Source organism: Cibotium barometz, chromosome 61 (genome assembly GCF_041138505.1).
Source record: "Cibotium barometz isolate CiBa-2024 chromosome 61, ASM4113850v1, whole genome shotgun sequence".
NCBI lineage: Eukaryota > Viridiplantae > Streptophyta > Polypodiopsida > Cyatheales > Cibotiaceae > Cibotium > Cibotium barometz.
In genome coordinates, this window is record NC_141106.1 from 4,347,178 (window position 1) to 4,475,000 (window position 127,823).

General features: G+C 42.8%; 4 protein-coding genes across 10 annotated transcripts; 1 reads left to right on the forward strand and 3 right to left on the reverse strand.

Moving 5' to 3' along the window:
* Window positions 1–5,884: 5,884 nt before the first annotated feature.
* Window positions 5,885–6,588, reverse strand: LOC147604483 (abscisic stress-ripening protein 3-like). The gene is made up of 2 exons (XM_086794747.1): window positions 6,298–6,588; window positions 5,885–6,160 (listed from the first exon to the last, which is right to left on the reverse strand). The coding sequence occupies exons 1-2, from the start codon at window positions 6,511–6,513 to the stop codon at window positions 6,005–6,007; spliced, it is 372 nt and encodes a 123-aa protein (XP_086650873.1). The 5' UTR covers window positions 6,514–6,588; the 3' UTR covers window positions 5,885–6,004.
* Window positions 6,589–29,779: 23,191 nt separating this feature from the next.
* On the reverse strand, window positions 29,780–30,436 carry LOC147604484 (abscisic stress-ripening protein 3-like). The gene is made up of 2 exons (XM_086794708.1): window positions 30,133–30,436; window positions 29,780–29,995 (listed from the first exon to the last, which is right to left on the reverse strand). The coding sequence occupies exons 1-2, from the start codon at window positions 30,346–30,348 to the stop codon at window positions 29,840–29,842; spliced, it is 372 nt and encodes a 123-aa protein (XP_086650834.1). The 5' UTR covers window positions 30,349–30,436; the 3' UTR covers window positions 29,780–29,839.
* A 29,641-nt stretch (window positions 30,437–60,077) lies between these two features.
* LOC147604485 (3'-5' exonuclease domain-containing protein) lies at window positions 60,078–120,397 on the reverse strand. Of its 7 annotated transcripts, none has more exons than XR_015265283.1 (8): window positions 119,406–120,397; window positions 119,201–119,323; window positions 118,811–118,973; window positions 118,246–118,694; window positions 61,362–61,438; window positions 61,164–61,276; window positions 60,857–61,060; window positions 60,078–60,713 (listed from the first exon to the last, which is right to left on the reverse strand). XR_015265283.1 is itself a non-coding variant. In XM_086794505.1 (8 exons), the coding sequence occupies exons 1-8, from the start codon at window positions 120,351–120,353 to the stop codon at window positions 60,645–60,647; spliced, it is 2,097 nt and encodes a 698-aa protein (XP_086650631.1). In that variant the 5' UTR covers window positions 120,354–120,397; the 3' UTR covers window positions 60,078–60,644. The 7 variants fall into 7 exon arrangements, 5 of the variants coding, with proteins under 5 accessions (XP_086650631.1, XP_086650630.1, XP_086650629.1 ...); XR_015265284.1 differs by having other exon boundaries at window positions 60,857–61,065; window positions 61,141–61,276; window positions 118,246–118,664; window positions 119,406–120,396; XM_086794505.1 differs by having other exon boundaries at window positions 61,141–61,276; window positions 118,246–118,664; window positions 118,853–118,973.
* LOC147604486 (uncharacterized) lies at window positions 64,082–65,356 on the forward strand. The gene has a single exon (XM_086794722.1). The coding sequence runs from the start codon at window positions 64,082–64,084 to the stop codon at window positions 65,354–65,356; it is 1,275 nt and encodes a 424-aa protein (XP_086650848.1).
* Window positions 120,398–127,823: the final 7,426 nt, after the last annotated feature.

Sequence of the window (127,823 nt, forward strand, 5' to 3'; positions counted from 1 at the left end):
GAAATTCACTTACATACATAGCCATAAGTATTCACACTCACTTAAACTATGGCCAGTCGGGCACTATAGGCTCATAATAGACCTAATGCTATTACAATGACTTCTCTCATGATATATCCATGAAGTACATCACTTAGGACTTTATCCTATCTTGCTACCACGCACTCTTGAAGCGGGAATTGCCATAAATACTCTGTCACACCATTACGGGCGCCCATCGCCAAGTTGTAGCTTTGGACACAATTGCTTGATATCTTGAATGTATGACCCTTTGGTGTATCTATCTTCGTGACTCCTTGATGTAAGATAATGGTGGTAGCTCTTGTTAATCCTAGAATTGGATTAACACTAGGCATGTAACACTTTTAAGCTGTTTTTAGATCTCACTCTTAACCCAAAAGAACTGCTTTTTAGTCGGGTTTTTTGGAGTTCATATTCCTCCAATTTTTGGTTAGTTTGTCTAAGCTCTATTACCTCTTCCTGAGATGAATGAAGTAGTCTTTCTAACACATTTACACATTGAGTTTATGAGATCACGATATAGTCCATTAACAGATTGCTTGTACACACCAATCATAGGTTCAGCCATATTTGTGTGTTGATAACGGAAAATAGTAGCTTGACTATTCAATCTTGAGTAATATCCAAATAAGTCTTCTCTACCATCTCCAATGAATCGAACAAGATCATGCAAGGTGCTAAATGATGGAGGCTTACACAGTTGATGGGTTAAAAGAGTATAGACATTCTTGAACCCACAAATCTACATGCTTCTTTTCGTTTACACGTAGCCTTTGAGCTTTAGCCTCATCATATAGAGCTTTGTGATGAATACTTCTCCACGTGCAATATTCTTTGTCAAGTACCAAGTTGATATGGTGTCTTTTATTTAAGTGTGGATCAACCCTTGGAGTCGCCATAGCAATAAAAATTATCCAAAGAGAAAGTACGAGATGACGGGGAGAGAAAAAAGAGTGTAGACATTCTTGAACCCACAAATCTACATGCTTCTTTTCGTTTACACGTAGCCTTTGAGCTTTAGCCTCATCATATAGAGCTTTGTGATGAATACTTCTCCACGTGCAATATTCTTTGTCAAGTACCAAGTTGATATGGTGTCTTTTATTTAAGTGTGGATCAACCCTTGGAGTCGCCATAGCAATAAAAATTATCCAAAGAGAAAGTACGAGATGACGGGGAGAGAAAAAAGATAGTAGAAAGAAAAGAGAGGAGAAAACTCGCATCATGCCTTAATGTGTACTAAAGTAGGTAAGAGGGCCACCAAAAGGATCGGTGAATTAAAGACTATAGATGTGTGATGGATGGCATATTAAAGACACTCTCCTCTAAATATAGGTAAAAGAGACGTATTTAATATAGCTATTTGTCTCTACTATTTTAGTTAAATCACTTTGATTAAGAAAGTTAACCCAATGCTTACACGGTCCTTTTTTTCACTTTTGGCCCTAATGGATAGATAATGAATGTGTGCTGTACAAAAATCATAAGTATACACGAAGATGGGTATATACTAGCACGAGAAAAAAACCTCCTAAAGAGGGAAAAAGGGCCCCAGCTGGTCATAGTGTGTTCACACACATCACTACCAAATATGGCTTCAATGGCTATGATGAGAGCATGAGTGTGAGGGAACATATTTCTATTTTTAAATGGTCTTGGTCTACGAGCATGATTGAGTAAGCAAATGTGAGTTTTACAAAATTACATTCTTTCATGAATTGCCTAGAAAGAGGAGTAGAACACATGGATACAATAGAAATAGAAGCACAAAAACCATATGGATGCCTTGACCTAATGAGGAGTAGTGTAGAGGTGCATAGTAGACACAAAACGTACGATGTATGGCTATTTCAAGGCTCTGATGAGGTAAATTGTGTGTCAATGCTTGTCAAAATTTAAATTAATTATTAATTCATTAAATTGATTTTCACAAACTATGTATGGAGTGTGTGGAATAGCATATGATTAAATGAAGTTATACAAAATAATAATATTGACAATATCTTCACAAAAAAACAAGTTTAAGATTGTAAATCTACATCGGCATAGATTTATTTAAAGTTTTTCAATAACAACACTAGCATGCAGAGTAGCATGTATAGTAAACACACCCTTCCAATACTCTTCAATAGAAAAATTGAGATAATGTCTATAATGATTGAAGCTCTACCACCAAGAGTATAGGTATAGCAAATCTCTATATAGAAAATCTCTACAAATAACCAAACAAAGATGATGTCCAGATAATGTCCATAATGTTTAAAGCCCTAAGTGTAAGAGTCGTTTCTAAATATAAATAAACAAACACAAGAACCAAATCATATAACGATGTTCCAAACAAGAAGGCATCATTGACATTTGAGGTTGCTGACTTTGTTCTAAATCTATTAAAAAGTCATATAAACAAAATGCTATATATTAAAGAGAAAATTATATTTGGATGCACATTAGTGGTAATTACTTAAGCTTGAAAATACTTATAACCTTAGCAAAGTAGGGTTCAAGTAAATGCTTATAAATGTGCTCATTCATCCTTCTCTAGCAATATCATATTATGATCCATATGTACGCTACTAAAACATTAAGTGTCCCAATCCCAAAGAACAAAGCCACAACAGTATCTCCAAGATTGTTGAATGGCTTGCTAAATAATGAAACAATATACTTGCATAACTTCGAGCCTCTCTAGCAACCACCTTTTCAAAAGCCCTTTTTAAAACAAATTACTTATTCAAAAACTATCATTCTAAATCGAACCACACAACGAATATAAAGCTGATACTAACTTGATGAATATAAAGATTATTTAATACATACATATCATGAATGAGTTCATGCTCCACATCAACTTTCTCTCCAAGGTTCAACTCTTTACCTTGATCACTATGAATTCAGAATACATTTTTCGGTGAAGAAAAGCATACAAATGCACTTAAGATAAGACACGCCTCTTGTGTTTTACACATTTGTTAAGATAATGAAAATAAATTATTATTACCATTATATATAATACTATTTTTTGTAAAAAGGTTACCTTTGTTGACAACAGTTTCGTTCCCATCGGTGGTGTACACTCCACAACTTGGTGATGCACCACTACATAACCCTAAATTGAGGCACAATGCATAACTTTTCTAGCCTCCTCCATCCTATATAGGCATGTAAAGAAGCGAGTGTGATTTTTTTGTGAATTTCTACTTGCGAGCTTTTTTTAAATATTTGTGAGCTTTTTTCTAACTCTCAAGACCATCACAATAATTTTATAGCACCAATATCAACACCATAGCAACAATATATTAACCTATCACTCAAAATGTTTACATATAACCTATATTATTTGAGAGGCTACACTATTTAAGAGAAAAAGGGGACTCTAAGGGGCTTAAATACATACATTAGATTCAAAACTTCTTTTAGATTGTAGAATTTGGCAAAAATGGTAGTATCAACTATAAACATGCTTATGTTCTGACTATCTTTCTCCAGCTGATGTTCAAGAAAGAGGGGTGTTGTCAACCTCTAGACCGTCAGCACCAAAGATGGTTAGAACATAAGCATGTTTACAGTTGATTCTACCATTTTTAGGCCTTTTGAGTTCGTTTACGATGTCAAAAGTGCCGAATTCTACATACAAAAAAGTTTTAAATATAATGATAGAATTTTGAGACTCCTTGAGCCCTCCTTAATAAAAGTATTATCTTCTTTCTTTTAAAAATTTATCCCAATAATCTAGAGTTTAAAAAAAGCTCAGAAGTGTTTCAAAAGCTCGAACACAGAAGTTTGCAAAAAATACTCTTCTAAAGAAGCCAGTATTGGAGAGAAAACAATCAACAAATTTATAGGTCGAGGCATATATATTATCATCAACTTTATTCCAATATGAAATCTTATTATAGATAAGATCAAATTTAAGGGGGATAAGAAGACTATTCGAGCTTTGTGTGATAGTGGATCGGGTATACTTTTTAAAGGAAAAGGATGTGACAATAAGCTCAAAGGAGCATGACACATAGATAAATAACTAGTAGAAATGTGAAAAGACATTCATAACACTAAGTGGAGTATTAGGAGAATTCCAAAGACAAGCAGGGTAAAGTGCTATCATTGGGCAAAAGGGTCATATCATTGGGCAAAAGGGTCATAAATGTGATATGCAGCTTTGAGGCCCGGGATGTAGCTTCAATTAGCACGATGGACAAAAAGTAAGATGTGTTGTTTCTTCAGCATTAATGTTAGACATATATGGAAGATTCAAACAATGGTTTTACATTCATCCCCTACTATTCCTAATGTATGACCCATTGCAAGGGAAAAATCCTTGAAAATTGGAGAAGCGAAAAAGCTTATTCGTGCAAGCTTTAATAGTAGTATTTCTCTAGAGGATCTCTACATCAACAACTTCACACATGGTGACAATGTCCTTGTTAAGACAAAGAGCCATAAATTTCCTTATAGAAGAGGTATATCAAAAGCAACATTTCAATAAATTTAGCATGCATTGGATAATTAGTGGTGGAATTGTATACAAACTTAGCGACGTTTTAAAAAAAATCTAAAAACAAAAGGATACTGATGATTTACCACTATTTGAAGTGGTAATACATACATATCCCTCATGTTCATGTTGTGCATTTATGAAAAGGATAAACAACACGAAGACATATCTTGCTTGTAAACATATAGATTTTATGTTTTTCATGGTGCTTGGTCAAAATGTGAATAACTATATGCATAAATAGCTCAACATGTTTTGAAGGACATACTCACAAAAGCTGTAAAGAGCTACCCTACTGCTTCATGTTTTTGATAGTGCTTAGGCAAGATGTGAATGACCATATGCACATCCATCAAGAAAAAATAGCTCAACATGTCTCGAAGAACATGCTCACAACCTGCTCAGAAAAGTTACTTCATAATAGGCCAGAGTTCCATTTTTCTTTTGTTGTTCTCCTTCTACAGTTAACCAAGAATATGTAGAATATTACTATTTCTTGATGGTATAAATACAAGTTTAAGCATCTCCATGTGGTAGAAATTTTGATTTTTTGATTTTATCATGAAATGTAATATGTTTCAGGTTCTCCTAACTAGCACTATAATGTTACTTGTTCTTACCTCAATATTATCTTTGGTATATTTTGAATTTTTCATGATCTATAACATATCTTGTTAGAAAAGATAGGCAATTTAGTATATATGTGAATGTCATTCACACCATCTTACTTGCTCACATAGCAGAAAGTTATCAATAATCCAATCTGCTCACTCGCTTGCTTACTCAATTGTGCTCACTCCACAAACACACTCTCAAGATGTGAAGGCATTATATTGGCCATTGAGATTGTGGTCTCCATGAAACAAGTACTCACATTCATGATTCTACTTTTTTACAATAGCCATCAGAATGCACATAGTTGATACACATACATTAAAAGCTGCTTGGTTTACCAATTGAATATTAATCTCTTTAGAGCACCCCTAAGCATATACTCAACCCCATCAACCTACTGCCCTTAACACCATGAGTTATGAAAAACATTTCCTAAACTCACTTAATGCTAACGACAACACTACTTATTCTTTAGTCAAAGACCATCGTTTCTCCAAGCCATAACCCTTAGTTGTGAAACAAATGTCTAGACTCTACTCATTTGCTTAATGCTATCGATAACACTTCTTTGAGATAAAGTCAGGATTAACGCCAAATATTGTTATCCTTCCACACATTTGTTGTGATATATTAATGATAAAAATAAAAAAAAGGGCAGTTTCACCTTTCACAATGCGCACTCGATTTTATAATTGTGCATGAGATTTCACAATTGTGCATGGGATTTGCGAGTTCAAACTAAATATCAGAGTATAAGACAAAGAACATCACATTGACGAGACAGTGGTAACACCGCCAATTTGCCAAAGCATAAAACGGAAGGATAGGCGATCATGAAATAAAGCAACCGAAAGTTGAAAGTGTTAAAGAGATCTAGTGGTGCTTGCCCTCCTTCTCAGCGTCCTTCTTGTCATGGCGCTCATGCACAGCAAACGCCCCGGACCCGATGGCCACTGCCCCAGCTACGGCTTCTCCAATGTGGTGCTTGTGGGCATTCTCAGGATCCTTCTTAGCTTGATGTTTCTCGTACTTCACGACGCAAACAAAACACAATACCCACAAAGATAATTAGACCTAATCACGTCACTATAATGGGTAGAATGGTTGATCTAAGATGATTAATTAGGTGAAGACGATGGCAAAGGTTGTTTATATTAGGTGCATACCATGGCCACGGCTCCTCCTAGCAAGGCGCCAGCCTCTGCGAGGTGCTCCTTGTGGGCGTGCTTTTTGATCTCTACCTTGGCATCGAATGGCTTTCCATCGACGACAGTTGCAGATGAGCAGACCTGAGTGCTCTCCACCACCACGTCGCCTTGCTCGTTCTTGTTGTTGTGGTGGTGAAAGAGTCCCCTATCGCGGTGCTCGCCTGAGTCAGCCATGGCTATGGAAGATTTAGAGGACAAGAGATGATTGGCTGAAGAGACACAAGGAGGATTGAGGATATATTCTTGGATTACGATGAATTGAAGGGTGGCTAAGCCCTCGTTTATAACGGGAGGACCATCGTGCCAACGACTCGGAGGTCCGTGTGGGCCAGGGCAGACACACCGAGTCCCGAACGCGGACCCTGTACACGCTTTCGGCCGCGCATGGATCGATCATGGAACACTCACGAGTCACATGGCACCTCCTCGTTGGCGAGTAATAAATTTGATTCACAAGCATAGCCCCCCTAAGTTGGAATATGGCTCACCTCAATCCAAGTCATTACCAACTTTTTACCGAAATTTGAGACCTATGGATAATAATAATGAGTAGCAAAAAGCTGAATCTCTTTGCCTACTACAATCTGAGAGCCACGTCCATCCTTTCACAAGTGGAACCACAAGAACCTGCATTCAAAAAAGAGCAAAACCACAAGAACTCGTCTTCTCTGATGGGTAATGTTCCAACTTCACTTACAACCTCAACACCAAGCCCCCTATCCACAACCAACCCAAAGCTAACAGTTCCTTTGATAATGTTAAACTCTGTAGCTACAACCTCCAAAATCCTCCAATGGTTATTGAGATAAGATGGATTCCCCCCAAGCTTCCAAGGCAAACTTAGCCCGTATCACAGATTTGCAACTTGCATTACCTATAATGACCACCACCATATCAATGTAGCCGAGTCAGTCGCGTCATTAGCTCTACTGTGTTAAACCATCTTGAAATTGTAGTTTGATATATTTCCAAAGGACATTAATCCTGAGGACAACCTTTTTCTATATACTGCCAAAGGACATTAATCTAGTTGTGGTTGTGAGCCCTCTACTAGCATGTGAAGACATTAATCCAATTGTGATTGTGAGCCCTCTATTAGCATGTGGGGATGGCTATTGAAAATAGGGTTGCAGGAATGCACGCGTGCGCACACACAGTGGAGAAGCTCAAGACTCGAGCACACAATGAGATGATAGATAGATAATAAATCTATGCTGTATAAAAATGATAAGTATACCCTAACATGGGTGTATACTAGCACGAGGGAAAAAACCTCCTAAAGAAGGAAAAATTACCTCGGCTAGTCTTAATGTATTCACACACATCACTACCGAATATGGCTACAAATCCCCCCTAGGAGTGATGATGTGAACAAGGGGTGAGCTTGCACTAGAAGTACAGAGATGTGCCAGGCTCTTTGGACTATGATAGAGAGCCCATACTAGTCCCTAAAGGGAAGTAAGTTTAAAGCTTTGCGAAAAGCTTCAAACTCCTATCGTGGGAGAGCCTTCGTGAACAAATCTGCCATAAGCCAAGCTGATTTCCCTTGCATAGCATCTCTCCCTGACATAATGATAGTGCACCTCAATGTGCTTTGTGTGAGCATGAAAAACTAGATTCCTCACAACTGCCATAGCACTCTGACTATCAGTGAAGATGGTAGTGTATGAGGACTCTCCAATACCCAAATCAACAATAAGACGCCTCAACCAAACACACTCAACTATAGCTGTAAATGTTACCTTGTACTCCACTTCACAGCTAGAAGTGGCCACAGTGGTTTGCTTCTTTGCTGAGCCATGATATACATGAATCACCAAGGCAAAAGCAAAAACCACTTGTGGACACTCATGTGTCATAATATCCAACCCAATCTGAGTCTGTAAATGCATGCAAGTGTGATTTACCCCCCTTGAGATAAAATAACCCAAAGTGCTTAGTGCCCTTTAGGTAGTGAAACACTCATTTGATAGACTGCCAATACTTTGTGCCTAGGCTATGCATAAATATGCTCAATATTGAGACCACATATTGAATGTCAAGACTGGTGTTACACAAAAAGATAAGGTATCCAACAGCTTCTTAATACAAGCCAGCATTAAAAGAGTCACCTACATCTTCAAGACTTAGTCGTAAACCTAGCTCCATAGGTGTAGCCATAGGTTTACAGTCTTTAAGATTGGACCTCTTCAACAATGTATGTATGTATTTTTTCTACAGAGCATAACAATGCCATGATTACGTTGTCAAAACTCAATGCCCAAATAATAGTGCAATGGTCCAAGATCTGATATCTCAAAATACTTCTCTAAATTAGCTACTATAAAAGTTGAAATATGATCATCATATCAGGGCTTATAAGCAGCATGTCATCAATGTATAATACGATGACCAATAAAACATCCTTATTCTCCTTAATATAGAGGGTACCATCAGTTGGGCTCTTGTAGAAACCTTGTGCAACCAAGTATGTATGCATATTTTTATATCACGCTCTCAGAACCTGCTTAAGACCATATAAAGCTTTCTTCAATCTACATACTTTTGATTCCTGACTTTTCTGAACGAAACTATGAGGCTAAGAAACATAGACCTCCTCATGCAAATCTCCATTCAAGAAAGCAATTTTGATATCCAACTGACGTACATTCTAACCTTTATGTGCTGCAAATGCAATGATAGTCTGCATGGTAGTCATAAGACATATAGGTGCAAAGATTTCACCATAGTCAATGCCTTCTTTCTCTTGTACATAACCCTTTGCAATAAGCCTAGCTTTGTATCGCTCAACAGTGCCATCCACCCTACGTTTGAGCTTATATACCTATTTCATACCAATGGCCTTCTTGCCAATAGGAAGTCTACCAAATCTCATATATCATTTTTTAGTATTGAATCATACTCAAATTACATAGCACTCATCCAATTTTTAGATTCCTTTGCTTCATCAAAGGAGACAGGTTTCTCTTCATCACATAAACTGGCAATAAGAGCATAACCTAGATACATGATGAGAGCCTGTATGTGTTCTGCTAGGAAAGGAGTGGCCAATTTGCTATCACCTAGTTTTTGCAGCAACCATTTTGGCGTACTTTTTGACTCCATGATTTTCCTTCTTTCCTCATCATCAACTGCATCATCCACATTTGCCTCATCAAATAAGCTGTTGTCACGTAGTGTTTGCACTAGTGATTTTGGCATACTTTTTCACTGCACGATTTTCCTTCTTTTCTTATCATCTGCATCATCCATGTTTGCCTCATCAAATAGGTTGATATGTGGGATGAAAAACATGTTGATTTATAACCTGTGTGCACTTATTTTCAGCATCCCTTGGATTATCAAAATGCTCTATATCAATGTGTCATGCCTTGAACAATGGAAGGAGAGTGTAAACTATGTCCTCCGAACATACATTTTGCTGTTTTTACATGAAAGCAAGGGCTGAATTGCATCTTCCACAAATACATCTCTACTCACAAGAATCCACTTGGTATCAGGATGATAGAGATGATAACCCTTAATTTTTGAGCTATATCCCACAAAAGTACATTTAATAGCCTTATCATCAAGCTTGCGCTGTGAAGTTGCTCAGGCACAAGTGCATAAGCAAGACAACCAAAAATGCATAAGTGAGCCACAAAGGGCTTTTCTGCCATTCTTCAAAAGGCTTATTGTAAACAAAGCCTTTGTAGGACACCTGTTCAAAATATATGTTACACACATGACTGCTTCTAGCCAAAAACCATGAGCTAACTCCTGACTTTTGAACATACAACATGCCATCTCCAATGAGAGACCTATTTTTACATTCAGCTACACCATTTTGCCGAGGTATATAGGGTACAATACATTGGTATTTTATCCCATGATCACCCATGTATGCATAAAACTCCTTAGAGATATACTCCCCCCTGGTCAGGGTACCAATCTTACATGTAGAAGCATTTTGAACCATAGCAGAAAAGTTTCTAAAGCACATAAAAACTGAGTAAAAAGCTCTTATTTTTGTTTCAATGGATATACCCAGGTATGTCTAGAATAACCATCAAATGAATGTGACAAAATAGAGGTAGCCCCCAATAGATAGTGTCCTCATAGGACCACATACATCACTGTGTATGAGCCGCAATTTTTGGTCAGCTCTAACTAAACCATCTTTGGGAACTATGTATAAGCTGCAATTTTTGGACAGCTCTAACTGAACTCTCTTGGAAAATGATGCTCTTGATGCTTTTTTCTAAGAATACAACCCTCACAAACATGTTTGATAGGGGCTTTAAGATGTGGTAGCTCAAACACCATGTCATGTTTATGCAAACACAACAAACTGCCAAAGTTCAAGTGACCAAAGTGTGCATGCCAGAGCTTACCATTACCCATTACCTTTGTTGGCGAAAACTGTACATATAACATACCTTTGTCTTTCATATGTATCTAGACTGTAAAGACCATGAGATAAAGTACCAGAAAGCAATTGTCTTGCTGTCACTATGATCACGAACAATACATCTGTCATCCTCAAACTAAACTACGAAGCGAGCCTTAGTAATGGTAGAGATAGACAACAAGTTCTTCTAGATCCCTGGTACATATAATACATCTGAAAGCATGATTGTTCCACCATTTACAACACTGAGAATAATTTTACCAACTCCTTTTATTTATAAGATAGGAGTTTTTTGCACATGTTAGAGTGTTTCTGTGTGGAATTCAAGTGATAAGAACAAACTACGAGATAAGTAATGTCCTTACTAGCACTACTGTCAAAATACTAGACATGTACATCTACATACATCCTTATGCGAAGAGTCATAATTGCATTGCACAATAAAAGCCCAATCACCATGTGCATAGTTTGCTGATTCTTTGTTGTCTACATTGGATGTTGATGCATCAGTATAGCCATACCTAAGTGTTTCTTTTTCTCCTTCTCTGGCCATTTCTTACACTCATTAATGTAGTGGCTAGGTTTCCTACAATAGTTGCATTTTTCCTTTTTCTTTGGCTTGTTGCCTTCCTTGTCTGTAGGCTTACTTGATGACTCTAATTCCAGCTTGTAACTACCCTCATAAAAGGATTTACTTTATCTTTTTGTTGACTAGAAGCAAAAGCTTGATCTCCTGTACGCATAACATATCTATTTTGCATGGATTGCTCTTCTTGCAAGAGCATAGAAACCAACTCCTCAAACTTCAAGGCATTTTGATTTCCTTTCATCATGAGTCTGATGGTAGAAGTAAAACCTTGATACGAGTTCAGCAACGCATTCAAGACAGTAAGGCACCGATGACCTGTCAAGATATATTTCATCAACACTGACTAATTGCTCCGTAAAATCCTTGATTTTTATAAGGAAACTGTCCGTGGAGTCTCCCTCATCCATATGCTTTGACTCTAATTACTTGTGTATATAAGCAACACATGCTTCATTACGTACTTGGTACAATGATGTAAGTGCATCCCAAGCATATTTAGCAGTCTTACATGACCGAATGTGAGGAATGATGCTCCTCTTTACTGACAAAGCAAGAAATGCATGTGCTTGCACATCTCTTCCATCCCACTTTGTTTGTTCCTGTGTAGGAGGTATGTTATTTTATGGTAATGCACAATGTGAAACTGAGTCCGTGTCTACAGATGCACCCTCTTCATCATGTTCATCAGAGAAACAAGGACGTTTCTCAATACCAACCACAACATTCCATAGCCCTTTGGCTACAAGCGACATCATATGGGACCATAAAACGTAGTTGGTCTTGTCAAGCTTATCCTTAACAATTTCGGATAACATCTGAAATACATAGCTGTCTGCCATTTATGATAATACCCAAGCAAGTAATCACACAACCTCCAAAGTATTGAGTGCTCTTTGATATAACCAAGGTGGCTCTAATAAGGTCCCTTACAATGGAGACCTGCAAGGTGTATAAAAGAAATGCAGAGTATAGTGAGTAAAAAATTTACTCATAAGATGCAGAGGTTGATGATATTGAAGTGAGGCCCGTAGATGCTTTCTCATGTATCTGCACACCTGTTTGTAGTAGATTTGACAAAACTACTCCAGAATCCAATGAAGAATACTGCAAATCCACCGATCCCTAAAGACATGTGTAGGAAACCAAAAACCACGCAAATGGTCCCCAAAACACGTTCGAGCCAAAATCTGACCACAAAATTGTAGTACAAAGTATTACACACTTCACGGTCCTCTTTCTTCTCCCAAAAGGGCTCCTTGATCCAATTTAAGAAGACTGGTGACTCAGGGTAAAGGGTAGGCAGTAGCACAGGGGCGAGGAGTGTATGCTCTGATACCAAATGTTAGAAATAGGGTTGCAGGAATGCACACACACACAAAGTGGAGAAGCTCAAGAGAGCACACAATGAGATAATACATTAGGGCCAAAAATGTTAAAAAATGGGCCACATTTTAATCACTTATATTGGATTTGGATTAAGCTTTGGACCAATAGAAATGCGTCATTCAACCATAAATATGACATTAGGTGTCATATCCACTTTTTACTAACTTCACTAGTTTTTGCTATTTTAGTGGGTTATCACAACTTTAATGTGATACGACACGGCTATTTTAACAATTGGGTGACTATGCAGCCATCATGCAAAGCTCCTCATAGGATAAAAAGGTAAAGAAGAGGCTTAGTACAATAACATTGTAAGGGATGTATCTTGGAATTCAAGATAGAAAAAGATGGGTAGAAGGTAAAGATGCAACATGTGCACACGAGAAGAGACATGCATATGCATCCTTCCACTCCAACATTTTTTTAATTTTTTTAATATTCTTTATGATTCTATGGTTTATTCACATGTGTTGTATATGTGATAGATGTTTATCCACATCAATAAGCATTGAGTGGCAACTTGTGGAGTCATTCACCAAAGGCTTTTGAAGCCATGCATGCTGATGTTGGGAAAGTATTATTTTCTGATCAACCATCTACATTTTTCATTAATAAACAAATATTTTTATACAAAGCTAAGTATATTTTCCCTACAAGACCAAAAGCTTATGGAAGACTGGAGAGTTTAGCTATACCAATCCTAAATTCATTAGATTGGGACTTTCCAGACAAAGGTACTCTATTAGCATTTAAATCCAAGATTGTCTTGGATATTCAAAAGTCTATGAAAGCATGAAGAATTTCTAAAAGGATTAGGCTATCATGGTTTATACCTCTCCATGTATTTGTAGCATGTTTTCGAGAATCAAACATGAAGAGAACAAAAGCAATGTGGATGTCTACACATATATCTGAGCCTGACTTGGATAATACAGTTGGAGCAAAATGGAAAGTGAGTGATCTTATAAAATGGAAAGTGAGTGAAGTCATCCATAGAAGTGATCTTATAAAATGTAATGTTTGCATTGATTTTGTGGTGATGCCGTACAATATCTCTCAACAAACCTTGTCATCCATAGAAGTGATCTTATAAAATGTAATGTTTGCATTGATTTTGTGGTGATGCCGTACAATATCTCTCAACAAACCTTGTACATTAGCTTAGAGTACAAACGATGGAAAAAGAGTAGAGAGACTTGGATGCCATTGGATTCAAAGGAAAAATTTGTACAGTATGACCTAACGATCAACTTGAGTGATGATGACAATAGAGTCGTCCCTCCGTATAAATACAAAATGGACATTGAGGGATGTGCATACATCCTTGGAATTTATATTAGATGGTCTCTTGCATAGTTTGTTTGCCTCCCTTATGACCACCATGAAAAACCTCATGCATAGGTTGTTTTCTCCCATGCATACCACCAATAGCATCTTTATGGTGTTGCTCCTATTAATCTTCAACAGCCCCAATCTTGGTAGATGAATTCAAACCTTGTATTCAAGGTATGTTTGATGACATCTAACCTCTCTATAAGTGGCTTGAAATCAAGTCTTTCCACAAGTAGTTGCAAGAGAGCATCTTTTGAAATGGCTTATGTACCTTGAGATGTATGCTTATGAGTACCTCCCATATTTGCCTCCTCTTTAATTTGCTTTCAAGCTTGCCCCATTGATGGAGAAGTGCTTTTATGAGTGTTTGTCACAATCACTTGCTCTTCCAACTCCTCCATTACATCAATGTTGCCATGCTCCACTAACTCCTCCCCTTCCATGTCTTCCATTGACCAATGATAGCTTCTGGGGGGATGACCTTTTGGCTTGTTGGCCATAATGGAATATTTTAAAAAAATTACCAAAAAGTAGAGCTGGGGTTATCCGATTTTAACAAACTAAGGCTCTATGTAAAGGTAATGAGATGAGGAATAAGCCTATGTGATTAGTTTAGGTTCAATTCGGGCCCTAATACTCTCTGTTTTGGGTTTTAATTCAACAAGATTTTACCAAAAATGGGTCATAACTCCCTACTCAAGAGTCCAATTTGGGAAATCTTTAGCTTGTTAAGATCCCTTTGAGTAGTACTACTACACACCCAAGTTCAGTGCATAAGATCACTATTGGTTTACAAACTGTCAAAAGAGGGCAGCCCTATGAAAAACAGGTATAACCACTCACCAATAGCTCCAAATGGTATGCCGTTTAGCTTGTTTAGAAGGTGTTAGGATGGGAAATGAAGTGTAGGTGTCCAATTTGGGTCGACCCTAAACCTCTTGGACTAAATTTCACTTCTGTAAAATCTCCATATTATGCCCAAATGGCAACCGCAAGCATCCCCTTTGCATATCCTTGCACCAATGCAATCCGGCATACCCATAGCATCATGTGGCATCCAATTAGCACCCTCTCAATGTATATTGACTCAATTTTGGAAAAAAATTTCCATAACCATGTTGCATTTGGAAGCGGATCTCAATCATAACAAAAACTAATCCAATGCAATCAAGATATCAACTATGCATCCTTGAATATCCATATTGTGACCCATTGATTGCCAGGTGCATTAACAAGAGTCCTTGAAATCTTTGCCACTTGATTGGATTGAGGGAAATCAATGTAGAGGTTTTTGACGAGAGGCAGTGTAGAGCTTTTGCTTGTTGTGCTGATCTCCCGGCCAAGCCTTTTCACTCTCTTGCCAAAGTTTAAAATCCAATGGCAAGATTTGAGGCCATACCTTCACTCTATGTACCTAATCTCCCTCTTTGCCACTTTTTCAAAAGCACTCACAACAAGGAGAGTTAAAACCATACTCCCCCTTGGCCTCTCTACCAATGCCAAGGGTACCCTCTCAACATGCTAGATTCTAGTGCTTGTTTATATACTCATGCTCGTGTACATTACAACTAGCATGTAATCATGCTTGCATTATGCTCCTTAAACACTTTCTTTATCAAAACCTTTTTGCTTCAAGGCTTGCAATGGTCATCCAACCAAAGAGAAACAAAAAATGCTCTCATCAAGGCATAGAAAATGCAAGAAACATCATGGATTACCAATAAGCTTCCAATTTTGTGTGTCGATGAAGAAATGACTCTTTCCTTATATATAGTTGTGAAGCCCCTTTCTCTATTTTTTCTCCCTTTCAAAGAAGCTCCAAGACTCCAAGATCATCAAGAAAGCTCCATGAATACCTTCTTTAAGCTCCCAATTGCATCGCTTAATCATGTAAGTCTGCATCTCTTACTCCAAGCATTGGATGGAAGCCAAAATAAATCCCTCACATAGGCAGAATTTGCCTCCAGCCACTAGGATACTTTGGAAGATAAAATCTCTCACAATGTGGTGATTAAATCTAAGTAAAAGTTGATTTATAGCTCTCACAAGGATTAACCAAAGTAGAGGTTGCTTAATAGCATGTATTAATAGCTCTCTTAAGATCTCTCACAATGTGGTGGAGTAAAGCCAAGTAGAATTTGCTTAATAGATTCTCACAAAGATTAAACAAAGTGGAGGTTGATTAACACCATGGATTAGTAGCTCTCACCAAGGAAAGAAGCCTTCAAGGAAACAACATAGGCGTGAATCGACGTGGACTATGTAGATGGTAAAATCACCGCCATTTCCTCCCATTATACCACCAAGATCCTTTTGCAAATGCCTTCTACAACCTCAAGGGAGACTCAATGGTGCCTAATGGCCATGATTTGGCACTCTAATCTCCAAAACATTACAGCAAACTGCGGCAACCCCACACTGCAAAAATGGCAACCTTCTCTCACATCCAAGGGTTCTATATGATGCTTAAGACTTGCCTTATGATAGCCCCAAGGAATGGCAGAAAAGAAAAGCTTAAAATGCATGCAATGGCTATGGAAAACTTGCACACAAGAAGAGAATTACTGAGAAACATTTTGATTAATATCACTAATCAAGATTAGTGCATTTTCCCTAATTTTTGTCCTCCTTTTTCAAAATTTTGTGTGCCTACCCCAAAATTGATCCCAATCAAACCCATGGCCCCAAAAAGGTTAGAAACAACAAAAATTAAAAGATTCAACCACCCATATTACCTCATTTCTCCATTTTCTTAATCAAGAAAATCAAGAAAATCAAGAAAACTCAAAAAATTTTAAAAAATTCCAAGAAAGAGGATCAAAATCAAAGCTCTGATACCAATTGAAATGTATCTAGACCAAACATCAAATAAATCAACATCTAGCATCCATTTGTAGCATTGTGCATATTGCCTAAGTGAGTTAACCTCTCACCAAGAGGATGGATATCAAGCTTGCCATGACCCCTAGACCAGGAAAGGCCATCTCTATGAAAGGAGCCATGAGTACATGTAAGTGTCCAAGATAAGAATGATCAAAAGATCTATACAATGAACCCAAGGCCCTATTTATAGTAACCTTGCCCATGGCCCATTATTTACATATTTTGGACCTTAGTTTTGCTTCATTACAATACCACAACCACCACTAGCAACAACAATGGTTTATTATGCAATGTAATGGAAAGACGGTGCAACTAGGATGACCCCATAACACACAATGTCTTATATCATGTTGTATTTCTACGCCTTTTATTTCATCTCATGATACTCCCATCACCTCAAAGACCAATGGAAATGGGATAGATGCTTTTGTAGCTTGTTGAAAACCCAAAACCTAACTTGTTCTAGAATGTTTGTTGTAGATGTGATTCCGAAACAAACTACTAACTTATTGATAAGTTGTCTCATCGTAGTCTTATCCATCATATTATTATAGAAAGGTGATTCAGCTTTATCTGCCATTGTAGAAACCTCAACTTTTTCTTCCTTTACCATCATGTAATAATTATTAACCAATAGATTGGGACTTGAGTCATTCATGAAATGTATAAAAAAGATTTCTCATTCTTCGTTACTCCAGTCACCATCTAAAAACCTTTGTCTTGTTGAATGTTGCACGTGGTGAGAAAGGCCCATGCTATGTTACAAAAATGTGTGCGTAGCTAGAAGAGCTTACGAGTGACATATTATACAATGATATTGCACATAGCAAACAAAGTAAGGATACCGATCGACCCACGAAACAAAGTAAGGAAAGCAAAAAAAAGCATACCTTTTGCCCTGATGGAGGAACACACATAGGTGGAGTTTTGATGTCTCAAGTATATTGAAATTGCGTCGTAATTCTAGTGACATGTGGTGTAGGTGAAGAGCAATCAAAGAGGGTCTTGGTGGTAGTTTGAAGACCAATGAGGAGCTAGTGTAGAGGAAGAACATGTATGGGTAAAACAGAAAAGAAAAAGTACAAAGAGCGATCGGTGTGCCTCGTCTTTCCACATACGGGTTAAAACTTTTTTTAAAGTAATCCCCGTTTATAAAACATGTCGATTAAGCCACATGGCAGTATGGATTATGGGAATGGTACAATGACATGTGTGGCCACGTGCATTCACACATTCGAGAGTAAATGCACACGTGCAACAGCCACACACATGCCACTCACACGTGCGACCGCACACGTCGACACATCGATTTCCACGTGTGGGATGTTTCACATGTGTGAGTATGTGGCATGGCCACATGGCATCTGTATCATTCACATGTGACCTCACGGCCCTATATATATCTGGTTAATTTAAAAAATAATATTTTTTTGCCTCCTAACCCTCGAGCTGCCCCGAGCTTCCCTCAACCCCCTTGAGCTACCCTTTGCCCCTTAACCCAGCTGCCCCACCATAGAAAAACAAATCAGATCCCTTGCTTCAGTTGCCCCACCATAGAAAAACAAAGCAATATCATCGATCTATTTGAATTGGATTTCACATTTCACACCATGTTTCCAACCTTCCCTATCTGCCTCCTAAGCCACACAATTTCTACTTGGTTTTCCCACCTGTCCCCTCAGCTACACTCAAGAGTATTTTTGTGTCCCGTAGGTTTCCCCATCATCGGTAGAAAAATGGCATGAATAGGAGGGGACTTGGTTGATTGGATTACAGTAATCACGTCATCTTTCCAATATTCCCCTAATTTGCTAAAGGCTTAGCTTCTATTGTGTGCCCCCCCTAAGTTGCACCCTTCAAGGGTTATTTAGAGGTGCTATTGGCTAGATCTAAAGTTTACTGCTACATAGAGATGGCATCAAGTGATGAAGGTGTTCTTGTGGTGGACAAAGAAAACACCAGCAGATAGACTTTTGACTTCCTGCAGCTTGCAAGTGTACAAGATCTGTTTGAGTGCTATAGGGAATGCTTCAATGTAAAATTTGACATGAGTTCAATGATTGATCACTTCAAGGCATATTATAAAGAATAAATGCAAGCTTTCTTTGCATTGACAAATGATAGTGCCATTCATATTGAAGGTATAAGGTTTAATCATCTTAGAATGTTGTCACAGACATCTTCGAAAAAGGCCAGATTGCAGAAAAAGTATGACATACTTCCTGACCATGTGAAAGTCACTATCAAGCATTGCAAATTACATAGTAGGAAATATAGGCTTCTTCAGCATCATGTGGCTTTCCTTTTTTATCTACATGCAAAATCAAGAATTGAGGATGCTAAAAAGAGCAGTCTTGACAGTTTCAGTGTCCAACCTGTACCATTTCTAGGAAACATTGAAAATCAAGAAGAAATGCATGATGTAGAAATGCTTATGGATATAGAGCAAGAAGAAATAATGAGTAGGGATTTTGATGCTGCATATTTTAAAGCAAGTTTAATTCTTCTAGAGGAAAAGGATGTTTCTATAGAGGTTTCAGAGAAGGAGATCCTTCTTCCATGCCTACCATCCTTCCACTAAAGAACAATAAGAGTTTTGCACTCCTAACAGATATCCAAAAGCTCTTGAATAATAAGGGAGAACTATTGTCTTGGTTTAATAGCAGATGGATGTCAAGTTGCATCAGATTTTTTAGATCCAAATGCCACTGATGAATTTTCAGTGCTTGATACAGAAGGAGCTGGTGGCAATTTCATCAGTACAACTAAGGCTATAGAAATGTGCATTAGAACCTTTAAAGAGTATAGGAAAACGCTCTTCCCATAGAAGAAGATTTTTTTGCTATTCAAGAAAGCATGGAAATCTCTAATATGGGAAGGGAGCAACCAAAGATTCCATGCTTAGAAGGAGAGAATCCTCCATAAGGTTCAATTAACTTGTGGGAGGATATGCAACTTGTTGTGACGACGATGAGAATAAAAAGGTATTTATAAGAAAAAATCCATATTTTAAGATTTTTATTGTTCTAAAATAAATTTTTTCTTTGTTTATAGTTTGAGATAGCAGATGAAGATCGATTTCTCGGTTGAGGTGGAAGTAAACAAACTTTTGTTGAGAGAGACTTGGCCCTCAGCCACTAGGCATGCTGATCATTTACCATTCAGAATATTCAGATGATTCACACATTTCATTGATGGCCTTAAAGATTATATCAGTATACTTAGGATATGGAAGGATACAAAACAACATAGAAATGATAATGCTGATAGAGAAGCAGGAAGCTATATATATTTTTGAATATGCACCAGGACTGTGGGCATTGAGGGCAGGGTATTTTTGTGTTATGCGGCATATGCAAAGGCAGTTCTTGATTTGAATGCTCATGGTCTTGGAGGCTATCAACGCCAAAAGCTATTAAGGTATAGAGACCGAAGATGAGGCTAAACAGTTATCCAAAGATAAGGGCAAACAATTGCCCATAGAAAACCACAAAAAGGAGGGGAGTCTCTTTGAGGAAGACAAAAAATTGAAGCAAAAAGAAAGAAAAAAATAAGTATTTTTCTACTTAAATTTGAGAATATTTTTTGTTACAATTTGCATCACCTTGACTTTTTCTCCTTCTCAATCTCCATGGATCCTGCATAAAGATACGCTTTATTCAGCATGATGAGTGTTTATAATATATTGATGTTAATAATAGTGACAGTTTTGTGTTGTATAAACTAACTTGTTTTTTAAGAATTTCATTGTATCATTGCATTTGCCTTCGGTGAAAAACTCTCGTATTGCATTTGTTTTTGTTTTTCTGCCACTATGTCGAGTTGTACGAAAATAGTTGATATGTACGGCACAATGTGATTTTTTCATGCCTTAAGTACTCCATGTAGCAAGAGGCCCTTGGTTCCTCACAAAGTATGGGCCATTTGCAAACAAAATAAGTTTCACATATTAAAAAACATATTAATAATAGTTTTATATCATATTAATAATAGTTTTATATCATATTAATTAGTCATTTTCACAATGTGCATGGGATTTTGCCAGTTCAAACTAAATATCAGAGTATGAGACAAAGAATATCACGTGAGTATGAGACACTGGTAACACCGCCAATTTGCCACCAAAGCATAAAACGGAAGCAACCGAAAGTTGAAAGTGTTGAAGAGATCTAGTGGTGATGGCTAAAGTGGTGCTTGCCCTCCTTCTCAGCGTCTTTCTTGTCATGGCGCTCATGCACGGCAAAGGCCCCGGACCCAATGGCCACTGCCCCAGCTACGGCTTCTCCAATGTGGTGCTTGTGGGCATTCTCAGGATCCTTCTTAGCTTGATGTTTCTCGTACTGCACACGAACAAAACAGAATACCCACAAAGATAATTAGACCTAATCACGTCATTGGTTAATCCACAGGCCCTAACTGCCAGACCAATCTGTAAAGTAAGTCAAAGGTAGAATGGTTAATCTACATGTGAGAAAGATGATTAATTTAGGTGAACACGATGGCAAAGCTTGTGCACACCATCCTAGCAAGGCGCCAACCTCTGCAAGGTGCTCCTTGTGGGTGGCTATGGAAGATTGAGAGGACGAGATATGATTGGCTGAAGAGACACAAGAGGATCGAGGATATATTTTGGGATTCGGATGAGATGAAGCGTGGCGCAGCTCTCATTTATAACGGGAGGACCATCGCGCCACCTACTCTGACTCTGAGGTCCGTGTGGGGCCAGGGCAGACACACCGAGTCCCGAGCGGCGACTCCCGAGGGGCCGAGTCCCTAACGCGGAGGTCGCGCATGGATCATGGAACCAGGCTTTAAATTTGGCACCTAACTCTAGGTGCCATAGAGAATCTAGTGGCACTTTTGCCATCGACCATGGGTGTCAAAATGTCACTCACCTTTGGCTAAAATTTTGAGTGCTCCTTTTAATAACAAACCACTTTACTTTGAGTAATGAAAACATATTAGTTTTGTAAGTGCATTAAGCTTTCACAATTCAAAAGACGTCTTCTCAGCACACAAAATACATTATAGCAAAAGAATTTTAAAGGCATCATAAATTATTGAAGACTTTCAAGTTATTCCAATCAAAAGCATCATAATTCAATCATTCTTCTTGCTTTCACAAGCTCCCAAGCTTCATAAACTGTTGCCCAATCAATGCTATCAATTCCATGACCAAGAAGTGAGAGCCTTATTAAAGCCTCAAGCATCTTGACATTGAGTAGCTGACGTCGATCGTTTTTTATTATGTTTTGTTTGGAAAATCCTCTTTCGCACGGACACTAATGACGTAGGGATTACAAGAACAGCTTGCCATAGTTTCATCATGTTTGGAAATGTGTTATGCCAATCCAGATTTGATGAAAATACTCGCCAAGCATCCTTCATCTGCATGTCTTCACATCCCCAATAGAGAGTGTCTAAAAAAGCAAGAAGCTCATCCCTACAACCTTGCTTGTTGATGATGGGATGGTCATTGAAATTGTCCAACAATCTATTTAACCATCTTGTAATCCTGGGCTCTCTCTCCTTTTCATCATTTGGAAAATGTTGAGGACTAAAGAGTTTGCAAGCATTGAAGAAATAAACATCAGGGAACCGATCATTTACACAATCTATGACCTTTTGAACAAATGCTTTTGCAAGCATCACACAACTTTCAACATCACCTCCTTCATTATCTAAGGGTATGCCAGCTTTATCCTTGCTTGGAATACTTGTGAACAGCAGCTCATGCACAAATTCTTCTCCTTCTTCATTGACATGCCGCAACCTACCATTTTCAACTTGAAGCATAAATTTCTTCAAGAACAAAGTACCTTTACCAAATTCCTCTTGAAGAAACTTTCTCTTCAGTGATCCGAGTGTTACTTCGATGTCGGTACTGATGGATGTTATGTCTACCAACTCCTCTTGGAACTTTTTGTTAAGAATGTTTAAGTCATGTAGAACATCTGCAAGTAGGTAGATGCAAAATAGAACCTTATATACACACAACTTAGCATACCATCCTGGAGCACCCTCCTCCCAAAAGCTCATGATAGCTGGCATTAACTTGGTAAGTCTCTGTATCACACTCCCTCTTGCAAGCCAACGAACATCATGAATTTGCAAGACCTCCAAGACTTGCAAATTCATATCCTGTAGTAGCAGATTCTGAAATTTGGAATGGTGCAAACTAGAAGCATTGATCCAAGAATAGATTTTGTTTGCAATCTTGTCAATATAAGAGAGACAAGGAAAACATTTTGATGCATCCAAAACAGCAAGAGCTTCCATGTGGGCAATGCAGTGAACACTAATGAGGCATGGTACTTCTCTTTTGAGTTTGGCAACGAGTCCATCATGTCGTCCAAGCATAGAGCTATCACCATCTGTAGAGCTATTCCAATTAGTCGTTGCTTGTTAAGGCCAATTTGGGTCATCACTTCCATAATGGCATCAAATTTTGTTTGTGCAGTCCCATCAGAAACAACAATGAGCTTTCCAAACTCAATGTTGCGTACACCCATTCCTTTTGATGAAAGAAAAGAAATATAGATGATCAAGTGTTTCTCTAAAGCTCTATCAGTAGATTCATCTACCATTAAAGCATAAAAAGGACTCTCCAATAGTTCTTCAAGTTGTGCTTTGTGAAGATATTGTGATATAGAGAATAAAAATTCCTTTCCAACCATCATATTTGTGTAAGATATCGTATTGAAGAGGCATACCTTCCACCTTTAAAGTATAAGCTAGTTGACACACCTTTTCAAACTTTCTGATTGCAAGATCTTCGTCACCTGTGAAATACATCAACTTCATGCAAGTGATCACCCTTTCTTTGTTTCTATCTTTAATTACCACAGCATGCTGTGGAAGTGTTGTCCCCTTTGTTTCTTGATAGTTTCGCATTGCATCCCATTTGTGCTCCCATGATCGCATGTGCTTTCTTATTGCATCCCTCTTCATAGTCTTGCACCCTTGGCCAACACCCCATGGCCCCTTAACTCTAAACTTTTCACACCATTCACACTTCATGAATTCTCGTTCACCTTTAACAAGTCGAGTGAGAAATGGATACTTTGATTTCCACTCTGTACGAAACTTTCTCCGCCTCACTTGTTTCTTCTTCTTACTTGTTGAGGGATCTTCATTATTGGTTGGCAAATCATCTTGGGGCATACCCGAAAGATCCATGTCTTCAACGACTTTGTCTTCACTTGATTCACTCTCTGAGTCCTCATCAGACTCACTTTCGGAGCCAAATATATTGTGCAAAGTTTCTTCTCGTTCTCTCTCTTTATCTTGCTTACTTTGCAGCACTTCAAGGAGACTACGTTGGCGGGCCATCTAATTAAAAACAATTTTCTATTATAGTACATTGTTTTGTATTTCATCTTAGCTTGAATTAATGTTAATCTCTTTCATTTTATAGACATTGATGTCATGCTACAACCATATAAATTATAGATTCAAAAGAAAGATAGGGACATGCATGAGAATCATGGATTTCTTTTAGCTATTCAGATGAGTTTAAATGAGCACCAAAGATGCATGAGAATCATGCATTTCTTTTAGCTATTCAGATGAGTGTAAATAAGCACCAAAAATGCATGAAAATAAGAATACAATGATTGTAAATAAAAATTTTGGTACCTGGAATGTGAAGCTTGGAGTCGCTAACTTGAAATCCAAGATGGCACACAAGCAAGACGATGTAGGAAATTAGGTCTCTTGCATTCTAAAACCATAGAAAGATTACGAAGTTAGACATGAACATGCATGAATTGATCTCAACAACTAGATACTCATAAACCTAAATATACACTTAACATGAAAAAAAACTTATGTGATTATTACTATTAGATATTACCTAGTAAAAGACCTTCAGATCATGTGAAAGCGTTGTGTTCAAAGTGGTAGAGATCTCTCATTATATAGCATGCTCATCAACCTTTGAAATACCCTTGGAAGTTCAAAGGTAGAGGTCTTTTGGTGTTCTAATTTCAGAGACTCAATGGGGCTTTTGCCAGTCACGATGGGGCCTTTGCTATTCTTCAGCTCCTTCACCTTCAACTCGGCGAAAGCGTCGGCACTCGGCAAGCCCCAGGGATCGAACTGGCTAGGGACTCTAGTGGGTCGCTCACATCGCTAATCGCTCAGAACTTGTATCGATTAGATGAGGCTCTTGGAAATGAATCAGAGGAAGTGGAGGAGGAATCAGAGGTAGAAGAGCAGCATGCGTGTGTAGCAATCACATAGACTAGGAAAGACCGGCATTGGCACGAGCGATATGGTCACCTCACGAGCGATATGGTCACCTCGAGGCTGGGAGTCGAAAACCTGCGAAGGCTGGCTAGCAGAGGCATGGTCACCGGGCTCGACTACCACGAAAGTGGTGATTCGTACATCTATGGTGGTTGTGCACAGGGCAAGCAGCACCGATCGCCAAGCTCATTTTGAACAAGACCCTTGTTTCGGTCTTGCCACCATGAAGGAGGGACGTAAGCCCCGCAGACGAGGAAGGCAGACGACTTGTTCACCAGGACTGGGTTTAGGGTTACGTTTGAACACAGACTCGAAAGGGCGCCCTAGGCCTTGGAACTTAGAACCGTTTTCAAAGCTGGGGTCGAGGGCCAGGGGCCCCCGGCTACGCGGTATCCCTCCACCGTACACGGCGCCCATCAGCACCACCTGGCACACCCAGATGGCCAAGATGCTCTCTGCGTGCACCAGGCTCGGGTAACGGGTTGCCCCCGCTGCTGTCGGCAAAGATCTGGGAGCCGGCCTTAACCTCGCCGAACTTGACGACGTTACCCTAAGGCTAGGTGCCATTGGGCACTTCCCTTGTTTTTTCAAAGTGCCACGTTGGCACTTTTACCAGAAAACGGAGGTGTCATTTGGCACTTGAAATTGTGAAAGGCTCCCGTATGGGTGCCAAATTTAAAGCCTGCATGATGGAACACTCACATGGCATCTCCTCGTTGGCGAGTAATAAATTTGATTCACAAGCTACCCACACAAAGCTCATTACCAACTTTTTACCCAAATTTGAGACCCATGGATAATAATAATGAGAAGGAAAAAGCTAAATCCATTTGCCTATTACAATCTCAGAGCCATCTACATCCTTTCACAAGTGGCACCAGAAGAACCTACATTCAAAAACTAGAATGCTTGAGTAGCTTTATTCGTTTGTACATGAAGTGATAGAACGAACATGAATCTTTAAATATAGTTGGAAAGGGTACTAAAGCCACGTCTTCTCTATCAATGAACCACACGCCTACACTTTGGATCAATGGAGATCTTGAAGCACCTTGCAAAAAGGATAATTACAAATTGGTTCGCACATCTGAATCTGAGTTAAACATTGTTGTTCAAGTCATATGAATTTTGTGCTTGTTTGTGTGAGTGGAAAAAAAAACAAACATAAAGAAGTATGGCAAGAAGTTGGGAGAGTCCTCCCCAAAATTTTTTAAACATAAGAGAACGTGCCCTTCTCCCGTTTCTCAAATAACACTCTAGGTATTGAAAGTGGACCAAAGATACAACTTTAGTGTTGAAAGTGACCATTATTTTATTCGAATCTAAAAGAGACAAAAATAGGAATACCTTTGTAGTCTATGATACTGAAGTGGATGATGTGAGTGATATTGTTTCATGATCGATGATTAATGTAGAGGTATAATAGATGTCAGTGCAACCTTGTTGGTAGCACAAGGTACCGGACTGATTGAGATTTCCACCCGGTTTGGTTGAAATTCGCAATTGAGGAGCTACCGCACTCGAGTCCACTATTGATGGCGTTGATGGTGGCACTGAAGCCTTGGTCGTTCACCATGGCAATGTGGGAAACTGTTGGGTCATCCAGAACCACATCACTGTCTCGAAGGAGGTCGTGTTGATTCCGTCAAAATGGATGGCCTTCTCAGGGGCACAAGGAGTGCGCACCTGTTTTTACTTGCATTGTATTTAGTGTACGCTCTCTCAATATCTGTGTCTATTTTTTAGCCTCCACATGAAGATGGTGATGTAGGCGAGGTCGAGCTTGGAAGGGAAGCATGTAGGGGGTCAAGTGGGGGGGAGTTGTGGAGCACAAGGCGTGCGCCTCTGTTTTTACCTGCGCTGTATTTAGCGTGTGTTCTCTCGATACCTACAAGGTTTTTTTTTTTGCTTCCAAGTGGTCTTCTTTGGATGCTTGGTTTTGTGCAACCATCTTAGGCTACCCAAGGTAAAGAGAAAAACCACAAGAGCTCATCTTTTGTGAGGGTAATGTTTCAACTTCACTTAAAACCTCAACACCAAGCCCCCCATCCACAACCAACCGAGAGCTAACAGCTCCTTTGATAATGTTACAACCTCCAAAATCCTCCAATTGTTATCAAGATAAGATAGCTTCCCCCCAAGCTTCCAACTTTTGGAGGTTGTAACATTATCAAAGTAAGAAAAACCACAAGAACTCATCTTTTGTGAGGGTAATGTTTCAAATTCGCTTAAAACCTCAACACCAAGCCCCCCATCCACAACCAACCCAGAGCGAACAGTTCCTTTAACAATGTTACAACCTCCAAAATCCTCCAATTGTTATCGAGATAAGATGGATTCCCCCCAAGCTTCCAACTTTTGGAGGTTGTAACATTATCAAAGTGAGAAAAACCACAAGAACTCATCTTTTGTGAGGGTAATGTTTCAACTTCACTTTAAACCTCAACACCATGCCCCCCATCCACAACCAACCCAGAGCTAACAGTTCCTTTGATAATGTTACAACCTCCAAAATCCTCCAATTGTTATCGAGATAAGATGGATTCCCCCCAAGCTTCCAAGGCAAACTTAGCCCATATCACAAATTTCCAACTTGCATTACTTATAATTACCACCACCATATCGATGTGGCTAAGTCAGTGGTCATTAGCTACTGTGCTAAACCATCTTGAAATTGTAGTTTTATACATTTCCAAAGGACATTAATCCATAGGACATCCTTTTTCTATAGACTACCAAAGGACATTAATCTAGTTGTGGTTGTGGACCCTCTATTAGCATGTGAAGGCATTAATCCAAGCGTGATTGTGAGCCCTCTATTAGCATGTGGGGATGGCTATTGGAAATAGGGTTGCAGGAACACACACACAGAGTGGAGAAGCTCAAGAGAGCACACAATGAGATAATGGATAGATAATGAATGTGTGCTGTACAAGAATGATCAGTATACCCCAAGATGGGTGTATACTAGCATGGGAAAAAAACTTCCTATAGAGGGAAAAAGTGCCTCAGTTGGTCTTAATGTGTTCACACACATCTGTTATGGGCTACCACACCTCCAAGAGGGAACTCAATGCATTCACCTAAGGGAAGAGTAATAGGCACTCACCAATTCTTTGAACTTGAGTCCCTTGAGAAGGGGGATAAGATCAAATTTAAGGGGGATAAGAAGACTATTCGAGCTTTGTGTGACAGTAGATCGGGTATACTTTTTAAAGGCAAAGGATGTGACAATAAGCTCAAAGGAGCATGACACATAGATAAATAACTAGTAGAAATGTGAAAAGACATTCATAACACTAAGTGGAGTATTAGGAGAATTCCAAAGACAAGCAGGGTAAAGTGCTATCATTGGGCAAAAGGGTCGTAAATGTGATATGCAGCTTTGAGGTGGGGATGTAGCTTCAATTAGCACGATGGACAAAAAGTAAGATGTGTTGTTTCTGCAGCATTAATGTTAGACATACATGAAAGATTCAAACAATGGTTTTACATCCATCCCCTACTATTCCTATTATTAATGTATGACCCATTGCAAAGGAAAAATCCCTGAAAATTGGAGAAGCGAAAAAGCTTATTCGTGCAAGCTTTAATAGTAGTATTTCTCTGGAGGATCTCTACGTCAACAACTTCACACATGGTGACAATGTCCTTGTTAAGACAAAAAGCCATAAATTTCCTTATAGAAAAGGTATATCAAAAGCAACATTTCAACAAATTTAGCATGGATTGGATAATTAGTGGTGGAGTTGTACACAAACTTAGTGACGTTTAAAAAAATTTATGTCTAAAAACAAAAGGATACTGACGAGGAGTTACCACTATTTGAAGTGGTAATATATACACATCCCTCATGTTCATGTTGTGCATTTATGAAAAGGATAAACACTGGCGAAGACATATTTTGCTTGTAAACATATATATTTTATGTTTTTTATGGTACTTGGTCAAAATGTGAATAACCATATGCATAAATAGCTCAACATGTTTTGAAAGACATACTCACAAAAGCTGTAAAGAGCTACCCTACTGCTTCATGTTATTGATAGTGCTTAGGCAAGATGTGAATGACCATATGCACATCCATCAAGAAAAAATAGCTCAACATGTCTCGAAGGACATGCTCACAACCTGCTCACAAAAGCTACTTCATAATAGGCCAGAGTTCCATTTTTCTTTTGTTGTACTCCTTCTACAGTTGACCAAGAATATGTAGAATATTACTATTTCTTGATGGTATAAATACAAGTATAAGCATCTCCATGTGGTAGAAATTTTGACTTTTTGATTTTATCATGAAATGTAATATGTTTCGTGTCCTCCTAACTAGCACTATAATGTTACTTGTTCTTACCTCAATATTACCTTTGGTATATTTTGAATTTTTGTCCTTCCACACATTTGTTGTGATATATAAATGATAAAAATAAAAAAAAAGGGCAGTTTCACCTTTCACAATGCGCACTCGATTTTATAATTGTGCATGAGATTTCACAATTGTGCATGGGATTTGCGATTTCAAACTAAATATCAGAGTATAAGACAAAGAACATCACATTAAACATCACATTAACGAGACAGTGGTAACACCGCCAGTTTGCCAAAGCATAAAACGGAAGGATAGGCGATCATGAAATAAAGCAACCGAAAGTTGAAAGTGTTAAAGAGATCTAGTGGTGCTTGCCCTCCTTCTCAGCGTCCTTCTTGTCATGGCGCTCATGCACAGCAAACGCCCCGGACCCAATGGCCACTGCCCCAGCTACGGCTTCTCCAATGTGGTGCTTGTGGGCATTCTCAGGATCCTTCTTAGCTTGATGTTTCTCGTACTTCACGACGCAAACAAAACACAATACCCACAAAGATAATTAGGCCTAATCACGTCACTATAATGGGTAGAATGGTTGATCTAAGATGATTAATTAAGTGAAGACAAGGGCAAAGGTTGTTTATATTAGGTGCATACCATGGCCACGGCTCCTCCTAGCAAGGCGCCAGCCTCTGCGAGGTGCTCCTTGTGGGCGTGCTTTTTGATCTCTACCTTGGCATCGAATGGCTTTCCATCGACGACAGTTGCAGATGAGCAGACCTGAGTGCTCTCCACCACCACGTCGCCTTGCTCGTTCTTGTTGTTGTGGTGGTGAAAGAGTCCCCTATCGCGGTGCTCGCCTGAGTCAGCCATGGCTATGGAAGATTTAGAGGACAAAGAGATGATTGGCTGAAGAGACACAAGGAGGATTGAGGATATATTCTTGGATTAGGATGAGATGATGGGTGGCTAAGCCCTCGTTTATAACGGGAGGACCATCGTGCCAACGACTCTGAGGCCCGTGTGGGAGTGGGGGCCAGGGCCGACTACACGCTTTCGGCCGCGCATGGATCATGGAAGTCACATGGCACCTCCTAAATTTGAGACCTATGGATAATAATAAGGAAAAAGCTAAATCTAGTATACACCCCAACATGGGTGTATACTAGCACGAGGGAAAAAACCTCCTAAAGAAGGAAAAATTACCTCGGCTAGTCTTAATGTATTCCACACATCACTACCGAATATGGCTACAAATCCCCCCTGCGAGACGAGTGATGATGTGAACAAGGGGTGAACTTGCACTAGAAGTACAAAGATGTGCCAGACTCGTTGGACTATGATAGAGAGCCCATACTAGTCCCTAAAGGGAAGTAAGTTTAAAGCTTTGCGAAAAGCTTCAAACTCCTATCGTGGGAGAGCCTTCGTGAACAAATCTGCCATAAGCCAAGCTGATTTCCCTTGCATAGCATCTCTCCCTGACATAATGATAGTGCACCTCAATGTGCTTTGTGCGAGCATGAAAAACTAGATTCCTCACAACTGCCATAGCACTCTGACTATTAGTGAAGATGGTAGTGTATGAGGACTCTCCAATACCCAAATCAACAATAAGACGCCTCAACCAAACACACTCAACTATAGCTGTAAATGTTACCCTGTACTCCACTTCACAGCTAGAAGTGGCCATAGTGGTTTGCTTCTTTGTTGAGCCATGATATACATGAATCACCAAGGCAAAAGCAAAAACCACTTGTGGACACTCGTGTATCATAAAATTTAGCCCAGTCTGAGTTTATAAATGCATGCAAGTGTGACTTACCCCTCTTGAGATAAAATAACCCAAAGTGCTTTAGTACCCTTTAGGTAGCAAAACACTTGTTTGATAGGCTACCAATACTTTGTGTCTAGGCTATGCGTAAATATGCTCAATATTGAGCCCACATATTTAATGTCAAGACTGGTGTTACACAATAAGATAAGGTATCCAACAGCTTCTTAATACAAGCCAGCATAAGCCAGCATCAAAAGAGTCACCTACATCTTTAAGGCTTAGTCGTAAACCTAGCTCCATAGGTGTAGCCATAGGTTTACAGTCTTTAAGATTGAACCTCTTCAACAATGCATGTATGTATTTTTTCTGCAGAGCATAACAATGCCATTATTATGCTGCCAAAACTCAATGCCCAAATAATAGTGCAATGGTCCAAGATCTGATATCTCAAAATACTTCTCTAATCATCATATCAGGGCTTGTAAGCAGCATGTCATCAATGTATAATACGATGACCAATAAAACGTCCTTATTCTCCTTAATATAGAGGGTACCATCAGTTGGGCTCTTGTAGAAACCTTGTGCAACCGAGTATGCATGCATATTTTTATACCACGCTCTCAGAACCTGCTTAAGACCATATAAAGCTTTCTTCAATCTACATACTTTTGATTCCTGACTTTTCTGAACGAAACTATGAGGCTAAGATACATAGACCTCCTCATGCAAATCTCCATTCAAGAAAGCAATTTTGATATCCAACTGACGTACATTCCAACCTTTGTGTGTTGCAAATGCAATGATAGTCTGCATGGTAGTCATAAGACATATAGGTGCAAAGATTTCACCATAGTCAATGCCTTCTTTCTCTTGTACATAACCCTTTGCAACAACAAGCCTAGCTTTGTATCGCTCAACAGTGCCATCCACCCTACGTTTGAGCTTATAAACCTATTTCATACCAATGGCCTTCTTGCCAATAGGAAGTCTACCAAATCCCATATATCATTTTTTAGTATTGAATCATACTCAAATTACATAGCACTCATCCAATTTTCAGATTCCTTTGCTTCATCAAAGGAGACAGGTTTCTCTTCATCACATAAACTGGCAATAAGAGCATAACCTAGATACATGATGAGAGCCTGCATATGTGTTCTGCTAGGAAAGGAGTGGCCAATTTGCTATCACCTAGTTTTTGCACCAACCATTTTGGCATACTTTTTGACTTCATGATTTCCCTTCTTTCCTCACATCAACTGCATCATCCACATTTGCCTCATCAAATAAGCTGCTGTCACGTAGTGTTTGCACTAGCAATTTCGGCATACTTTTTCACTCCACGATTTCCCTTCTTTTCTCATCATCTGCATCATCCATGTTTGCCTCATCAAATAGGTTGATATGTGGGATGAAAAACATGTTGATTTATAACCTGTGTGCACTTATTTTCAGCATCCCTTGGATTATCAAAATGCTCTATATCAATGTGTCATGCCTTGAACAATGGAAGGAGAGTGTAAACTATGTCCTCCGAACATACATTTTGCTGTTTTTACATGAAAGCAAGGGCTGAATTGCATCTTCCACAAATACAACATCTCTACTCACAAGAATCCACTTGGTATCAGGATGATAGAGATGATAACCCTTAATTTATGAGCTATATTCCACAAAAGTACATTTAACAGCCTTATTATCAAGCTTGTGCTGCTGCTGCTGTGAAGTTGCTCAGGCACAAGTGCATAAGCAAGACAACCAAAAATGCATAAGTGAGCTTTCTGCCATTCCAAGCTTCAAAAGGCTTATTGTAAACAAAGCCTTTTTAGGACACCTGTTCAAAATATATGTTGCACACATGACTGCTTCTAGCCAAAAACCATGAGCTAACTCCTGACTTTTGAACATACAACATGCCATCTCCATGAGAGACCTATTTTTACATTCAGCTACACCATTTTGTTAAGGTATATAGGGTATAATACATTGGTATTTTATCCCATGATCACCCATGTATACATAAAACTCCTTAGAGATATACTCCCCCCTATCAAGGTACCAATCTTACATGTAGAAGCATTTTGAACCATAGCAGAAAAGTTTCTAAAGCACATAAAAATTGAGTAAAAACCTCTTATTTTTGTTTCAATGGATATACCCAGGTATGTCTAGAATAACCACCATCAAATGAATGTGACAAAATAGAGGTAGCTCCCAATAGATAGATAGTGTCCTCATAGGACCACATACATCAGTGTGTATAAGCTGCAATTTTTGGCCAGCTCTAACTGAACCATCTTTGGGAACTATGTATAAGCTACAACTTTTGGACAGCTCTAACTGAACTCTCTTGGGAAATGATGCTCTTGATGCTTTTTTCTAAGAATACAACCCTCACAAACATGTTTGATAGGGGCTTTAAGATGTGGTAGCTCAGACACCATGTCATGTTTATGCAAACACAACAAACTGCCAAAGTTCAAGTGACCAAAGCGTGCATGCCACAGCTTAGCATTACCCATTACCTTTGTTGGCGGAAACTGTACATATAACATACCTTTGTCTTTCATATGTATCTAGACTGTAAAGACCATGAGACAAAGTACCAGAAAACAAATATTGTCTTGCTGTCACTGCGATCACGAACAATACATCTATCATCCTCAAACTAAACTACGAAGCCAGCCTTAGTAATGGTAGGGATAGACAACAAGTTCTTCTAGATCCCTGGTACATATAATACATCTGAAAGCATGATTGTTCCACCATTTACAAAACACTGACTAACTACTCCGTAAAATCCTTGATTTTTATAAGAAAAGTGTCCATGGAGTCTCCCTCATCCATATGCTTTGACTCTAATTACTTGTGTATATAAGCAACACGTGCTTCATTACGTACTTGGTACAATGATGTAAGTGCATCCCAAGCATATTTAGCAGTCTTACATGACCGAATGTGAGGAATGATACTCCTCTTTACTGACAAAGCAAGAAATGCATGTGCTTGCACATCTCTTCCATCCCACTTTGTTTGTTCCTGTGTAGGAGGTATGTTATGCTATGGTAATGCACAATGTGAAACTGAGTCCGTGTCTACAAATGCACCTTCTTCATCATGTTCATCAGAGAAACAAGGATGTTTCTCAAGACAACCACAACATTCCATAGCCCTTTGGCTACAAGCGGCATCATATGGGACCATAAAACGGGAAGTTGGTCTCATCAAGCTTATCCTTAACAATTTCGGATAACATCTGAAATACATAGCTGTCTGCCATTTATGATAATACCCAAGCAAGTAATCACACAACCTGCAAAGTATTGAGTGCTCTTTGATATAACCAAGGTGGCTCTAATAAGGTCCCTTACAATGGAGACCTGCAAGGTGTATAAAAGAAATGCAGAATATAGTGAGTAAAAATTTTACTCATAAGATGCAGAGGTTGATGACATTGAAGTGAGGCCCGTAGATGCTTTCTCGAGTATCTGCACACCTGTCTGTAGTAGATTTGACAAAACTACTCCAGAATCCAATGAACAATGCAAATCTGCCGATCCCTAAAGATGTGTGTAGGAAACCAAAAACCACGCAAATGGTCCCCAAAACACGTTCGAGCGAAAATCTGACCACAAAATTGTAGTACAAAGTATTACACACTTCACGGTGCTCCTCGCCCCTGTGCCTACCCTTTACCTTGAGTCACCTATCTTCTTGAATTGGATCAAGGAGCCCTTTTGGGAGGAGAAGAAAGAGACCTCCCATATTTGCCTCCTCTTTAATTTGCTTTGAAGCTTTCCCCATTGATGGAGAAGTGCTTTTATAGTGTTTGTAACAATCACTTGCTCTTCCAACTCCTCCATTACATCAATGTTGCCATGCTCCATGAACTCCTCCCCTTCCATGTCTTCCATTGACCAATGATAGCTTCTGGGGGGATGACCTTTTGGCTTGTTGGCCATAATGGAATATTTTAAAAAAATTACCAAAAAGTAGAGTTGGGGTTATCCGATTTGAACAAACTAAGGCTCTATGTAAAGGTAATGAGATGAGGAATAAGCCTGTGATTAGTTTAGGTTCAATTCGGGCCCTAATACTCTCTGTTTTGGGTTTTAATTCAACAAGCTTTTACCAAAAATGGGTCATAACTCCCTACTCAAGAGTCCAATTTGGGAAATCTTTAGCTTGTTAAGATCCCTTTGAGTAGTACTACTACACACCCATCAAGTTCAGTACATAAGATCACTATTGGTTTACAAACTGTCAAAAGAGGGCAGCCCTATGAAAAACAGGTATAACCACTCACCAATAGCTCCAAATGGTATGCCGTTTAGCTTGTTTAGAAGGTGTTAGGATGGGAAATGAAGTGTAGGTGTCCAATTTGGGTCGACCCTAAACCTCTTGGACTGACTTTCACTTCTGGAAAATCTCCATATTATGCCCAAATGGCAGCTGCAAGCATCCCCTTTGCATATCCTTGCACCAATGCAATCCGGCATACCCATAGCATCATGTGACATCCAATTAGCACCCTCTCAATGCATCTTGACTCAAGTTTGGAAAAAAATTTCCATAACCATGTTGCATTTGGAAGCAGATCTCAATCATAACAAAAACTAATCCAATGCAATCAAGATATCAACTATGCATCCTTGAATATCCATATTGTGACCCATTGATTGCCAGGTGCATTAACAAGAGTCCTTGAAATCTTTGCCACTTGATTGGATTGAGGGAAATCAATGTAGAGGTTTTTGATGAGAGGCAGTGTAGAGCTTTTGCTTGTAAGATAAATTTAGGAATTTTGGGAATTATTTGAGTCCCATTTCTTATAGGATTGGTTGGAAACTCGGTATTTTTGTGTAGTTTGAGCTAACATCTATTTGTTGGTGCACTCTTTGTGCCAATAGATTATATCTTGACACAACGATTTGGCGTATTTGTTTGTAGTTGTATAAATACATACGTCAATGCAACAATATTGAAAGGACAAGGAAAACATGACACTAAACTTAATTGAGATTATACAACACCTTTCATATGAAGAAGATAATGTGAAATACTATCTCCACTTTGAGACATTGAAGTAAAAACATGGGTTTTATTTAATTTGCCAAAAGAATTCTAAATATCATTATAAAAAGGAACCTTAGAAATGAGAGATCTCTAAAGGGTGTGGTGTTAGAAACAACAAAACAAAAAGTAAATCTCAATGACAGTAACAATATGCTAAGTTTACGATTGATCCACAGACCCATCTTAGACACTATCTCAAGATTATAAATCATGATATATATGCTCAAATTTGAGGGACATTGAAGTAAAAACATGGGATGATAATGCCAAAGAACACTTGTTACATTCAATGAGATTGTTACATTCAAGTTTACAATTCATCCGAAGACAAAAACCCTTCGTCAAGATAATAATTGAGTACAAATTGTATCTCAAACATAGCGTTTTCTCATGTATTGCTCCAATACATACAAAGTTTCTCTATCATAAGCTGCTTCATTTACTAAAGTGTTGCAAGTATACTCCCGTTTGTTCTTTGCATAAATCCAACCAAGTAACCATGCGCTGATTGTTGTCTCCAAAAAACTTTGAAGCTCCTCTATATTTTGATTCCACATCTTTGGAAAAATCAAGTAGGTTCCGGGCATATTCCACATTACATTATAGAGGGTATCATCAAAAATTAGCGTGTTATTTCCATCCAGGTCATGAAAAATTCTCCATGCTACATCCAAGTTTTTGTGGTATACAAATCGATATCCAATAAGAAGATCCGTCTTTTGGCATGCTGCATGCCCTGCTCTACGACCTTAAACTTTTGATGGTGCCGAGGAAAGCACAACTCAAGAATGCGTCGAGTCCTTTGTAGTCTATTAGTACTCCAGATCCATACCTCAAACCATTGCATACAAAAATCAAGGAAAGTGAATGCATCTTTGCGAATCAAATGCCAAACACTTGTATTCTCTTCCACAAGATGCATATGTTTGGCACAGTCTCTGGATATACATCACCATGTTGCATCTCAATGGTCTTAAGTAAAACACCATTGAGTTCAAGTATCAATACTCTTCTTTGTTTCCTTATTGTATCTGGGGGTGGTGGAACTCTTTTGCCTCTAGGTACATAAGTCACCAATGATTGGTGCCACCTCAATAGTAAGTTTTCTGTACACTTGAAATCAAAGCTATATGCTTCAACATATCCTGTTGAAAACAAAATGTTTGGTTAATGGACATTCAAAATTTTGAATAAATATATTATGTGCCAACAACATAAATTCATCCATGATATGGATGGTCTTAAACCTTCATAGACAAATGCTCCAATACCTCATTAGTTCAACCAAAAAAATAAAAGAGCGAGTATATTGTCAATGCTAAATTTCATCAAATTTATTGAATATGATGTATAAAAGATTTTCACTATTGAGATAATTGAGTCTATCCAAATTAAATTATTATGATATTCATAGCCTTACACCTTGACAAGGCAATATCTTCAATAAAAAATAAACATATCTTTATTGCAATCGAATTGCAAATATTGACAAAAGAGATAATCAAATGACAGTAAGTTTGGAGGCATTTGATTTCTTGATACAATAGTGTAAAGATTTGGCTCGTACAATCCAAAAATTAAACCCATCTAAGCACATTGTTTTGGCCAAAGCCTAAGTCTATCTTATGGGCTTTTAGGTACAAAATGGCTCCAAACATTCTGCACCCAACAAGTCTTGATATTTGTGCAGATCCCATACTTCAAACTGCACGTTTAGACCTCAGAAATGGTTTCCTTCGACCTGCAGCAACAACTAGTATGGGTTAGGTTGGAATCTGATTATACTGTCACTCAATGTTTAATGAAACCAGACATTATCCTACCCATAAGCTCAAGTAAGCCTTTTGTAGCCTTGATATGTATGCTTTTACTACAACTCCAGTTATGAGATGACCACGATCATATCCCAAGCGAGTAGCATACGCAATAGTGTGTTGATCACTCAAAATCCTTCTTTTGTAACACACTTTTAACAAGCTTAGCTGGTCTTTGGATAGTAATGGTACTCCAGCTTTGGATGCCAACATTGCTAGATCCTTGCTTATAGAGTCTACTTCTCTTTTTTTCCCTCTTGATTGGACATACTTTAGCTTATCACCATACAATGGTAAGTGTGAAGATGTAGAAGATGAGTTTTCCACTTCTTCTCGCAAAAATAGGGAGGTGAATTGGAGCCATTCTTCTAGTACATCTTGAAAATCGATAAATAAATTATGGCCATGTGTGATAGGAGATTGACCTAGCCGATTAAGCAAAATAATAGACCTAATGTCATTTGTATTATTTAGATTTAAAAGGTAGGGTAGAAGGTCATTGCACAGTACGTAGTCGTGCCCTCCTTGAAAACTTTCAGGGAAGAGACAGTTGTCTTTTGGATTAACACATCCCTTGAAAGGGCTATCATCAATAAGCAATGTATTCTTCTTATTGCAAATATCTTGGAACTGATTCCAAACCTTGAGTAAAGGTTTAAACATAGCCTCAACAGTAGGCTTATCTGGCCTATACACTTTTCAAAGATTATGGATATAACATTCTTCTTGTCCCCCCACACCATAAAGAAATGATATTTCTTATGTGCATACTATTCAAGAGTGTTTACATAGGCACAAACATTCTTGTGTAGCATGGTGGACCAAATACCAACATGAAAGTACTGGCAAATCTCATCCAAAAATTCAAAACACCCGAGACGAATAACAACTGTGGTGCGACCAATATCAATTCGAATACAATTTGTTTATGGATGCCTCTTCTCTTCCTTGTTGAGTAAAACTCCATTAAGATCAAGTATAAGTGCATGTTTCTTTATGGTGATTGCACGTGGTGATTGCACGAGGAATATTTTCTGCATACAATACAGAAGAATGATAACACTTTAATGTGTTTACATACTTAACAATATTAAAACAAGTGATCCTATATTATCAATGAGAGCTAATTACAACAAAACATCCACAAGTTTACTTTCGTTTCATGCTCCCATACTCATCTATGATGATGGCTCCTAGACTTGATTGCATTTTCGTATTGATTGTTGGTGAAGATTGAAATACTAATCTATCTCCATCTCTCTCAAAAGAATATAAAATTCCTAGAGGCCTACTCTTTTGTGTATCGGAACGTAGCTCCTCAACACGTTGCTCTATTTCTTGCGTACTTAACTTGTGATTGTTAGAAGCAGCTATACCTGCAAAAATAACTCTCGCTAAGAAACATACTTTTTAACACACAAAATTGTTGAATAAATCATCTTAAATAACATCCTATTGAAAAAGATATACCTTTAGTTTTCTTGGCACCCTCTGCCACCACAGAGTCCTTGATTTCAACTATTCTCTCTTTATTTGTAGCATATGTAGCCTCATCAATTTCTTCAACACCCTATGCCACAGAGTCCTTGATTTCAACTATTTTCCCTTTATTTGTAGCATATGTAGCCTCATCAATTTGTTCAACAATATCTTCTTGTCTCTCCTTGGTTGCAAAAGTCTCTTGAAGCTCTTCATTAACTTTATCTTTATTCTCACTAACCTCAACATTAACTTGCAAATTAGGAATGTCCTTAGTCTCTTTAGTCCTATCACTTGAAGGCCTTGAAGATGTTTGCAAAGCTGAATCATCGATGTGATCTACCTCCACCATGTTGTCTTCATTATTTCTAGCATTTAAATCATGAGAGTTGATCTCTCTAGTAGGGCTTTCATGATGATGTTCTAGTTGAGCAATGTTATCTTCGTCTTTTCCTTCTTTGTATATATCTGTAAGATTAAAATAAAATGCTATTACTTTTAGGATTTAAATAATACACCACGGCTAATACAATACTAGTCATTTTTATATCTACACATATACTTTGTATCCAAACTTAGATTACTAAACTTCGACTGATGTACCATAATGAATTAGGAACCATAACATAAGAGTCAAACTTGAGTTTGAGCCTCACTTACAAGGACAACGTAAAGATCGCTCAACTTGAGATTGTGCCTTGTGTTAGAAGACATCCCCAAGATTGGACATAAGTGGAGGTACGGTTGAAACTTAAGTTTGAGCCTCACCGCTACACTAGGATATGGAGTAAGTGTAATTTCTTAATAGTAAGTGTGCGTCATCATTTGTATTAGGCTCAAACTTAATTTTGAGGCTCACTACTACACTAGGATATGGAGTAATTTCTTAATAGTAAGTGTGCATCATCATTTGTACTAGACGTTGGCATTAAATAAAGGATAAATAGAATAGAAATATTCACTTTAATAGAAAAATGTTAAAAGTGAATCCAAAAAAGCCAATGTATTAATCAAAAGACTAATAATTATTTCAACAAATCCACACTTTGAACAAAACCTATGCTAATATTAGTTGTTGATTGATAAGCTCCTTTCAATGATCACCATTCATTGTACATTCATAATAAGCACTATCAATGCACTTTTCTACCTTTCTTTGGTTGAGAGCTTGATGGGCTATGAGCCTGGAAAGCCTTGTTGACATCTATATCCCCAATCTTCTCAACGGCCATAGCAACCCCAACATTTGTAGCTTCCATGGCTTTTGTAGAATCCAATATATCATCACCATTCCCACCTTCATCATCATTTTCATGCCTTCCAATATCTTCAAAATTGTCTTCGGCATCCTCATTGAATAGAGCATCATTCCCTTGGTCCTCTTCATTCCTTTGCCCTGCATCTTCAAAGTCTATAGCATCCCCAACTTCTTTATCATCATCTCTGTCATTTTTGTTGTCAATATCATCACCTTCGTCTTCGTCCTCTGTACTTGGTGGTCATCAATGTGAAGATTTTGAAGGTTCTCTTTTTCTGCATCATCTCTAGTGTTTGCTTTTTTGGTCCTCTTCATTCCTTTGCCCTGCATCTTCAAAGTCTATAGCATCCCCAACTTCTTTATCATCATCTGTGTCATTTTTGTTGTCAATATCATCACCTTCGTCTTCGTCCTCTGTACTTGGTGGGTCATCACCTTCGTCTTCGTCCTCTGTACTTGGTGGGTCATCAATGTGAAGATTTTGAAGGTTCTCTTTTTCTGCATCATCTCTAGTGTTTGCTTTTTTGTGCCGCCACTTGCACCACACCACTCTTGCAAGGACGGGTGACCATCTAAAAGAGCAGAGCACTTTGATTCTAATGCCATCGCTTCCAAATCATCTTTGCATAAAGCAATACATCATCTCTTCTTTAGCAAGCTCTCCTCTAGCACAACTCCACCACAATATATCTCTACAACACAGCTCTGTTCAAGACAAAACCCTGTGATGAGACCATCAATAAAGCCTTTGTCGATGAATTCTCTATTTTGGCCACTAGAGCCTGAGATGAATACATTTTTTGTGAGAACCTTATCAATGGCCTCAAACTTGTCAACCTTGCTGAGATGAAAAGAATAACAGTTGCAATCTCAACTGTTCCAGATGTCTAGGCATCATCTTTTTGTGTGTGGATCATACCAAATCTTCACTCTTTTGAAGGCCTAAAATGCACCTAAACAACGTTGGGCCTAGTGTGATTGTTCCTGGTGCCTGCTGAATTTGCCCACTCTTCAAAGTTGGAAGTTTGGGATTTTGATCAAGACCTTTAGTTTGAGTTTCGCCCTTTGTATTTAGTAGCAAGCCTTTTGCATAAAGCCTCATGATCTTAACCCAGTTCTGCCATACATCATCATCACATAGAAGCAAGTGTAAATCATTTTTGACAAAATTCTTATGTAGTGTGTGCTCCATGGTCTCCACAAAGGCCTGCAAAGTTGCAAAGTAAGAAGTTAGTCCCCTCACTATAGATATCACAAAATATTAGGAGGAATTATACATCTATGGGTTTTCAATCATTTGGAGCTTATGCTCAAACTTGAGTTTGAGCCTCACTTGCAGTGCTAAACTAGTATATAATGGTGATGCTCGATCTTAGGTGTTTGAGCATCACCTCCGTATGCAAATCTAGCACTTGCAAGTGAGGCTCCAACTTAAGTTCGAGCCACAATTAGATATGCAAGTGCTACACCATCACAGAGAGGTGAGGCTTGAAGTTCAATTTCAAACCAAACTATTAAGTTTATGTAGTTTGAGAAGAAGCCTTACATGCATCTTTCTTATGCTACTGCTATACTTAAAACTATAGATCTATGAAGAAGTAAAGAAGAAGTAATGTAGGTCTATGATTTACCAAGATATAGCAAAGAATCAAAAGAGTACCTTCCAAGACTCATCCATCTTGGGTTGATTGACACCAATCAGGCAAAGGTTTACTAGGACGACCGTTTGCATGCCATTGTGCTCGAGTTTGTAGAAGTTGATCGAGGAATAGCTCCTTTTGCATTGACTTTGCAACAGATAAATTCGCATCCTTGGAAATGTCACGAGAAATCTTGGGCGGACAATTTACAATTATCTTTGATCTCCTGAACCTAAATTGCTGACGCAGTGGAGGGGTCACTTTAGCCATATTTAGAGCTTGCAAGCTTTTTGTAGCACTAATGGAGTGTTGACCAGAGATAATCCAATATTCAACTTTATGAATATCTTCTTTTGCGAGTTTATCACTCAAGGGATTGTTTTGTAGCACGATTACAGGGCATCAAAATTGCAAGTATCTCCTCTTGCTTTGCGAACCCAATCCTTATTTAACCTTCTATACACATAGTTTGAAGGAGCAGGATTACATTTCATCACATCAATGCTGAAGACCTCATTTAGACCAAAGGGATAATATCCCTTCTTTATTTCTAATGAGATAATTGCTTTGCTGCCCTTATTTAGAGTCTCAACCTCCATTAGCTCGTCATCAGATGCATCTATCTCCTTTGAACCACTTGCTGGTTTTGTCCTTTGCCTCTTTAAAGAGATTTCTTGAACCTTTGTAGAGTGCTTTGCCTTTCTCTTCTTTGCAAGTGCTTGCTCCTCTTCTTGCACTTGAGAGCTTGCCATGTCTTCAGCTGCTATTGTGCTTACGTCAAGGACTTTTATTTTGTCACCCTCCTTTTTATGTTTTGAAGAAGTTGCACCAGCATTTGTAGATGCTTCAAGTGCACCCTTCACCTATGGCCCTGTCTTTTTTCTCCACAATTTTCCTAACTTGAGTGGTTGTTGTCTCCTTTTCAGGTATGGACTTTTTTCGTGAATCCAAAGCCTTCTTTGCATGCCTCACTGCTTTCACCAGGTCCTCCACATTATCCACCACTGAGTCTTCTTGATTGGAAAAGTCAATGATCTTCAATCCTAGCTTTACAATAGAATTGTCCTTTCCTAGTTTACTGCCAGGCATGTCTGCTGGGTGAAAAGTTTCCAATGATAAGCAAAGCTTATTTGCTTTTGTAGTTTCTCCTTCTGGCAATACAGTGCATATGAAGCATGGGTTTGCTCTTGCATCCACATCATCCTTAGCACCTACCACAATCCCCATATCTCCATATGATGTATCACCTTGAGACAGAAACAAATGGAGGACTCCTTTAAAGTTTGCACTAGCATCGTAGCTATCCACAAACCATTTTACTCCTTCTTTGTTACTCAATTCGAAGGTTTTATCCACCTTAATTCTAGGAGTGACACTTTTAGCTTGAGTTGTTGTTTCGAGAGCATCCAGAGTAAAGATTGGTGCACCATGTGGTTGCGAGGTAGCGGGCACTCTGCTAGCTTCCATTCCTGTGAAGCACAAAAAAAGTTTCAAAACCTTAGAAAAAAATGGATTTAAATACTATATATCAAATCAAAACCTATCAAACTTAAGAAACTTAATGCATGCTACAAAAAGTTTTCTTGAATAGCAGGGGCCTCACTTGCATTTACTTAATCTATACAGAAGCTCGACTTAAGCTGGAGCCTAGATATCCAAGTTGTGCACTCATATGCTAGGGGTACGCTAGCATAGAGAGACAAGGCTCAAACTCAAGTTTGAGCCTTAAGGCGTGTTGAGATATCGAGCTCTAGTGAGGCGGTGGACACTGATGACCCGCCTGGGGGATAGGCCCCACACTTACACCACTGGCATGGTTGGTGAGATCTTGGGTGATATGCGGCCAGTGGGATGACAGGCTGTGTGACAGCCATTCTAGAGACTGGCATAGTTATAGCGCCAGCTCATTTAGTCGGGTTCACACTATAGAGAACCCGTGTATGTATTGGTTGAGTACCTTCCATATTATTGTGTACTCTTATTCTTGTATATGGTGTGTTGAGTGTTGAGTAGAGAAGAAGAAGATTTTCAGCCTCTCACCTTGTGTGTTCTCTATTAGGGTTTTGTGAGTGTGTGTGTGTGCTTGCAAGAGCTCAAGCTCTCTTCCCCCCTGCATCTTTTCATGGTATCAGAGCCTGGTTCGTGCTAAGGGCTGAGCTGCAAGCAAGAGAACCACAGGAAGCGGTACGAGGGTAAGAGCTGCAACTACTCTTTCCTATTGTGTTGGTGACTACACCCTTGTCGGGAGCTCTACGGGAGGCACCGGCAAACGATCTCCGATTGAGGAGCTTTCTTCGCGGGAGTGAAGCTATAGGGCGACTATATAGTCTTACGGACTTTATTTTCGGGCCGAAAACGCGTTTCGGGCGCGTCTGGACCTCCGTTTTTCAGAAAGCAGGCGATTTCGAGCACTGCGGGTAAGTCATCGATTCTCTGCAGAACTCTGTTTTAAGAACTGCAGGAAGACAGATTGACTGTGCAGACACTGTGGGTGCTGCAAAGAGGTCTACAGTTGCCATTGGGTGTATGTATGCACATTGAAGTCACTGGTTGTGACATTTGAGAGTACAACAGTACCGCTGTGTAGAAAATACTGCAGGTTGTGCAGAAAAAACCAGAGTGCAGTTTCTGGTGAAATTGTGTATTTGGCAAGATGTCTAATGATGGCATAACACAGATTGTGGCTGAGAAGCTGGACAAGAATAACTTCCATGCTTGGAGGTTCAGGTTGACGAATTTCCTGATGGGAAAAGGCTATTGGGACTACATAGAAGGTGAGCATGAAGAGGCACCGGAGATACCGGATATAAATCCGACTGCTGCAGATGTGAAAGAGTTTAAAGACTGGAACCAAGGAGCCAGGAAAGTAATGTATTGGCTTTCCATTAGTATACAGGACACCATGATTGGGCACATTCAGGAGGCCAAGTCCCCCAAGGAGGCATGGGACACCTTGGTAAAGCTCTATGAAACAAATACCAAGGCACGTAAGATACAGTTGAAGAATGAACTTCATACTGTGGAGAAAAAGAGCATGTCTATGAATGACTATGCGCTGAAGATAAAGGGTATTGTGGAATCCCTTGCATCTAGTGGTGTGTCAGTAGATGATGATGACAAGGTGGAAGTCTGTCTACGTGGTCTCGGGCCACAATACAAGGCGTTTAAGACGTCTATTCAGACTCGGGAAAACATTCCCAACTTTACAGATTTGGTGTCTATGCTGATTATCGAAGAGAAGAACTTGGGTGAAGACCAACAGTCTTCACAAAGTAAAAACAGTTCAGAGCAACAGGCCTTCTACACGAGTTCAGGTAGAGGACGAGGTAGAGGAGGCCGTGGACGCGGTCAAGGAGGTGGCCGAACAGGTAATCAGAATTATGGTCAGCAGCAGCAGCAACAACAATAGTCCCAGAATCAACAACAACAACAACACGCAGGTGGAAGAGGAAGATTCAGAGGCAGGGGGAGTCAAAGAGGCCGTGGAAATTGGCAAAGGCAGTACAATGATGCACGTGAATGCTATTATTGTGGTAAGCCTGGACATGTGCAGGCAGAATGTTATAAAAAGCAGGCTGACATGCAAAATGGGAAAGTGCAGCAAAACAACTATGCATCCTCAAGCAGAAATAATGAGGATAATGAAAGGTTGTTTGTTATGCAGCATGTCGTGAATGCCATGTCTGAAAATGTTGATGCAGCACAAAAGGATAATGTATGGTATGTGGATTCAGGCGCTTCGAACCACATGACGAGTCATGGGGAGTGGTTCAAGGAGATGAAAAACCCGGAAAGACCAGGTTTTGTGGAAACAGGGGATGACACTGCTCATCCAATTGCCCACATTGGAGATGTGCCATTATCTATGCAGGATGGCAAAGTGAAGTACCTTGCAGATGTACTTCATGTACCGAACATAACAAAGAATCTGGTTTCAGTTGGCCAGATGATTGAGCAGGATTTGCAGGTTCGGTTTAACCCTGATGGGTGTTATGTTGAAGATTTCAAAGACAAGTGCAGGTTGGTTGCAAAAGGCAACAGAGTGGGCAGAATGTTTACGTTGAATGTAGACATGCCTGAAATGAGTGCTGCGATGTTTGCAAATGGTTCAGGAGTTGTTGCAGACACAGACATATGGCATAAAAGAATTGGACATGTAAATGTGCAGAGATTGAAGTCTATGCAGACAAAAGGAATTGTGACAGGGCTGCCAAAATTTAAAGTGGAAGGTATGCAGAAAATATGTGAAGCATGCCAATTTGGGAAGCAAACAAAGCATGTGTTTCCACGTAATAGATATGTGAGCAGAAATGCACTAGATGTTGTGCATTCAGATGTATGGGGTCCTACGAAGACCGTTTCTATGGGAGGCTGCAGGTACTATGTCACTTTCATTGATGACCACACAAGGAAAGTGTGGGTATATTTCATGAAGGAGAAGAGTGAGGTTTTCACTCACTTTCAGAATTTCAGAGTTTTGGTTGAAAAGCAAACAGGGAAATATGTAAAGTGCCTAAGGTCAGATGGAGGGGGAGAGTACTTCTCCAATGAGTTCTCTAAATTTTTGAAGAAGAATGGAATTCGGAGACAGTATACATGCAGATACACTCCGCAGCAAAATGGAGTTGCTGAGCGGAAAAACAGGCACATTGCTGAGATTGCGCGGGCATTGATGGAAGAGAAAAATATGCCGCATTGCTATTGGGCTGAGGCTGTTTCTACAGCAGTATACATCATGAACAGGACTCCAACTGCAGCCATACATGATGTAACTCCAGAGGAGAGGTTTACTGGCAGAAAACCAGATTTGTCTCATCTGAAAGTTTTTGGATGCATTGCATATGTGCATGTGCCAGATGAGCTGAGAACTAAGCTGGATCCGAAAGCTAAAAAATGTGTGTTTATTGGATATTCCCTTGAGCAAAAGGGATACAGGTGTTATAACCCTGCTACACGTGAGTTGAGGGTAAGCAGGGATGTTGTTTTTGATGAGATGAGCAGCTGGTATGCTGCTGAAAAAGAAGCTGTTGGGGCTGATGTGAGTGGAAGTGTGGTTGCACAGAATGCAGGTCAGCAATCACAGTCTTTGAGTGGACCAGGAGAGTCCTCATCTAGTGGGTCTGTTGATAGACCATGGAGTGGCAGGCTGCATCATAATACCAGCCCTGCAAATGTGATTAGTACATCACGTAAAGGAAAAGAGAAAGTGGTTGAGCCCCTTGGTATGCCTGACATTTCTGCAGGGCATTCTCATGTTGATGGAGAGTCTAGTGGCTCAGATATGAGCCTTGATGAGGAGCTTGGGATCCCAGCTATGAGAACACCTGGTGTAAAGAAGGCTATGGAAGCCATGAATGAAAAGCTGCGAAGATCAGGGAGAGTGAAGAACCCTGTGCAGAGATTTACATATGATGGTTATGTGGCACATCACTATGCATATATGGCAAAGGTTGTGCAGGTTGTAGAGCCCACATGCATTGATGAGCCTGTTGGAAATGTGTATTGGGAGAAAGCTATGGATGAGGAGATGGATGCACTATATGGAAATGAAACTTGGGATTTAGTGCAATTGCCAGAAGGCAAGAAAGCCATTGGATGCAAGTGGGTGTACAAAGTTAAACATAACAGTGATGGGAGCGTAAACAGGTACAAGGCTAGATTGGTAGCCAAAGGATATGCGCAGACATATGGGATTGATTATGAGGAAACTTTCAGCCCAGTTGCCAAGATGGCAACGGTGAGAGTTGTGATAGCAGTGGCTGCGTCAAAGCAATGGTCTTTACATCAGATGGATGTAAAGAATGCATTCTTGCATGGGGATTTGCAAGAAGAGGTGTATATGTTGCAGCCACCTGGTTATGAGGATGTGGGTCACCCCGAGCATGTTTGCAGGTTGAAGAAAGCCTTGTATGGCTTAAAGCAAGCACCAAGAGCATGGTCTGACAAGATTTCTGAATATCTTGTCACTATTGGCTTTCATGTAGCCAATGCAGATTTCTCATTGTATGTGAGACATGGTGATAGAGGAGTTGTGCTTGTTGTCATCTATGTAGATGACTTGATCATTACGGGGGACCATGATGCAGAGATCTTTGATGTAAAGATCTTGCTTAGACAGAAGTTTGAGATGAAGGATCTGGGGGAGCTCAGATATTTCTTGGGCATTGAGGTGATTAGGTCACCACATGGTATTGGATTACTGCAGAGACAGTATGGCTTGGACATGTTGTCCAAGTATGGTATGACAGGCTGTAAGCCTATTTCTGTGCCATTGGATCAGAATGGCAAGTTGAGTGCAGATTCAGGAGAGATCTTGGAGGATCCTACTATGTACAGGAGCATAGTAGGAAATTTGATCTACATGACGATCACCAGACCAGATTTGAGCTATGCTGTTGGGTTGGTGAGTCAGTTTATGCAGGTTCCACGAAAACCGCATTTGGATGCTGTGAGACGCATACTGAGGTATGTGAGGTCTACTTTGCATTGTGGACTATTCTATGAGACTGGGACAGAGATATGTGTACATGGGTACACAGATGCTGATTGGGCTGGTAGTATCTCAGACAGAAGATCTACCAGTGGATTCATGTTTTCTTTGGGGAGTGCTGCTGTGACTTGGAGCAGCAAGAAGCAGCCTACGATTTGCTCTATCGAGTACAGAGGCCGAGTACAGAGGAGCTGCTATGGCAGCATGTGAGGTAGCTTGGTTGAGAAAGCTACTTGGAGATTTGGGTCTATCAGTGGATAGACAAGTTGTCATTTTCTGTGACAACATTAGCAGTATACAGTTGGCCAGGAACCCAGTCTTTCATGCTCGTACGAAGCACATAGAGGTCCACTACCACTTCGTCAGAGAGAAGGTCTTGGCAGGAGACCTTGACCTTGTTTATGTCAGCACAGAGGATCAGGTAGCTGACATCTTCACCAAAGCATTGGGTACAGAGAAGCTCCGCAGATTCAGGGCTTCGCTTGGTGTACATGAGATGGAGTTGAGCTCGAGGGGGAGTGTTGAGATATCGAGCTCTAGTGAGGCGGTGGACACTGATGACCCGCCTGGGGGATAGGCCCCACACTTACACCACTGGCATGGTTGGTGAGATCTTGGGTGATATGCGGCCAGTGGGATGACAGGCTGTGTGACAGCCATTCTAGAGACTGGCATAGTTATAGCGCCAGCTCATTTAGTCGGGTTCACACTATAGAGAACCCGTGTATGTATTGGTTGAGTACCTTCCATATTATTGTGTACTCTTATTCTTGTATATGGTGTGTTGAGTGTTGAGTAGAGAAGAAGAAGATTTTCAGCCTCTCACCTTGTGTGTTCTCTATTAGGGTTTTGTGAGTGTGTGTGTGTGCTTGCAAGAGCTCAAGCTCTCTTCCCCCCTGCATCTTTTCAAGGCGAAGTTCCATGTATGGGAGGCTTGAACTTAAGTTGAAGTCTTAAGGGGCCGGGGTGCACTAGCATGGAGAGCAAAGGCTCAATCTGAAGTTTGAGCCTTAAGGGACCGGGATGCACTAGCATGGAGAGCAAAGGCTCAAACTCAAGTTCAAGCCTTGAGGCCAGAGTACACTAGCATGGAGAACAAAGGCTCAATCTAAAGTTCGAGCCTTAAGACCAGTGTACACTAGCATCGAGAGCCAAGGCTCCAACTCAATTTCGAGCCTTAAGGCCACCGGTGTACACTAGCATGGAGAACAAACGCTCCAACTCAAGTTCGAGCCTTAAGGCCGAGGTGCACTAGCATGGAGAGCAAAGGCTCAAACTTAAGTTTAAGCCTTAAGGGGATGGGGTGCACTAGCATGGAGAGCAAAGGCTCAATCTGAAGTTCGAGCCTTAAGGGACCGGGATGCACTAGCATGGAGAGCAAAGGCTCAAACTGGAGTTCGAGCCTTAAGGGACCGGGGTGCACTAGCATGGGTTTGAGCCTTAAGGGACCGGGATGCACTAGCATGGAGAGCAAAGGCTCAAACTGGAGTCGAGCCTTAAGGGGCCGGGGTGCACTAGCATGGAGAGCAAAGGCTCAAACTCAAGTTCGAGGCCAGAGTACACTAGCATAGAGAACAAAGGCTCAATCTGAAGCTCGAGCCTTAAGGCCAGTGTACACTAGCATCGAGAGCCAAGGCTCCAACTCAAGTTCGAGCCTTAAGGTCGGTGTACACTAGCATGGAGAACAAAGGCTCCAACTCAAGTTCGAGCCTTAAGGCCGGTGTACACTAGCATCGAGAGCCAAGGCTCCAACTCAAGTTCGAGCCTTAAGACCGGTGTACACTAGCATGGAGAACAAAGGCTCCAACTCAAGTTCGAGCCTTAAGGGGCTGGGGTGCACTAGCATGGAGAGCAAAGGCTCAATCTGAAGTTCGAGCCTTAAGGGGCTGGGGTGCACTAGTATGGAGAGCAAAGGCTCAATCTGAAGTTCGAGCCTTAAGGGACCGGGATGCACTAGCATGGAGAGCAAAGGCTCAAACTCAAGTTCAAGCCTTGAGGCCAGAGTACACTAGCATGGAGAGCAAAGGCTCAATCTGAAGTTCGAGCCTTAAGGCCGGTGTACACTAGCATCGAGAGCCAAGGCTCAATCTGAAGTTCGAGCCTTAAGGCCGGTCTACACTAGCATGGAGAACAAAGGCTCCAACTCAAGTTCGAGCCTTAAGGCCGATGTACACTAGCATCGAGAGCCAAGGCTCAATCTGAAGTTCGAGCCTTAAGGCCGAGGTGCACTAGCATGGAGAGCAAAGGCTCAAACTTAAGTTCGAGCCTTAAGGGGCCGGGGTGCACTAGCATGGAGAGCAAAGGCTCAATCTGAAGTTCGAGCCTTAAGGGACCGGGATGCACTAGCATGGACAGCAAAGGCTCAAACTGGAGTTCGAGCCTTAAGGGGCCGGGGTGCACTAGCATGGAGAGCAAAGGCTCAAACTCAAGTTCGAGGCCAGAGTACACTAGCATGGAGAACAAAGGCTCAATCTAAAGTTCGAGTCTTAAGGCCAGTGTACACTAGCATCGAGAGCCAAGGCTCCAACTCAAGTTCGAGCCTTAAGGCCGGTTTACACTAGCATGGAGAACAAAGGCTCCAACTCAAGTTTGAGCCTTAAGGCCGCCGGTGTACACTAGCATTGAGAGCCAAGGCTCCAACTCAAGTTCGAGCCTTAAGACCGGTGTACGCTAGCATGCAGAACAAAGGCTCCAACTCAAGTTTGAGCCTTAAGGCCGGTGTACACTAGCATCGAGAGCCAAGGCTCCAACTCAAGTTCGAGCCTTAAGGCTGGCGGGGTACACTAGCATGGAGAGCAAAGGCTCAAACTCAAGTTCGAGCCTTAAGGCCGGTGCACTAACATGGAGAACAAAAACACAATCTAGGTCGAGCATTGACACATAAGTTCTATGTAGGGAAGGCTCGAACTTAAGGTGGAGTCTATATCCAAGTTGTGCACTTAGATATGTGACACATATACCATGTTTATATAGGGAACCCTTATCATTTAGATTATATAATGTGCACAAAGATCAGTTTTACAGGTTCTCGACATATGTGAAGATACAAAAGAGAGCAGCAAGAGGTGCAAACAATCTACGACGAGCAACGATTGACAAATGGCACACATAGCGTGCAATCAAGCACAATTTTTCTAATACAATAATCTAACTTGTGCACATATACACATTACAAAATAAATCAACTAGTGCTCGTACGCACACTGTACAATAAATTGACGCGTGCACACACACACATCACACTGATGTCAAAATAATATCAATCGCCATAATACAGCCACAAAATATTGTGAATATAATAATGAGATTTGTCCACACACCATGATTCAATCCACCATCTGTGTGACACCTAAATCGGTACCCTCGCACTGTGCAACACCTAAATCGGTACCCTTGCACACCTCATCACCTAAACTCATAAACATAAACCACGTCAGTAGTAACAATCAATTGACATCACATCAATTAATCCTAACGTGTTCATGAGAAATAGGCATCATAAAAAATATATAAATCAAATATTAAATGACCATGATTATCATTCAAATAACATGGGTCATAACAAGTTCCAAGACATCAACGTGAACATGGAAGATGACATCCCATCTTGGCTTTCAATGTATTATTGTATTTATTACTTGAGTCTTTAGGATTTGTAAGGCTTCTTCTTCTTCTAATCCCTAGATTAACTTTGTTATCTTGCTTAGTTAGCTCTTATATAGAGCAGTAGCAATCTTGAAATTTTTATTTATGAATCTTAAATAAAAACTTACATACCTGATAAAAGATGTCACTTGTGTTTAGCTTGTGGTGCTTGCATCTATTTTGAGATTACTTCTTTGGAAATGATATGTATTTGTGACTCCCCTTTCTAGATACCAAAACACACATTTGAAAGGGTTTAGGGCAATTCTTATCTCCTAACACCTTTGAAAAATATTCATAAGCTACTTTATTAGTATAGAGTAAGCAACAAAATTATCCAAGAAGATTGTAATGAATATATGAAAAAAGTCTAAAAATGTCTCGACCATCATAAACCTTTCAAATGTTTCTAGAGAATCTGCATAATCCAAAAGGCATGACATTTTACATGCATGATTCCCACTCAATGATAAATGTCATTTTCTCTATGTTCTTGTTTGCTATGGAGAGTTGATAATACCCACTATATCAGTGTATAAGACAATATAACTCATGATCCTCCACTTCAATTAACATCGTATCTATGAATAGTAAGGGAAAAAGATCCTTGGTAGTTTGAGCATTAAGCTTCGAGTCAATATTAGATCATTTGGAAAAAATCTCATATTTGGGAATCAATTACTCCATATAGTTTTGTATAGATTTTAAACATACCAACTCCAAATTTGTCGGAGATCATAGATTTAGATTCTACTCCTCAAGATCTTTCTAATGATATGTCACATGAGGGGGTTTTGACAAACTTTTGAACAAGTTCACCATGATCCCATTTTTCAAATGGGAATGAGAAATTTTCCAAACTATCTAATATGGTATTCTTCCTAAAATTTACATAAACACTTAGTTTTCCATTTTTCTTGGGTACAACCACTATTGTAAAGATCCACTTATTACTTGTGATACTATTGAGATGATCCCACTTCAAGAGCGTGTGGCAAGCTAGAATGGATTCCTTGTGAAGTACTTATGTATTGTGAGATTAAGCATGTAATGTGATATTAAGCATTTATAAGTAATAATCACTTATGAGACTTGTGTTGAGAAATGTGGTGCCATTGAGTAGAAGGAAAAGGTAGGGAGAGTTGAGAGTAAGCCAAAGAAGATATTTTCCCAGCAAAGAAGCCACATGAGAAAAGCTAAATTATCCCACATTGATGTACAAACCCAAGGGTGTACCTCCTCATATAAAAGGGGGACCATTTTAAAGTAATGAATATATCACTTGCACTTATCTCATGTCTCTTTATGTATCCAAGCTAATTCATCTTGGTGTCTAATTATATTTGAGTGCATCTTAATTAGCACACACTCATGATGAGTTTTTTTTATTTCTATCCACCCTAGATTAGTGCATTTATGAGTGTAAGATTAGTGTTTCTAATTAGGTAGATGTCTTGTCATTTAGAGCTTGATCCATGATTCTCAACATGGTATCAGAGCTTAGGTCTAGCTCTCCTAGTTTAGGTTTGGCTCATTAGCAAAAGATTAGGTTTAGAAAAATTAACATCTCTATCAATTTTTCATGCATCATTAGGAAGTGATTAGGAGGTCATTAGGAGACTCCATGCAACATTAGGGGTTCTTCTCATTCAATTAGGGTCTCACATATTTAGATTAGAAATTCTCCTTAAGGCACAACTTAGGATTTGCTCATTTTATTTATCTCTAATGGAGCATTAGTGAGAGAGTTGGGCAAACTATAAGCAGCACACAGCTTGTAAATAAAGGCACAAGTACTTTAGTTGAAGCAGAGAGAAGGTGAGTAGGATAAAGATGTGTCCACAAAGAAAAAGGAAGAGCAGAAGGCTGTGGATGCACAACTCATACCAATCATAGAGGCTATCATATAAAGACCCACTTGAGTGCAAGGTTTAGCTTGAAGACTGGAAGAAAGAAAGAGGAAGTTTCGTTCCGGACTACAACCAGCATATAGTTCGGGCATTGAATTGCACCCGAAACATACTTTGCAACAAGTGAAGCCACCCGAGTTGGTGTTTTAAGGCTTGAGGCCTGTTTTTAGATTATAAAAACCTTGCAATATCAACGAATACAGTATTGATCAATTGAGGCAGACTCTCTCTCACAGGCAAGCATCAACAATTGCAGTACCAGCATCTCCTTCGCATAAAGCCAACACAGTAGCGCAAGAGAGAGCAGCAAACAATCGGTGATATCAGTACCTGCAGGTAGGCTGTCAAAGCGGCGTGCACAGCAAAGAGTTTGCACAACTCACACGACCAATACATCAAAGAGAAGAGAAGATCTTTAACTGGCTCAAGCACGCAATGCAGCTCCAATTACAATAGCAGCAAGTAGTAGAGCAGTACATAAGAGTAGAAATGAGCAGTTGTCAGCATCGTCCGTAGTAGCAGAGAAAAAATCCACCATCATCATCAGAGGGGGAGAGAGCAGGTCTCGCCATCGCCTGCCATGCTGCCAAAGAATTATCTTGGTTCTTTTTTGTGGTTGAAAATCATAGATAAAGGTTTTAAAATTTTAGCCATCTCTTAAGGATATGTCCACACCAAAGGTTTTTTTCAATCATAATTGGTCTATTCACATGGGTTTATCAAAAATCACCACCATGCCCTTACGTATCCGGATCTTCACCAACTTCGAGATCAACAATACATCATAAAATTATGAGGTTTTACATCAACAAAGTTGGAAAAAAAAACTAAGCGACCAAATGAGCACACACTAATGTATGTGTGTGAAAAATAAAGTATAATTTTTTTTTAATGATATAACCAAATGAGTATGCAAGCGTAGGTGTGCACAAGCAAAGCATAAGTGGCAACAAATATGAAGTCTACACCAAAGGCACAACGAAAAACACAACACCAAATCAAGGATAAGAAATAAAGTGCGAGAGTCAAAGTGAAGAGCAAAGACCATGAGCCAAAGCGAAGAGCAAAAGACCATGAGCCAAAGCAACAGTACTAAGAAACAAAGGAGCTACCAACAACTACCCCTTACCTAATCAATTTACTTACCTAATCAATTTATATGTTGTAAGCCATCAAATGAGCAGACAAACTATGTGTTTTTAAGTACCCTTTACCACCTAAGAGTAGCCAGAGATCATCTAGGAAAAGTAATGCAAATGTAAACATTCTTGACCACCTAAGAGTAGCTAATCAAGCACCCAGGGGGGAGATGTTCCATGTCCACATCCAAATGACAATCCACCTACCACCTACATTAAGGAGGGATGAAGTATTTATAAACCTCACATCCAACCACCTAGAAGTAGCCTTAAAAATTTTGCACTAAGGGGGAATGTTGGAAAATGTGCTACCATTGAGCACAAGGAAGAGGTAGGGAGTGAGTTGAGTAAGCCAAAGAAGATATTGTCAAGTAAGAAGCCACATGAGCAATGTTTTTAAGTACCCTTTACCACCTAAGAGTAGCCAGAGATCATCTAGGAAAAGTAATGCAAATGTAAACATTCTTGACCACCTAAGAGTAGCTAATCAAGCACCCAGGGGGGAGATGTTCCATGTCCACGTCCAAATGACAATCCACCTACCACCTACATTAAGGAGGGATGAAGTATTTATAAACCTCACATCCAACCACCTAGAAGTAGCCTTAAAAATTTTGCACTAAGGGGGAATGTTGGAAAATGTGCTACCATTGAGCACAAGGAAGAGGTAGGGAGTGAGTTGAGTAAGCCAAAGAAGATATTGTCAAGTAAGAAGCCACATGAGCAAAGCTGAATTTTCTCACATTGATGTACAATCCCAAGGGTGTACCTCCTCATATAAAAGGGGACCATTTTCAAGCAATGAACATATCATTTACACTTATCTCAAGTCTCTTTATGTATCCAAGCTAATTCATCTTGGTTTCTAATTGTACGTGAGGGCATCTTAATTAGCACACTTATGATGAGTTTTCTTCATTTCTATCTATCTTAGATTAGTATAGTCATTAGTGTAAGATTAGTGTTTCTGATTAGGTAGATGTCTTGTCATTAGGATAGCTTAATCCATGATTCTCAAGAACTTGAGCACCCGATCGGCCACAATTTGTGTGTGAATACTTATGGCCTTGTATATGTCACTTTCTCTCATAATGCAACATACTCTCACATTGTGCAATAATAGAGTCTTGCTCTTGCTAATTACCTTCTCTAATGCATGCTAGTGTGAGTATGTACGAGTGATTTAAGGTGAGTCGAGGGACAAGAATTCATTGTCCAATGTGACGGTGTGACAACGCTTTGACAGGAGACCGCGAACGGAAACTTCTACCCATAAAGGTGAGCTCCTAAAGTGGTGTGCTCGAGCTCGGCCATTGAAAAGTTCCCCGCGATTGTTGTAGCTTGTCAGATAAGATTTTGTGAAAGTGCTTCTAGAAGTGATCGAAAACGGGGGCCGTAACATTTTTGGCACTACTATTGGGGAGCAATCCCTTGGCCGCTCTAAATCGTTGTTTTTTCTCTAAATTTGCGTATAATCCATTGTCCACACTCTCTAGTTCAAGACGTCCACAAAAAAGAGTTGGTTTGATGGAGATTTGCGGTGATTTTACTCCCCTCATGCGCCCCTCTCCTCCATAGATTCGAGATAGAGTGCATTATGATCATTCTTACATACCTTATAGCATGCTCCCCAGTTTGTTCTGTGCATTTACCTAGCACTAAGCTTCAGTTACTAGGTTTTCAATTTTTGTTTCACTTTTCCATGACAATGACATTCTATGGATACTTGTAATCATCTTTTTTCTCATAGGCCCATCAATCCTTTTGTAAGGCTTTTAATGGTTCATTTAGCATCCACATAGGTTAATCTATGCTTAGAATACAGGAAAAGCATCAAGTTAACATTAGGAGGAATTTAATTTTAACATCCACTCTCTACCTAATGTAAGTTCCATTCTTGAAACTTTTTCATAGCCTAAAAACCCTATCACCAAGATTGAATTGATAATGATTTCTTCTTGATTGTAGCTTGTGCATGTTCTCCTTAAATAAGGATAGTGTGTCAAGAAAGATGTGGCTATCATGTCTTCAAACGTAAGTGACCATGCTAATAAGGACTCCTATTCATGTTAAAGCATAATATTTTCTTGTCGTAGTTCTCTATGGCCTCTTTTTTCTAGTCCAGAAGTGTGATGATCACCTTCACGAATCTGCATGATGCGCCGCCAACAATCACACTAGATAATCGGATATTCTGCGCCAAGCTCGTATCCACTAGAGAAAATCTTGCCTTTGACTCTGGATGTTGTCAAAGTGTGCTGGATCAAACAATGAGAAATTACTGTGAACCTCCTTTTGATCGACATAAATAAAGAATCCACCCTTTGTGTTGGTAATACCCATATGTAGATTTGCACATATTCATATATGGTAAGAAATTCCTTTCTCCACTCGAACTGGATACACCAAATTCTTCAATCTTGGGATTTGCATCCTTTGTCTCTATCTTCAAGTAAGATCCCCATGTGTACACTAGATTTTTTTCTTCTTCCATCTTATGTAGTTGTAAGCTATTATGTATGTGACTATCCTGATTTTCAACAAATCTTGTAAGCTATTATGTATGTGACCATCTTCTATAGTTGTAAGCTATCGTGTATGTGACCATCCTGATTTCCAACAAATCTTGTAATTGTGGATTTGTAAGCGTATTACTTACTACCACATTCTCTCATAATGTCCCTTCCCCTACCATGGGCACAAGTTCCTCCCATTTTACCATTGGTGCCCTGATTAGATATGGTATATATGAAAATTTGTGGAGGATTGTATTGTTTGATTGTATTGTTTGCTTCAGGAAACAATCTTGTCGTGGGGTTTAATGGTACAACCTACATCAATACTTTGAAAAGGAGATTTGGCCACAATATTGGATAATCAATTATGATTAATTCTTCATAGTTTGTGACATATAGTAGTTTCTCCCAAAAAAAAAGTGTTAACATATTCTTTTGGTAAAGGAACAGGCAATGGTGTTACCTCTATGAAGCCGCTCGCACAGTAGGCCTTGGTGCTTTGTAACTCCTTGAGGGCGAGTGTCAATAGTAAAATCAAAATGAAGAGAAGAAGATGCTACATAAGTGGGCTTGTTATTAGTATTTTTAGGGACAAGATCATGAGAAGGAAGTAGTTTAGGAGTGAGGTTTATTAAGTGGATATGTATAATGATACACATTCTCTCCCTCCCTATCCTCTGTTGATGTGGGGGGTGGTGGAGGCTTGGTGCTATTATTGAACATGTCTATACCAGCTTTATCATGTGATTATTATAATGGGATACTCGTTATGTTCAATAGAGAAGTCATATATAATATGGATACTAATATTTTCTCTAAATGTTTTATCTATTTTTTGGTGGAGCTTAAGTATACCACAAGGATAATAAACAGTACTTTCATGTAAACATCAATATTTATGTGTCATATGCTTCTAGCCACCCCTAGGTCTAGAACCATGCAAACCTATTAGAGTTCCAAAATTTGCAGGGGTGGAGGGAAGGTTAGGTGGCATAAACAACTCTAGCATCTCTTCTCGTTCATCCAAAATGTTGGAGTGCATGAGAGCTCTATACCATGAACTAAAATTGAGCAATATGGGATGCAAGGCATAAGCATGTACATGGCAGTGTAGTCAATAAGATAGATGTCATTATAGATATTGCCATGATTATGATTGGGTCTACATCCCTATCGGAGTTTTGTTGGATGAGTGCTATATTCCCCCTTTTTAGGTCCTCACTGACATCTATGTCATATACCATGAAGATGAGAGGGTTAGTGATGACAAAAATAAGTTGAGTATGGGGAGGGAGCCTCAAAGTCATGTCGGGACGAGCCCTAGGAGTCGCCTCCAAGAATATGTGTCGTGCTCTTGCGAAGGCCCTCGGGGTTAGTGATCAAAAAAATAGGTTAAGATTATGGAGAGAGGGGCCCTCGAAGTCACTAACCACGAGGGCCCCCACTAGCATCTATATCATACTATGAAGATGAGAGAGAGTGATGAAAAAAAGAGGTTATGAGTACGGGGAGGGGGCCTGGGAGGGGCCTTCAAAGTAAGAATATGCGACATGCTTTTGGAGGGGCCCTCAAACGATTAGTGATCAAAAAAAATACGGTAAGAATATGGGGGCTCTAAAGTCCCCAACAACGAGGCCAACTGTTGTGACGTGTAATGGGCTCTTTTATTTGCTGCTTTTGCTGCTTTTGTATGGGGACCAGCAACCATCAACACACTTTAAAATTACAATGTTACGATTTAAAAAAACATTTTTTAATATTGCACACGGGCTGAATTGCCTAGCCATGTCAACACATAGGATAGAAAAACATCAAGGCCCTTCTACAATTGCCTGAGAGTAACCAGATGTAAGCAAGCGTGTGCCAAAAGTGGGAGAAGATTTTAGGCACATAAATTGAGATATACATGCTGCACTTCTTCTACGAGTCATAAGTTTTAAGTTTCTTCCATCATCTCAAAATCTAGTCCTCTTGTGAACTTCATTTGTTTACCATATGTAGCATGCACCACCGAAATTGTACACAATCTAATAAATGTCCTTATGATGGTCGTTGCAACGTGCTAACTAGAACAATAAAACTAAGTGTAAGAGGGTTGTTAGTTCTTATGTAAGCTCTAGCTTAAACCAAAAGGTTTAATCAAAGGGTAATGAAAGTTTACCAAAATGACATCTCTGAACGTCCCCTCGGTACATGTTCATCAAAAACAAGGAAAAAGGCATCATACATCCACCACTGCAGTGTACAGTCCTCCAATAGAAGTGCCTATAATAATTTACATGTTTCCGTTCGCAGGACTAATGCAACCACAACACCTGAACAGACTCCAGTGTACAGTCCTCTCCTTCTCCAAAATTAATTTGGGAAGAACATGAAAAGACTATGGATTGGCACCTTCCAGGGAAAAGGCTTCAAACCTTTCACTACACTATTGGGATGTCTGCACCTTACGGGCAAAGGCTTGAAAAGTTTCCAGTGCACGATGGAATTGATTTCCCTGCACATGTAACTCTACAGCATAAGCACATCCTCCAAACAGGTGTAATTCCTTATCAAACCCACCCTCAAAAACAAGTAATTATCTGCAGTAAAGGATAAAATCTGGGGAGACCAAACCTGCACAAGAGCACAACGTTTTACCTGCCAATACATGTGCATGCATTCAGAACATTGCCAAAACAAAAGGCGTTCTGTTATAGCATATTCTGGAACAGTCTGGCCTTCTGGCACTGCAGCCACAGCCTCCTCAGGAGTGAGTGGTTCAGGGATAAAGTTGCCATTGCATTTGGTGCACCTTGATAGTAGATTATCTTCTAATATTTCCAGGTTGAATGTTTTCACTACCTGCTCTACAGCAGATGGGCTTGAAAGTTAGTAAATTTTCATAAACAATTCCTCAAATCACTACCACTATAGAAACCAACCTCAGCAAGCTGCTCTTGTTTACCAAGGCTCTTTACACGATATGCAAGATTCCGTGGAATAAGACGGCGACATAAAAGTTTGACGTCCTGAGTCAAGAGTACCCTGCCTTCCCTCTCTGCTAGTTCCACCATTTTCCTACCAAAACAAGTAATAAATAAAATAGTGCATGATAATTAAGCATAGTCATTTAAAGCAACAACATGCCTTACAAAGTGCACACCTTGGATCAGATTTCTGCACACGAGGACACACAGTGTCGATACCCACATTACGCAGCTGTTTTGCCAACCCTTCCACCTGATAAAAACATATTTCCCAACTCTCTCTCTCTCTCTCTCTCTCTCTCGTATGCCCTCTATATGCACCATTTTGAAAACCCCACTGGCTACTAGCAAAGACAAGTAAGCAAACAAATAATGGTTCTTATTCTCTGCTGCACAATTATCCAATTGGAGTAAAAGATTCTCTGGCAATTTGCGAAAGATATGGGTTGGGGATTTGAAGAAAGATCATTTGACATTGAAGCTATAGGTTGAGGACTTGCAGTAATATCATTATGACCATTTGTGATGGGTTGAGGACTTGGAGAAACCACATTAGGGCCTGAAGCAATGGTTTAAGGACCCAGATTCTCCTCCATAGCTCTTGTGGAAAAAATATATATATATACCTTCAGGTCTTTTGTAGACATTAATATATCTTTCTCTCTCTCTTTGCCCCATACGTGCTGCAAGCACTGGCAAGTTCTCCAAGGTGCACTGCATCCAAGCGCAGCTGGCCGGCCCTCTGAGTCACGTTGAAGTGCCGTTGCTCTGCTCACACAGTGTGCCACCCTCACTCGCTGTAGCATGCAGCTGGTATGATCGTGTAACACAGCAAGGCCTTCTTTATACCTTTATGTTTAAGTGAGTTTAAGCAATCCACATTAATTCTTAAACAAGGAGATAAAACTGTAGACATAGAAGAAGGAAACTCGACACCAAGGGGGGGCCCAACTACCGACTTAAGGGCCCCCTCCCGCATGCAGGAGTATTTGCTTTATTACTTCTGAAAACTTCTTTACGATGCAGACTTTATGTAAAGCCCCCATAGGACCACCTGATACACAAGGTTAGTACATATATAAGGGTGCAGGGAAACTCACCTCCCAACGATAGATTCCATCTAGAATCTTCCCCAAGCCAGAGGCTAGGGTTCCACTCCCCACCACAGGCCAAGCTAGTCACCCCTGGTGTCCCATACCACCACAGCCTGTCTTGCGGGACCCTTGGCAAGGCCTGTGAACCGCCATGTCCATGGCAAGAGTTTGGTCCCAGCAAAGACTATCAGTCAACTCTATGATTGAATGAATCACAATAACCCATAGGTCACTTATATAATGACCACTACCACTATAAATAACAATCAAGGTATAAATGGCCAGTAACAATGGATTATCAATAATAATGAACCTTAGCCACCCGTAACCTGCTTGTGGCCTTCCTCTAATCTCAAGGCACCCCAACCCTAACCAGATTAGGCCCTAATGCTAAGGATTAGTGTTAGGTACATAACTAAGACCTTTCCTCTCTAGGAATCAAGATCAGAGAATCTCCGCTCTAACCTAGCAACTATCTCCCAAGTTGAGTCCTCCACCGCCTTGTCTTTCCACTTGATCTTCAAGGATCAACTGATTCCTAAGCTTCCTCTCCTTGAAATCCAGTATAAGCTCTATGAAACCGGCCTCTGGTAGAAACCAAAGTGCGGTAGACAAGCAGTCACCTATCCAATTGTAGTCCAGACAATTAACAAATAAACAAGAGCTAGAATGCTCCCAAAACAAAAAGGAGAACGACACCTGTTGGCCCCAAAGCTTGGCGCCCCTTTCGGTATTTCTTTATTCAATTTCAATGGAAAAGCTTAACTCAGTACAACAAAGCCAGTCAAGGAAAAATAAACCTGCATGTCCAATCTGGCAACCCTCAAGACCTCTTAGCATAGAGGATACACATACAGATCTTTGTCCCACAAAAGCAACACACTGTTGTCTCCTCTAATCAACCACGACAATGCAACAGGGAAGCCTTGAGCACGCATCTGGATGTTCCATGTGTTGGGGTATAGGCGTATGTGCCTTGCCCGGCCGCCCGAGTCACGGGCGCCCGCCCACTGAGTACCCTATATATATAGTCAGTATACTATATAGGGGGAGCTCACTCACAGATTCAGAGTCTCCCCACCCACACAGTGTCTCGTCCCTCTCTCTCTTTCTCTCCTTGCACACACAACACCGCACGCACGCATGCACACGATCCCCTTCACTTGGTAACAACGAGCATAAACCAATGCTCTCAAAGAAATGCACAGAATCGAGACCGAAAGAGAAGCTCCCTGCGGGGAGAAAAACACTCTCAAAAGAGCTCACCAGCACTCACACTGCTCAAGCGCATCAACGCCAAAAATCTCCCGCAGTAGTGTAACCACACTGTGCTCTGCAATCGTCACACTGATGCAAATCTCAACTGCCAAGAAAGTACATAAACCCTGTAGATCAAGTGGAAGAACAGACATCAACCACTGTCAAAGCTCATAGCTATGAAGTTGCATAAATTGGCCAAATTGGAGGTCTCTAACACCTTAAGGTTTTGGGGTCTGGATGGCTAGACCAATCTGTGGAACGTCGCAGTTAAGCGCGTATGTGCGGAAACAGCACTGGGATGGGTGACCTCCCAGGACGTGCTAGTTTGGTGGTGCCCCCTTGGATCCAACATCTGGTATCAGAGCCAGGTTGAAAAATCCAACCTCTGAGTCCGTGGGGGCCATGTTGAGGCGTTCAACCTCTGAGCCCAGGAGGCGAAACATGTTGGTGGGGACGGGAAAGTCCCAAGTTTGGCTTAAGGGGGCGGTTGTTGGGGTAAGCCCAACTTGTGAAGGCAAAGTGGTGCCTAGCTATTGTCACTTATGGCAGACATTATGTGTGACACGTCAGAGACGACTTCTGAGAGACGGCAGTCTCGTGGTTGTCGACACATGAGATGTTGGCATTGTGATCACACAGGGCACATCAGGCGTCGCTGTTTTAGACGTATGAGACAGCAACGGAGATGTATGTGTGATGCAGAGACGGCTTTGACACAGGTCAGAGAAACAGTTGCAGTGGTTGACTATGCCAATGACGGTGATGTCACGTTTGCCTCGAGTGTCCCTCTTGCGTACTTTACCAGATGCTCAGTTACTCCACAGTGGTTGCTAGATGCAGATGCTATATTTCACGTCACGTCGCATCGTGAGTGGTTTAGCACGTTTTCTAGTGGGAGTCTTGGTTCTGTGCATCTACATGGTGCAATCTACGAGATTGCAGGTGCAGGAGATGTATGTTTGTCATTGTCTAGTGGTGCATTGTATACGCTACATCATGTGCGTTTTCTTCCTGAGATGACGCAGAGTTTGATCTCGGTGAGACAGCTACAGGACAGTGGTTGTCGAGTATTGCTTAGAGAGCAGTCATTCCAGATGCGTTGCGGATCACTTGTGATTGTGAGAGGAGATAAGCCTACGTCTGGCTTGATCTCTCCATTGTACGTATCTGAGGTTCGAGACGGTTCGATCTCGATTGTGGTACTGCCATGTGGTGTGCGAGAGACGAGACGTGTCTTATTTGCAGACGGACTCCAGGATGCTCCAGAGACAGAGCATTTAGCTGTGCAGGACGTGGCAGTGGACTGTGTAGAGACAGAGATGGAGCACGCTTGCTCCAGTGAGACACAGCAAGTGTCATCGGACTTGGTGCACACAGAGGTAGAGCGGGTCTGCTCCCTAGACGCACATTCAGAGATGACAGGTATGGAGTTTGATGATATGCTCATGCTAGATCATGCTGATGAGGAGGAGCCAGGACACAGGGAGTGTAGTCCTGATGATGCAGTGCATGCATACAGCGCAGAGGTGGCGAGGACAGCCAGGATTGCGCAGATTTCTTCAGCGTTCGGGTGTCTCTTCTACGACCTACTAGTGTCAAGACCCGACTTAGCAGCTGCAGTGGGAGCATTTGTAGCAGGGATTGTCAGTCGTACGATGGCTGACACTAGCATGATGCATTATGGAGGCATGCAGGCCATTATGGAGGACCTGCGGGATTTGCATGCAGACTTTAGCATGGATATGCACGCTCGCCTATCACTAGAGCCGATACGGCTGTATGCAGATCATACAGAGCAGCCAGTGGGCATTGGATGAGTGTGGATCTCACTCATCGTGTGTGTGTGTGTGTACATAGTCATTAGACTAGGTTCCTTGCTTAAAGGCACATTCGCCTTTAAGTGGGAGGTTGTTGGGGTATAGGCGTATGTGCCTTGCCCGGCCGCCCGAGTCACGGGCGCCCGCCCACTGAGTACCCTATACATATAGTCAATATACTGTATAGGCGGAGCTCACTCACAGATTCAGAGTCTCCCCACCCACACAGTGTCTCGTCCCTCTCTCTCTTTCTCTCCTTGCACACACAACACCGCACGCACGCATGCACACGATCCCCTTCACCATGATCGTAGCTTCAAGCTCAGCCAAAGAACAAATCCACCATCTAACTCTGTTTCCACCCTTCAAACTGCCACACCCCTCCTCTCACAAAGGGCCAGAAGAAACAACTCTAAAGCAGTCGTAAGCCAGTGGAAAGAGAGAGAGAGATATTCAGCAGATTCACTGCTGTCCCTGAGTCCAATCCTCCTCAAAAACACCAGCCCTGAGAGTATAGAGTATGCTGTCCTAAAAGTGCAGCCACCCACCTTTGCCCTCCAAAGCTCACACGAGGGAAAGAGAAGAAGAGAGAGAGAGAGAGAGAGAGAGAGAGAAAGAAGGATTCAACTTGCACCAGCTACCCTGCACAGTTCTGCACCAGCCGACCTGCGCCAACTGACCAGCAGCCGCCTGTACGTGCTGGCCTACACCGCCTGTACCCCCCTGCGCCAGTTGACCTGCAGCCACCTGCGTCAGAAAACCTGCAGCAACCGTACCAGCCTGTACCTATCCGCACCAATCGCCCTACAGCCGCCTGCGTTAGAAAACTGCAGCACCCGCCTCTATGAAGCGCCGCCTGTACCAGCCTGTACCTGCAGCACCTGTACCAGCCTGTACTTGTCCGTACCAACCTGTACCTGCAGCTGCTGTACAGTACGGCTCCCCTTCAGGCGACCTGTACGTCCCTCCACGCAGCCAGCCGACCAACCTTTTCCAAAAAGCAAGAGAGAGAGATGGAGAGGGAGGCGTGTACTCTAAACTGGATAATTATCCTAGTGGCCCTTAAAGTTTTAAAACTTTCTAAGGGCCACCCAAGGTTATAAACCTTATAAAGTTTAATCCCTTGGTCCCCCTTCACACTTGGGGTTGTCCACACCTGTTACCTTTTTGTCCGGACACGCAAGTATGAATCTTTAAAAATTTATTTTGCTCACCGACCACCATGCCCACACTCGTGCTGTTCCAATTTCACAGGGTCATGACATAGCCCCCTCTTGAAAAATGGCAAGCGTCCTCGGTTGCAATCTGGTGATACAGCAAGACATCCAAAGTGAAAAGTACAATATGGCAAGATCAGCATCCCAATCTCTCTAAGCCGTGCATATGTAGCAACATTCACTGCAAACCAATGGTGTAGTAATAGTCCAAGTTGTATACCACTGTGAACCATACACAACCACAACATCCAATGTGACTAGTACACATATATCATAGAAGTCCCATAAACATATGTATTGTCACCCATCAGTACCTTCGTGTGAGACAAAAGCTGCACCAAGCGACCTCTAGATGTCATCTGAACCTGTCTGTATCAAGGGAGCGGAGGTGCTACCCCCCTCTTGAGCATCAGGCAATGCTCCAGACCCATGCTCTGCTGAACCTGAATGAGCCGTAACAAGAGTCAGCTCCAACTCAAAGGCATCGAGATAAAGCTGCAAAACCTGAGGTGAATCTGCTAAGTCACCCCCCTCCATCCACTTCGCATCCATCGGTGAATAGTTCTTGAACGTCACAAGATAGCGACGGGAAACTTTACCTCGTACCTTTCTTTCCTTATGTGCCAGTATCTGCTCTGGAATAAGAACCTCATCAAGTTCCTCAAGCCTCATCTGATACATCCTCAGGCACATCCCCACGGAAAGGTCTAAGTAGACTCACATGAAATGCATTGTGAATCCTTCAGTGATCTGGTAGCTTCAAACGATAGACCACCTCACCAATCTTTTCCAATACCTGAAAAGGTCCATAATAGCGCATGCTCAACTTAGGGAATAAGCGCTCTTTACCCTTCATCTTTTTGAGCCTAGCTTTCTCAAATCGCAAAAGAACCCAATCACCCAATGCAAACTCTAATGCACGTCTGTGACGGTCTGCTGCTTTCTTTTGCTTTTGCTTTTGCTGAGTTTTCTGGAGTGCCAACTTAACTCTCCGATAAGCTTCATTCATGTTCTCCACATACTGGTCAGCCTCAAAGATCTTATCCTTTGTGTGCAAAATAGGTGGTACCTTCTTCCCTCCTTCCACAATCTCAAAAGGCGCCTTGCCCGTCGAGGTATGGACGGTATTGTTATACGTAAACTCCACCAAAGGAAGATACTTTTCCCATTGTTGCTTGTGCTCTGACACATAACACTTAAGAAGATCTAACACTGTAGAATTAGCCTCTTTCGATTGACCATCTGTTTGTGGATGAAACGATGATGAAAACTTGAGAGTTGTACTCATGTTGTCAAACAACCCTCTCCAAAATAAACTCGTCATCCGTGGATTACGGTCACTAATGATAGATGAAGACAGGCCATCATACTTGAAGATGTTCGCCATGAACAACTTCACCATATGATCAACTTTGATCATCTTACGCACGGGAATGAAATGAGCTTGCTTACTGAACCTGCATATGATAGTCCAAATGCCATCATTCTCCGTTTGTGTCCTCGGAAGATCAAATATAAAATCCATGGCAATGCTCTCCCATGGTCTATCTGGAATAGGTAAAGGCTGAAGTAACCCTGGTGTCTTTTGACGGTCAAACTTCACCTTTTGACATACGATGCATTGCGTAACAAAAGCATCAACATCTCTTCTCAAGGTCGGCCAATAAAAGAAAGTCTCAACTGCCTTTACCATGGCGTCAATACCTCTATGACTTACATACGGTGGAGCATGACTTTCAATCATAACCTTGAGTCGTAACTGCCTGGTAACACACAGTCTACCATGCATCGACAAAAAGCCATCCCTAAGAGTATAATGATCATAGACCCTCAGTTCTTTGTACTGATACTTGTACTTTTCAGCACCTAGGGAGAGTCTCCTTGGCTGCCTTGCTTTGTTCTCTGCTCTGTTTTCTTGAGAGCAGGAGAGGATCTTTTGTAGCCCTATGGGCGTTTTTATATAACTAATGAAAGGATCTTTTCTCAGAAAAAAAAAAAAGAGTATAATGATCATGCCGCTGACCCTCAGACATCTGATCATAGAGCCTTCCAAAATTCTCATCCGCTCTTTCATCTCATCAAGCTCATGATGATAAGCAAGTGAAACTGCTGAGACCTATGGCTTGCGTGACAAAGCATCTGCCACAACATTCTTTTTGCCTTCCACATGTACAATCTGAAAGTTGAACATAGACAAAAAGTTGGCCCATCTCATATGCTTCTCAGAAAGTTTAGTTTGCGTGAGGAAATAACGCATAGTCTAATGATCTATCTGCACAGTGAAATCAGCCCCAAGCAAATAGTGTTTCCATGTAGAAAGAGCATGAATTAAAGCCAACATCTCTTTCTCATAAACCTGTAAATGTTTCTCAGCATTCTGTAATATACAACTCTCATAGGCTATCACATGTCCTTCCTGCATGAGAACTGCTCCAATGCTGTTCCCACATGCATCACACTAGACAACAAAAGCCTTTCTGAGATCCGATAATACCAATATGGGATCCGAAGTAAGCTTTTCTTTAAGCTTTTTAAAGGCTGCAATTTCTCGATCAGCCCATCGAAACGGAGTTCCCTTCTTAGTTAAAGCATGAAGGGACGAAGCAATCTCAGCAAAATACCGTATGTACCGCCTGTAATAGGAACACAATCCCAAAAAGCTGCGTACATCATGCACGGTCCTCAAATCTGGCCAATTGAGAATTGCTTCCATGTTTAGACACGATATGCCCCAAGAAGTGTATCTCTTCCAAGAAGAACTCACTCTTCTTGCCATTAATGACCAACCTATGCTTCCGGAGTTCTTCAAACACAATGGCCAAATGCTTCCTATGCTCCTCCTCTGTGCGTGAATGTACAATCATATCATCAAAGAATATGCCCACAAACGCTCTATGAGGCCGGAAAATCCTGTCCATCATCCTGTTAAATGTGGTAGGAGTATTTGTCAAACCAAAGGGCATAACCAAGAACTCATATAGCCCAAAAGTGGTCCGAAATGCTGTCATATGCACATCTTCGGGTCTAACGCGTATCTGATGATACCCGAAATTCAAGTCTATCCGACTAAAGACTGTGAAGCCCTATAAGCGGTCCAATATGTCATCGATCCTCAGAATAGGGAATCGATTCTTGATGGTGTTCTTGTTTAGCGCCCTGTAATCTATACACATGCGCCAAGAACCATCTTTCTTTTGCACTAAGAGCACAGGAGAGCAAAAGGGTGATGAGCTAGGCTAGATCAACCCCTTTTTAAACAACTCCTGTACCTGGCTCATGATTCTCTCTTGTTGGGCTACACTAACACAGTACGGCGGTCTATCTGGTGGGGTACTCCCCGGAATTAGATGAATAGCATGATCTTCAAGCCTTTCCGGAGGAAGTTCTCCTGGCACTGACTCGGAAAAACAATCCTGAAACTCACGTAAGAAATCAATCCTGTCTTTATCTAACATAGACAAATTAGATTTAGACTCATCATCTTTTGCATCACCAAGTACGCGAAAAGATGCTTTTTCATTACTGATGAAATGGCCGAAGCTGATACAATAGGAACAAATTCCCCTTTAAGCTTTACATCCAAAATATGTTCTTTCCCTCTATGAGTCAAAGTAATCTTCCTGTTATAAGTATCCACCTCCGCATGTACTCTATGGCACCATGGCATACCCAACAAAACATCACACCCATCAAGTGGCATGATAAAGAACTCCACACTATCCACATAACCCTGCACATGAAGCCTGAGCTTCCCAATTATAGGGGTAACAGGTTCTGCATACCCAGGACAAGCCATATTAGCCTCATACAAAGGCCCCATCTCCTTTCCGCGGATCCCCAATCGGCCAGCCAAATCCGGTGAGATAAAATTGGCTCTAGCACCTGTGTCAAAAAAAATCAAGGCATTCTGATCTCTCACTTTGCCCCATGCCCTGCACAACTCAGTCTCTTCACCACCTGGTTGTTCCCCAACAAGATCACGAACTAATCCTACAGAAGGCTTTGGTTTCTTAGACTTGGACTCCCCTTTAGTGTTAGAGTCCTTTTGGGACTTACGCTTGGGACAATTAAAAGACATATGTCCCTCCGCTGTACAGAAAAAGCACTTCCTAGCATCCATCAAAGCCTGTCTCTCCTCAGGAGTTCTTTTGGGCATTGGTAACTTCTTATACCGCTTCTCTGTAGACCCTTTTGCATCACGCGAAGCATGCCTTGACTTTTCAGATTTCTTGCTTGAGCTTTTACTTCCTTATTATCCAGATGCCATAGTCACGCACTTCCTTGGGCAGCCCACAACAATACTTCTCGACCTGCTCAGACAAGGCACTGCACGATAAGAAGTAACTAGGAGAAAAGCTTCCCAAAACTTCTTATTATAATCCTCAAGATTTTCACACTTCGATGCATCCAACTTGTGCCACGCTGACATTACATCCACCTAAAAAGTAGATGTGAGCCACACGGAAGAGAACACCTCTTTAAACTGTATCCAAGTAGATGGTGCTATGCCCTGCAAAAGAAGAGTGGACCACCACTACAATGCATTGCCCTTGAGAAAAGTCGCAGCTTTTCTCACCTTAGAGGATTCTGTGTAATTTCCACCAGAAAAAGCAGCATCAAACTGCTGTAAAAAGGTAAGTGCCTTTAGCTTGTCTTTGGCACTGCTGAACGTGTCAAATTTCACTGCAGCTCCCCCTTCCTTATAATCCTTCGCCTTACCCATAGGCGTTAGATTATCGTAAGGAAGTGGCTTCACAAGATTGCTACCCCCAGCATTCATGCCCATCATAGGGTCAACATTGCCAGTTCCCACACCTGGCATACCATACATTCCTCCCATGTTTCCAAACATGCCACTATGCATACCGGGCTGCATGCCCTCATACATGTTTCCTTGCATTCCGGGCTGCATGTCCCCATATATGTTTCCTTGCATTCCGGGCTGAAAATTAGCTCCAAAATTCCCTTGCATACCCATGCCTCCCTGAGGGTAACCCCCAGTCATAGATTGGAACACAGAGCCACCACCAAAATAGCCTGGATGCATAGACTGTTGCGGAATAGGTAGCTGTCCGAAAAAGGAACTCTGTGAGTTTGCACCATAAGTGTTTTGCATGTTTGGAAACTGTCCAAAAGACGGATCCTGTGGGAAGGCACCACTATTGCCCTGAGGTGGGTTCCTAGAACGCACTTTCTTCTTCTTCTTCTCAGGCTCAGAACGGGATCTCATAAATTCAGCAAACTTCTCACTTTGAGTGAGCTGCATAAACACATCCATTACCCCTACCAAACGAGCTTTAAACAGAGCATCATCTTCCTCTTTACTAGGCATGTCTTTTGGCTATGTTACATCCTTATATTGTGCATCTTCTGCAGCCTATTCTCCTGCAAGAATATCCTCAGATTCATTTCTCTCAGGAGAGGTCTCTTGCTCTTCCTCTTCATCATAAAAATTTTCATCTTCTGTGTCTGACATGTTGCTGAAATTTTTAGCAATGGCTTTCCTCGAGACAACCACGAGCTCACCCCTTAAGAAAGTTGATGATGGGTCCCGGCAACGGAACCTTGAAACCGGCCTCTAGTAGAAACCAAAGTGCGGTACACTAGCAGTCACCTATCCAATTGTAGTCCAGACAATTAACAAATAAACAAGAGCTAGAATGCTCCCAAAACAAAAAGGAAAACGGCACCTGTTGGCCCCAAAGCTTGGCACCCCTTTCGGTATTTCTTTATTCAATTTCAATGGAAAAGCTTAACTCAGTACAACAAAGCCAATCAAGGAAAAATAAACCTGCATGTCCAATCTGGCAACCCTCAAGACCTCTTAGCATAGAGGATACACATCCAGATCTTTGTCCCACAAAAGCAACACACTGATGTCTCCTCTAATCAACCAAGACAATGCAACAGGGAAGCCTTGAGCACGCATCTGGTTGTTCCATGATCATAGCTTCAAACTCAACCAAAGAACAAATCCACCATCTAACTCTGTTTCCACCCTTCAAACTGCCACACCCCTCCTCTCACAAAGGGCCAGAAGAAACAACTCTGAAGTAGTCGTAAGCCAATGGAAAGAGAGAGAAAAATATTCAGCAAATTCACTGTTGTCCCTCAGTCTAATCCTCCTCAAAAACACCAGCCCTGAGAGTATAGAGTATGTTGTCCTGAAAGTAAAGCCACCCACTTTTGCCCTCCAGAGCTCACACGAGGAAAAGAGAAGAAGAGAGAGAGAGAGAGAGAGAAAAAGAAGGATTCAACTTGCACCAGCTACCTTGCACAGTTCTACACCAGCCGACCTGCGCCAACTGACCAGCAGCCGCCTGTACCTGCTGGCCTACACCGCCTGTGCCAGTTGACCTGCAGCCGCCTGCATCAGAAAACCTGCAGCAACCGTACCAGCCTGTACCTATCCGTACCAATCGCCCTACAGCTGCCTGCGTCAGAAAACTGACGCACCCGCCTGTATGAAGCACCACCTGTAGCACCTGTAGCACCTGTAGCACCTGTATCAGCCTGTACCTGTCCGTACCAGTCTATACCTGCAGCTGCTGTACTGTACGGCTCCCCTTCATGCAACCTGTACGTCCTCTCCACGCAGCCAGCCGACCAACCTTTTCCAAAAAGCAAGAGAGAGAGATGGAGAGGGAGGCGTGTACTCTTAAAGTGGAGTAGCCCCCCCTCCATAATTATCCTAGTGGCCCTTAAAGTTTTTAAAACTTTCTAAGGGCCACCCAAGGTTATAAACCTTATAAAGTTTAATCCCTTGGTCCCCCTTCACACTTGGGGTTGTCCACACCTGTTACCTTTTTGTCCGGACACCCAAGTATGAATCTTTAAAAATTTATCTTGCTCACCGACCACCATGCCCACACTTGTGCTGTTCCAATTTCACAGGGTCATGACACTCTAGCTCATGTGGAACAAAGGACAAGTCCTCAACCTCTACCAATTCCTGAGGTATAACCACGTTATCCTTGGCTCCCAACTTCTCCTTAAGTCTACTCACATGAAAAACTGAATAAACTTTTACATTAGGAAGCAATTCTAATTTATAAGCCACATCCTTTTCAGGATTGATAGGATCCACAGTACCTAGGAGACAACTTCCCAACCTTCCCCGTCTGTAACGTTGTAGCATGCAGAAGCTTACAGACATGATTATACTTTGATAATGAATATTCAACACCTTTGTTCATGATGATTGCACAATGTAGTGCATATAAGAGTGCGAGAGAGAGAGAGAGAGAGAGAGAGAGAGAGAGAGAGAGAGAGAAAGAAAGAAAGATTTTATTAACGTCTTCCAAAAGACCGAGCTCGGCCTATGAGACAAATCGGAGTACCTGTATGGGGTATCCTCTGTCATCCCAACAAAATGAAAAAGTACTGAATAAAAAAGCTGAATCTGGGTGTGCAGGGGATGGAGCTCTATTACTAGGAGAATGCAAAGCTATATGCATGGAGTATACAATCATGATATGCAACCTAGCTAGCTCCATCCTGTACCATACTGGGGGTATAAAATGGTATACATCAGTGAAGGGGGTGTCCACAGCTCCCTGAAGAACATGCCTGGGTGTGCTCTGAAGCGAGCCAGTCGCTCCGCACCCTCTCTGTGAAACTGAGCTCTGATCTCTGTCATCTCTCTCTGGTATAGGCGTGGTGTCCGAAAGCCAGGTGTCCTCTGTCTCCTGCGGGCTCTAAGTGTCTCTGCTCTCTGAAGAGTAATTCCCTGCCGTGTAGGGGCTGGGAGGGGTATGGATCTCTGAAAAAATGTAGTAATCTGTGTCTGTCGCCCCCCCTCTGGAGCTGTCTGAGCCTGTAATAATGTCTCTCTGTGGCGCTGTATGTCTAGAATGTATCTCCCCAGTATGCGCTGGTCTGCTGTCTCAAAGATCTGGCGTAGGGAATGTGGCTCTCTGAATAAAATGGGATATCTCTCTCTGATGGCTGTATATGCTCTGCATCTGCATACATAATGCTCCTCACTCTCCACCTCCTCTCTGCACAATCTGCATACCCTCTCCTCTCGGGGGATCCGTGCTGCTCTGCCAGTCTCAATCTCCAATCGGTGTGATGAAACTCTGAGCTGACCAATAGCCACTCGGGAGCCGTGTGGTAAAAAGCCCTCCATGTATCTCGGCCTCTCTATAAATCCATCATCAGTGATACTCATGAAGTGATCTCTGTAGTATAGCATCTTCGGTGGAAGAGGCTGTGTAGGCGATATCCATGTCTCTCGTGTATAGAGCTACCATAGATCCTGTCTCAATACTCTGTTCCTCTCACTATGAGAGAGACGGATATGTGGTGCATCCCTATCATACTGGAATGGTGGTAGATGATCCATGTCTAGGCCATGCTGTGAGAACCAATGTGTGACCTGTGCATACCATGATCCTCTGTCTCCTGCCTCAGCCAACTGTCTAGATGCCTGAAAAGCTCTGTATGATAATCTGTCCTGTGGCATCTCTCTGAATCTGTCTAGCAGGCATATAGTCTGAAATATGGCCTCTACCATCATAGGAGGCGCAGCAAACTCTGCTCGGATAATGTCATGAGGTATTGACGGTTTGCTGCGTATCATGCGTGCCATCATGAGGGCCTGTGGTCTCTCTATCTGTGTCCACCAATGGGTAGCAAGGCCTGGCGCCCATACTGCTGCTCCATATATCAATGCCGGTGTGACTAATGTGTCAAATAGCCACCCCTTCGTCCGGGGCTCCTGAAAATGCGCCTGGTGGCACTGTCTCTCTAGCATAGCCAATGCTACATATCCCCGTGTCAATCTAGCTCTGGCTGCTGAACCCATGGTAAAGCGTGTGGCTGCTGCAGAGAACCAATAGGTACACGTATGATGTCACCACCTCCACCTGGCATCCTGCGAGAGTGAATGTCAGCTGACTCCTGCCCTGTCTCGATGTATGAAAGACCATAACCTTGGTTTTCCCAAGGTTCACAGTAAGACCCCTCTGTGTGCAGAAATCATGGAGGGCATCCTGCGAGAGTGAATGTCAGCTGACTCCTGCCCTATCTCGATGTATGAAAGACCATAACCTTGGTTTTCCCAAGGTTCACAGTAAGACCCCTCTGTGTGCAGAAATCATGGAGGGCATGTAGATGCTGCTGTAGACCACCTGGGGACTCGGACACTAATACAATATCATCAGCATAGAGCATAATATGTACTGAGGTACCTGCTAAATCAACTCCATCTCCGCCTCCCCGTGTAATGAAGTCAGCCACCTCATCAATGTATAACCCAAATAGCGTGGGGGAAAGTGGGCATCCTTGCTTCACACCAATGGTGCTAGCAATAGTCTCGGACATACCTCCTGGACATCTGACTCGCCCAAAAACCTGGTCATATAATGCATAGATGCCCCATGTCATATCTGCTGGTATGCCAAGAGACTGCAGGCGCTGAAAGAGCCTCTCCCGTGGTACTGTGTCAAATGCCTTGCGGAAATCCACAAAGCAGCAATAGAGCTTTCTCTTCCTCACTCTGGCCTGATCAATCATACATCTCAAAGTGAATACATGGTCAGTGGTAGAGAAAGCTCTCCTGAAGCCTGCCTGCCCTGATGAGCGTAAACCTGCTCGCTCAGCATATAAGCTAAGCTCCTGCTCCAGCACTGCACCATAGAGTTTGGCCAGCACGTGGCCAACCATAACCGTCCTGTAGTTGCTCGGATCGAGCATATCCCCTGTTTTGTGAATCGGCACAATGGTGTGCATCGTCCACTCCACAGGCAAGCCCTCTGCTAGTGCCCTGTTAAACAGGTGTGCAAGAAAAGGAGCTAAAGAATCTACTGCATATATGAGATGCTCACCCTGCAGGCCCATATGGTCGGCGGCCCATCCATGCTGTAGGCGGCGGATAGCTTCCTGTACCATCGAGTGGGTAAAGAAGCTAGCTGTGGTAGGTCGAGGCTCCTGTGGCTGAGGTATAGGTGGCTGCTGTGGGGCATGGTATAGACCCTCTGCATATGTGTGCCATGTCTGTGGGTCTGCAATAGGTGTCGGGGTCCGGGGCTCTCTGAAGTGCCGCCATGAGACAGGGCTATCCCTACTCATGAAGAAATGAAAGATCTCTAGCTCCTGTATCTCTGCGAAGGCCCGCCTTTTGCGGCGAGTAAGTCTCCTCATCTCTCTCCTCGACTCCTGCTCTGTGATGGCTCCCAAGGCTCTCTGTATGCGGAGTCGTGAGTATAGGGCTCTGCACTCGTCATCATACCATCTGTTCTGGGGCATAGTCCCACGTCTCGCAGGCTCTCCTGCGTGTACACGATGTGGGAAGCTCTGTAATGCAGCCGTGTGTAGGAGTGATGCGAGCTGGGTTGTAATGGTATCCATAGATGCCAGGGGATCCATGAGTAGGAGCCCATCCTCTACTCTGCCAGTGTATATGTCTGCCATGTCATGTGTGAAGTAGATGGTAGTGTATGGCGTCGGTATGTGGGGGGCTGGTGATACTGGTGATCTGGCTAGTGAAAATGCCAAGTATGTATGATCTGCCCCAATAGGACGAGGTGGAATGGAGAATGAGGTGACAAGCTGTGATGCCTCCAAAGACCCCATAATGTAGTCTACCACCGTGCCTCCGGTCCGTGTATGACCCCCATGTGGGAAGCATGTCAGCCCTCCTGATCCTGGCCACTGTAGCATCCTGTTATAAATAACGAGACGATGCCTGGCTCCCAACTCTAGTAAGTGGTCCCCATAATGTCCTCTGTCTGGTCCAGTGTCCTCTGATGCCCGACGAGCCCCTATCTCCTCTGGATCCACAGGGTGGAGGATCTCCATGTCATCATAGTCATACACCTCACACTGTCTGCTCTGTGTGTGGGCATTGAAGTCGCCCGTAAGAAATACTTCCCCTAGTGTAGAATAATGCATAATCTCCTCTGACAGACAAGTGTATGGCGAGGCTCCTATCTCCTCCTCCTGTGGCATGTCCTCTGTAATGACATAGGAGGATCCTGATGGAGAAAAGTAACATAGAGCTATGTATATAACCCTGTCCTGTGAGAGCTGTAAGCTGATCCACATGTATCTGGCCTCTGGATCCTGTGCTACCACTCTCAGTCTCCCCTGTAGCTCCCGTCTGAATAGGACTGCTACTCCCCCCGACCCTCTCGAGGTACCCTGGCGTGTGGTCCTCCTGTATGCTGACTCCCACTGGAATCCCTCTACTCGAGGTAGCCCTCTCTCTGGGCTCTGATGTGTCTCTGTCAGAAGTATGATGTCTCTCCCCACCATAACATGCTCCAGTCGTCCAGGCTGCACCCATAGTGAACCATTACAGTTCCATACTGCTATGTGTATCTCTGTCAGTGGCCTGGTCTGTGTCCCGTAGGCCCCAAACCGCTAATCCATGGGCCGGCCATCAATGATGACCCGACCATCTCGATAGAAGGCCTTCTTGCCTTCTCTCCTCGCGTGTAAGACTCGTGGCATGCAAGTTCTCCTATGCTCAAGCTGCATCCTCGTGAGATCATCATCCAAGAAAATAGGAGCTCCCTCTAAACCCCGTAGTATGACCCTCTTCCTCATGAAGGTGACCCTCTCCGTCTCTCCTGCAAACTGTAGGATGAGGGCTCGCTTGCGTGTTGAGTCTTTCCCGGCTCTCCATGCTTTGGTGAAGGGGAGAGGGTGCTCTTCCTTGTAGCCGAGCTTCATGCATAGAAGCTGTCCATCTTTCTCGGGAGTGGAGTCGGGTGTCTCGGCTATACCTGTGACTCGAATGTTGAGGCGGCGGGCATGCCTCATCTTCTCCTCCTCAATGGTGGTGTGAATGATTTGGTTTTCTTCCCTTTGAGTTTCCTCCCTCACTTCTTTGCGGATGTTCTTCTTCACCACCTCGACCCATCCTGACTGCTTGGCTTCGAGCTTTCCCTCCATGTCCTTTGTGATCTCCTTGGAGATCTCTTCTTTGATGGCCATGAGAGAGTTGTCATTGATCTCCCCTTCTTCCTTCTCAGCATTCTTGATGGCTACCATTTCCACTTTCAATGCACTCACCTCCTCCTTGAGTGCCGTGTTCTCTTGTTCGAGGTTCGTGACCCGTGCTTCGAGAGCTATGATGTGCTTGTGTAGTTTGTTTTCCACCTCATTGAGGTTGGAATCGGAACAACAACAACAAGAAAGACAAGGTACACCCAATTGGGTCCCAAATACCCTCTGAAGGGCCCCAACCAAGGATTGGTGTATTTACTTTATTGAATGATGAGAAAAGACTGATTTATGTAGGCACACCTTGGCTGTAAATCTGCAGCCTGTAATACCTGACTCTTGACCTTCAAGTTCACCTTTTGATTGGGATTCCCTTGGCTGTCCTGGCCCTTGAATACCTTCAACACTTTGTGAATATGAGATGGTGAGAAGTAGACAAGCCTATGCTTTTTACACTTATCCTATGACCTGGCCAGTGGACTAAAAGGGCAGTCGACTTGTTTAATCTAGCGCCTATTTCACATGTGTCAAAGAAGCGCCTTTGTAAGCCCAGCGGGGTGTGCGGTGAGAGAGTCCACCACGTATCCAAGAGATAGAAAGATAGAGGAAGAGAGAGAGAAGGGTTTAGAGAACTTTGCACAGGACACACATACTGAGCGGGGAACAAGCCCCGCCCTATTCAAAAACAATCCACGGGCTTGCAAGCTAGGATCAATACATCAATGAATACAAAAGCAAACAAATATGCCGATGTAGAAACCCAAGTCGATGTCGATGTCGAGGCACGAGATCCTGATGCCAAGCACACCATGGGGATGACCCACAAGAATCTCTCACCGGGCTAGTACCAAGTCCAAATCCAAATCCAACGAACCCCAAGCTTTTACATGAGGTGCACAAGAGAAAAGTGTATACGATGGAGCTTATGACGATCAGCCGTAAGTTTGTCGCCCAAACTGGAGAAGAAATAGCCTACAAAAGTTCATATAGAGGTGTATGAATCGAATCGACAAAACAGCCACGATCTGGGTTCCGCACAGTTTAGTTGCAGGCAATGGCGGTAGCTAGTATAGGTGGCGGCGACGGCAACACGAGATCAGCAGCAACAGCATGGACGGCAACCTCGATCAACAAATAGTGGCGGCCAGGCAGCAGCAACAAGTGGCGGTGGCACGGGCGCACATGCATTTCAAGCGACGCACATGCAATAGACATACGGCTCAATCGGCGTTGTTCAATCAGCGCAAGCAGGCGGTGCAACCGAGGCAGGTGGCGCTGGCAAGCGCAAACAGGTGGCTGGGTGGCACACAACAAGCCGTTGGTGTCACTATTTGGTGCCTCACCCGTCTTGACCAGTGTTTTATACACTAGGTGGAACCAAGGTGTGAACGGGGGTTTTTCCACAGAAGAAAGCAAGAACATTAACCGGTAAGGTTTTGGCTTGAAAGATGGCATCTGGACAAAAGTGGCATGGGATTTTCATCATTAAAGTGATGAGTTAGTGTTTTCACACACTATTAACAAAAAGGTGGACATTATTATTATTTGGGCATGGCCCAAAAAGTCAATAAAAACCAGGCGCCCACCTTTTATGAGATATTTTTTTAGTCGGGACACTAAAGATGGCAAGTTTGGTCATTTACAGAGTTTTTGGCTCAAAAAAGCACAAAAGTTGCTATTATGGGAAAAGTCCAGCTATTTTAGTCAAAAGGGGAAAAGCACTGCAAATTTGGAGAGTCGAATTCATTGAAAGGGGAGCTGGTTCTCTCTTGGGGCATGCGCTCACATCTTCATAAGCGACCAACTCACCCTCTCTCTCATGCGTTGAAGCTGTCCGTACAGCAGTGCCATACAGCTGCTGCCGCCACAAGAAGCAGCCGTACCAATCGACTAGCTTGTTCTCTCTTCTCTTCTTCGCTGGCCGTGTGCTGCAGGTAGAGGCTGTTGGATCTGTTTTCTCTGGTCGTACAGCCTGGGCAGCATCTGGTTTTCCCTTGTTCTCTCTCCACTACAGAAATACTGAAAGCTTCCTCTTTGCTCAGACCGAACAGAAGGGGCTGCAAGTGGCACAGCATACTCTTTCTCTCCCTCTACACTGGCCGTACAGTCGTACAGGGACAGTACAGCCCACACGCGTGAAGCTTAACCGGCCAGCCTTGAGGGCAGATTTGGGCCAGATTTTGTGGACAGTTTTGAGGGCTGTTTTTGCACAGCTCTTGGGAGATCTTTGGGGATCGTGGACTTGCCGAAGTACTGTGGCAGGCCATACATTGGTACAATGGTCGGGCGGGTTCTTCTCTCCCTTTTTGCTCAGGTTGTACAGTGGTACAGCAGCTGGGCCATTTCTTCTTCTCTCTTCACCACTCCCTTTTGGCCATTGGTTCAGGGGCTGTGTTTGGAGGAATAAAGGATTGTTTTTGGAGAGACCTGGTACTGTTTGAGAGCCGTTTCAGGGCTGTTTTGGCACAGAGTTCGGCGTTGGGTTTGACACCGCACCGGGCTGTTGATTCGTATTGGTTCTTGGAGCGGTTTGTGCTTTGATTCTTGTGCAAGCGTTTGCTGAGGAAGCTTGTGGAAAATCCGGTGCAGTATTGCACCCGCACCTTTTGTTATTTCCGCTGTGTTTTCATATCTTTGTTTGGCATCTGAAGTGTCTGTAAGTTGTTCTGGACCTAATGTCCGGGATCTATGGTACACAAATTTTGTCATTACGGAATAGTAAACCATTCCAAATCATCCACTGACCTCCTGCAGCCTGAATGGTAGACTGCTCAGTCACTGAGTCTTGGTCAATCAATGAGCTCCCGTCCTGGATCTTCTGCCAAAATGGACCAAAATAACTATCAGTCCTACAAAGCCCTCTCAATGACTGAAATAAGTCAGTAGAAATCTCGGTGAACGACAAAGTATTCACCTCTCTAATCCGACTAAGCGCATCTGCAATATTATTCATGGACCCTTTCCGATAACAGATCTCAAAATCAAAATCTTGCATTAACTCTGCCCAACGAGCTTTCCTGCCTCTCAAATCATCCGCATCACACACATACTTGATTGACTGATAATCAGTCAATACCACAAACTTGGAGCCATATAAATAATGTCTCCAAAACTTGAGAGCATGAATCACAGCATAAAGCTCCTTCTCAAGGGTTGGCCAACGAGATTGAGTGTCGTCTAGCTTTTTACTTTCAAAAGCAACCGGTCTACCATCTTGAAATAAAGCAGTCCCGATAGCATAGTCACTGGCATCAGTTTCAAGAACATAAGGCCGACTAGGATCAGACAATGCTAAGATAGGTGCTTCCTTGACTTTATCTTTCAAAAGTCTAAAGGCCATATCCAAATCGTTATTCCAAGTGATAGGCTGATTGGACTTACGTCCACGACCTTTCAATAAGTCGGTCATCGGTAGTGTGAGCTGAGAGTACTCCCGTACAAATTTCCGAAGAAAAACTACAAAACCGAGAAAAGAACGAAGTTGTTTCACTGTTCGCGGTATAGGCCAGTCCAAAACCTTCTGAACTCGGTCAAAGTCAATGCTCAATCCATCTCTAGTGATCTTGTGTCCCAAGTAAATGATGTCGGTCATAAAGAACTGACATTTACTCAATTTAGCATATAGTCGATTCTGTCTTAAAATAGATAAGACAATCGTGAGGTGTCTGACATGATTCTCAAGAGTACGGCTATATATCAAAATATCATCCAGGAACACCACCACAAATTTCCTCAAATGTTCACGAAAAAGATCGTTCATCATTTGCTGGAAAGTAGCTGGAGCATTGGTTAACCCAAAAGGTAATACGAGAAACTCGTAATGGCCATACCTAGTCCGAAAGGCGGTTCTTTCGACATGCCTTTCATGAATACGTATCTGGTGATAGCCAGTACGTAAATCTATCTTCGTGAAATATTTCGCTCTTGCTAACCGGTCAATTAGGTCATCTGATCTAGGGAGAGGATAACGGTTCTTAATAGTCAGCTTGTTCAATCTTTTGTAATCTATACACATTCTCCAAGTATTGTCCTTCTTTCTCCTAAGCAACACAGGTGCACCCCAAGGTGATTTACTTGGACGGATCTGACCCATCCTCAAATAATCTGCGAGTTGTTTAGCCAACTCATCTTCCTCAGCTTGGCTCATTCTATAAGGTGGAATACTGACAGGATGAACACCAGGGATCAAGTCAATACGACAATCTACTACCCGTTCAGGTGGTAAACCCGATGGCAATTCCTTAGGAAATACATCTTGAAACGAATCAAGTATCTTCTGTAATTCTTTGCTTTCAAACACACTTAATTCATTCACATCCAACGAAGGGATGAGAAAAGAAGAAAGTGGAATCAAGACACAATGAAAAGCGGTGTACAAAGAAGAATTCATTATATTTCCAAAATCAATTGTATTTACAAGAGGTCCCTGAGAGGGATGAATACAATCACCTAAAATACTATACTTGGTGTCCCTATGCTGAAAAGAAAAAATATGACTAGACCAATCTATCTGGACGTCAAGAGTCTTAAACCACTCAATCCCTAATAACAAGTCTATATTTTCCAAATGCATAACATAGCATTCCAGAGTATCTTTGTAGTCCTGAATCTGGATTGGAAGCATCTCGACCTTGCGATCCCAAACTTGTCTTCCCGCAGGTAGACGTACCTCATAGGTATGGTCGCTGAGTGTCGTATCAAGACTCAATTTTTGCACAAGTTTGTAGTTAACAAAGTTATGCGAACTGCCAGGGTCTAACAGAATGTGAATTTTATGGCCATTCACTTCTCCATAAACTCGGAGAAGATCATGCATGCCAAATACTTTAGAATTGAACAGACAATCAGAACAAGTACTAGGGCGAGAAAGTACAGTAATTGACTTACCTGTCAAAGACAACTGGTTAGCTGCCTTTAGCTGGGTTCCTGCGTTTGACTTGGTACCCTTTTTCTTTGGGCACTCGTTACGCATGTGTCCTTTTTCTTCGCAGATAAAACAACGTCCTTCCTTCTTAAGCTTCAAAGTCCGAAGGAGTCGTTTCTTCTTCGCTGGTGTCGAACTTGTATTCTTCTAAGGTTGGTCCGAAGACTTGCCTTCAGTCGTGTTAGCCATAGGTGCAGAGAACTTTCTTTTATGCTTGTTCCCCTGCTCGGTAACGGGTTTCGACTTGGAAGAGACCATCGTATCATCATAGATACGAGCTGAATGAATGGCCTCGTCCAAAGTTTTACATTTGTTATTTTTAACCTGTAATACGAGTCGGGTAAACCAGCTACGAAAAATCCCAAAAGAGTAGTGGGATCCATCCTTGTAGCTTTCATCTGCAAGTCACGAAACTTCTGGAGGTAGACCTCATAAGTGAGGTGCTGCGAGGTCATGGTCAAAGCTGAAAACCGGGCAACAACATCATAGTCATCCTCTTTCTTGAGGAATTCTTTCTTGAAAATGTCTTCAAATTGTGCCCAAGTCGTTGGCTTTGGGTTCAATTCCTTTCACCAAAGCAAAGCTTTGCCGGACAGGAAACCTCCTGCTAACTGTATCTTCTTTCCATCATCATATGGATGAAACTGAAAGTGAACTTGCCACTTATGTAGCCAAGTGTCCACGATCTCCTTGGTTCTCTGCTTTTGCTTGCCCCCGAACGGTTGCGGAGTAATGTTGGGACCTAGAGCTGAAGCCAAGGTATCCATACCCGAGAAAGTAGAGAGGGTAGTGGTCAAGAGAGCGATGGAGTTCTGCAAAGCCTGTATCTGGGCTGTGATTTGTGCCTGACGTTCCGTCGAAGAAGCTTCGAGAGCTACTTTGAACTCTTGGAAATCTGATTTTGACACAAACTCATCAAAAAGATCGGCATCAGTGCCTTCCGTAGCCGGCAAGCCTTCGCGTTCCACGAGGGGCTCCAACTCTGATTCTTGGGTCGACATCGTGAAGAGGGTACGTGGAGAGAAAATTCGATCTTTGCAAAATGAAAGTGCGAGCGAACTCGAGAGCTTGAGAGCTTGAAAACTTGAGAACTCGAGAACTCGAGAACTCGAGAGATGTGTGGCAAGAAGCCCACGTGAGGGGTTTATAAAGGTTTCCCAAAAGCCAAAAATCTGCAAAAGCTAGGCTTAGCTTTTGCTTTAGCTTTTGTGTTTTTTTTTTCGGAATAAATATATATATATTTATTTATTTATTTATTTTTTATTATTTATTTATTTATTTATTTATTTATTTATTTATTTTAATATATATATATATATATGGATATATATATTCTCTTTTCTAAAAAAAATAAAACACCTTGGAAACCTTAGAGAGGGGGGGTTCTTTTAAAATTTAAAAATTTTAACCTCCCCTAAAAAAAAACAAAAGCGAAAGCATTAAAAAAACGTAATGCTTAACTTGTTTTTTTTTTCGCTTCCCTCCTAATCTGCTGGCGCCTGGATTAGCCCGCCGGCGCATGCTGCTGACGAGGAGTGCTGCCGTCAACCCAGCCGTCGTTGCTGTGGTCACTGCTGCCGGCGCCAGAACCTGCCTGCGTGTGCGCCTGCGCCAACCCTGCATAGGTGGGGTCACCCGTCCACGTGCGCCTGGGCGTTGCCTGGGTTGGCTGCGCAGGCCTGGCCTGGGCGCTGCCTGGCTGGGGCGCCTGTGTAGGCCTGGCGTTGGCTGCCTTAGCCTGGCCACATGCCTAGCGTAGACCTGGGCTGGCTGCGCAGAGCTGGCCACGCAAGCCTGGCCGCCTGACTTGGCGGGCCTGGCCGCCAACAGCATCTACGCATACACGACCAACCACACACGTCCAACGCTAACCAGCCAGCATGCCCACGCGCCAACTCAATACACGATCCCGTTCTTCTCAGGCTCTCTCTCTCTTGTTCGAATCTGAAAAGCAAACGTGCTTTTTCTCTTTTTTTTTCTGTTTTCTCTCACTGCAGGTTATGCGACTGCACAACATCTTTCCTCTTCTTTGCAAAAGCATTCAACCCTACTTACACTACCATCTCCCATCAACATGGGGTTCTTTGATGAAGAAAAAACACATACCAAAACTGAAAACTGCAGTATGCACAGAAAAAACAGCAAGCTTTTTAACACATACCGTTCTTCGACCTCTTCTTCTCTACCTACCGACTTGCTCGTTCACGAGGTATGCTCTGATACCACTGTCAAATCCCCATGGATCCCCTCGTGATCAATCTTGGTTCGAACTCGAATCCTGCAAACAAACGAACAAACGAACGAACAAGGGGGTGCAGGCCTGACTCACCTCCCAACCATGACAGCCGTGGGCAAGCCCACAGTCTTGGCTGTCCCCACCGAGCCACGAGCTGAGCTAACTAGGTTGACGTACCGACCAATCTCCTCCTCGCGACGCCCCATACCGCCACGAAGCTGCCCTCGTCGCAGGCCTCGAGACTGCCGGCCTCGGCTGCATAAAGCAGGTGCACGTCTGCACTAGATCCAGGCTCCAAGACCATAGAGCTCTCACAAACTCGCAAGACTCTCTATATTATAATAACTAACCTTGGCCAACCTTTTATAGGCTCTTGGCCGGTCATTGGGCGTCCACACTTGGCCGCCCGCCCGTCCATACTTGGGTGCCCGCCCATTAGTATATCCCTAACTCAGCTCGTCAATCAGCCTGCCTAGTTCCAAGCTTCCCCAAGCCTCGAAACTAGTCTTGCATGCGTATAGCACACGGTAGATACGCACTGTGCACATGACTCTGAACCTCATCAGTCATTGGTTGCACAGAAAGCTTCCAGACATTCTTTCCGAAAGAGAAAGATGACTCCTGTTCCGGAACTGCCTATCATTCGAGGTGGAGACAGGCATTCTTTTATAGAGGCAATGGCTCAGAAGATGTCTCGGAAGGAGCATAACAAACAAAAGATGCAAGTTCCTCTGGTGGAAGATGGACCAACGGGTTGCCTGATTGTTTTGGGATCCAGTGTTTCTGCCACAAAAGGAACGAAGTTTTGGTAGAAACTTGGACACTATTTTGGGTGCTGTGAATTTTGGTTTTCTCCTCGTTATTTTTGGGATGTTGTCCAGCCATTGTACTTGCTGTACCAGCTTCTGTACTTGCTGTACTTGCTGTACCGCCCACCATACCGGCTGTACCAGCCCCACTGTACCGGCTGTACCAGCCACTATACTTGCTGTACCAACTTCTGTACTTGCTGTACCTGCTGTACCAGCCATTGTACCTGCTGTACCGGCTGAATGGAGAGTTGTACTTGCTGTACTAGCTCTATTGCATGAAGACCCGTGGTTTTTGGGGAAGAATCAGTACCCACACGGAGGTATATGGATTACATTGATGGCTCGGCATTTCTACAGCCTATGTTCCGGCTTGGTAGCCTTGTGTTGGGCTGTGCTATGGCATTTGTATAGGGATAATCCGGCATCTCCCGTGGGGAGAGTAAGGCCCTCAAAGCTTGTACATGATATTATTCTCCTTGGGTAATAAAATACTCCAATGGGGGGGTCGGCCCATTCCGGCCTCTATGCGGTGTCACACGTGCAAGCTCCATTTTTCAGCATTTGTGGATGTTTTGTCCAGCTTTATGTTTTATGCAAAGTGATGATGGATATGTGTTAAGGCTGTGGCCATGTTTAAATGTTTTAATATGCATTGATGGTATCAACAAGTGTGTCAAAGGCCCTAGTCCCCCGGGCACCGCTGCTACGAGTTTCATTGGTATCAGAGCATAGGCTTTCTTGGAAGCGGAGGCTTCCTTCTATCAATAAGGAAGAGAAAAGATCTCAAGTGGGGACCACACTTACCATCATTGCTGTTAAGCATGGCCAGCCGCTTCATAGCTTATGAAGCAAGAGCATGAGTAGTAGACAGCTTGTTGATCTAAGGATTTATGAATTCACAGAATTTTATTGTGGAAGGGTGAAGTTGGCTTTATGTGCACACGTTTAGCACTCTTTCCATATGGATATTGTGGATTATATTATCAAGCTTACAGGCAAGCTATATGGAGATATATCTCAGGATATCTTAAGGATATGGTGACGAGATATTTCTTTTGGCTTCATGACTCACCTGGAAAAGAAAAGCTAAGTATACTTTGAGTTTGCAAAGTTAGTGCTTTTGCTATGAAGTGTTTTTGATGTTCACTAACCCTTGTATAGCTATGCAAGGAGAAAGGTATTATTGTTTGCCTTGTGATGGTTTCAGGAGGGAAACATTGTTTATGGCTCCCTTTATTGGGATGGATTATATCTAAGGAGATTTCTTTCTTGGACGAGATTTATATAGATATTGGGCTTCACAAGCAATTTCTATGGACGAATCTGTCCGAGTTTATAGAGAAGAAATCTTTGGTTATCTTATGGATATGATGCTTTTATGGATAAAGCCCACCTCTACTCCAAGGTGTGTGGTTTAGCACGGAGTATGTGGTAAGAGTTATGGTATACACGTCTATGGATTCCTGGACTTCTTTTCTAGGGATTTGGATCCATCCTCAGGTTTATGGATTATGTTTATGGCTCCCTTTTACTGGGATGGATTATTCTTTTTGGCTCCCTTTATTTGGGATGCATTGGACTTATGGAACTCACGGTTCACTTACCTTGTGTAGTGTTCTCTTGTCCTACGTGCTCTCTTAAAGATTGTTTCTACCATGTGTGGATGGAACAATAGAGAGCAGATGGAAGCGAACATGGGCACTTCAAAGGGTAGTGACAAGCACAACATACCCTGTGTAGTGTTCTCTTGTCCTACGTGCTCTCTTGAAGATTGTTTCTACCATGTGAGGGTGGAACAATAGAGAGCAGATGGAAGGGAACATGGGCACTTGAGAGGGTAGTGTGAGTTGGTGGCCGAAATGCCTACAAACTATTGGTGGCCGAAATGCCTATAAACTATGTGTAGCAGAAATGCTTATGGAACACCAAGTTATCTATGCCTGCGAGTGATTGTTTTCAGGACTCCTTGTTTAGCCGCCCTGTGTAGTATTTCTCTTTTCCTAAGTGCTCTTCAAGATGTTGCTACCTTGCTTGGTAGAACATAGAGCCAATGGTAGAGAATATGGGCACTGAAGTCGGGCCGGGCGTCAAGGCAGCTCCTTGGTGATCTACATCGACATACCATTGTTTTCTAAATGCTGAATTTCATATGCATTGGCATGGAGGATTTGGCAATGGATGCCCGTGAAGCTATGTATTGAATTTCTTCAATAGTAATACAATTTACTCAAGGGAGGGGTCGGCCGTTTTTGCTCATTGTGTGTCTCTTGTAAGCCCACCTCTCATCCAAGGTGTGTGGTCAGAGTACCGACACGGAGTGCAAGTGGTAAAGTGGACATGACGGGACTTATGTCTATGCCAAGGGTCATGTGGACCGATGTCTTGTTGGCAGGAGACTTATTTTGTCTCGCCCATTTACTTGGGACATGGATTATGATATCTGGACTTATGGGACTGATTTGTCTCGCCCATTTACTTGGGACATGGATTATGATATCTGGACTTATGGGACTGTTTTGTCTCGCCCATTTACTTGGGACATGGATTATGATATCTGGACTTATGGGACTGTTTTGTCTCGCCCATTTACTTGGGACATGGATTATGATATCTGGACTTATGGGACTGTTTTGTCTCGCCCATTTATCTTGGGACATGGATTATGATATCTAGATTTATGGGACTGATTTGTCTCGCCCATTTACTTGGGACATGGATTATGCTATCTGGACTTATGGGACTGTTTTGTCTCACCCATTTATCTTGGGACATGATTTTGATATTGGTATTATGGAGACTTATTTAGTCTCGCCCATTTCTTTGGGACATGGATTCTTCAGTTATATTGGATTTTTTGAGACTGTCTCGTCTCGCCCAATCGATGGGACATGATTATATCTTGAATATATGGCTTGAAGCTTAAAGTTGCGGACAACTTTTAAGAAGTTGGGGAGGATGTCACCAGCCTGGACATTTCCCAGTCTGAAAGCGGTCTGGTGGACTCCAGGATGTTTAAATATTTGGAAAGTACAAGCTTTGGGAATGGGGGATTATCCTAGAATACAAAGGACCACACTCCTAAAATTTAGGAGAGTTGCTATTTTTGGCCCGACTCCGATGGAAATTCTGTTCGCGTCATTACATCTGGAATTGAGCAGATACCAAGAGTTGGCAAAGTGCCTATGACAGAATGTCTACCAGTTGGGATATTTTTAGAGGTAAAGATTATGGAAGGACCCATCTCTTAGATTGGGACATGTGGCAAGAAAGTGGACCAAAGTGAGACAAGTGGCCTGACACTTGTTAGAAAAAGGATCAAAGTGAGACAAGTGGCCTCACACTTGTCACTTCAGCTATCGTGTGGCTCTCCACTTGTCCTCGTAACCTTCTCTTGCCATTTTAGCTCATGGGAGGCCCAAATCTATAAATTGGAGAGCTCTCTCTTCATTAATAGAGGCTCTCTTGCTCCACACTAGCCTCTACCACCGTTACAGGTTGCCCTAATGATGGCTACTCTCTTTCTCTCTCTCTTGAAGGCTGCCCATGAAGAATACCGGCTGTTGGGGACTGTTTTGGAGGCTTCCATCGCGAAGACATACTGAAGGCAAGGGTATTCAATCATTTATTATGATTTCTAGCCATTGTATGTGTTGTACCAGCATTTGTACTTGCTGTACCTGCTGTACCTGTTGTACCAGCCACTGTACCTGCTGTACCAGCCATTGTACTTGCTGTACCAGCTTCTGTACTTGCTGTACCTGCTGTACCGCCCACCATACCGGCTGTACCAGCCACTGTACCGGCTGTACCAGCCACTGTACTTGCTGTACCAGCTTCTGTACTTGCTGTACCTGCTGTACCAGCCACCGTACCAGCTGTACCAGCCATTGTACTTGCTGTACCAGCCATTGTACCTGCTGTACCGGCTGAATGGAGAGTTGTACTTGCTGTACTAGCTCTATTGCATGAAGACCCGTGGTTTTTGGGGAAGAATCAGTACCCACACGGAGGTATATGGATTACATTGATGGCTCGGCATTTCTACAGCCTATGTTCCGGCTTGGTAGCCTTGTGTTGGGCTGTGCTATGGCATTTGTATAGGGATAATCCGGCATCTCCCGTGGGGAGAGTAAGGCCCTCAAAGCTTGTACATGATATTATTCTCCTTGGGTAATAAAATACTCCAAGGGGGGGGTCGGCCCATTCCGGCCTCTATGCGGTGTCACACGTGCAAGCTCCATTTTTCAGCATTTGTGGATGTTTTGTCCAGCTTTATGTTTTATGCAAAGTGATGATGGATATGTGTTAAGGCTGTGGCCATGTTTAAATGTTTTAATATGCATTGATGGTATCAACAAGTGTGTCAAAGGCCCTAGTCCCCTGGGCACCCGCCGCGAGTTACAGGAAGTGTCCCAAGCGGACTGGGAAGAGTGTTGATTCTTCAGCTTCAGCTGCAAAGAGTCCAGCCTTTGTGCACTTGGAGATGTTGGATACCGATGCTTCATCTTCTTCAAGCGAGAAGGCTGTTGGTTTCACCGCCAAGGATACTCGGGAATGGATTCTTGATAGTGGTGCTTCCAGGCACATGACTCCTTCTCGTGACTATTTTCAGGATCTGAAACGACACGACAGTCAGGTCGCATTTTCATTGGCGACAATTCCACCATACCGATTCACAGTGAGGGCCAGATGGAGATTATTCCCGATTGGCAGAGGGGGGAAGCATTCCTCTTGTGTTCTTTACGTCCCCGCACTTGGTTTTCATCTGTTGTTAGTACATGAGGTGTGCAAGATTGGCTTCCGGGTGGAGTTTGAGGAGCATTCTATTGCTTTACGGGACCATGAGACTGGCCAGGTTGTTTGGGAAGGCGGCGTGGAGAATGGTATATACAAACTCTCTACACTCTCCTCTTTGATAGGTTCTCACATTGGTGATTTGTGGCACTTTCGGTTTGGCCACTTGAATGTGGATGCGCTGCGGCGAGCTTTCCGGGACCAGATGGTGGTTGGCTTGCCAGATGTTGGCAACCAGGTAGGGACGCTTTAGTTCTTGCATTTGTGGAAAACAGCGCAAGGAATCTTTTCCAAAGCAGGCTTCTAGGCGGGCTTCGAAACCTTTGGAGTTGGTACACACTGACTTGTGTGGACCTATGCAGACAGCATCCTTAGGAGGTTCTTTGTAATTTATGCTACTTGTTGATGATTGTGGCAGCAGATTCACATGGGTTTATTTTCTTTCACAGAAGGACCAAGCTTTTGCTCGGTTCAAAGAGTGGCATGTGATGGTGGAGAAAGAGTCTGGCTTGCAGATAAAGACTCTTAGGGCTGACAAAGGAGGAGAATTTTCTTCCAATGCATTCATGCGGTTTTGTGCGAAACATGGCATCAAGCGGGAGCTAGCCAATACAGGTTCGCCGTCAAAGAATGTAGTCGAGCGTAAGAACAGGACTGCGGTGGACATGGCGAGGACGATGCTGGAGCATCGTGATCTTCCTCGTCCACTTTGGGGAGACGCCGTGTGGCTACGGCTGTCCATATCCTCAACCGTTCTCCAACGACTTCAGTACCGAACATGACTCCCTTTGAGGCATATTTTGGCAGGAAACCTGATGTCTCCCATTTCCGTGTGCTTGGGAGTGATGCATATGTTCACATTCCAAAGAAGCAGAGAGGGAAGCTCGACTCAAAGTCCCAAAAGCTTGTCTTTGTGGGATATAACTCTTTTTCCAAGGGATAAAGGTTGTATGATCCAGAGAGAAACGAGTTTGTCGTCGACAGGGATGTGGTTTTTGATGAGCATGTTCTAGTTTCCACTGTTGATGAGCCGCCACTTCTTGGAGACCCAGATGATTCTAATGATGATTCCCAATCGATTGTTCCAGCTCGACAGCATCAGTCAGTTGAGGCGGTTCAGCCCGCAGCTGGAGATGAGCCCCCGCAGCTGGAGATGGCTCCGCGTTCTGCTCGAGTACCTAGGTGGTTGGTAGACACCCTTTGGGAGTCGGGTGTTACGGAGCTTCCTTCCGAATGGACCATAGAGGACAGACCTCGAAGATCGCATAGAGTTCGTGACAAAGGTCATTCAACGGAGCTTTTACAGGTAAACTATGCTTTGATGTCTCGTATCATGCGGGACAAAGAGCCCACTTCCGTCAAGGAAGCCCTTGCACAGGATACTTAGAGGAATGCCATGCAGGTGGAACTGGATGCCATTGAGAAGAATAACACTTCGGAGTTAGTTCCGAGGCTGTCAAAACAGCCTGTCAGTGGTGTCAAGTGGGTCTTTAAGACCAAGTATACGTCAGATGGGTCGGTGGACAAACACAAAGCCAGACTTGTGGCTAAGGGTTATGCTAAGTGGCCTGGCATCAACTATGAGGATACCTTTGCCCTTGCCTCTTCTCAGCGGTGGCCCGTATTTCAGATGGATGTTAAATTTGTGTTCCTTAATGGTGACCTGCAAGAGGAGGTGTATGTTGAGCAGCCTCCAGGCTTTGAGGTTCCAGGATCAAAGGGGATGGTTTATAGATTGTGGAAGGCCTTATATGGTCTTAAGCAAGCTCCCAGGGCTTGGAATCAGAAGATTGATTCCTTCTTTCTACGGACTGGATTTCAGAGATCGGTTGCAGATCCCAACCTATATCTCTTTCACGAACGCGGCATGGTGACGTTGATCATCCTTTATGTGGATGACCTCATTCTCACTGGCAGTCATATAGAGCACATTGCAATGACGAAGGTTGCCTTGTCAAAGGAGTTTGAGATGACCGATTTAGGCTTACTCCACTTCTTCTTGGGATTGGAGATCTGGGAGACCCAGAGGGGGGTCTTTGTCTCTCAACAGCTGTATGTCCATGGCAAGCCTATCACGTCACCGATGGACCCGAACACAAAACTTACAGTGAATGATCCTTGTGAGCCAATTGATGCCTCTCTGTACCGGAAGCTGGTTGGTTCATTGATCTGGTTACTGAACACCAGATTGGACTTGACCTTTCCTGTGGGGCAATTGAGCTCATTTATGCAGACGTCGTTGAAGTCGCATTGGGATGTAGGATTGCGGATCTTGCGGTATCTGCAGGGTACGAAGGATCTTGGACTCTTCTACACCACTGGAGGTGCAACGAAGGAATGAGTTCAACTCCAAGGTTGGAGTGACTAAGATAGGGGAGGAGATCCAAACACGAGGAGATCTACATCAAGCTACAGTTTTACCCTCGGCTCGAGAGCTGTTTCATGGAGCAGCAAGAGGCCGCCAACTATTGCCTTGTCGTCAACAGGGGCAGAGTACCGGGATGCTTGTGGTGCTGCTTGCGAGGTTGTGTGGATGCAGAGGTTGCTTGGCGAGATTGGGTTTCCACAAAAGAAGCCCACGCTCATCCAGTGCGATAACCAAAGCTGTATCGCTATTGCTCGGAACCCGATCTTCCATGCCCAAACCAAGCACATAGAGATACAATATCACTTTGTTCGTGAGAAGATCTTGGCTGGCGACATCTTGCTTCTTTATTGTTCGACGGAGGACAATGTGGCGGACCTCTTCACGAAGTCTCTACCTCAGGCTATGCTCCGACGGCACTCTAGCTCACTGGGGTTGGTTCCACATCCAAGAGCTAAGAGGGGGTGCTAGCAGTCATCTCCTGTCTATACACTATGTCAGGGCGTCTGTTTGCGGGTGTGTCCGCCCGTATTTGGTGTCTTCCCATTTTTCCTTACTCTCCGTATTTTTTCCCATTTATCTGGAGCTGTGTATGGGCTGTCGGCTGCCCCCAAGTGCTGGACGACTATGTCTGTTGGCTGCCCGACTGCTCTATTGATACCCGACCATCCTTTTAGTGCTGGCCGACTAGGTTTGATCTGGCCGACTGACCTTTTCTGTTGGTCGTGAGTAGTCAGGCTGCTGTCGGCCTGTTTTGGGCTGGTCGATCAACAGCCAGAGGCCATATAAAATGGCCCCTTGCCCTCACACTCATTCATTGTGTATTTTCGGGATTTATTGGTGTGTATATAGCAGAGTTACACAAGCTTCTCTCTCTCTTTCATCTGTGTATTGCTCTCTACAGCAGTTGTCTTCATTTCTGATGTGCATTCTAACAATGTTTCAGGAAAATTTCTTTTTCTGAAAGGCGTTTTCGTTGGAAAACATTCTGATTTTAGAAAAGGCTTCTCTATGGTTTTGACGAAATTTATGGTTTTGGTCTTGTGTATTGGAGGCTCCTAGCAGTATGGGATGCTAGAACTGTCGCCTACACAAGGATCTCATATGGGGAGTATTCTACTGGTATGGGACGCTAGAATATGCCGCATATGCGATTACAAAACTATGAATTATTTATCACTATCATGGATTGGTTGATTCTAGTCTATAAGCTATTTTGGAGACAACATGGGTGTTTTACGGAGAAGGATTTCTCACTTCGAGCATGCCATGGCGCATCCCTTTTGCATGTATGTGGATGGATCCCCGGAAGGACTCTGGTGTGAGCCCACTGACATGTCAACAGGAGTTTGTCTCTTGCATGTATGTGGATACATCCCCGGGAAAGATTCTCGTGTGAGCCCACTGACATGGCAAGAGAACATGTGTGGCTTCTGAGGCTTGACATGACAGATCATGTGTGGCTTATGAGGCTTGACATGACAGGACATGTGTGGCTTCTGAGGCTTGACATGGTAACATGTATGGTTTGTGAGGCTTGACATGACAGAACATGTGTGACATCTGAGGCTTGACATGGTAACATGTATGGCTTATGAGGCTTGACATGATAGGACATGTGTGGCTTGACATGACACGACATGTGTGACTTCTGAGGCTTGACATGACGGAAACATGTATGGCTTATGAAGCCTGACATGACAGAAACATGTCTAGCTTATGGAGCCTGACATGACAGAACGTGTGTGGCTTATGGAGCCTGACATGACAGTACATGTATGGCAGATACAACCTGACATGATATGCTCTTCTTACAGTACATGTATGGCAGAAACAGCATGACATGATGTGCTTTTCTTACAGTACATGTATGGCAGATGCAGCCTGACATGGAGTGATCTTTCTCAGGACTAGCAACCCTGGTGCTCACTTTGTACTTATGTTTTGGGAAGGATTCAGCATCCCTGAGCATTCAGAGAAGCGGCTTATGGATTTATGGATATTTCGGACACAGTTGGCTCTTGTGCATGTGTCTGGTTATTATCACAGTTATTGACTCAAGATATGGATACAGTTTCTTGATACGATTGGCTCTTGTGCCCGTATTTGACTTCGGATCGTGGATCTGGACTTATGGCTTTAATGTTGGACGTATATAATACTACTAGTGGGCAGTGAATCTACTATTCTTAAAGAATATCTCAGTGGTATCAGGTTTATACAATTGCAGACAACTGCTTTATACGACAGAGGGGATGTCACCATTTGGTCCCTCACCCGTCTTGACCAATGTTTTATACACTAGGCGGAACCAAGGTGTGAACGAGGGTTTTTCTACAGAAGAAAGCGGGAACATTAACCGGTAAGGTTTGCATTTGGACAAAAGGGGCATGGGATTTTCATCATTAAAGTGATGAGTTAGTGTTTTCACACACTATTAACAAAGGGGTGGACATATTATTATTTGAGCATGGCCCAAAAAGTCAATAAAAACCAAAAAAGCACAAAAGTTGCTAGTATGGGCAAATTCTAGCTATTTTATATATACCTAGATGAATCCAGGAACATGCCCAAATTCACCTTTTAGAAACGTGCATGTTAGATACTCATGGTAGTCAACCCACAAGACTATATAACTATCAATTCCATTATGCATAGTATGGACTAGATACTACGATCAACTCCAACTCTTTTAGTCAAAAAGGGAAAAGCACTGCAAATTTGGAGAGTCGAATTCATTAAAAGGGGAGCTGGTTCTCTCTTGGGGCATGCGCTCACATCTTTAGTAAGCAACCAACTCACTCTCTCTCTCATGCGTTCAAGCTGTCCGTACAGCAGTGCCATACAGTTGCTGCCGCCAGAAGAAGCGCCGCACCAGTCGACTAGCTTGTTCTCTCCTCTTCTTCGCTGGCCATGTGCTGCAGGTAGAGGCTGTTGGATCTGTTTTCTCTGGTCATACAGCCTGGGCAGCATCTGGTTTCCCCTTGTTCTCTCTCCACTACAGCCATACCGAAAGCTTCCTCTTTGCTCAGACTGAACAGAAGGGGCTACAAGTGGCACAGCATACTCTCTTCTCTCCCTCTACACTGGTCGTATAGAGATTCAGCCGCCGACAAGGCCTGTCGGTACAGTCGTACAGGGACAGTACAACCCACACGGGTGAAGCTTAACCGGCCAGCCTTGAGGGCAGATTTGGGCCAGATTTTGAGAACAGTTTTGTGGGCTGTTTTTGCAAAGCTCTTGGGAGATCTTAGGGCCAAAAAGCAAGGCCCTAAAGCCAGAAAAGCAAGGCACAAGAACTTTGGTAAAGGCTGGCCTTATTTGAGTAATATTTTATTGTATTAAGTGAAAAAGAGCAAAAACAAAAGCTTGGCTAGCTTTCTGGCAAAAAGCAAGACCCCTCCCAGAGGTATAAAACAAGCATGAGCCTCTCTTGATCACCATCAACAAGATCGTTGAAGTGTGAGGATTCATCATCATCATCATCATCATCATCATCGGCTGCTGATCATAATGTTGCCGCCACCAGCTAACAGCGCCGTACACAACCTGCGTCGCCTGCCGTTTGAGTGCCGCCACCCAGCTGCCACCTGTCTGTGCCAGGCACCGTCTTGCTGCACTTGTTGTACGCCGCCGCCTACACCTTATTACAGCACGTGCTAGCGCCGCCTGAACTGCCACCAACTGAAACCCGACGGGGTCTCGGAACAACTTACAGACACTTCAAATGCCAAACAAAGATATGAAAACACAGCGGAAATAACCATAAACAATCCTAAAGGGAACACAACACTAAGCCGGAACAGCCAACCCCCGTAGGAACTGCTTTATTCCAATAAACGGGTTACAATCAAACCAAGGTGCGGGTGCAATCCTGCACCGGATTTTCCACAAGCTTCCTCAACAAACACTTGCACAGGAATCAAAGCACAAACCGCTCCAAGAACCAATACGAATCAACAGCCCGGTGCAGTGTCAAACCCAACGCCGAACTCTGTGCCAAAACAGCCCTGAAAAGGCTCTCAAACAATACCAAGTCTCTCCAGAAACAGTCCCTGATTCCTCCAAGCACAGCCCCTGAACCAATGCCCAAAAGGGAGTGGTGAAGAGAGAAGAAGAAATGGCCCAGTTGCTGTACCATTGTACACCCTGAGCAAAAAGGGAGAGAAGAACCCACCCGACCACTATACCACTGTACGGCCTGCCACAATACTTCAGCAAGTCCACGATCCGCAAGAGCTGCTTTTTGAAAAGCAACTTTTTGCTTTTTTGTCTTGCTCAGTCTCCTCTTGCCAATGGTGCTCTTGGCTCACACTCAACTCAATTGGACTTTTTGCTTTTCTCTTCTTTTTGACCAAAACTGGCGTTTTTCCATATGCAAACCTTATGGTCCCTGATCCCATGCTTTCTTCCACCTGTCTAGTGTCCGAGCAAGGGTTCCATCATGTGAAAAGAGTGCTAGCAAGACCAAATAGTTACAGCTTTTCTCATGCTGGAATATATATCATTTCCAAAGGGTCTACATGTATCTTTTCATGCTTGTACTGGTTATTTTTATGAGGCCCTGCATTAGCATATTTAATAGACATTATTTAGGAATTTTTCAACATTTTATGAGCCTTTTTTAAGTCTATTTAGGTATATCTATGCTCCACGACTGTTGTCAGCCTGCTATAGCTAGCCAACCAGCTCATATGAGGGATATATGAGGGAGCACACCATTCACCTCATATTTCAACTCATTCTTTCATATCTACTGGAGTTCATTGACTGTTGCAACAGTCTCTTATGCTTGTAAGCACCTACGGGCTTCCCTCATGCTCATTTTCAGCAATAATCAATGTAACCCTAAAACTCTCATTCTCATGTGTTGAATACAAGAGTGCTCTTGCCTTATCTCCTTGGTTTCCTTCTCCGGCGTGTGTGTGTGTGTGTGTGTGAGAGAGAGAGAGAGAGAGAGAGCGATCGAGCAGTGTAGCGGCACGGCGGCGGCGAGGAGGTAAAGCGGCGACGGCGGCTCCTCCTTCACTGCTGCGACGCGGGAATCCTTCACGACGGCGGTTAGAGCGGTGAGTGACACACCCTTGCATTCTGTTTGAGCTTGCTTTCCTGGTTGTATGCGTGCAGCCATTCGTGGCTCGCATACGGTGTTCGGCAAGTCCCCAGCTACGACCTGTCCGGCAAAAGCGCACATTTTTGGCGCCACTGCCGAGGAGATGCCCTGCACCAAGCTCCAGTTTGCAGCTCGGGCTGCTGCGTGAAGTGAAATTTACACTGTAGGAAAGGCGACTGTGTGTTTGTTGTTGAGGTGTTTCCGTGTTTCGCAATCTGTTTCTGCAATTTGTCTTCTGCAATTCTGTTTCTTTTGTTATTTTTCCGCTCCGCGAGCGTTCTGCTCTCTGGTTTTCTGTGTGTGAGGGGGGGTTTCTGAATCCCCAGGCCTGCGCTGTGTGCGAACTGCGCCGCGGCCAAGGCTGAACCCTAGAAAGAAACCCTAGAAAACTTATCCACCCAAAAAAAAGGAGAAAAAATTAATTTCGAAAAAAAAAATTATCTTTTAAAAAAAAAAACCAAACGTGTAGAGAGGAAAGATTTTTTATTTGGAGAAAAAAATTTTGAAAAGAAAAACCCCCAATTGACCCCGACCCCGGCCTCGGTCTCGGTCTCGGTCTCGGTCTTTTGATATATATATATAGGAGAGTGAGCCTCCATAGCTTTCTTTCAAGTGAGAGCTTATGGGAAGTTGAGCCCTATATGTAACCCACTCCCCAAGGAGTGAAGTGAGCATGTGGGATAAAGCCTTCACCCTTTCCTCCACAAGCAAATAGGCCTTCACCCTTTCCCCCACAAGGAAACAGACTGTTTTGAGGACCACAGGAGCTCTGGATAGGCGAACACGGTGCTGTAAAGCACGCTAGGATCCTTTAAACGATACGCTCGTTTCGAGCTATCACACGCCCTAGTCCAGGTTCAACCATAAGTAAGGGGGTAAAAAACGAGTTAAAAACAATACAAAAACAAGTAAAAACGGGGTGCGAAACACCTAAGAAACCACTTGTGTGGGCTTCAAAGGTAGTCACCAACGCCCGTAGGGTACCCACGTCACATGCATCTACGCTCTGGTCGGGTACTAGAGCCTGAGCCACTAGAAAGCGTTTCAGTTTACGCAGGCTCACACCATCCCTCCACGTTAGCATCTTGGCCTTCCACTGGAACCCAAGGAAGTGCAACCCAAGATCCACGAATACTCGTCCTCTGACTCAGAAGCCATGGAAGAGCACCCTACCAAGAACCCTGAGAAGACAAGCCAAAACATGCTAGTTTGGGCCCCACAACCCGGATCTAGCATGTTTAGTCGTCTAATAGAGACCTTTAGTAGAGCTACACGCTTAGTACATGAGACAAGCGAAGTAAATGACGAAGGAGAGGTAGTGGATTCGCCATTCACATTTCATGTAGACCCTACCCTCCCAAAGAGTGTCCATGTGGATATTCTACCCACTTCGTTTAATGAGGGCCCTACTGAGCTACCACCTTCCGATGCTCTTCCTAAAGTAGAGGTCCCTAGAAGCCAATCCATAAGAAGTGACATTGCGTCCACTTCAAGAGAACCGGTTTGGCACACCAAGTCTAGATGGAATATTTTGAACATTGGGAATATGATCTACACACAGAGACTCTAACTGACCTATACACGGGTTACACATACCTTGTAGGTTGGTTAGAAGTCCTACGATCTACATCTAGCGCCACTAATCTAGAGGAGCAACAACAAATGATATGTGAGGTTATTCATAGAATTATCCAAATTGAGAGGCAAAATAGGGGAGTGAACCTGGTTTCCACTGGCCCTATGAAATTTTTGGATACGGGCAAGGCCAAACAACCAACCCTATCACAATTGGAGACTCCCTCGGTGAGTTCATATGTTGTTTCGCCTGGAGTCTCAATGCAGGTTGAGCCCACGAGCAGTACCTTTAGCTTTCCAACCTTGGCTGAACTTTCCATTAGGGAATCTACAATGCCTACTCCAATGATGAGCATGACGGAAGGCACCTGTTACCACTGTCGTTAGTACGACACCGCTACCTAGTGGAACAGTACCTACAACAGTGCGTGCCAGTGCCTATCGACCATATGTACCTATCGCTACTCATGCTCATGTAGCTCCTACGCCTCTTAGAATGCCAATGGCGTATGCTCCACGACCGCCTTATCACAACCCTTATCCAAGAGGAGCTAGGCCTAGTCACATATCATATCCTACGTCATTTGCCAACGTACCCAGACCAACGCCAACTCCTATCAGCCAGGCTATCCCAGAAGTGCCTCCACCAGCTATGCCTGCTCACCTAGGTAATCTCGCAGCATTTGCTCAAACGATCGGACGATCTATTGCGGAAAACATGCGGGGCATGCCTGAGAGAGAACCTAGAAGCAAGGCAGTACAAGTGGCTAAGCTCACTCAGAACTTCAGTGGTAACGAGGATGTTAGGAAGCACATTGAAGTCTTCGAACACGTGTGTGATTCCTTGGAAGAGCATAATGAGCTACATAAGTGTAAAGCCTTAGGCTTAACCTTGAGTGGGAAGGCCGGAGATTGGTATCGAACCTTAAGGGTTGAAGAGCGCACTCACTACCCCACTCTCAAGAGATTGTTCTTGAAAGAATACATACGTGAGGGTGTGCTTTGGGGAGTAGCATCTCAACTCTAAAAAGCTGAACGCGAGGAAGGGGAGTCAGTTGACAGACTTTATAAGTCGATTGAAGCATCTAAATTCTCACTGCACTCCCGATGAGCGCTTCAATAATAACCAACTGCTCGATAGATTCATCCGAGGATTGCGCCACGAGGACATATACAATGGCCTAGTCATTAGAGGTCTTACAACGTGGGAAGCAGTCACTGCCAATGCAATCCAGTTAGAAGACAACTTGATGATTGCAGGTAAAAAGGTGTCTTCGGAGACAAAATCCGTTAGTTCGCAAGTATCTGGGCACGAGCCAATGACGGTAAAACCTATTGCCAAGGAGCCCAAGATATCCGAAATGTCTGTGACCGACCTTACTAAGGCTCTCCAAGAATACTTTAGGGGTAATCGAGCTCCTCAAAATAGCCATATGTACCCAAGAAGAGAGCAACAATGGTGTTCGGTTTGCTTAGGACCACATAGCACAAGTGAATGTCCAACATTCAGAGTCAAATTCAATGGGAATTGCAATGCATGTGGTAAGTATGGCCATCAATCTAAAGATTGCCTAGTACTTAAGCGAATGTTGGCAAATCAGGTACCACTAGCCTGGTCAAACACATCTCAAGTACCCGCGCTAATGCCTGCACAACCTGTCGAGCAACCGTCACAGCACATAGTTCCAAGGAATCCGAATGTAGTCCAGTCTGTGCCGTTACCACCGCCAGTGCTAGGACCACAACCTCCACATCCAAGGATTACCCCTGTAAACCAGATGGGTTGTGAGTCACATAGTGCGTGTGGGGATTATGAAGAGGAGATAGACCCCACTGTTTCATATGGAATTGATACGTTTGAAATGATTCCCCAGTACTACATGGAGGATCATTTCGGGCAAGTCAAGCCTGTATATCAAGCGGCTGCTCTCGCCACAAGAGGGCAAAACCTTAATACCTTGGCGAGGAGACCACCTCTTCAATGCTACGAGTGTGGTGGACCGCATCATGTAGCGGAGTGCCCTAATAGGCTACAGAAGATCGCTACTCAGATGCAACCAAATCAAGGGAGCACATCGGGAATGCCGGTACTTACATGTAATCGTTGTGGCATAGATCATTTGATTGCTCAATGTCCATATAATCCTAATGCATCCAAGATTACGCCATTGAATTTGGTTGAGGTCACCAACCAGGCACGAGGAACCACACCCGTTATACCCGCGAATGTAGTTACACGGTCAATGCTTCAAAATCAAAACTGCATTCTCGAGGAGAGGGATACTGCATCAATTGCTCGAGCAAAGAAAAAGAAAATGCGACGGAAGAGATCGCTTAATGCCACGAGCTCCAAGCCTAGTTCAAAGACTAACATAGGGACAGGAGACGACCCCGTGTATATGAATGATCCCGAAGATGATTCCGATTCAATAGAAACCATGGGGACCAAAGCCACTACCTTAAGGGAGGATCCCACTCGGGAGCTCAACGAAGGAGAATCAAGCGAACACATAAATCGGGGGAAACAAAAGGAAACTTCCTCGGCCCCACAACCAAGTCAGCTAATGCCCTCTCGGCCACCCAAACTGACTGAGACTCCCAAAGACAAGCCACGTGGGCCAAAAACCCTCAAGAAAAAGATTGGAACTTACCCAAACCCAGTTGAGGAGATTGAACAAGTGCAACACTTAAGGGGTTTGGTGGAAGAAACACAAAGAGAACTGGAGCGGCCTTTAAGGAATATCTAAGGGACTTCTGTGAAGCTTTCTTAGATGATCTTTGTGTTCATTCCTCTTGGGACGAGCACTTGATGTGTTTACGAAAAATATTTGAAAGGTGTAGATTATATCGCATCTCATTGAATCCTTTCAAATGCCAATTCTGGGTTAAACACGGAGTTATCTTAGAGCATATAGTGTCCAAAACTGGGATTTCCACTGACGAGAGTAAAATCAAGGTCATTCTGGAATTACCCCCACCCACCAACTATAAGGGAGTCCAACGCTTTATGGGCCACGTTGGTTATTATCGAAGATTTATTCTATTCTTCGCCGAGATAGCTCGACCATTGTATAAGCTTCTCATCGAGTTTATTTGGACCGAAGAATGTGACCGTGGCTATGAGCTATTAAAGAAGGCCTTGGCGAGTGCTCCAATCTTGAGAATGCCTAACTGGGATTTACTCTTCCATGTGCATATTGATGCATCAAACTTTGCTATTGGGTGTGTGTTAACTCAACCTGGAGAACACAAGCTAGACTTACCCATTAGCTTTGCCAGTCGCCAGTTGAACGATGCTGAGATGAACTACACCACTACGGAGCGAGAAGGGTTGGCAATGATATATGCAGTAAGGAAATTTCGTTATTACCTCCTTGCCACCAAGTTTGTTTTCTATGTGGATCATCAAGCATTGTTGTATCTGGTAAACAAACCATGCTCCACAAGAAGAATCACACGATGGCTATTGATTCTTCTTGAGTTTGATTTCACTGTTGTTGTGAGACCTGGCAAAAAACATGTTATGGCTGATCATTTGTCTCGCATACCTAATGGTGAGGCTCCTACAAGGGTTGATGATGACTTACCTGACACTTCCCTGTTCATGGTGGAGACAATGCCTGAATGGAGTGAGAAGATTGTTAACTTTTTGGTTAATGGCTTTCCACCCAAGGAGCTTCGTAAAGATCTAGCTCGAAAGCTGATCAAAGAATGCGAACCCTATTGCCTAATAGCCAGGACACTTTATAAAAGAGGAAAGGATGACGTTCTTAGGCGTTGTGCCCGAGAGGATGAGTATCTATACATTTTGCAAGAGGCACATATGGGCATAGCCGGTGGTCACTTCTCGGGAGACTTAACTGCGCGAAAGATCTTACAATCGGGGTATTGGTGGCCCACTATGTTCCAAGATGCATCACTCTTTGTGAAGGGTTGCGATGAATGCCAACGATACAAGAAACCCCGACGGAAAGATCAGATGCCCCTACATCCAATCAAAGTAAACCAACCATTTGAAAAGTGGAGTTTAGACTTTGTAGGTCCAATTAGCCCAGCGGCCCGCAACACACAATCTCGCTATATTATTGTGGCCACTGACTATATGACCAAATGGGCTGAAGCGAAGGCGACCCGTAAGGCAGATGCAAGGACAACAGCCAAATTCCTCTTTGAAAATATAATCACACGCTTCGGTTGTCCTTTTGAACTTGTGAGCGACAATGGTACACATTTTATAAATGAAGTGATTAAGGAGCTCACGACAAATTTCATGATATCCCATCATAAATCTACTCCTTACTATCCGCAAGCGAATGGCCAAGCCGAGAGTACCAACAAGACTTTAATCTCTGTTTTGACAAAGACAGTTGAAGCTCATCGCACGGATTGGGATCTAAAGCTTACAACAGCTTTATGGGTCTATCGTACTGCGTACAAAGTGGCTATTAATTGCACACCATTCAAAATGGTATATGGTCAAGAAGCGGTCATGCCGTGGGAATTTGTCATTCCTAGTCTTCGTGTTGCTACTCAAGAGGGTTGGGATGGTAATCCATTAGTAGAGCGTCTATATATCCTTGAGCGGCTAAACGAAGAAAGACAATTGGCTATGTACAATGCCCTTGTGGAGAAGGATAGAAGGAAAAAATGGTTTGATCGCCACCTAAAGGACAAGGACATCAAGGTTGGGGATAAAGTCCTGATGTATGGAGTGCGAAACAAAAAGAAGAAGCTCAAATATGCTAGTAAGGGACCGTATAGAGTATGTGAAATTAGAGTGGAGACTCTCGACGAAGTTGAAACCGTTGGATTCCTTAATGGAAGTAAATTCAAAAGATACTATGATCCCCTAAGCCAAGAGGAGTTATATGCAATCCATCAAAAGAAGGCAGCTAAAGAACAAGCTGAGCTTAAGAAAATACAAGCGAGAGTTGAAGCCAAAGAACGTCAACAGCGTGCTAGGCGCCAACGAGAAGCCAACTTGGGAATTACGCAAGTATTTTTCGAGAAGGCAGAGGAGGATTCACTGGAATTTGACCCACCTCTAAGATACCCAATTGCGTTACAGAGTCCTTACGGGGAGGTGCTGTATAATGCATTATTAGATACAGGAGCTCAACACAATTTGCTATCATATGGCGTGTGGTGTCAACTTGGAAAACCACCTTTATCCAAGAGTGCTATCCAAGTTCAAGGTATCAACAAGAAGAAAACCCCTGTCTCAGGAATTCTGCACACTCCGGTTGCCTATGACAAGGAGACCGTAATTCAAAGCTTTTTGGTTATGCCTGCTGTGCTGGTATCATGGAAGGCACTGTAAACTTAGGGCGCAAATGGATGTTGGCCACCAAGTGCAATATCGATTGGGCAACCAGACGAGTCACAACGCAAGAACCAACACTCAGTATGACCGCTCAAAATCCCGCTCCTAAGCCATCGACTCTAGACAAAATGCTGGATAACGAAAAATCACAAAGTCCAGTGGCAAAACCATCTTTGATTGTTTACCACCCCTCTAACGCTTCAACGCCAAGAGTGGAAACATACAGGGTGGTCTCTAAAGCTCCGTATACTATGCTAAAAAGTACATACAAATAGGTCCCAAAAGCTTCGTTAACAACTACTTTTCCTGCTCAATCTCGTTCAGACAAGAAGCCTTTAGAAGGAAAGCAGCTACCCACCCAAGAAAGGGCAATGTAACATCACGATGGATCCCTAAAAAATTATTAGTAGCCCAAGGGTATTACGAAGGGAATGACCAGATTTGGGTCCCTAAGCATAAGCTGAATCCCTCTACATCACCTGTAAAACCTTGCAAACCAAATGTTGCCACCCCAACGACAATTCAAGACCGTGGTAAGGGAAAGGTAACAGAGTGCTCCGCACCACTTCTTCCAGAGTTAGTTTGGATTCCCAAACGATATCGATCATTACCACCTAGCTCAGAAAGAGGGGAGCCACATGAAGCTTCTAGCTCCTCATGCCAGGCACACGCTGATATAGAAGTTTCTACATGCTCTACACCTACTCTTGTCAACACCCAACAAAAGACCGATGAGTCTACGTCTCCCCTTGTAATAGTATCGTCGAAAACCATTTCCTCCATTCGTCAATGGGAGCGTACACTAACATCTCTGCAATTGGATGTGGCCACAAGGGTCATAAAAAGCTATCTGCCCACATCACAACCTATGACCCGCTGGACAAATTGGTTCCAAGAGGCTGCAACATCATTGCAAAAAATATGATCTACCCAAGGAAAGGGAGAGCATGTACTCACGCTCGACATTCTAATGCTTCCTCCTTAACCTTCTCCCCTGACCATGTAATTGCCAAATTCAAGGGGATGTATATATATAGCTTCATACACAGAAAAGAAAAGAAAAGAAAAGCAAAAAATAGTAAAAAGAGCAAGAGCACGTTAAGAGCAGAAATATCCGTATATACAATCAAGAACTAGATTGACCTGTCATAAACCTACTGATGCTATATCTGTGTTTGCAGATATGGCAGATGCACGATCATCATACACTTCATCCACTCCCACCTTTGGTGAGAGGTATCATCTGTACCTTTCTCAGATATTTCACATGTGCTATCCTATAATTGAAACTGAATGGGATCATATAGATGTACTAGCATGAGAGGAAAATGTTAAGGAATTAGAATGGCTAATTCGCCTATTGACCATGACTGACCCCTACTCTGTAAAGAACATATCCCCGATAGCCCAATGCTTTCCTTTTCCACAAGATGACTGTCCTCGCATGGTTACATTCTTGATGAGTTTATGTGGATGGAAAAATGAAAAGGAAATATCTGACAATGATGAATGGACGGATGAAACTCATGGCACTACTGAGGTTGACTTTATTTATTTGGATGATGCGGATAGAGACTTAGCTTTAGAGCTAGAGCCACGACTCTACAACATCCTCTTACCGTATCCTCAGTAGTAGTGTGGTGACTGGTAGGTAGGTTAGTGTTTTCAAGTTTTTTCTAGTTTGGATTCCTTAAACGAGTCTTTAATTTTTCACACTGATGTGCCTCTCGAGATATAGTGCTTGTTAGTTGGTTGTACAGGTGGAAAAGTTTGAGGTGGGTTCGCTTTCAAGTCCTGAGATAGCCGCAACGCTCATACATAAATATCTCATCAAATTGCAGGCATTTTTCTCATCGAATCAAGGAGATCTCCAAAATACAGGTGTAATTCTTCCATACCCACTCTCTTTCGTTTTTACTGTTCAATTAATTGCATGAACTATAATGCATGACCACATGGAAATTGTCAATGTACTACTTAGTTTTTGAAGTTGCTTGACGTGCTAGTGTAAATCATTAATGAGCTTAACTTTATTGGATATATTCCTAGGCAGCATGACGTCTTTAGTTAACCTTGGAATACGATTGTCTTAGGTCTAGGATCAAACCATCTTAATCTTTGACACCTGGCCATGTGTGTGTTGACATCTAAGACATAGCTTTTACCCCTTTGTCGAAAGGATGCAAGACAAATTATACTTCAGGAGCGAAGATCAAAAGAAATAAATTTTTAAAAAAAAAAGCCTACAATAAATAGCAATACAAGTCTATGATATGCTTTAATGTTGGCCTATCGCCTTATTGATACTTGGTAGGCGAGAAGTATTCTACTCCAGACCGATGCCTTGGTTGGTAGGGGGTAGCCTTGCCTAAGGTGAACTAATAGATTCCTGGATAATGCCTTGTGTTAAACATGGTACCAGGATCGATGTTAGTTTTGCCTTAGGAAGGTCGCCATTGTGTGTAAAAATTGTCACGTGCATAAAAAAAAATAAAGGCAAAAGGCTCGTGTAACTCTGATGTTTCTTGTGTCCCTAGGCTCGCGGTATTAACTTGTTCTTAGAGTAGACACAGTGTGGTCATCTGTTTATTTATTAAGCTTGGTTATTTTCCTTGACTTAGGCCAGTTATAAACCTTAATTAACATTTTACACTTTCAATAATTTTAAACTCCTGTTAATTTGCTACACTAGCTCATTCATGTGACCCCTTAAACTAAGTCTCATAGCAACATCCATTGTGGTCTAACATGCTTGAATTTATACACTTTATATCTTTTGAATTCCAGCATACTTTCACTCTACTTCCCTGTTTTGCAGACGGTCTACCACAACAACCCTATCGAGCTTACCATACCATAGCTTCCGAGGACGCAATCTACATCAGGAAGGGGGACATGTTAACCTATGACGGACATTGAGACGTACTATGTTTTACGTCATTAATTTAAATATTCTGAGTCATGGGCCGGGCTTGTCGGCACCATATGTTAAGGATAAAGGGATTGGGTGATCGCCGATGAGAGGCGCACCTTGAATATCAGCAGGGTAAGGGTTAGGATCGGCCAGCCATGTATGGACGCCCATGTGTGAACGGCCAAGTCACCTATAAGAGCCAAATGTAACCCTAAAACTCTCATTCTCATGTGTTGAATACAAGAGTGCTCTTGCCTTATCTCCTTGGTTTCCTTCTCCGGCGTGTGTGAGAGAGAGAGAGAGAGAGAGTGAGAGAGCGATCGAGCACTGTGTAGCGGCACGGCGGCGGCGAGGCGGTAGAGCGACGACAGCGGCTCCTCCTTCACTGCTGCGACGCGGGAATCCTTCACGACGGCGGTTAGAGCGGTGAGTGACACACCCTTGCATTCTGTTTAAGCTTGCTTTCCTGGTTGTATGCTTGCAGACATTCGTGGCTCGCATACGGTGTTCGGCAAGTCCCCACCTACGACCTGTGCGGCAAAAGCGCACATTCGACAACGAAGATAGTGAAACTGGAGTCCGATGTCAAGAAGCTTACAATCAATGAGTCCGAAAACACGGCTGAAAAGATTGGAGAGTTTACCCATATCAAGCTGCAACTTGGTACGAGAGCACAATCAACAATCCTATCCATAAACTTCTTGGGAAATTGCCTGCTTTCTTTGATTCTTTTAGGGATAATATTTACTTCCGTGATCCTCTTCCCCCTTTTGAGGAAATCGTGAGTTATCTTCACGACAAGTGCATGCTTTGCGAAAAAGGCAAGTCAAAGTCTGCTTTTGTGCACGTGCATCCCGCACTTGGATGCCACGTAGACATTTCTGTACAGAAGGTGCAGAACCTGGGATGGTGAACTAGTCCCATGTGAGCCCAGTCCAGGACGAGTCAGCCAGGGATCCATCTCAGTCGTCCGAGGTCAGGTGTGCATTGTCCTGCACATGAGTCCAAGGTCAGGTGTGCACTGTCCTGCACATGAAACGGTGCCAGTCCGCGCTGTGAGTCTCCCTCTCGAATGATGTCAGTTGTTCTGTATGTTTGGTCTGCCACCAGATATCAGACAGCTGTGTAGATGTAGGTATGCAACAGATTTGGACACAAAGGCTATGGGCCACCCAAAAATGGGGCCAAGCAGCCCCAGGACTTGCCCACCAGCCCAAGGAAGGGCTGGGCAGGTTGTCGGCCAGCCCAAGGAGGGGCTGGGCAGGCTGTCGGCCAGCCCAAGAGGGCTTGGCCAAGCAGCCGACTGGCTCTTGGGCCAGCCCAGCCAGTTGGCTAGCCATAGGGCAGCCTAGGACTGCAGGCGGCCAGTGCCCAGGCGCTGCCCAGCAGCCTGCGCTGGACTGGACAGCAAGGACAGTCCAGTGTGAAAGCAAGGCATTTTCAGCATTTTATATTATTAAATCCAGTCGTGGAGGTACAGTAAACCAGCCGACTGCTCCTGATGAGAAGTATAAATAGTGGAGGCCATAATCCCAAGGATTCATCTCATTTTTCACCAAGTGCTCAAGCAATCCAAGGGGCCAAGACAGCCAAGGGCTTGCTAACGCAAAGGGGTGAAGGATTCAGGTCAAAGGCAGGGTATTCCCAGCCAAGAAAAGGTCCAAGATTGCTGTATTTTCTTTCAGTTTTTCACATCATTCTAATAAAGCAAATACACCGTCCGTGGTGAGGGCCCTACCTAGGGTAATTGGGACCCAATACTGTGTCCTCTCCATCTCTCTCTCTCTCTCTATTTTCTGCACTTCTCCTTTCAAGTGTTGTGCGTTAATTTCCGTCGCGAAAAGAGTGCTGAATTCTAAGTTTTGAAGTTACCGATCTTTCTCCGAAGCTTCCGCGTATTACAATGGTATCAGAGTCTACTTCAAGGACAAAGATTCAGCAAAGAAAACCAAAAAATTTCTCTCGCTCGTGTGGTTGGTTTTTAGACGCCGGTGGACTACCCCTTTCGGAGTGACTCCTATCCCTCGAAGGACGGTTGGTTTTTAGCCTCCGGAAGCCTCCCACACAGATAGTGGATGGTCAGATTGCGTTCCGGAAAGGAATTGCATTTTCCTGCTATGGCGAGCTTCGGCGACGAGAGAGACCCAGAACCATGGGACCAGAGTGCACCAGGCAGCCCAGCTAGGACACCCGGCTTGAGTGTCACAGACATGTTCCAACAGATGATGCGAGCACTCGCAGAACAGAGAGCCAAGTTGGATGAGCAGGAGGCGCGGATCTTGGCTCTCGAGGAGCGTACCCGCTCTCCAACGTCGCGTTTTCCATCTCCTCCTCCCTCTCCTTCCGTATCTCAGATACGAGATCCTCGTCACAGGGAGCCTCTCGCGGGGTCACAGCCGTAGCCAAGCTCCTTGCTTGAGTTGCAGATGCGTGCATTGGAGATCCGACAACGAGAAAACGACGCCATGCGACGCGTGGAACACAAGCGTTACCTCAGAGCTTTGGACACCAGATTGACACCAGCGGCGCCCTCGAATCATTTTCCCGAGAAAATGAATTTCAGTAAGTATAATGGTAAACTCAATCCCACAACCCTTTATTCATGGTTACATCAATTTGAAGCTTACTTTGCCGCAGTGAGGAAAACAGATACTGACATAGTGATCTTAGCCAGTTGGTACTTGGAAGGTGAGGCCATTCCTTGGTGGACTCGGTGGGCTCATGCCCACACCAGAGCAGGTATGACAGCTTATGTGTGGGACGAGTTCGTCCGCGACCTTCAGCAGCGGTTTCTACCGCCCCACTACCTTGAGCGACTCGAAGGCGAGTTCAGGGGAGCGCGTCAGAACGCGCAACCAGTCCTTCAGTTTGCCAATAAAATTTTGACCTTATGTCTGCAATTAGGCTTATTTGATACGGACAAGAAAGGCAGTTTTTGTATGGCTTGGACACGCAAATCCAATGGGAGGTGCGTATGTTTAGGCCAGCCACCTTTGAGGACGCACTCTCACTTGCACAGAGTGCAGAAATGAAACACAATGGTGGCAAGCCCAAGACTTCTCAGCCGGCTTCTCCCAGGGCTAACACCTCGGGGTGCAAAAGCCAGAACCAGACGGGGTCTTCCCCAGGACAGAGCCCGGGAGCCTCTGGCTCCAAGAACTCGAACAATGCGTCTAAGCTTACTCCAGACTAGAAAGCAGAGGCAGGCAAGACAGGTGGCAAGTTGAGTGCTCAGGAGCTTTCTCAGTACAAGGAGGAGGGTAGATGTTTCTTTTGTCATACAAAAGGACATACTTCTCGGGATTGTCCGAAGAAGCCTCCAAAGGCCGCCGCCGCCTCCACAGCTTCCGTGTGAGCTCAGCTCCCACACAGACCCCAGCGGCTAACCCTAGTTCTTCAAACCCCGCTGCTTCAGTTGGAGCAATTATTAGCCGGGAGCTCGAAGATAAGCAGAAGGGCGCCCATGACCAGGAGTATGAGCGCAACAAATTGCTCAAGTCCTTTGGCTACATAGGTGGCCAAAGAGTCGTCGTCTTGTTTGACAGCGGCAGCACGGAACAAGCCGCTAGGCGTGCCCGTTTCGAGCTGACTCTGGTGGACAAACAGGTTGAGGGTTTTAGCACAGGTATGACAACGAGCGTCAAGTATGAAGCTCTAAGTGCTAAGTTAGTGATTCAGGGCATAGAGGTTGTGCGTGACTTTATGGTTGCCCCTCTTGTAAGAGCAGACATAATTTTGGGTATCCAGTGGTTTCACAAGTTTCTTCCTGATGTCAAGTGGGACAAGCACACGTTCCAAATCAATCGGAATGTGTCAAACACCCCAGTGACCATTAAGTGTGAGCCAGGTATTCCGAACTTTCCGCTCATAAGCCACTTGCAGGCTAAGCGAGCAGTCAGGAAAGGCGCACAGTGTGCGATGATTTACATCCAGACAGCCCAGACGGTGGCCAGTGCTTCCGAGAAGTACTCGGTTCTCCATGAAAAGTTCCAAAAGATTTTTCTTCGGGACAGCCTCCCTCCCCAGCTCCCCCCGCCAGACCGGAGGATCACAGGATTGACCTCCTCCCAGGCTCGGAACCCCCGAGCAAGTTTCCGTATCGCCTTTCTAAGGCAATGGAATCGGAGTTGGACCGCCAACTCCAAGAATTGTTGCAAGCTGGCTTCATCCGCCCCAGCGTGTCGCCATTTGCAGCACCGATCCTGTTTGTCAAGAAGAAAGATGGGTCTTCCCGGTTGTGTGTCGATTATCGTGCACTCAACAAGCTAACTATCAAGAGCAGATTCCCGATGCCTCGAATCGACTATATTCTCGAGAGGCTGAATGGAGCAAAGGTGTTCTCAAAACTGGATTTAAAGAGTGGGTACCACCAAGTACAAATTGTGGAGGGGGACATCCCCAAGACAGCCTTCCGTACGGAGCGGGCCCACTATGAATTTGTCATCATGCCTTTTGGCTTGACGAACCGCATGATGATGCGTATTTTCCGGAATTTGATTGGAAAGTGTGTGTTCATATTTCTGGACGACATACTCATATTTTCAGCTACAGTTGAGCAACATGACATTGATGTGGAGAAAGTCCTTAAGTTGCTGGAAAGCAACGAGCTCTACGTCAATGAAAAGAAGTCAGAATTTTATCTGTTCCAGGTGCATTACTTGGGATATATAATTAGTGCTGAAGGCATTCGACTTGATCCGGCTAAAGTGGCCGAGATTGTTAAATGGGAAGTACCTCAGACAGCCTATGACATCAGATCATTTGTGGGTATATGCCAGGCATATTCCACCCACATCGACAAGTTTTCTGACCTCTCAGCAGATCTCACCGATATGCTAAAGGGAGTGAAAACAAGAAGGCAAAAGATTCGAATGACTCCACGAGTGTTGGAGGCATTCCAGAACCTCAAGGTGGCTTTGTCAGAAGCGCCTTGTTTAGCACTTGCCTCGTGGGACGAACCATTTCAAGTGATCACCGATGCAAGTAACATCGCAATCGGAGGTGTATTGCAACAGAATGGTCATCCAATAACTTACATGTCTCGTAAGTTACTGCCCGCCGAGAAGAACTACTCAGTCTATGATCAAGAACTCCTAGCAGTAATACAGGCCTTGAAACATTGGAAACATTTCCTATATGGCCGTGACTTTGAGGTTCGCACTGACCATCAGGCGTTGCGCTGGATTCATACGATGCCAAGTGCACAGTGGAGTGATCGACAACACCGCTGGAGTCGGATATTCCAACAGTTCGGTGGTATGATTGAGTACCTTCCAGGAAAGGCCAATCCAGTGGCCGACGCTTTGAGCAGGAAGGGACAAGTGTCTACGATTCAGACCACTAGACTTGACCTTGTTGGTACACGACTAGAGGACATGAAGCACACGTGCTCGGATTCCGAGGAATTCGATACTCAGTGGGAACAGGCACAGGACCATGCCATTTTCTAATACGTGATGGTTGGCTTTTCTACAAGGGCCGACTATGTGTCATGAAGTCATTCAAGGCAGCTCTTCTCCATGATGCCCATGACGCCATTACAGGTGGTCATAGGGACATGAATTCGACTATGGAGAAATTAGAACGGCAATACTATTGGCCAAAGATGAGGCATGATGTGTTTACATATGTACAACGCTGTGACATTTGTCAAAAGGTGAAAGCTCCTCGTGGAAAGAAGATAGGGTTGTTACAGCCCTTGCCAATTCCTGAGGGTCCTTTCCAGGACATTTCGATGGACTTTGTCACAAATCTGCCTCCCAGTCCGAGTAAGCGTAATACGCAGTGCTTAACTATTGTTGATAGGTTTGGCAAATTTGTTATGCTTATTCCTTGCAGGGCCAATGTGACCGCCGAGGATGTTGCCCAGTTGTTCATTCGGCATTGGTACCCGATTGGCGGGATTCCTAGAACCATAGTGTTAGACCGAGATGCCAAGTTTACCAGTCATTTTTGGAGGGCATTGTTTGACAATTTTGGTACTAAGTTGAATTTTTCCAGTGCATTCCACCCACAGACAGATGGCCAGACAGAGATATACAACCAGTTGATCTTTGATGTGCTGAAGTGTTATGTCCACGATCAGCAAGGTAAGTGGGAATCGTTTTTGCCTTTAATTCAAGCTGTTTTGAATGACTCTTTTTCTTCAGCTATTGGCAGGACTCCATATGAGGCAACGTTTGGAAGACCTTTCCAGTCGTTGTTAACCAGGACTTCGTCTTCAGTACCGGAGGCGAACAGAGTGACGGAGTCTTACCAGGAGATTTTAGAGTCAATAAAGGACAGATTGGCTAAAGCGCAAGAGGCCTACACTCGACAGGCCAATAAAGACCGAAAGGATATGAAGTTTTCGGAAGGAGATTGGGTTTATCTTCGGATAATGAAACAAAGATTGAAGCAGGTGGGCAAGCGATGCCCAAAGTTGTCTTTCAGGAGCTTCGGACCTCTTCCCATCCGGAAAAAGATTAACGAGGTGTCTATGCAGTTAAAGCTACCTCCGAGTTGGACTATGCACGATGTATTTCATGTCAGTTTATTAAAGCTATATGCAGGTCCACCCCCTTCAGAGGTCAAAGACGAAGCGGAACCAGACATTGTGGATGAAGCAGAAGTAATGGTTCCAGAACATATCCTTCTGCACCGTTTCAAGCATAGCTCGGACCAAAGACTACGACAGTTCCTCACAAAGTTTCAGGACCGAGGAACTCATGAAGCAGTATGGCTCGACAAAGAGTTCTTCGAAGACTATCCGGCGTTATTAACAGATTATTTGGAGGCTATGCAGCTTCCGTCAAGTTAAGCAGAAGGGGATGTCACGTGCATCCCGCACTTGGATGCCATGTAGACATTTCTGTACAGAAGGTGCAGGACCTGGGATGGTGAACTGGTCCCATGTGAGCCCAGTCCGGGACGAGTCAGCCAAGGATCCATCTGTCACATCCGAGGTCAGGTGTGCATTGTCCTGCACATGAGTCCAAGGTCAGGTGTGCACTGTCCTGCACATGAAACAGTGCCAGTCCGCGCTGTGAGTCTCCCTCTCGAATGATGTCAGTTGTTCTGTATGTTTGGTCTGCCACCAGATATCAGACAGCTATGTAAATGTAGGTATGCAACAGATTTGGACACAGGGAAGGCTATGGGCCACCCAAAAATGGGGCCAAGCAGCTCCAGGACTTGCCCACCAGCCCAAGGAAGGGCTGGGCAGGTTGTCGGCCAGCCCAAGGAGGCCCAAGGAGGGGCTGGGCAGGCTGTCGGCCAGCCCAAGAGGGCTTGGCCAAGCAGCCGACTGGCTCTTGGGCCAGCCCAGCCAGTTGGCTAGCCATAGGGCAGCCTAGGCCTGCAGCAGGCGGCCAGTGCCCAGGCGCTGCCCAGCACTGGACAGCAGCCCACAGGGGCAGCCAAGACAGTCCAGTGTGAAAGCAAGGCATTTTCAGCATTTTATATTATTAAATCCAGTCGTGGAGGTACAGTAAACCAGCCGACTGCTCCTGATGAGAAGTATAAATAGTGGAGGCCATAATCCCAAGGATTCATCTCATTTTTCACCAAGTGCTCAAGCAATCCAAGGAGCCAAGACAGCCAAGGGCTTGCTAACGCAAAGGGGTGAAGGATTCAGGTCAAGGGCAGGGTATTCCCAGCCAAGAAAAGGTCCAAGATTGCTGTATTTTCTTTCAGTTTTTCACATCATTCTAATAAAGCAAATACACCATCCGTGGTGGGGGCCCTACCTAGGATAATTGGGACCCAATACTGTGTCCTCTCCATCTCTCTCTCTCTCTCTCTCTATTTTTTGCACTTCTCCTTTCAAGTGTTGTGCGTTAATTTCCGTCGCGAAAAGAGTGCTTAAGCATATTACATTTTGATGCCTCTGACAAGGGCAAAGGCAAAGACAAAGGCAAAGGCAAAGGCGAAAAAGGAAACTCCAACAACAACAAAAACAAAGGCAAAGGCAAGGGTAAACAGGATTCAAAAGAGTCCAAGGACAAAAGCAATAAATATGATTACTGTGGCAGGACAGGTCAAACTGAGGCTCGCTGCTTTGCTCGTCGCGATAGCTCTCGAGCAGCCAAAGCCAAGTATAAGGCCCAGGATGCTTCCAAAGCATCTGACAAGGACAACACCAAAGACGAGGGCAAGGACAAAGTTTTAGAGGGATCTGCCAAAGTTGCATACACGGCAATCGGATTCATCCACTTCTTCACACGATTCACTCCTCGTGATCACAAAGATGACTTCTCCAGAAGAGGTCAGTGACACACTTAAAGCAGTGAAATGGGTTGGTGATGGTGGTGCTTTTGTCCACATGACTAATCAAGCCCATATCTTGGAGGTCTACCAAGACTTTCTCTTCTTGAGTTCCCATAGGCAACAACTCCTCGCTACCTATCACCGGTGTTGGTAATGTTTCTTTGGGTTCCTCTGCCACCTTACATGATGTTTTATATGTACCACAAATTTCCAAAAAACTGTTTTCAGTGTACAAAGCTTCTCAAAAGGGACTTGGAGTGTACTTTGATGATGAGATCATTGAAGTGATCAACAAGAAGACTCTCGGTTGTTGCCAATGGAGTCCATGATGGGGGTCTCTACATGATCACCAACTTTACTTCCCAGCTCTCTCGCACAAACTCCCATATTCATCAACTTTCTCCCCCTTAAATGGCTTTGGTTTCTAAGGCAGATACTTCTCTGTGGCACTCACGCTTCGGTCATGTACCCATTGCTGCCTTACAGAAGTTCCATTCTCAGCAAGTTGTCAGCAGACTACCTCAGCTCAGGTCTCTTTCAAATATTTGTTCATCCTACATGATGGGGCAAGCATCACCGAAATGCATTTCCAAAGGAGGCCACTCATCGAGCAACCCGAAGACTGGAGCTTCTACATGCAGATCTTGCTAGGCCCATGGAGGTTGAGTCTCTTGGAGGGGCTTAATATTTTCTTCTTCTTGTGGATGATTTCACTCGTAAAGACTGGGTATCTTTTCTGGCTCGCAAGTCAGATGCTTTTGCCAGTTTCAAGACTTGGATCGCGATGGTGGAAAATCAATCTAGGGGTACAGTTTCATTTCACCGGACTGATAATGGTGGCGAGTTTGTACACTCCACGAGTGGTATGGACAAGACAAAGGGACTACAAAACTATTGTATGGCCATGGTACAGCCCCTTTACATCTGTCTGGTACCTTGTGCTGCCCAATCTGCTGAACCTATACATTGTATGGCCCTTCTACACCTACCCAAGCACTTCCACTCACTCCCCGATCTGATGTAGGGGCTGTACAGTCGTTCACCGGCTGCCTGGGAACTGTCTTGAGCTCGCCAACCTGCTCGTGTTGGCCGGGGCACTCTAGGTCTTACTCATTGGAGATTTCCAATTCAAGGGTACCTGTAAGCTGTGCCATGGCATTTGGGTAGCTTTGGCGAAGGTCTTGGCCCTTGCTCAACCACTAACAGGAAGGAAAGCTGCAAATATAACTCTGTCAATTTGGACAATCGTCTTCAATTGTATTAATTTCATTCCATTGTATTTGCTAATTCAATAATCGTGGATCACCCACAAGCTTGTAAATCGCAAAAACTTTTGGTAATACAAATTATCAGGCTGCTTAGAAATCCACACTCCCGGTTGCAAGTTTGTTAAGACGAAGTAGAACACAACCCTTACCATAATGTCACACAAGAATTTAGGACATCCATCACCACCACACAGGGGGTCCCAAGGTGGTGGTCCAGACCAGCTGTGAGCTTCCAGTTTATCTTTATTACTCCCTCGATGAGTCTTTGGTTTTCTTCTGACAAGTTTGTTGCTGCCTTCTGCGTTCACCAGTAACCTTTCACCAAACTTCCTTGCCATCAGCATATGAGCAGCAACAGATGAAGAGGTATCAGCTGTATGCAAGCCAGATGGCAATAACATTCCCCCAGAAACTGCAGATCTGACCATAGCTGATGCAATTCCATGGCGTGCATGCAGGACATTGCCATTGACATGACTACTCAATAAGTCCACTGGATCACTTGAAAGCAACTCTGAAATGCCATCCTTTCTACTTGTTGTTGTGCAATCAAAAGAGAGTTCACGACCTGAAATAACAGCCGTATCCAGCTGCATTCCTTTACATTCACAACAAGAAAAGTGCTTATGTTGCTACCTATAGAAAGTTTTTCTCTAAGCCTTGTGATGAGAGAGTTAATTGTCGAGCAACAATGCATGGAGAGTTTAAGAGAACCTGAACCATGAGTTGGTAAAACCATTTGATAAGTTTCCCAACCTCTGGATGCTTCCATTTCAAGGACATCATACGCAACAAGAAGGCAGTGTGCATCGGCCGCAGCATACACCTGCTGTTCCGCAGTTAATGGCCTCTGCTCCCAATTGCTGCACTGTAGATCCTGCAATTACACCACGATGATGACAATGATGATTGTACAATTGTCCTCCAGGGACCAAAATATATGGTCTATGGGGCCTGTTCATCAGAGAGAAAAGCATGTAATATGTGTAATACATATGGAAAGTGCGTCTTGGTGCGCATGGGTTTTGCATGTGTGAGGGTGCACGCCTGTGGTTTTGTGGGTTAGAGGTGAACAAGTAGAATCCTGTTTACCTTTCACTTTACCTTGCACAAAGTATACCCCACCACTTGCTCACAGATAGTTGCCAAACTTAGGCTCTCCAAGGGCATGACATCCCATCCATGAATTTCGTGATACAGTTTGCCAATATCTACATATGGGTCCACCTAATCAACATCCAAACACCATTTTAATCTATAAATTTCATATGATTTGTTTGAATTAATACATAAGATTTTTAAAAAATACCTTGTCAAAGCAAGAATGAGCATCTGGTCCAGGAAATGACTTTGCAAGGTTGAACAAATCCTGCTTGAATCTGAAGCCCAGCTTCAACACAGTGGGGGAGACCAGCATTCTCTTCATAGCTTCCCAAAATGACCTTGCCGGAAGCAACATCATGTCCAGCAAAAAAATCACCTCCTGCTTCTCTTTCAACCTGGACAAGCTGAGCTCCATGGATTCCTGGCCTCTATTTAGGATTAGGGTTAGGTCCTGTGATTGATCAGTTGTATTCTCTGCAGATTTCTGATTGTGATCCATGCCTAGAGTTAGCGCTTCATCTTTTGATTTTTCTGCAGATTCCTCATTCTGCTCCACCAATCCTAGGGTTGCAACTTCTGTTTCATCATCTGCAGGTCTCTCGTTCCGATGCTGGGCTAGGGTTAGGGTTTTTGTCTCATCAGATGGATTTTCTGCAGATTTATCGTTTTGATGCAGGGTTAGGATTTCTGCTTCATCAGGTGGATTTTCTGCATTGTCGTTCAGATGCAGGTCTAGGTCAAAGGTTTGCGAGATATTCGTCGGATTCTCTGCAGGTTTTCTGTTTTGATCCATGTCTGGGGCTATGGGTAGGGTTAGCAATTCACCTACAGGTTGTTCATTCGGATCCGTGTCTAGGATTACGGTTTCTGGTTCATCAAATGACTTTTCCTCAGCAGGTTCTAATCTCGCTAAAGTGTTGTCATCGACATAAGCACTCTCTTCTGCATCTTCATCGCTGCGGAGCCTGCAGGCCAGCTGCATTATGGAGACGCGAGGGCATGTCTTTCTGGTGCTGGTGCGGAGGGGCTTCCATTCTGCGTCCATAGCGACTATGTAGGCGCTATCCAAAGCAGATAAGAACAGCGAGAACCCTTCTGAGTAGATGGAATCCACAAAGTGGATGGAGTCGTTCGGAAGGGGCCAAGCATCCATGGCTCTGTCAGAGAACGCTCGCCTGAAGGGAAAAATAAAAAGTAAGCTCAATTTTTATATCCCTTCACCATGATCATAACATAACTATCTTACTCCCAATCACTCTTAGGCCCATTACACATGGCCATACCCTGCCTACCCGTAGGTATCCATACCCTGCCTGTTGCACAGAAGTAATTCTATAATTAGAGAGAGGCTTTCACGTTATTTAAAAGATACACAGTGCTTCTACAAAAGTGTTTTATTGAAGATGCAACCAAGCGTGCACAACAACAAACGGCATTATACCACACAATCATCTGCGCTGTAAGACGCAACCAAGCATGCACAACAATGAACGGCATTATACCACACAATCGTCTGCGCTGTAAGACGCAACCAAGCATGCACAACAATGAACGGCATTATACCACACAATCGTCCGTGACTGTTTGAGACACAATCATCGTGGCTGTTTGAGAGTGGGCTCACTTAACAACTCACTAGGGAATTAGAAAAAAACTCCACGCTGAGGTAGCAGGTCGAGGAAGAACTAAATAGAGGCTACAAAAAACCAACGAGGACATGCTAAGGAAGCTGAGCGATGCACAAGTAGACTTCGAAGCTACCTTCTACTTGTCAGTCTTTACAAGTTTCACAGGCTTAACTGCCACAATGAGCTTGGTAACTTCTACGAGCTTCTTTATTGATGTTGTAGTGTCATGGGAGTGAGATTTTTGAAATATTTTACTATCCAATTTTTGTAAAAAGAAAGCTTGTAGAGCAAGCTTGGGCTAAAAATAGTCATGTAATCTATTTTTTTATGGAATAAAATACTATAAAAATACTCAAGTGGGGATGCTTTTGGCACACGCTTGGGGGGTAGTTGGGACCCAATCTGTTGTTTCTCTCGCGTCTATATTTTTCTGTTGGCACGCATCTCGTGAGGTCCCGTATACTTTCTCGTTTCAGTGGTATCAGAGCCCAGAGTACGCTTTCTCGAGGTCCCGTGTGTACTTTCTCGTTTTCTATTGGCACGCTTCTCGAGGTCCCATGTACTTTCTCATTTTTTGTTGGCATGCTTCTCGAGGTCCCATGTACTTTCTCGTTTCAGTGGTATTAGAGCCCAGAGTATGCTCCGTCAGAAAGGTGTGTGTTTGGGGCACTCAAACGACCCAGGACCTAGTTAGTCCTTTGTGTGAAGGTGAAGAACAGCGGCACGAAACCCAAGTAACCATCGTAGATGGTAACGTGTCAGAGCATCAGCGAGAGGACGGCCCGCAAAACAGTGGAGTGGACAAGCAAACAGTGCGCAGGCCGCTCTACAGTCGACAGAGCACACACGCAAGGTGTTGGCATAACACACACTTGCCAACACACAACACACCCGCAGCGGTACCGTAAGACACCAAGCGTCAAATTTAGCGGCCGTCAAGCAATCAACGACGCCAGCACAACACAGTCCAGTCTGCCAATGTCTCCAAAGAGACAAATGCAAAATTGACCTCACCCTACCCCTTATACCTCTCCTTGTTTGGACGCCAGCACAACACGGTCCAGCCCGCCAATGTCTCCAAAGAGACAAATGCAAAATTGACCTCACCCTAGCCCTTATACCTCTCCTTGTTTGGACGCCATTTGGGATAATCGTGGAGCTGTGTGGCAGTGCTAGGCGAGGCACAAGAAGAAGGAAGAAGAAGAAGGAAGAAGAAAGAGGAAAAAGAGAGAGAAGAAGAAGAAGAAAAAGAAAGAAGTGGAGAAGAAGAGGAGGAGAGAGAAGAAAGAGAAGAAGAAGATGATGATGATGATGAAGATGAAGGAGAAGAAGAGAAAGAAATAAAGAAAGTAAGAAGAGAAAGAAATAAAGAAAGTAAGACGAGAGAGAAATTTATTTATTTATTTATTTTTAAAAAAAAAGAAAAAGAAAATAAAAGAAGGAAAAAGTGATTACGTATTCTTACCCTCTCATTTGATAGATATGTGGATCGCTCTAGTGGCGCAGGATGAGATCGACTTGAGCATTATTGTTATACGGTTACGATCATTGTTATACGGTTTTGACCAATCGTTCAATTCCATGGCTTTAGATATTTTCTCAGCTCCACAAGGACTTATGATTTAGGGTAGATTTTTAGATTATGCACCTAACTCGGACTAATGTTATTCTAGGATGTGTGATTATTTCTTAAGCAGTTTATGTTGTAATTATGAAGACAATAGTCTTGAATTTATGCATGAGTGTAGGCATGTTGTTATGTGTGGTGTAAGCATGATGTGCAGGTTATACCAATGATCTCTACCATGGAGCTTCCAACAATTTTTATCTCGACTCACATACGATAAGTCCTCATCTTTAATGAATAATTACGTTTTTAATTATTCAAAAATTAATTTAAATTCTCAATTTCTCTTAACCTTTTTCATTTTGTAGCCAACAATACATCAAGGTAAAACTCTCTTACTTTTGGATTTTATTTTACGTCGTCAATCTTTATTTAATATTTGTTATTTAAGTTTATTTCGCTTGGACTCAATATGATCGATGATGATGAAGAACAAGACTACCACGACTACTACTCCGACCCTTAGGGTAACATATTCATTTCTTTATCTTTACAATGAATTTATTTGAGACTTTTTGTAAATTTCAAGGAAAGTTCTTGGAACATTGAATATTTTAGTAGAGGATGATACAAGACTTGAGCTACAAGGCCTCGACAAAGTGAAGTTAAAGCTCATCGCGGCTACAATCATGTCAAGACCGACATCAGCTACAAAAGCAGCCTTGAATTGCCTTCAAATACTAATAATCACAAGGAGCGACTGTGTGTAGTATACATAGACTTATCACCACCAAAGCTATGACAAATGTTGATTTCATGTGGGCTGAATAATGTCATGCATCTTGTCGATCTGTATTGTGCACAACCAGCCAGTTTGGAGAACATCAATTTTTGCAACTACCACAAAGCATACAAAATTAACAAAGATAGCTCCATGTCAACACAAAATCAGTTACATGATGCAGACAAGAATGTTGTAAGAGAATGCAAAAGGCTTGTTAGATTCACAGAATATCATCCAGGCCACCAAATGTAAAGTTTCTTCTTCAACATCCTGCTCTGAACAATGGCTTTTAGGAATGAATCAGAGCTATGTCGCCAAAAAACACATCATTGTCATACTTTGTGGAATGTCAACTACGTTGTCTTGTATTATTAGAGGAAGATCTTGAAATGTACATAATGGAGTACACTCAACGGAACATGCTACTTTCTGACCAAATGGGCCACATGCTCAATTTGATTTAATAGAAAGTGACATTGAATCGTGTGAAAACTCTCTAACAACAGCAGCAAATGCCAAGCCCACAACCAACGAGGAACACAATCAGACCAAAATGTTGCTCATGCTCCATGAATTCTATAAATTTCAAAATGCAGCACTCACATTAGAGCAAGTAACAATCTACAAGCAACTAGACACCGCACGCAATGGGTTACACATCATCACAGGAACACCAGGAAGTGGAAAGAGTTTCCTCATAAAATATATGACATGTCAACTCATAAAAGAGAACAAAAGTGTCATATTAACAGCATCTACTTGAGATCTACTGGAGCTGCCAGCTACACGTCTTAGTAGTATTACTACAACCGTCCATTACCAATTCAAAATCCCAAACAAGATATCAGCAATACCCGCTGTCTATACACCCAATAGATGAAACATTCATAGCGATCAAAGAAGTCGACGTAATCATCATTGATGAAATGTCGATGCTAACTAAAATGACATTTGACATGATTGTCCCTCAAATTGTTAACATCACAAATGGTACACTTATGAGCCCTTTCAAGGACAAGTTACTTCTCCTCTTCAGGGATTTGGCACACCTCCCACCAGTATGCAAGCATTCAACGAGCCTATGCATGTCATGCCAGATTACATAGTCGGCACACATTGCATAAGCAACGCACAACATGATGTTCTCTGTGTGCCATGCCAAGGATATCCCCTTGCTTGAATTCCTACAAGCAATACGCCATAGGTAACCAATAAAATTGGAGATTCAAAGAACTCTTTTCGAGTGCATAGTGTAAGAGGATGGTATAGAACATTGCATTAACAAAACCAGACCACTATTATTTGCACTCACAAAGAAGACGTTCATCGGTCCAATGACGTAATGCTGACAAATTTGTATTCAAAAAAAGATATAGTCACTGTTGGCTTGAAAACCAATGCCCTCGATGAACCTTGCCTCTGCAGCACTCGATTGGTGATACCAACTTCAATGGAATACATAAAGTTGCAGTAGGTGCCAAGTGTATGATAACCAAGAACATTGACTTGACAATCGAAGCAGCAAATGGGGCATCATGCAACGTGGAGGAAATACTTAAAGATTCTAACAAATTAGTTGCAGCACTATGCATCAAAATTGACGCAACAAAAACACAATAACACTACGTCGTACGAAGCATGCCAGAAGGGCTGTGAATGGTATATGGTACCACAAGTCCACATTCCCATTAACATTAGCATATGCCATAACATGACAAGGCACAAGGAGCAATGCTCTAAACAAAAGTCCTCCTCGTGAGATAAAAGAAACGTTTGCACACCTAGACTAGCATACATGATGTTTTCACGTATCACAAAACGTCGACATTTGAAGATCCTATAGCTACCCACACCCGAAATGTTCAACCCAATGCCATACCCTCTCTCCATTGTAAAACTTGACGAACGACTGTAAATTCAAGTACAATGTAGGTACTATATATCCTTTTTCTTTATTTGAAATCGAAAACATGTAAAATAAGAAATATAAACACAACATTCACTATACCACGTGCACATAATTCAATCCTGCACTGTCATATAATGAGTTGCACCCCATTACTTTTACGCATCTACTAGGTCCACACACCGAAGTCATCAACAACAACTATGGATGGCAACAAGGTATGTTTCGAACAAATTCATTCATGCAATCAGTAATATAACAATGTCCTATGTTTCTAACAATAACATCTAAACATTTTTAACATGCAACTATTTGATAACAACCACTCGACACTATCATTTTTAACATGCAACTATTTGATAACAACCACTCGACAACCCGAACCAAAGTCAACATTATCACGCTACCTAACAACAAATCATATGCGACTGGCAAACTTGATTGGAGATCAACCAATAACATATATTAACAGGTTTTCAAACTACACTGATCTATGCTCATACATGAACAATTGCAGCGATAACAAGTAGAAAAACTTGAAGGCCACAAAACAGGTGAGCCGCTATGTATATAAACACAAAGTTCTCCCTCCCCTTACCTAATAACTCTCGAACTGACCAAAAGAATTGTAATATTACCAATGTTATGCAGGACTACAAAAGGAGATAATGGCAAAGATTGGCGTTGAAATAGATGAGACAACTGGACGACTCCTAGAAGGAGATAATGGCAAAGATTGGCATTGAAATAGATGAGACAACTGGACGACTCCTAGAAGTAGAAGCCCAAAAACTTCTAGATGATAAAAGCAAAGGGATAACCACGTACACAATGGAAATACTCCGTTATGGATACAATGTCAACATCAACCAACTCTTGAATGTTGACAAAAAATTTGTAAGCCAGAATTGTCCCAAATGATGAAAGAATACAATCACAGAACCGATAATACTCGACTGTCAATAAATGATGAGAAAATAACATGGCACTTTGACAGAAAACTCTTCAACCACCCAATGGTTCGGGCAAAACACAAGGCCATATAGGAAGATTGAGAATACATCAGGTAACTAAATGACCAATAACATAAAATGCAATACAAAAAAATTACATATAAAATGTACTAATAAAAAAACAATTCGAGTGCAAGTAATCCAAATCGAGCAAACAGAGACATGAGAGGAGCAACCAACAAAAAGACAACAACAGACAAATAGGATAAATACGTAGTCTACTCTATCACGTGCTCTAAGAACGCGAGAAAATACATTGGAGTTACAAAAGACTGCAAAAAAAGAAAAGCAGCACGTACTAGAAAACCACCGAATAGAATGAAGAAAGATGTTGAAGCCACAAACCCTTCCACGAGAATTGCACATTCTCCATTTTTCATTCAACTTCAAGCTTAGTTATAGCTAGAGTATTAGAGCAACAACAGATAGCATTAGAAGAAATAATAACTGACAAAGGGTATAAAAACTTGAAAGGACATCCAACACATTGCACCAAATACTATTATTTGAAGCATCATAGAAAAATATAGAATTTTAATTTTTGTATGTAATCAGATCTTTCTTCAACATTTCATGCGTAAGTTTATCTTTGTAACATGATTAATCAACAACAAATGCAAGGTCTATTTACATCTTTTGCTTTACATGATATCTTGACATCTAAGAATTTGACAAAAGATTTATTGATTTTGTACAAAAAATTATATTATCTTAAAATAAAAAAGTGAATGGATAACGTAAATGAACTAGTGCATGTAATGTGTGAGGTTTTTTTAAAGCATTTTTTAAGGAGTGATTTCCAGGGAAGGTGCTAAGCAGTGGTCTAGAGGGTGTGCAAGAATGTGATTGTTTTGGAAAAAGTGCAAAGTAGTGTGTGAAAGGGTGAATTTACAAATATGTGGGTACAAATAGTGGTTTCAAATAAATATGGCTCATATTTAGCCCTCCCCCTTCATTAGAGGTATTCATACCTCTAATGGTGAACTGAAAAGGTAGGCAAATGAGGAGGTATACTCTCCTGGATCAAATGTGTTGAATTGATCCTCTTCCTTGTCATCTAGATCTTCCTCTGTGCAATGGATACTTGGTTGTATCCTAATAATCCATCCAAAAAGCTGTAGGCTTTTACACTTGCCACTCTTTCAATAACATGCTCCATGCATAGCAATGGGTAATGATCTCTACGGGTTGTCGCATTCACCTTCTTCAAGTCGACACACACACGAAGCTTTTTGTTTTTCTTGGATACAATCACACAATTTGTGATACCCAATCTGTGTGCTCAATTTCGTAAATGGAATCCACAACAACAATAAGTTTATCAATTTCCTCCTTTAAAATTGCTAAGTATTTTGGATTCATTTGGTAGGGACGCTGCTTGATAGGCCTTGAATCTTCCATGATAGGGTGGTGTGTTATACCACTTCTAGTAGCAATCGCTTCATGTCTTTATAGTTCCAAGCAATGCAGTCCTTGAACTCTTTTAAAAGAGTTATTAATACCTCTTCTTCCTATAGGGTTAGGTCCGCCATGGTAATGAAGATGGATTTTGGGTCATCGTCGCCAAGCTCTAGAATATCTACCACTTTCACCATTACAGGTCCATCATATGAGGTTCCTATATTTGATCACCCCTTGAATGTTGTGCCCGTAGGTGAACTTGAATGCTGCATGCGTCTTAGAGCGCATTGATGCAACATTTTTCAAGTACATGTAAATGGTGTG

What these genes read in the sequence shown, in the direction of transcription:
- LOC147604483 (XM_086794747.1), bottom strand. Translation starts at nt 6,513, where the DNA reads ATGGCTGACTCAGGCGAGCACCGCGATAGGGGACTCTTTCACCACCAC. An exon ending in TAGGAGGAGCCGTGGCCATG is followed by an intron (nt 6,161 to 6,297) that starts GTATGCACCTAA and finishes TGCGTCGTGAAG; the next exon opens with TACGAGAAACATCAAGCTAA.
- LOC147604486 (XM_086794722.1), top strand. Translation starts at nt 64,082, where the DNA reads ATGGCAGACATTATGTGTGACACGTCAGAGACGACTTCTGAGAGACGG.
- LOC147604484 (XM_086794708.1), bottom strand. Translation starts at nt 30,348, where the DNA reads ATGGCTGACTCAGGCGAGCACCGCGATAGGGGACTCTTTCACCACCAC. An exon ending in TAGGAGGAGCCGTGGCCATG is followed by an intron (nt 29,996 to 30,132) that starts GTATGCACCTAA and finishes TGCGTCGTGAAG; the next exon opens with TACGAGAAACATCAAGCTAA.
- LOC147604485 (XM_086794502.1), bottom strand. Translation starts at nt 120,353, where the DNA reads ATGGATGCTTGGCCCCTTCCGAACGACTCCATCCACTTTGTGGATTCC. An exon ending in CTCATTCTTGCTTTGACAAG is followed by an intron (nt 119,324 to 119,405) that starts GTATTTTTTAAA and finishes GATGTTGATTAG; the next exon opens with GTGGACCCATATGTAGATAT. An exon ending in AATTCTTGTGTGACATTATG is followed by an intron (nt 61,439 to 118,245) that starts GTAAGGGTTGTG and finishes TGTTTTTATCAG; the next exon opens with GTGGAAGGGTTGGCAAAACA.